Genomic DNA, 144179 nt, shown 5'->3' on the forward strand with positions numbered 1-144179 from the left:
CTTTCCCCCTGCAGGTGGTGACTGAAGACTTGAACCTGGGTCCTTGCACATTGTAATATATTCACTCAACCAGATGCACCACCACCTACCCCCTAAATTTAATTTTCTATTATTCAGTGTTAAAAGATCTTTTGTACTTTAGGATTTGGGCACTATAAACATTGATAGTTTTTTTTTAATATTTATTTATTTCCTTTTTGTTCCCCTGTTGTTTTTATTGTTGTTGTTGATGTCCTCATTGCTGGATAGGACAGAGAGAAATGGAGAGAGGAGGGGAAGACAGAGAGGGGGAGAGACAGATAGATACCTGCAGACCTGCTTCACCACCTATGAAGTGACTCCCCTGCAGGTGGGGAGCTGAGGGCTCAAACCGGCTCACGCAGTTCCCGGCGCTTTGCGCCACTTGCACTTAACCGCTGTGCTACCACCAGACTCCCCGACAATGATAGTTTTTTAAATGTTACTAACTTGCTCTTTCAGTATTTGTGTTTTATACATTCTCTAGAGATTTTTCATATATCTATTCCCCTCAAAAATTACTGCTCTTAGCTAGTAGGATATTTATTTTGCACATCATCTTCCCATTTTCAGAGCTTTTTTCTTTAAATTCTGTTTATGGATTTCTTACAAATTTATTATTTTTCCCCGACACTGTATCCTCCTTCTAACTTCAATATTTCTGATTACCAATAATGGAAGGCAGACTTAGTCAGCAACAAAGCACTAACCATTTTCAAAAGTAAAAGCAATGTTTCAAAAGCCAAATATTAGCTTGAAAAGTTAAAACTTGGCAGGAGTGCTTTATAAGTTCTGATATTCTATCAAATTTTAATAGTTTTAATTGCCTAATTATCTACTCCAATGTAATAATAAAGCCTTTTAATATTTCATTTCAACTACAGGAAAAGGTATTCCAGTCTGTGTGATAGAACCTTCTAACCTTTTGTTGAATGTTAAGTTGAAATACTTTAGTGTGAGCCTGCACTTTTAAAAGCCAGCTCCATCTGTCTTCTCACTTTTCCTCCCTTTCGCCTCTCTCCCTACCCAAATGTTACTTGTTTATTCAAGGAACACCCTGTTTTCTTTTCTTTATCTTCTTGTCATTGACAGCTTTGCCTTTTATCTCCATTTTTATACTCCTCAATAAATTTCTACATCTATGTAGGTGATCTTTAATGTAGGCAATAACTCGGTTTCTGAAATTATATGCCCTCCCCATGACTCTGAAAATTTTGTTCTCTACTCTAGATCTTGCCATTAGCACCTCTTTGACTCAGCTGGTCTGCTAGGTACTGAATAGCTTGGAGACAATCAATGCTTCTTTTCAGGCACAAACAGGAAGAACTGCCTTGGGCACATTCAGCAGAACAAGAGACTAGGGAGGTCAACAACAATAGGAGGATTTAAAGACAACTTCTGGGCACTGAATTTCTACTTAGGGTATACTGTGATGCATTTCTGTATTTATTTTTTTTTTAACAAATCAAGAAGAAATAGAAGTTAAATACGGAAAACAATAGTTTACTTATTTACAGGTTTACAAACTAGTCCCCACACCATGTGTACACAAGAAGTTCCAGGACTTCACACATAGAAATACTTAAAACTCTCAGTAATTTTGCATCCACAAATAAAACTTAGTTTCTATTTCCCACACTAGATTCAGCCCGTCACATTATTCAGATTGGTTCTTTAAAAATAATTATTATCTTAATTTTATTTATTGAATAGAGACAGAAATCAAGAGGTAAGGGGAGATAGAGAGGGAGAGAGACAGAGAGACACCTGCAGACCTGCTTCACCACTAGTAAAGCTTTCCTCCTGCAGGTGGGGACCAGGAGTGTGAACCTAGGTGCTTGTGCATTGTAACATGTGCTCAACCAAGTGCTCCACCGCCTGCCCCTCAGATTGGCTCTTTACTTAAGTACTATATGCTAACTTTAAATTTTTTGACACTTCACAAATAAAAAGGGCACTGACTAGCAAAATAACTAGTCTATAGTTACTGATGCTGTAACTACTTGGCCTAGATGATGCTCTGATTATAGTCAGTTTGAAAATTTAAGGGGAACTGGTCAGTGGTGCACCAAGGTAAGCACACGTAGTACAAAACTTAAGGACCTGCACAAGGATCGTGATTCCAGTCCTGATGGCCCTCCACGACAGTCACCAATTTTGATATATGGGAAAACAGAAAGAGAGAGAGAGAGAGGATTGAAGTTTCACAGGGAAAGTTTATTAGAAACAGAGTAGCACTCCAGGAAGGAAAGGGACACGATAAATGGTAAAGAGGTACTCCAGCCAAGAAATGGGAGGGGTATCCTCTGGGGGTATGACCATACTGGGGAAAAACTGGGATCTTTATAGTGTTCTGTCTTCCTTTCTGTCCAAGTAGAGGTACACAGGCTAAGCACATACTCATTTAGTCAGCTCTTGATATGGTTGATCTGAGAAATATGTGGGAATCAAGCAATTCAGCATATGGCACCTTCTGCAGCTTCATAACCTTCATATGACCTGTTTGACTCATTGGAATATCTTGAACATGATGCCTTTTTTTAAAATAATATTTTCATATTTATTTATTCCCTTTTGTTGCCCTTGTTGTTTTATTGTTGTAGTTATTTTATTGCTCTTGTTACTGATGTTGTCATTGTTGGATAGGACAGAGAGAAATGGAGAGAAGAGGGAAAGACAGAGAAGGGGAGAGAAAGATAGACACCTGCAGAGCTGTTTCACCGCTTATGAAGCGACTCCCCTGCAGGTGGGGAGCGGGGGGGGGGGAGGGGGCTAGAGCCGAGATCCTCACGCAAGTCCTTGCACTTTGCGCCACCTGTGCTTAACCCGCTGTGCCACGCCATAGCCTGACTCCTAAACATGGTGTCTTTGATGACATGGGAACCAAAGAACTTTTGGTCTTCTCTGTGGGGCACCTCTCCTTTCCTGCAGCCACTGTCCCTTTCTGTTTCAACAGGAAAATATTATTCCTAAGTGAAATATTCTCATAAGTAATAGGACTATTGTTATTAATACATTTCAATTTAAGGCTCAATTATTATTAACTGTTTTATTGTCTCCAATAAATTAAAATACATTTTTGACACAAGGAAAAGACAAAGACAAGCTAAAATATAAGATATAGTTTAAATTCATAGCTTGTTTCTCTTCGGGAGCAAAATCAAACCACCATCCGCTGCGAGGAAGCAAAAGATTTTATTAACGAATTCGAATCTGGGCCGAGTGGCAACTGACAGCAGTCCACCAGCTCGACCCTGAACAAGGCTCAAACCACAAAATTTATAGGAATTCAGACTTCACTCAGGGAGGGGGAACACATCACCTTATCAGCCTATATCCAATAACATGCTATAGAAAACGTAAAATCCAATCATTTCAAACTTAGCAAAATCATGATCCATTCAAAGCAAAGCATGAGCTAATTCTAAACATCACACCATGAACCAGACCAATAGGACCCGGCCACAGTGGGGGTCGCCACATTCTTTTGCTATCTGCTGGAACCACCTGGCCATCTGTTTGCAATTTATCCGGCCATCTGCTGTAACTATTCGGTAACAGCATTCCTCAAACCCTATACAAAGGCCCTGATAAGGCTTGCCCGATGCAGGGTCTTTCAAGCAACTTGCAAAATAACTGATGGCCTTCACTGATTAGGTCCTGTTTGTCAAGGGGAAAAGGGCAAGGAGTTTTCCACCTCACTGGGCAGGAGGGCAAAAAGCAACTATACTTAAAATTGCCTCTAACAGTTTCAAAGTGCGATTTAGGTGCCAAGTGCAAGGACTGGTTTAAGGATCCTGGTTTGAGCCCACAGCTCTCCACCTGCAGGGGAGTCCCTTAACAGGCAGTGAAGCAGGTCTGCAGGTGTCTACCTCTCCTCCTCTCTGCCCTCCTCTCCACTCTCCATTTCTATCTGTCCTATCGAAGGACAACATCTGTAACAACAACAATAATAACTACAACAACAATAAAAAAAAACAGCAAGGGCAACAAAAGGGGAAATAAAAAAAAATTGAAAAAATGAAAATAAACTTTTATATCATCAAATAATAATTTCTAAACCATTATTCTCCAAACAGTCCACACCAAAGTATTTCCATGTTTGTAAATGTGTTTTATAATTGTCTTAAATGTCAGAAAACGGAGTGCAAGTTGCTTTAAATCATTGATGAAAATTTTTTAAAGAAAAATTAAACATGATAAGTTTTTTTATGCACATATAGCTGCACAAGAGATTATATTTGTAATAAAGAAAACAGAAGTGATACTTTAGAGAGCTTTACCTTTACCAAAAATGCAGCAGGTGACTTTCACAGTGATTTTTTGTTGTGTTTGAGTGTCCTCTTAGTTGTAGTCTTGTAGGTGTTGCAATAGTTAATTTCACACCTAACCCACAATGGGAGTTGTAGAGTAGAGTGGTTGCTAAGCAACCTAGCCAGGAGAACATTAAGTACCAGATTTCCCTCATTTAAATCTGTATGAGAGCTTGAGGAGTGAGAGATTTTTTTATGGGCAGAACTTTTCAAGTTGATTTGGCTAAACTAAGCAGTCTTCAATTTGCATGAATGCCTGAAATCCTGTCAACTTGGCAAAGGCCAAAATAACAGAAATTGCTTTAAAAATATTATTACTACACTCAATTTTATTCTTAAATACAAAAAAAAAATGTCTTTCAAATGCTGGAGAAAAGTCATGTTAGATATACTTGTATTGCATGATATTTGACAATAATTATTTAAAACAACTTTTGACACTGTTAAAACTAACACACATCTATACTAGAGAATCTTTACTTTTCCTTGTAGATTTGATCATGGGAAGGGTTTTATTTAATTTAATTTTTAACATTGATTTTTATAATGAAGTTATTTATTGCAGAGATGGGAGAACAGTAATGTCCTGAATTAACTTTGACTGCTATTAAATTCTTCATTGAATATTATTAACTTCCTTCTCTGTGTTCAGCATTATGCAGGCTTCTAAGGATACAGCAGCATAGGAAATTTCTATTCTGAATAGGTTTTTTACATTAATAAATCAATTTATAAGGGTAAAGAATAGATGATAGATTCCCTCATTTGAAAATCTATAATTTTTGTTGCTGTCACTGTGGCTTCACTGCTGTCACTGACTTTTTCAGATGGAAAGTCAGAGACAAAGGGAGAGGGAAAGACACTATAGCACTTCCCCTAGTGTAGTGCAGGCCACTCAAGAAACTTGGGCCCCATGCACAGCAAAGCAGGCACCCTTCCCAGTGAGCTATCTGATGACTCCTTCCAACATCTGTTATGAAAAAGAACTATTTCCTAGATTGCATGATTTCTAATATGCAGTTCTTTTTTGGGACTTTCTATTAATAAAACCATATACTATTCTTTTATGTGAGTTTTCCTTAAATAATCATTTATAAAATATTTTGTTTTCATGTCAGCTGTAGTTTACAGTGTATTTCTTCATAATATAATTATAACCAATCTAATTATGGTTGTGATAACAACTAAAATGGGAGTTTATTTTTCATTTTAACTTAATGCCATGTTAACATTTCAAATGTCAGAGTATTAAAAACAGTTCTGATGTGATTCTTGTATAAGTCTTCTAGGATAGATGAGAAAGTAATCCCAAGTCTGGATTCCAAAGTGAAGAAACTTTAACTTTACTAGGTAATGGAATACTGATTTCCAACTTGGTTCTGCAAATATATATTCTAGCATAAAATGTGAGATGTGAGCTCCCCATTAGTTCTCTACATCTTCACCAAATCCATTAATGTGAATTTTTAAATATTTATTTATTTTCCCTTTTTTTGTTTCCCTTGTTTTTTTATTATTATTGTAGTTATTGTTGTTATTAATGTCTTCCTTGTTACAGGACAGAGAGAAATGGAGAGAGGAGGGGAAGACAGAGAGGGGGAGAGAAAGACACCTGCAGACCTGCTTCACTGCCTGTGAAGCGACTCCCCTGCAGTTGGGGAGCCAGGGGCTCGAACCGGGATCCTTGTGCTGGTCCTTGTGCTTTGTTAACCCACTGCTCTACCGCACGACTCCCTGTGAATTTTTTTTTTTTTAATGCTTGTCAATCTGACAAATCAATGCATCTCAGCCATTATGTTGAGGCATAATATTCCATTAGGGCTGACTCAGAGATACTAGAAAACTAAGTAAGATCATAAAGTAATGTAAGTGTAAAAACCCACTTGTAAAGGACCTGGAGTAGGAGAAATCAGTGAGTGCCATTTTAAACCTCTTAAAATAAGTTTTGTTGCGGGGGGGTGGGGGGGTTAGGTGTTAGTATAACCAGTAGAGTGAGATGTTACATTGCACTTCTTCTTCTAGCGTTTGCCCTTCTTCAGTAGCCAGTCAACAGCGTCAGGTTGAAAGCTGTCAGGAGCTGCTTGTTGCTGGCTTTGAAAGTGACTGGGATCCATGTGGATTCAGTCGGCTAGGAAGGATCGTCAGTTTCCCCAATGAATGGGTACTCACAGGATGCACCAAGATCAGGATACAAGCCCCTGGTCCCTAGCCACAGGGAAACTTCACAAGAGGTGAAGTTGTACTCCTGGTGTCTCTTTCTCTCATTCCTTCTCTTCCCTCACAATTTGTGTTTGTCTTTATTCAAAATAAATAACTAACTAAATAAAAATTTTAAATAAGTGTTTTTCTAAGTTTTATTTATTTATTTAGTTATTTATTTTCCTTTTTGTTGCCCTTGTTGTTTAACATTGTTGTGGTTATTAATGTCATTGCTGTTGGATAGGAGAGAGAGAAATGGAGAGAGGAGGGGAAGACAGAGAGGAGGAGAGAAAGACAGACACCTGCAGACCTGCTTCACCACTTGTGAAGTGACTCCCCTGCAGGTGGGGAGCCGGGGGCTCGAACTGGGATCCTTACCCAGGTCCTGGCGATTTGCGCCACGTGCGTTTAACCCGCTGCGCCACCGCTGGACTCCCTAAATAAGTGTTTTTTTTTATCATTGTATTAGGGAAACAATGATTTGCAAGACAATTGTCATCCTATGAATACAGTTTCTCATTTTCCTATGATGTTCCCTCAAGAGAGCTTTATAAGTGAAACTACTATGATTTTAATTTAGAAACTGAAAGGAGAATAGACATTTAGATTTTTATTACTTACTGAAAAATTAAGTAAGTAATAAAAACGGCAGATATCTAGCTATATATTACAAATTTACAGACTCTAGTGGCCAAAAAGTTAATCAAGTGAGGAAAGCACAAGACATGAATGAGGGTCAGTAAAAAAAAAAAAAAAAAAACACTCAAGGGACCAGGTGGCAGCATACCTGGTTGAGCGCACATGTTACAATGTGCAAGGATCCAGGTTCCAGCCCCCTGACGCCAGCTGCAGGGGGAAAGCTTTGCGAGTGGTAAAGCAGTGCTGCAGATATCTCTCTCCCTCTCTGTAACCCCCTTCCCTATCGACTTATGGTTACCTCCATCCAATAAATAATTTAAAAACCTTAAAAAATAAAAAGTAAAATATCATTCGAGCAATATGCTGCTTTGCCATGTGTGTGACCCTAGTTTCTTTCTCTGGCACCTCAAATGTCAAAATTAAATGTTCAATTCTGGTCTCTCTTTTTTATCTCTCCTCTCTCATTAAAATAAATAAATCATTAAGCTATCTTTAACAAACAGAATTAAGTCACAGTAATTTTTGTTTAAATGTCAACTATTAAACATGTTAATTACCTTTGTATTTCCTAACTCATCCAAGATAGATTAATAACTATTGATGAATGTATTCTGTGAGTAGCTGATGATTCTTTTGTTTGTTTATTTTTAATTTTTTAAATTTAGTTTCCCTTATGTTGCCCTTGTTTTTTATTTTTTATTGTTGTTGCAGTTATTGTTGTTATTGATGTTGTTGTTGTTAGATGGTACAGAGAGAGATGGAGAGAGGAGGAGGAGAGAGAGGAGGAGAGAGAAAGCTAGACACCTGCAGACCTGTTTCACTGCATGTAAAGGGAATCCCCTGCAGGTGGGGAGCCGGGGGCTCGAACCAGGATCATTAAGTAGGTCCTTGCGCTTCGTGCCACATGCGCTTAACCTGCTGTGCTACTGCCCGACTCCCTAGTAGCTAATAATTCTATGTATCTAATGCTAGTTGATTTTTGATACATAAACAAAAAAATACATATTTCATTTTCTCCTCTATATTTCCCAGTACTAGCGTTTGCATGGCGTGACACAAGCTTACAGTGGCTGGTATCTGAGTAGATTAATTCCATATGCCAGCCTGTATTCAAATATCAATTCCAAAGCAATCAATTTTTGTTGTACTTTTTGGTAGTATTAGCCCTGCAGTGTTACCATGTGCATTCTTGACCCAAAAATTTGATGTATGGTCCTTCTAAGATGTCCCTATTTTTAAGTAGTTTCCATAACAGTCTTAATAGCATGCAAAAGACTAGGACAAAGTAATGAGAGTGACAAATAAGGATGACATATCATTTAAACAAAGGATGATTGAAGGCATAAAAATCACAAAAATATAAACAGAAACACGTTGATAAGATTAGTTAAGCACAAAAGTAGATAAGCATTCCAATACAGAATGACCTTGGGAAAAATGCAAAAAAGGTGAAAGAACAACAAATGGAAGTGAAACTAAGCCAGTTCAGACATGTTAAAATTAAAAAAATAAATAAATAAAATCAGGGGTCAGGGTGGTGGTGTACCTGTTGAGTGCACATGCTACAATGCACAAGGATCCAGGTACAAGTCCCCAGGCCCTACCTGCAGGGGGAAAGCTTCACAAGCGGCAAAGCAGCGCTGCAGGCCTCTCTCTCTTTCCCTCGCTATCTGCCCACTCCCTCTCCATTTCTATCTATCTATCTATCTATCTATCTATCTATCTATCTATCTATCATCTATCTACCTATCTATCTATCTATCTATCTATCTATCTGTAAATAAGTAAAATTCTACTTTAATACTTATATCCTATTTCTAATAAAATGGTATAAGAAATTTATATCAAAAAACTTTAGTATATAGACTTTATTCTTAACTTTAGGGAAAAATTTTCACTTGTCCATCCATTTACTTACCCAAAGAAAATAATATTTTCTACACATTTACTAAGTGGTTGACAGTAAGAATAGAAGTTTCTTAACCGTTCACTACCTATTTTATCACTTTAATAATAGAAATATTAATCTAGTTTACTCATTATATTTCATTATATTGCCTTCAGGATTTAAATGGGTCGCTCCATCTCAAAAGCTTAGGGCAGTTCTTGGCATATTCATAGTATGCATTCCAAAAAAGGTTATCTAACACTAGTAAAACATATCTGCCAAATAAAGTTATAAAGAATTTAACTAACTCTGAATAATTACCAGTGTAAATCTTTTACTACCTTTCTCAAAGCCAAATGAAAGGTAACTTTAGAAAACCGTAGGCAAGTACTTAAGAACAAAAGGCTAAAGAAAAGTTTTCATCAATTCAAATGCTGTTTTTATTTTTTTCTTAATTCTTTTAATTTTCATCTTTGGGCAGAGAGAACATTTCTGTATTCTGAAAAGCTGTCTGCTAAGTATCTCTCTAGCTCTATTCAGAATATCCCCATTCTTCAAAAGATCATAAACAAATATCCCATGTCTAATTTAATTGAGCTGTGTAAATAAGAGAAGATACTTTGACAAGACTAGGAATAAATATTCTAAGAAGACAATTAAATGCCCTGCAACTAAATATGGAACCTTGGTCAGCAGGTACATGTATGCCACACATCATCAGCTTCAAAATAAGAATATGAACTTTATGAATCTGCCATCAACTTTGAATGTGTATCTTTAACAGTCCTTTTCAAGAGAAAAAGACATAACCAGAAAGGGAAAGACATTACATTGCAGGAGTTCCTTTTTCTCCACACCCTCTTCAACTCATGTTTCTTATCTTTTTAGTATATAAACCAGTAGTATAAAGTAAATGTCATTGTAGCTGTAAGTTGCTTTTCCCTGACAATTCTAATTTAATGAGTGTACTAGCTTTATGTATATCTTCCTTAGAAAAGCTGCTATTAGATCTTCTGCCCATTATTTGAAAACTAGGTTACTTGTGTTTTTATGTTGAATCAAATGAGTTTATTTATATTTTTCGACATTAATTCCTTATCAGATGTGCGAGTTGTGACTGTCTTCTCCCTGTAAGTAGGCTGCCTTCTGTAGTGCCATTTATTTGGGCTTTCACTTATTTTGACATTAGTACAGAAGCTCCCAAACTAATAGTGTGCAGTCTTTTGATTTTCTATGTGTTTTAAATATTCTCAGGCTTTACAATCAAGTTATTAATCTAGTTTGAATTCATGCTGCAGATAGTATGAGAGTGGGGTAATATTCTTAATTTTCATTTATTTCCAGCACTATTTACATAAGAAACTTCCCTTTTCTATCATATACTTTTGATTCCTTTGTCATAAATTATTGGCTATCCGTATGTGCGTGGCAAAGGATGATTCCTATTATTGGTAAAACTTGTCATATATAAAGGTCATATCTTAAAAGAAATCAGATAGTCTCTGATTGAGCATATGGGAAACAAAGGAACTAGAATGAAAACTCTTTAAGTTATAAAATATCAAGAAATAAATGTGGTCATTTTGTAATATTTAATATTCCATAGTGATGAAATCGCTATTTTCCTCACCAGGATTATGACTGGGGATAAGTATCTGGACTTGTCCACTACTCTAGAGACTTTTGTTTTAATTAAAAAGACAGTGAAGGAGGGAGAGGTAGAGAGAAGAGAGAGACACCACACTACCGCTCCATTACTCACAAAGCTTCCCCCTCTGCCAGCTCCTCAGTGTGGCAGCTCAGGGCTCAAACCCAGGTCCTCATGCTGGGTAATATATGCACCTTACTGGATAACACACCTGTCAGTTGTCTATGTTTCAGAGAAAATTTAAATATTGCAAAAGTTATTAGAATTATTAGAATAACTGGAAATCATTCAGAAATCACTTTGATGAATTCTTTGGATAAGGGGATTGTAGTATATATATTTTGAACAGTAAATTATCTTTCAAGTTTTCAGTTATGTTTATGCATCTGAATAAATTGGGATTTTCCAGAATTATTCTCAAATCTTGAGGCTAAACCTTTTTGTTATGACAAATATTAATACAAACAATAGTCGAGCAATAATGGAGATGATTCACAATAACTAAAAAGATGAGGAAATAAAAAGAAACGTATTTAGTTAAAGATATTCAATATTACAGTTTATCTCTTCAAACACTGCTTTATCAGGTTAGAATTTTCAGTAAGTCTGGCTTTCGAAAACACTTATAAGATACGTGTGAAGAGAGTAATAGTGTTTATATATTTGGAGAGCAAGAAATGTCATATCTAAGGAGAGTTAAAATAAAGAAATGGATGTTAGTGGGTTGCATCATGAGGATTAACCAAATTTGGTAAATAGAAGATAAATCTCTACATTCTCAAATGATATTTATTGTGAGATAGAAACAGAACACAGCATGAGAAGCCCTCCTAGGATGACTGATAAAGTGAAAACATGAAAGTGTACCTTTTTTTTTTTTCAAAAACAATTGCAGTAATTTCATGCTCACAAAGTGGGTGAGGGAAACATATAAAAGCATAAGCTCTGCATGCTCGCTACAAGGTGAACAGTGGGTCATGCTCTCATCCATGGTCACAGGTTTCACTCTTATTATTGCCTGGTATATGTTCAAATATAGAAAAAAGGTATAAAAAATTATGGTAGATGACCTCCTATGGGAGTCTGTGCACAGAAAATGCAGGATGAATTGGCCTGAATTACACTGTTTCTCTCTCCCACAGATAAAGATTGCATACTAAATCAGCTTCAGTGTACTCACATTGCCTTTCGTTTAGTTTAATATATGCAGTGTCAAGTTATTTCTGAGTACAGTTTGATTTTATATACATAATTTGTCTAAGGTAAAAATTGGAAATAGTTAAAAGTAAAGCATAATGGAATTCTTTTCTCACTCCCATAGCATTTCAGGGAACAGTGAGGAAAATCTATGACCTGGATCACTGACTAGGTGATATTTTCTATACTACTTAGTGGCATGAGACACCAATATCCTTCAAATTCTGAGAGAACCGACCAGATTATTTCACTCTGAAACTTCGGCAGGCTAACGCTTTCTTGAGTCACTGTTTTCAGTCAATTGGAATAAATCAAGTTAAGCCACTGTTTTCAATAAGACATTTTCAACAGGTTATTAGATCCTAAAATATGTCTTTACATTTCATATCCAAGACATACATTTTTTGTGTGTAACTGTTTCCTCTAAAGTTTTAAATGAAGAAATTGTGTACATTCATCTATGTATATAACCATATATAAGAAGGTAAGAAATGCTAGATAAGGGGGTTGGGCAGTAGCACAGTGGGTTAAGCCTGCATAGAGTGAAGTGCACGGACCGGGGCTCTGGAATAAGGAGCCTAGTTCAAGCCCCTGGCTCCCCACCTGTGTGTGGGGGGAGGTCACTTCACAAGTGGTGAAGCAGGTCTGCAAGTGTCTATCTTTCTCTCCCCCTCTCTGTCTTACCCTCCTCTCTCCATTTCTGTCTGTCCTGTCCAGCAACAATGACAGCAGTAACAATAATAATAACTATAACAATGATTAAAAATAATAATAATGACAACTAAAAGGGAAAAAAATAGCCTCCAAGAGCAGTGGACTTGTGGTGCAGGCACCGATCCCTGGAGGGAAAAAAAAGAAAGAAAGAAAGAAAGAAAGAAAGAAAGAAAGAAAGAAAGAAAGGGAAGGAAAGGGAGAGAAAGAAAGAAAGGCTAGATAAAAAATATTCTTGAACAGGAGCATAGCACTGTTGCACCTGGCAGAGCACACACATTACTCTGCTGAAGGATTCCCTGTCATGTCCCTGGTCCTCACCTGCAGGCTGAGAGCCCCACAGGCTGTGCAACAGTGCTGTAGGTCTCTCTCTCTCTCTCTCTCTCTCTCTCTGTTTCTCTCTCTGTCTCTCTCTCTTTCTCTCTCTCTCTCCCTCCCTCCACCCCTCCCCCTATCTCTCCCTCCCTCTCTTCCTTCTCCCTCTCCCTCATACTTCCTTCTTCTATAGCTCCCTTTCCCTCTCAATTTCTCCCTATCAATAAAAAGGAGGAGAAAAATGTAGTCAGGAGCAGAGTGGATTTGTGTGCAAGCTCCAAGCCCCAGTGGTAACTGTGGTGGCAATCAACAAAAAGCTATTTACCTCATTGATCTGACCTAACGCCTATATATATTCATATTTAACAACTTAACACAGGAGCCTGTGTAACCTCTGATTCCCTGTCAGTCTGAGCTCTCAGTTCATGGTCACAGTTGAGAACATTCTAGGCTACACTCATTTCAGGACCCGTCTTCCTCCTCGAGTAGGTGGCAGAGTAGACGGACTCAGCCTCCCTTCATAAAGTGGAGCAGTACTTAACATTGCTGTTATACATGAGGGCAAAGTCCTGGAGAAGACCACAAGAGCACTTATGCTGACATTCCTAATGGAAGTGACCAGTGATAATGGGGAGAAGGATCTATTAGAGGTCTAGACTTACCATATCTATGTAGGAATCCAAGGAATCCTTAACTAGGGCCCCAGATGATGGAGTGGCTTGATATTGACCAAGAGGGCTATCTTTAAATGAGCCAGTCTCTTGCCTTTATCCAGCTGTTGTAGTCCTTTCTTTATCTGACTGGCTTTATCTAGAAGTTGTTGAAGTGTTGAGTGTCACTTGTATCCAAATCAGTACTAGGTTTGTGGTTCTGGCCTCAATTTAGGGAGGAAATACACCTAGCATTTTAGTAGAGTCTAAGTGTCTAAGTGATCCTTAAGTATTGCTGTGTTTATCTGTTTGATGATTCTGATAAAAGTTATCTTAGGGAAAGTAATTGTCCTTTAGTTGATATATCTTTTTTTTTTTTTTGCCAGTAGATCTCTTAGCAATTGTACACAGTGCTTCTTTTAAAGATTATCAAAGGGTGAGAATAATGCTGGTACACTCAGAAGAGATTAGGAGATGCATTTTAATTACTTTCTCTCATGTTGTTATTTAAGTAGATGGAGTGGTTGAGGAAAGTGAAGTAGGGAGTATGAAAGGAGGGTGTCTAGGTCCAAGTAGTAAATATTGGATTAGATTATGTTGCCCTCTGTATGCCTTTCTACCTGCTTTCCAAGATTAGTAGGTCTAAGTACAATCACAGCAGACTAATGAAGCATTTTTACTTTGAGGTATACAGTTGCCCCTAACTTACGGATATGCATATACATATACCCAGACTCCTAGGCCCTACCCTGCCGGCCTGGTTTCGCAGGTGGGAGAGAGAGACAACCAGGGACTCATGGCTGAGCTGGGAAGCAGTATCTCGTTATTGACTAGTGGGGATACGGTAAAACAATCTAATCTCTAATCACCATTCTGTCCTGCATCCCTCCTGAGAAGGAAGTTTCAGCAACAAGGAAGTAAAGAAAGTACTAAGGATAGCGGGCGGGGTGGGGCGGGGAGAAGGGAAAAGCTCATGAACCAGTGAGGATTAAACCAATGTACTAGAGGCAGGGGGAGTGCTTAGTTAACAGTGGTTATGTAAATAGAATACATCCTAAGTAATACAAGCAAACCTAATGTGATGATCAAAACAGAAGGTCTTATAAGCAGGATTTAGAAGCATACAAACACTACCCTGTAACTTTTCTTTAGCGAGTGCGCCATTTGAAATGGAAGTAGGTACTCCCATGTATTAGGAAAGGTCTCACCAGATTATTGGATTTGAGAGGTTGACATCTCAGGCTTGGCATTTCTGGATACAATCAGAAGTGAAAAGGCAGTGGCAGCATAACGTGACATGGTGCCACTGGTTGCACTGATTTAGTTGAGGTCAGCAGAGGCAGTATAACAGGGTAGAGGATCAAGAGGAGAGGCATCAGGAAATACAAGCAAAGTCCCAGAGGTTCCAGGACTAGGAGAAATAAGGATTTTAAGGAGAAGGTGGCAGGTTCCTTGCAGTCTTAGAATTTAAGAAGTCAGTAGATAATTATCATTATAACTAAGTTACTTGGGCACTTGATTTACATTGAAAATCCCATGGTTAGGATTTTCTATACTATGATTGACCTCACTATGATTCCAGACATTTAGTGTTATCTATGAATAACTAACTATATTTTAGATAATGGCAGGACCAGATAGTTCTGATGTATCCGGCTCTAAGGTTTCAGGTAATTCAGTATTTAGGGGGAAAAAAAAGGAACTTTAGAAATGTTTTTAATGCTTTAACAGGGAGGGTCAGTCGGTAACGCAGCAGGTTAAGAGCAGGTGGTGCGAAGCACAATTATCAGCACAAGGATCCTGGTTCAAGCCCTCGGCTCCAACCTGCAGGGGAGTCACTTCACAGGCGGTGAAGCAGGTCTGCAGGTGTCTATCTTTCTCTCCCCCTTAGTGTCTTCCCCTCCTCTGTCTATTTCTCTCTGTACTATTCAACAACGACAATATCAATAACAACAACAATACTAATTACAACAACAATAAAAAATAACAAGGGAGAAAAATAAAAATAAATAAAGAAAATATTAAAAAAACGAAATGCTTTAACAGTTTAAGCCCAGTGTTAGAGTTCAGTCAGTTTTAAAATCTGAAACATTAAGTGCTTAGACTAAAGAAATATATATTCAGTACTGAAATCTAGGAAGTTAATAAACTTGAGACATATCCAATCTATTTTTCCCTTGACATAATGATATATAAAATTATAAGTTAATAGAAGTTTAGTTTAGTTTAGTCTGATGGCATTCCCACCACCAAAGGTCTGTGACCCCACCCACAGGAAGAAAGGCAATACCCATAGAAAAAAAAAGGCCAAATATGGAGGAATATAGATAGTTCTAGAAATAGTAGTCAGTCTATATCTGTGACCTTGGGAGAACTGCCGCAGTTTCCAATGGAGGGAATGGGGACATAGAACTCTGGTGGTGGGAATAGTGTGAAATTATAACCCTGTTATCTAATTTTTTTTTTGTAAATCAATATTGTCACTAATAAAAAGAAAAATATTAATAAAGTCACAGGAAAATATCTAACTTCTCTATAACCCTATCTAGAATATATTTTAGTCAACAGTTTTAAGAAAAGGCAAAGGACAGGTCGAAAGAAAATACTGACAACAATTTACTTATGGAGAACTACATAAGCAAATTTAATTCATTTACATTGGGTAAGACCTGGGTTGCACTATTTTATTTAGTGAATTTTACGTGATTTTACTTTTATATATTTTCACTGCCAGGGTTATCACTGGGGCTCTGTGCCAGCACTATGAATCCTCCAATGCTGGTAGCCATCTTGTTTCTTTTTGCTAGAGACAGAGAAAATTGAGGAAAGAGGAAGATATGGAGTGAGAAGAAAGATACCTACACCACACTTTCACTGTGAAGCTTCCTTTTTGCTGGTAAGGAATATGGGCTTGAACCCAGTTCCTTGTGCACTGTAATGTATGCATTCTTCTGGATTATGCCACCATCTAGCCCTGGTTAAACTTTTTTTTAAACAAAGATAAACAATGACATGTTTTTAAAAGTCAATATATATATATATATATATATATAAATATATATATACTTATTTATTCTCTTGTTTCCCTTGTTTTATTGTTGTAGTTATTGACGTCGTCATTGTAAGATAGGACAAAGAGAAATGGAGAGAAGAGGGGAAGATAGAGAGGAGAGAAAGACAGACATCTGCAGAACTGCTTTACCGCCTGTGAAGCGACTCCCCTGCAGGTGGGGAGTCAGGGCTCCAAGGAGATGCCTTACCGCAGGTCCTTGTGCTTTGCGTGCCACGTGTGCTTAACCACTGCGCTACCGCCCAACTCCCTGAAAAGTCAAAGTATATTTTTAAAGTGGAGATTTAGGTTGTTATGAAAACTTTGACATAGAGTTTTATAACTACATGTTGGGAGAGGGAAAGAAGAAAACTTTTTTTTTCTCTCTTTTACCTCCTCTCTCATTTCCTTTCTATCAATAAAAACGAGGGGGGAGAGGATAGTCAGAAGCAGGGAGTTTTGTGCAAACTCCAAGCCCCATTGGTAATCGTGGTGGCAAAAGAATTAAAAAGTTTTTAATAAAATCATAGAAAAAATCTCCCTTCCCTATTATTTTATATTCAAGGAGGAATTAATGATTTATAGTATATACAGGTATTGATACACATATAAAAATTTTCAGTCTCTGCAAAACACTCTCACCCCAAGCCCAGTTCCTCCTCCACCACCATGCACCAGAACCTGAATGCTAGTTTCCAGCCCACCTACTCCCTGCCCCTCAGAGTCCTGTACTTTGATGCAGTACACCAAATCCAGTCCAAGTTCTTTTTTTCCCCTTTCTGTTCTCATTTATTCCATATTCATCCTTCTTCTGAGTTATCTCATTTAATGTTATTCATTCAGGCTCTATCTAACATGAGGTGAACTCATTATTTTTAATAACTGAATAGTGTTTCATATATATATACCACAATCTTCTCAGCCTTTGTTGGATGCATAATTTGCTTCCAAGTTTTGGCCTTACAAATCGTGCTGCATGAACATAGGTATACACTGATCTTTTTGGATGGGTGTGTTGGGTTCCTTAGGATATATACCCAGGAAAGGAATTGCTAAGTTATACGGTAGGTCCCTATTGAGCTTCATGAGAATTCTCTAGACTGCTGTCCATGGGGGTTGGACCACCTTACATTCCCATGAGCAGTATAGGAGTGTTCTTTTACCCCTGCAATCTCTCTAGCATTTGTTGTTACTATCCTTGCTGATCTTTGATATTCTTAACAGAGGTGAAGTAGGATCTCATTCTTGTCTTTATTTGAATTTCTCTGACAATCAGTGACTTGGAGCAATATATATATCTGTTGGCCTTTTGGATCTCCTGTTTGGTGAATACTCTGAACATATCCTCTCCCTAGTTATGGACTTATGGATGGGGTCATTTGTTGCTGAATTTGGTGAGGTCTTTATATAGTTTACTTTGTCTGGTATATGGCATGTAAAGATATTCCCATTCTGTACAGAGTCTCATGTTTTGTACGACTAAGGAAAGCTTTCTTTAAAGACTTTACCCCAATGATTAAAAAAAAAAAAAACTTGGAGAAGAGAGATAACTTACTGGGTAGGAAGTGTCTGGCCATTTTCAGAGGGCCTCACATGAGAGATTCTATGGTACTGAAGAAAATTTTGGTGCTATACTATTTTTTCTCTATGCATAAAAAAAAACATGATTCAGAGCTGTGAAATCATACAATCATGCATGTAAGACTGTTGCAGTTATGCGAAACACGCAGGCACACAAGAAACAAACAAAACAAAACAAAACCCTTCATTCTATTTTCTATTAAACTAGCCAGAAATTAAGGAGATGCCACTTCTAGGTATGAGGATGCTGAGAATCACCCTCTTCATTCCAGGTGCTTTTGTGACTGTTGATAAGCTGGCCACTAAGACTTAGTAATGTCTTAATGTGCTAATGAATTAAATCTCCCAGTCATAGTTCCCTATTGCCCTCAGCCTACTAAAAGAGATACTTTATGAGCTATGACAAAATGTAATTATTTAGAAAATCACCTCTGAACAAATGCATATTTAATAAAAAATGGTTCTAAGCCTTGGTTTTCTCATCTGGGAAAAATAAATGGGAAGAAATGTTCTTACATTAAAATAAGTATTAATTTTTGATGCATAAAACCATGTGTCTACTTTGCTCTAAAATAAAGCTTTCTGAAAATAAAATAGTTTAAAATCTTTCATCTTATTCTTTTAATCCATATTTACAGGTTTCTTTTTTTAAAAAAATATTTATTTATCCCCTTTTGCTGCCCAGTTTTATTGTTGTAGTTATTGTTGCTGTTATTGATGTCATCGTTGTGGGATAGGACAGAGAGAAATAGAAAGAAGGAGGGGAAGACAGAGAGAAATAGAGATACCTGCAGACCTGCTTCACCACCTGTGAAGCAACTCCCCTGCAGGTGGGGAGATGAGGGGTAGAACCAGGATCCTTAAGCTGGTCCTTGTGCTTTGTGCCATGTGCGCTTATCCAGCTGCCCTACTGCCCAACTCCCACGGGTTTCTTTCTTAAAGTTCATATTCTTTAATACTGTCAACATTAAAATCAGACCTTAGAATTGACATATTTTTTCTTAATTAGTCTTTATTAATATTTTCTTAATTTTTTTCTTTTTAAAATAAATCTATATCTACCTAAAATAAAATCTGGATCAAATGATAAATAAGTTTATCAATTATCTTCTTTCTAAATGCTAAAAATAATGTTTATGTTGTGAAATTCTTTATGTATATGTTAAAAAAATTCACTGTTTTAGAAAACCAAAAACTGATAGCTCTGTGATGTTTTATTCCAAGCAAACAGCAATAATAAAGCACAGGCTGACATAAAACACAGGGTTACCACAAAGACCCTAGTTCTAACTCTGAAATTATATATACCAGAGCTCTGACTTCTCTTAAACTCTCTCTCTCATTAAAGAGATAGTTATTTATTTTATTTTTTATGAGACAAACATAGAAAAATAGAGAAATAGCTAGCACAATAGTTGTGTAAAAAGACTCTCATGTCTGAGGCTGAGATTCCAGGTTCAATACTGGAAACACTATAAATCAAAGCTAAGCAATGCTGTGGTTTAAAAAAAAATCCCACTCTTTAAATTCAGATCTGGAGGGCTGGGCAGTGGTAAATGTAATTGGATATATACATTATCATGTGCAAAGACCAGGGTTCAAGCCCTGGTCGCTGATAGAGACTTTCTAAAATTTTGGCCTCAGAATATGTCTCAATATAGAACAGAATAACAGAATAAAAGGATTACAAATGTGTAGAAAGACTGAGTATGTGCAGAAACATTGAGACCCAGCAAGGCTTGCTTGTGTAAAAGTAGAAGGTCGAAGTAAGTTAAAACAAAATAATTGAGACAGAGAAGGTCAGGCTGAACTTTATAAGCTGAGGGCCAAGAAAGATATTTGATATAGAAAAAGCAAATGTGCCAACTTGTATCTATAGTAACCAAGGTTACTGCCATATTTTATCTTTAATTGCTTGTCGTGTCAGCTCTGTAACCCTGACTAGTTTCCACCCTCCTAAAAGGCACCCCTCCCCTCCACCCCCAATGGTGTATTTATGCTGAGGCTAAACTTTCCCAGACACAGCTATGCAGGAAAGATAATAAGTAACCATAACAGTAACTAAGGCAACCAGACCCTAAGCAATGGGTACAAGTCCCACTCCTTAACCTCACAGCCTCTGCTTCTGTAATGATGCTTTCTGCTCTCACGCCCACACCCCACTATATAAGCTTGTACCATCCCTTTGTTGGAGGCCAGAGTTCTCAGAGCAATCCAAACTTTTGCCCCTACGCTTAATAAAAAGTTCCTTTCACCCTTCACCTACCTCAGCACCGGTCTTTGTGATTTACAGCAGAGTTCCTTAACATCCCCACCTGCCCTGAGGAAGTTTCAAAATTGATGAAGCAGTGCTTCAGATACTCTCTCTTTTTCTCTTTCTCTCTCCCTCTCAGCCTCCTTCCATTTTCTCTCTGTCTCTATCAAATAAAAGGAACAAAGACATTTTAAAGGGACAAAAATGGATGCTGAGAGTGGTTGATTCATCATGCAGGAATTGAGTCCTGTTGATAGCCCAGGTAGTGAAAGGAAGAAAGAGAGAGAGAGAGAGAGAGAGAGAGAATGGAAGAGAAGAAGGTAAATTGAAAAGGAAAGGAGAGTAAAAAAAAAAAAAGGAAAGAGAGAGAGGTATTCAGACCTGGAAGCAGCATGAACTGCAAGGGGAATCCCACATCATACAAATGACTTGATATCTCTGGCTCTTTTTTTTTTTTTTTTTTTTTTTGCCTCAAAGGTTATTGCTGGGGCTTAGTGTGTGCACCATGAGTCCAATGCTCCTGGAGGCCATTTTCCCCCTTTTGTTGCCCTTGTTGTTGTAGCCTTGCTGTGGTTATTATTGTTGTTGTTGATGTCGTTCACTGTTGGATAGGACAGAGAGAAATGGAGAGAGGAGGGGAAGACAGAGAGGGGGGAAAGATAGACACCTGTAGACCTGCTTCACCTCCCATGAAGTGACTCCCCTGCAGGTAGGGAGGGGGGCTCAAACCCGGATCCTTCCACGGGTCCTTGCGCTTTGTGCCATGTGAGCTTAACCCGCTGCGCTACGCCCCGAACCCCCTCTGGCTCATTCTAATAGCTGGTGTTTTGTCGTCCGAATAAATAGAAGTACTTGAAGTTCTGTCTCTCACAAGATGAGACCTGTGTTACTCCTGAGTCTTGACATCTTGGTTCACTCTTCAGTACACTTCCAGGACTTGGGTGACTACAGCTGTGTAAGAAGTTGGTTAATCTCAGATAGTAAAACCATAGGCATTTGTTTGTCCATTGACAGAAAGATCTATAGTGAAGCTAGGAGTAGAGATGCTTAGAAAACATTTGCATCTGTAGTCTAGAATTACATATGGATTTTAAGAAAAAAATACTATTGATTTTAATAATGTTTTACAAGATTATAAGGTTACAGTGGTATAGTCTCATATCTGCCATCAAAGTTCTTACACAAGCACTTATAGTCAAGGCTGTGCTACCTAGCATGTTAGCCTCCAGCCATATTAGGCTATGGGCCAGTACAACCAATAAGCACTAGTAAGATGTGCTATTTAAGTACAAAGCCACCCTTGTGTTTTAAAGACTTAACACATAAATGTGCAAACTATTCCATTAATAGTTATATTGGTGACATTTTAAAATTATATATGTATGTATATATGTATATGATGGTGTAAGTAACAATCTATTGGGGGTGATATTAGTACTATTATTTTAAGATAAACACACAGTCTTTTTACTACTAAACAGATTTGCAGATTATATCTACCACATATTTGCCAATGAAACAAAATAAAGGAAAATGTATTTCTTTTTTTGGTTTTTGTTTTTATTTTATTTTATTTATTTTTTTTGCCTACAGGGTTATTGCTGGGGTTCACTGCATGCACTATGAAACCACTGCTCCTGGAAGCCATTTCCCTATTTTGTTGCCATTGTTGTTGTTCATATTATTATTGTCATTGCTATTATTGTTGTTGGATAGGACAGAGAGAAATCAAGAGAGGAGGGAAAGACAGAGGGAAAGAGAAAGACACCTGCAGACCTGCTTCACAGCCCTTGAAGTGGCACCCCTGCAGGTGGGGAGCTGGGGACTTGAATCCGGATGCTTAAGCCGATCCTTGCACTTTGCTCCACATGCGTGTAACCTGTACGCTACTGCCCGAACCCCTGGAATTTAAGTAACTTCTCCCTGGAATTTATTTTTTTAAATCCAGAACCACTCATTTTCAATAGCTATTTATTTGAAAATAAGGTTAAAATAATCCTTTTTAATTTTTGTGCATTTTTTAAGATTAAAATAATTCTAATGTATTTAGCGTAAGCCCTCTATTCTTATATTTGTTCCCCCCCCCCCCCCCGGGCAGGTTATAAGAGTTAATGTGGAGAAAGCATATGAGAAAGAATCAAAAAATTCTAATATTTCAAAATTATGCAATAATCAACCTTCATTTAATTTCTTTATTAAGGGATTAATGGTTTACAGTTGACAGTAAAATAAATATACATACATAACATTTCCCAGTTTTCTACATAACAGTTCAACTCCCACTAGGTCCTGCTCTACCAGGACCTGAACCTTCCCCTACACCCCAGAGTCTTTTACTTTGGGGAAAATATTATTCAAATTATGCTTAATACTAATACAGGTACTTCATTTTAAGATATTAATTAAATAGATTAGCAAACTTCTTTCACTTTCCCACTAACTTTTTTAGCAAAGGTGATGTGATAAAAATATTTTAGATTGACCGATTTTTTTAATTATAAAATCTTAGATTATATAATGAATTTAGTTATAGCATAATTTGCAACATTTAAAAAATAAAAACAATATATTTATTGTTCCTGTCATAAATATAACAAAGAAGAGTCCATACATTGAAAATCTGAATACATTGACTGTAATATTGAGTATCTAGAATCCTTATTTGACATGTTAAATTTTATGGGAGGGTTCCCGGAAGATGGCGGACTGAGAAGCTGCTAGTGGCTTGAGCTCTGATCACATCTTCTGGAAACGGTAGGATTTTCTGCCTTTAGTAGGCCAGTCAATAAGGGGTCCTAGCGGTGACACCAAGGAGGTGACTATAACTTAATTTGGGTTAAGAATTAGAGTAGAGGTGGAGCAGACTAGCAGGCGGGCTGCTCCAGACTTCCCAGGCGGCGGGCAAGGCGGGTGCGCCGGGCACTGTCCTCAGCCCGGGAAGGCGGCTCCTCCGCCGATTGCAGAGGGCTGCTGAGCAGCCGGCAGAGGACCAGGAGGGAGCACTGTAGCATGGGGGCTTTCTCTCGGGAGTCTCCGGGGACCAACGTGACCCTGAGGGCAGATCCGAGGACATTCTTGAGTACAGCTCTCATTGGATCAAAAGGACTTGGAGCTAGTTTTCATCTTTGAGAAATCCTTTAAAAAATTTTCAGGGGGGGGGGGGGTTCCCGGAAGATGGCGGACTGAGAAGCTGCTAGTGGCTGAGCTCTAACCACATCTCCTGGAAACGGTAGGATTTTCTGTCTTTAGCAGGCCAGCCAATAAGAGGTCCTAGCGGTGACACCAAGAAGGTGACTATAACTTAATTTGGGTTAAGAATTAGAGTAGGGAAAAAAGGGGGAAAAATATTTTTCTTCCCTTTAATTTTTTAGCATACCTCCTTCCCGCCCTCCCCCCACGCCCATAACGAGTCCCTGGGGACCAGCTCCTAGCAGGATCCACAGCTATGAGCTCCATTTCTTTACCAAATTCCTGTCCCACCAGGGAGTATCATTAATTCTAAGTCTATACCCTTCTGAAAACTCAGGCCTTTTTTCTTTCTAAGTAGCCAACACCCTCCCCACATCACCCCGCATAGATGACTAAATAATTAAAAATAAATACATTTTAAAAAAAGCTTTCCTTTCACTACCCTTTTATGACTGTTTTTTTTCTTATCTTTTTCTTTTCTCTCTCTCTCTCTCTCTCTCTTTCATTTTCTCATTTTTGTCATCCCTTCTTCCTTAATCCTACAGCTTCCAAAGTCACAGCCCCCAGGCCCCACACCAACAAACAGTGTGCTTTTTTGAATTCACTGATAAACATTTGGGAATTTCTTTTCACTGATCTTTAATTACAGCTCTTTTTCTTATCTTTTCCCTTTTTTCTCTCTCTTGTCTCTCTCTCTCTCTCTTTTAATCTTGTCATACACTTCTTCCTTATTCTTTGCCTTTCTTAATTTGTGAATTACTTTGGGGAAGAAATCTGACTCAGAGTGGACTCTCTATGTATCTCTGCTCTAGTTCTCTTTCCCCTCCTGTTACCCCTAGGATATACAGTGGATAGTAGATTTGCATAAATGTCTATTCTTGCTGTCCTCTCTTTCTTTTTTCTTTCTTCACTGGGATTTGGTTACTATTTTTTCACGGACAGGAGAAATTGTTTGGCTAACTGTTAACGATTAAACTACTTCAATACTTGCTTCACTTGCTACTGTAATTCCTAAGGTTGGTGAGTGCAATTGTCATAAAGGTATTTAGTACAGTGTTACTTGTATTCAAGACACAACAACTGAGGAACAACAGAGCATAAAAAAAAGAAACACAGACCTGAATAACAGAAAGGACATCAAGATTCAAGAGGCCCAGAGAGAACCAAACAGAATCAATCCAGACCTGAAGACACCAAGACACATCATAGTCACAATGAGAAGAAGTAAGGATAAAGAAAGGATCCTAAAGGCTGCACGAGAGAAACAAAAAGTCACATAAAAGGGAAAACCCATAAGATTATCTGCAGACTTCTCCACTCAAACTCTAAAAGCCAGAAGGGAATGGCAAGATATCTATGGAACCCTGAATGAAAAAGGGTTTCAACCAAAGATAATATATCCTGCTAGACTTTCATTCAAACTAGATGGAGGGATCAAAATCTTCTTAGATAAACAATAGTTAAAGGAGGCAACCGTCACCAAGCTGGCCCTGAAAGAGGTTCTAAAAGACCTCTTATAAACAAGAACATCACTATAATACTGGCAATATGTCAGAGCAAACAAAATTTCTTTTTTGAAAAATGGCACTACAATACATTAAATCCATAATATCAATAAACATCAATGGCTTAAACTCACCCATCAAAAGGCACATGGTGGGAGGATGGATCAGAAAACATAACCCAACCATATGCTGCTTGCAAGAATCCCATCTGTCACAACAAGATGAACACAGACTTAAAGTGAAAGGATGGAAAACTATCATAAAGGCTAATGGACCACAAAAAAGGGCAGGAACAGCCATTCTCATCTCAGACAAAATAGATTTTAAATTAAATAAAGTACTAAAAGATAGGCAAGGACATTACATAATGATTAGAGGATCAATCAGCCTAGAAGACTTAACAATTATTAACATCTATACACCCAGTGAGGGACCATCTAAATACATTAAGCACCTACTGAAAGAATTTCAAAAATACATCAATAGTAATACAATAATAGTGGGAGACTTCAATACCCCACTCTCACACTTAAACAGATCAACAAAGCAAAGAACCAATAAAGATACAAGAGAATTGAATGTAGAGATTGACAGAATAGACCTCTTGGACATTTTCAGACTCCTCCACCCCAAAAAACTGGAATACACCTTCTTTTCAAATCCACATAACACATACTCAAGGATAGACCACATGTTAGGCTACAAAGACAGCATCAATAAATTCAAGAGCATTGAAATCGTCCCACGTATCTTCTCAGACCACAGTGGAGAAAAACTAACATTTAACAACAAACAGAAAATTATTAAAAGTCACAGAATTTGGAAGCTAAACAACATACTCCTTAAGAACCACTGGATCAGAGACTCACTCAAGCAGGAAATTCAAATGTTCCTGGAAACTAATGAAAATGAAGACACAACCTATCAAAATATTTGGGACACCGCTAAAGCAGTACTGAGAGGGAAACTTATAGCCATACAATCACATATTGAACACCAAGAAGAAGCTCAAATGAACGACCTTACTACACACCTCAAGGACTTAGAGGAAGAGGAACAAAGGAACCCTAAAGCAACCAGAAGGACATAAATCACTAAAGTTAGAGCAGAAATAAACAACATCAAAAATAAAAGAACCACACAAAGATCAATGAAGCCAAATGTTGGTTCTTTGAAAGATTAAACAAAATTGACAAACCCCTAGCCAGACTCACCAAACAAAAGAGAGAGAAGACTCAAACTAATAGAATAGTAAACGATGGAGGAGCTATCACAACTGACACCACAGAAATCTAGAGAATCCAGCGAAACATCTATAAACAACTATATGCCACAAGCTAGAGAATCTGGAAGAAATGGAACAATTCCTAGAAACATATGCCCTTCGAAAACTGAACCAAGAAGAACTACAAAATCTAAATGCACCAATCACAGACAAAGAAATTAAAACCGTTATTAAGAATCTCCCCAACAACAAAAGTCCTGGACCAGATGGCTTCACAAATGAATTCTACAAAACTTTCAGGAAACAATTAATACCCATACTTCTTAAGCTATTCCATAAGATTGAAGAAACAGGAATACTCCCTTCCACCTTCTATGAAGCCAACATCACCCTGATACCAAAACCTGATAGGGACAGAACAAAAAAGGAAAGCTATAGACCAATATCTCTGATGAACATAGATGCCAAAATATCAAACAAGATCTTGGCCAACCAGATATAGCAACATATCAAAAAGTTTGTTCATCACGACCAAGTGGAATTCATCCCAGGAATGCAAGGCTGGTTCAACATTCGTAAGTCAATGTCATTCACCACATCAATAAAAGCAAAGCCAAAAACCACATGATTATCTCAACAGATGCAGAGAAAGCCTTTGACAAGATCCAACACCCATTCATGCTCAAAACTCAACAAAAAATGGGAATAGATGGGAAATTCCTCAAGAGAGTGGGGTCTATATATAGCAGACCTACAACCAACAACATACTCAATGGACAGAAGCTGAAAGCATTCCCCCCTCAGATCGGGGACTAGACAGGGCTGTCCACTGTCACCGTTACTCTTCAACATAGTATTGGAAGTTCTTGCCATAGCAATCAGGCAAGAGAAAGAAATCAAAGGAATACAGATTGGAAGTGAAGAAGTCAAGCTCTCACTATTTGCAGATGATAGGATAGTATACATAGAGAGACCTAAAGAATCCAGCAGAAAATTACTGGAAGTTATTAGGCAATATAGCAAGGTATCAGGCTACAAAATCAATGTACAAAAATCAGTGGCATTTCTTTATGCAAACACTAAATCTGAAGAAGAAGACATCCAGAAATCACTCCCATTTACTGTCTCAGCAAAATCAATCAAATACCTAGGAATAAAGTTGACCAAAGAAGTGAAAGACTTGTATGCTGAGAACTATGAGTTGCTACTCAGGGAAATAGAAACTGATACCAAGAAATGGACAGATATCCCATGCTCATGGATTGGAAGAATCAATATCATCAAAATGAATATTCTCCCCAGAGCCATATACAAATTTAATGCAATACCCATCAAAGTTCCACCAAGCTTCTTTAAGAGAATAGAACAAACACTACAATCATTTATCTGGAACACGAAAACACCTAGAATTGCCAAAACCATCTTGAGGAAAAGAAACAGAAATGGAGGCATCACACTCCCAGACCTTAAACTATATTATAAAGCCATCACCATCAAAACAGCATGGTACTGAACAAAAATAGGCACACAGACCAGTGGAACAGAATTGAAAGCCCAGAAATAAACCCCCACACCTATTGACATCTAATCTTTGATAAGGGGGCCCAAAGCATTAAATGGAAGAAGGAGGCTCTCTTCAATACATGGTACTGGGAAAACTGGGTTGTAACATGCAGAAGAATGAAATTGAACCACTTTATCTCACCAGAAACAACAATCAACTCCAAATGGATCAAAGACCTAGATGTCAGACCAGAAACAATCAAATACTTAGAGGAAAACATTGGTAACACACTTTCCCATCTACACCTCAAGGACTACTTTGATGAATCAAACCCCATGGCAATGAAGACTAAAGCAGAAACAAACCAATGGGACTACATCAAATTGAAAAGCTTCTGCACATCCAAAGAAACTATTAAACAAACAGAGAGACCCCTCAGAGAATGCGAGAAGATCTTCACATGCCATACATCAGACACGAAACTAATCACCAAAATATATTAAGAGCTCAGCAAACTTAGCACCAAAAAAGCAAATGACCCCATCCAAAAATGGGCAGAGGATATGAATAGAACATATCCTATGAATAGAATATTCGGGTGAGACCTTTCCTTTTATAGTACACTCTAATTTCATCTCAGGTCATTCACTTTCTAACAAAGTCCCATAACCTAGATATACACCAGTTTCTGTGAGAGAGAGCTTATGTTCACACGTATCCATAACTACTGCAAAATATATACCTGAAAGCAGAAGTACACTAGAGTTTTCAGTGAGTATCCCCCTAACACTTCCTCTCCACTATTCCAAGCTTTCGGTCCATGATTGCTCAACAATTTGTTTGGCTTCGTATGTTAACTCTCTTTTCAGTCACCAGGTTCCAGATGCCACCAGGATGCTAGCCAGGCTTCCCTGGATTGAAGACCCCACCAATGTGTCCTGGAGCTCCGCTTCCCCAGACACACACCCTACTAGGGAAAGAGAGAGGCAGACTGGGAGTATGGACCGACCAGTCAATGCCCATATTCAGCGGGGAAGCAATTACAGAAGCCAGACCTTCTACCTTCTGTAACCCTCAATTACCCTGGGTCCATGCTCCCAGAGAGATAGAGAACGGGAAAGCTATCAGGGGAGGGGGTGGGTTATGGAGATTGGGTGGTGGGAATTGTGTGGAGTTGTACCCCTCCTACCCTATGGTTTTGTTAATTAATCCTTTCTTAAATAAAAAAAAATTAAAAAATATTTTATTACAAAAACAATTAAGAATGCATTTCTTTAGTAGAACAACTTATAGTCAAACACAAAACTATATTAGTGGGAACAGTGTGGAATCATACCCTTGTTATCTCATAATTTTGTAAATCAATATTAATTAATAAAATTTTGAAAGGATTCAAACACTAACATTAGAATCTTTTTATTTACCAGATTTTATATTTATATTTTAAGTAATTTTATAATATAAAAAATATCAATATGGCATCTTTCCACTTCAACTTGACATTTGATTGTAGTTTTACAGCATCGACTATATTTATTTATTTATTTATTCCTCCAGGGTTATTGCTGTGTCTCTGTGCCTGCACTAGGAATCCACTGCTCCTGGAGGCCATTTTTTTCCTTTAATTGAGTAGGACAGAGAGAAACTGAGAAAGGAGAGGAAGATAGAGAGGGTGAAGAAAAGATAGACACCTGCAGACCTGCTTCACAGCTTGTGAAGTGATTCCCCCCCTCCCCCACTTACAGGTGGGGAACTGTGGACTGGAGCTAAGATTCTTGGGCAGGTCCTTGTGCTTTGTACTATGCGTACTTAACCCACTGCTACCCCCTAAACCCCCTTACTCTGGATTTTATTATTAATTTTCTATTAACCTTCTAATTTTTGTTAGTTTTCAAGTTTCAGTCTTACACTTGGCTATATAATATATGGCAATTAATTACTCAACTATTAATTATAGATAGTATTTATTGAAACTATACTTATTATCCCTCTTTTATCCTATCTCCCCCAAACCTCTACTACTGCACTCTTCTTTTGGATTTTTCCAATTTGATAATATTTACATCCTGAAACTCTAATTCATTCCACTGTTCTTTTTAAATAGTTGATTGGATATACTAAAAAGTAATATAGAAGATCATAATAACATGCTTATGTAATTTCTTGCTTAAAAACCATACTGAATTTTTGCTATTTTTAGATAAATTTTCATCTGCTTTGTAGAAAAAAATCATGATTTTTAAAAAAAATTTCTTTGGTTTGCAATGCAATGTGCTTTTGGAGAGAGGTTTTATTGATTCCTTTTTATTTTAGGTTATCCCTTTAAAATTTAGCATTTGAGTATATATACCACAGCTTTCTCAGCCACTCATCTGTTGTTGGGCATCTGGGTTGCTTCCAGGTTTTAGCTATTATGAATTGTGCTGCTATGAACATAGGAGTACACACATCTTTTTGGTTGGGTGTTATGGAGTTCTTGGGGTATATCCATAGGAGAGGAATTACTGGGTCATATGGAAGCTCCATGTCTAGCTTTGTGAGAGTTCTCCAGACTGCTCTCCACAGAGGCTGTACCAATTTGCATTCCCACCAGCAGTGCAGAAGGGTTCTTCTGTCTCCACAGCCTCTCCAACATTTGTTGTTGCTGTCCTTTTTGATGTATGCCATTCTCACAGGAGTGAGGTGGTATCTCAATGTTGTCTTTATTTGCATTTCTCTGACAATCAGTGACCTGGAGCAGTTTTTCCTGTGTTTATTAGCCTTTTGGATCTCCCCTCAAGTGAATGTTTTGTTCATATCCTCTGCCCATTTTTGGATGGAGTCATTTGCATTTGAAAAATCTACTGTTGGATGTAGTTCACTTTCTTTAATTTCATGATTTTCTACTTTAAAAATGTGTGTAGGTATTATAAGTTTTTTCTTTAATATGAAGACATAAATGTGGAGTTGTTTATGCCTAAAATTATCTATTGTCCCACTTATACTTGATTTGACTAGTGTTAGAGAAAGTGCGTTTGGCTTGGTGAACAACTTTTCCCAGTTCCAGGTTCTTTTTCTGTCTATTAATACAAGGTCTAAGAGAATGAAATTCCATACTTGGTGTCAACAAGAAACATACATACATCTGGTGAATATAAGAGACAACCTGATTGCAGAGTGACATCCAAGAGAAAAGAAAAGCTGTGTACCCTGAAGAAATACAAACAGAAAGAAATAGCAGATTTGTCCTTTCTCCTTCCACCCCATTCTCTTGCTCGTAATTGTAATGATTGGCTAAGAAGTGTGCCAAATAGCTAGAGAGTTATCCTGAAGAAATCAAAATTGTACTAGATATTTGACAGTTTGTTTCATAAATCTGGATTCAGAATGGGGGGGGGGAAAGTAACAAAGTCTTCACAATACTAATTGGCATCAAGGACATCAGATTTTAAGTAACATAAAACTGGATGGAATAGAGTTCCTTTGTGAATGTTTACTTATGCAGTGGGTCAGCCACTGAAATAAATTGAGTTTTGGGAGAAACTGAAGAAAGTGGTGTGAGTAAATATTAGTAGAGGGAATTAGAGTACCTTTTGTACTCTAGAGTAACATTTGGCTACCCCAAATTATTTTTAAATTTTTTTTTGAGAGAGGCATAACTGCTGTACTGTTTATAATGTTTCATATTTACACTTTTTGTTAATGTCTTCATGAGTGCCATGACTGAACTCAAGAACTCAATCATGCAAGATTATTAAGCAACCTCCTTGGTCTGTGCCCTAAATTTAGTGTAACTGCAAGAAGTGAAAGTTCTGGAGAGAAATCAGTGTTTTTGTTTGTTTGTTTGGTTGTTTTTTTTTTCCAAGTAGAAGATTTCTGGATTACAAATATATGTAAGAGAAAATACTTTTTTTTGTTTCCTAAATATTCTTTTCACGGATCTCAAAATAAAGAAAGATTTTAAAATATATTTTCAATACAGACTTGGTTCAAAAAGGGAAGTGTGAAATAGCAGGTCACTGATACCTGACACAAAGAATTAAGAAAACATTGGTTTCCTAGAGAAATGAAAGCAAGAATATTAAACTATGAGACATTTCTTGGACATGGAGAAAGGGCTAAAGTACCTTACTATTATTATTTTCTGTTTCATAAGTACTTATTTAATTTGTACAGTGACTATAGGATTCATTCCCAGAAACTTAAACATCTTAAAATAGTCTTTTGTTGTAACCACATTTAGGTTTGTCTGTTTATTCATGTGCAATTGTGCATTTATATACAAGCATTGCATGTTTCAGGTAGGGAGAACATTACTTACTTGTAAAAACTACACACACACACACACACACACACTATATCTATCTATCTATATCTATCTATATGTATATATATATAGTATATGTTTAAACTGCTTATAGATTGTGTTGGAGTTTTCACAGAGAAAAAAATGGTAGTAAGTATCTTATCATACAGAATTCTTTTCTTTTATAAACAGCATTTAGAAAACTAGGGTATTGAAATATTTTCAGAGGAATGACCCTTTGTTTTGTAGTGAAAGAAAATCTTCTGGGTTACCACCCTTGCTGCAAAATATCACAGACTCTGCAAAATAAGAAAGTCAATATGTATTAGACAAAGAGAAGAAACGAGTGTATAGAGAGTGAACAGGAAACCAACGATGAGGAAAACAGCAGGGGTTTGCTTGTTGAGCCCAATGACCTTTTTTTTCTATTCTTAATACACTGAAGATTGTGTAGATCACAAAAAAATTCTTTAATTCTTTATTTTTCTGTATACAGATAAGGATTTTTCTCTTTTTATCTTTTCTATTTAACTTTAGTCATTTTCTCCATTGATGTTATTATGCTTGTAAATTCAATTCAATGCAAACTAAATAGGAGAAAATAATAAGTATCATGAAGTTTTTCCATTACTATTTATAAAACTCTCCAAGAAATGCAAGTATTCTTCTCCTAACAAGTAATACTATATTCACCAAGGGAAATGAAACAGAATTTAGAGTGAGTCTGGCAGCCTATTAAACATTTAATAAGTAATAAGTATCCATCAAAGTGTGATTTTTTTTCACATATTATGACTTCAGACAGTCACTTCCCAATTTGAGGCATAGAAACAAAAAAGGAAGTCATTGTGATGGAAGAATCAAATATAAAGTGGCTAAGAATAGCTTTATTATAGTTGACATTTGTTAATAGGAACTTTCAAGGACTGGGTCATGAATGCAGGCAGTTAGTTGTAGCACTGACCATGTGCAGTGTCTTTAGTTCAGTATTTCAAAATATTGAGTTCCTATTTCATTTCCAATACCTTAATAACCACTGATGCATTCATTAATTAGATATCTGTCTTGACTTGTGATATCATAAAGTTGGACCAACATGGGAGACATTAACCATAATTTGATAATTCAGAATGGCTCTCATAGTCTGATTGTCAAGACTACCTAATATTACAAAGTACATTGCAGTGATAGCAGATTTAGAGCCCAGATGCATATCATGTACTTCCTCCTCATTCGACCTCGTGAATAGAAACTGCCTCATACCTCTTACGTTTATTACCACTCTCTATTGGTTTAATCAAATTATGTGCTGCTTTAAGCAGGCATTATTATCTGAATATGATCTTAAAATCCCTGTCTCTAGGTATTCATGCCCTATATAATTCCCTCTGCTTGAGTGTGCTGGACATGTGAATAGGATAAGATACCCTGATCATGATTATATGACTAGACATGGCAAAAACAAATGGATTTTTGCCTTAGTAAACCTATGCTAATGAGAAAACCCTTGAAAGGTGGGATTAGATTTTCTGATTACTTGGAAAATGTAAGCTATCTTGTTGTAAGAGGGTAACATGTTTAGGTAATAATAGTGATGTCTACTTGTTGAGAGTCACTCTTAACTAGAAATTAGCAATAAAACAAGAAATTTTGGAACACACACACACATACACACACACACACACATACACACACACACACACACACACACACACACACACACACACACACACACACACACACACCTGAAGCCTGAATAAACTAGACCTTGCATTACTTCCCATTAAATCTTTCAATGAGAACACAATTTGCCTGGCATCTTAATTTCAAGCTTGGTAAACTCTGAGGAGGACCCATATGGACCATTCCTAAACTTCTTACCTAGAAAAGTTATGAATTAATAAGCAGATGTTGCTTTAGACTGCTAATTTGATGATAATTTGCTAGAAAGCGTAACTGGTATATATAGCTTCTAGACAGGGAAATCATAATATGAATAAAAATTGATTAAAATTGTCAACCCACAATGACCCTTGATCCATATTCCCAGAGAGATAGAGAATGGGAAAGCTATCAGGGGACGGCATGGGATATGGAGATCGGGTGGTGGAAATTGTGTGGAACTGTACCCCTCTTGTCTTATGGTTTTGTTAATGTCTCCTTTCTTAAATAAATAAAAAAAAAATGTCCTAAAGATTCTGAATCCCTTTAAAAGCAGGAATAGGAATAAGGTCCACATCTAGTATTAGCACACAGTACATGATGAATAAAAATTGTGTATGTGACTAAATTAATAGTTAACTTATACTATGTGCTATAGATTACAAAGTACTTTGAAATACATTGATTTCTTTCAAATAATGAAATATTGAGCATTTAATAAAATATGTATTTTAGAAGTGGGAAAATTAATTCGAGAATTGACTAAAGTCACAGTATAGGTGTGTGACAAACTCTTTCAGCATAATCATTTTAATCCCATTAAACAGAGATATTGAAAAAATAATTGCATGGAAATGAGTTTGAAAATAAATAGAACTCTGATCAATTCATGAAAATAGATACAAATGGACAACAAGAACATCACTTTTCGGGCATGTTATCTAATATCTTTGAGTCTCAATTCATTCAGCTGTAAAATGGAATTAAAATGGGACCAAATACATAAAGGACAGAACATTAACATAATAATTTCTCTTGAAAATTTATAGGAAAAATGTACAGTTATTAAATTTCACAGATATAACTTCATTACATGCTGTCTACTTAGAGTTGTCTTACACACAAAATCATAAAAATTGAATTTCTTGTAAATGCAGTTTTATACAGTTTACACATATACCATTAGTAGCTATATGTTACTATTTTTTCTTTTTAATATTGTATTCAAATTCTTCATATGGTTTAGATTTGTTTTAAAGCAATGTTTATCATGTTCCGTTATTTGTTTATGCCACAGAAAGTAGAAAATGAGATTCATTTGAAATGACAAAAAGAGCACAGCACAGAACTAGTTTAGCTATAATCTTCAGAATTTTAAAAGCGATAAAAATCATTGTGAAATATTTAGCAAAGGACTGAACGATTTCTCAAATATCTTTAATTTTCTGAAAGAAGGTTCAGGATGTATCTTTTCATTAAATATTGAGAAAAGAGACTATTTATCAAATAGATTTTTCAGACATTCTAATTGAAAGGAGATAAAAGAGAAAGTATCATCATATTTGCACAATTTAAAAAATGTTAAAATGACTTCAAAAAATAAGTTCTCTCCTTTTAGTCTGTGACTTAGCATATATTTCCAAAGTCTACTGTATTACAAAGTACTTGTCCATTTTCAATCCTAGACATTACTTTGATATTTCCAAAATAATTAACCTTAGACAGTTGCACAGAATAACTCCAGTGGCTCTAGAATGGGACTTTCTGATAGAAACACTTGGATGTAAAACATCTTGCAACATGATTGACAGATTTTCACATATACAACTATAAGAAGTAGATGTCATTTTCTTGGCCTGCAAAAAATGATTTTTGGGATCTAGTATTAAATTTAGCTAGTTATGTTCTGTATACACACACACAAAACTATAGACTGAATTAAAATTTTACATTAGTGATTTAATATTGCTTTACACTATTATAAGATAATAGAGATATAATTCTAAACCTTTCCCACCACCAGAGTTCTGTGCTGTGTCCCCTCTCCCTCCAATGGAAACTGTATTAGTTCTCTGAAGGTCACAGATATGGCTGACCACCGTTTCTATTTCTATAGCTCTATATCTATATCTATCTATCTATCAATAGATAGATAGATATAGATATAGAGATAGATATATAGATATAGATATAGATATACATATAGATATACATATAGATATAGATATAGATATAGATATAGATATAGATATAGATATAGATATAGATATAGATATAGATATAGATATAGATATAGATATAGATATAGATATAGATATATAAATATTTTTCCATTTTCCTGCACTCTCTTCCCTTCCAAGTCACCACACCTAGTCTTTCAAAGTCTGTTCTTTTTTTTTTTTCCCTCTCTCTTCTTTATGGGTCTTGGTGGAATTGGATTTCAGAGTCCTCTCCTCATCCTTCATCCTTCCATAACATTTACCCTTGTGGAGTATGAACCAACATTTTTATGGGGTGCAGAAAGTGGGAGATCTGGCTTCTGTAATTGCTTCTGTGCTGAGCATGGACATTGGCAGGTCAGTCCATACTCCTAGCCTGTTTCTATCTTTCCCTGGTGGAGTAATGCTCTGGAGAGGAGGTTCTGGGATACATTTGGGAGGTCATCTGCCCAGTCAGGATGAAATCATAACTTGACAAAATTTCATCCTGTTATAATGAAGTCATAACAGGATGAAATCTGTAACTTGGTGGCTGTGGCTTAGTAAGTTTCTGGAAAGATTCTGGTTATATTTTGTTGAGTTTTCAGGTAATATTTCATTTTTCCCCCTAGTTTATCAGGAGCATGATCTAAAAGGGCTCCTACTCCATAGCCACACCTCTGAAGTCATCTACACTGAAATTTTGTTTGAAATCACTAGAATTGCGGTGTATTCAGAGGTTAACTAGTTAAAATTATAATTGTGCTAGTTTGCTTTTTTGGTCACCCTAGATTGGTACAATCTGGAAAGTTCTCACACATCCAAAAGTTTTTTTCTTGCTTCTTTTTAGAAACTTACTTCAGAATATAAGATATTTGAAATGAATTTTAAAAAAATACCTCCTTGCTCACTTGCTGTAATTTTGTGATTTGAACCTCATTAAAGTTTATTAATGCTTATCTCATACTCAAATGTAGCAAAATGTGACATCCACTATCACAGTTATTAAATGTGCACAGATGCCTTTACATAAATTTTCGCACACGTTGAGAGTTGTTCTGGCTGTGATGAATGCATGTTCAAACACTAGGAAGAAACACCTTCATCCATTTGTCTTTACCAAATAACAAATTATTACTTCTCTCTGCATATCCATATCTTTTGTAATACAAATCTAAAAAGTAAGCATATCAATGAACGGAGAGTGGGGGAATAAAGCTATATAAGCAAAGTAAGTAATTTTAGTTTTCAGAAAAGGTTTTCAGGTAAACAGGTGATGATGAAGAAGAAGCTATGCGGTTTCTGTGCCTCCAGGGAAAAGGAAAGCTCACTGTATTCAGCACACCTGGAGAGCTTGTTTGGAGGTTCTGGCAGGGGAGTGCAGCTACTCATATACCCTGACCTGAAGCCTAGTGGGTCTCTATTCAGGGAAGGCTTTCCTCTTTGAGTGCGCAGCTTCTGGAGGGACACACATGAAGGTGTGAGGGAGGAGGGGGACACCTGCCTAGCAAGCCAGATCAGCTGAATCAACTCTGGCGATCAAGGGGGTGACAGATGTCACAGCCAGATCACCCTCACATCCTCAGCGTACCTTGAAAACTGCATCTTGACTATACGTCTCAACTGACAGTATAACATTTCAATACTATTATAAATTATATTCACAAGTATTAAGTAGATGTGATAATGCATACCTACACATATCTCAGTAAGTAAGTATACAACAAGAAAACATTTTAATGTTGTATGGAGTGTTACAATAAGTAGAACATGTGGAGATTTCCCATGAATTAAGTTCTAGAAGTACAAACTGAATGTATTTTTACTTTGACACACTTGTGCGTGTTCTAAAGAAGTTGTCTGCAGATAGATAGCTATTTTTTATAAGTCTGAGCAACAAGCAAAAATAAGAGACATATGTAAATGTAACATCCATCATATGCCACACACACGCACACACACACTTTTCCACAACAATTAGCAGATGGTTTATGCTTTACAAATTGTGACTTAAAAAATCTTTTTATCTTCAAGAGAAATTTGGTTAGGTATTTGATAATCCCCATTGCCTTAGAGCAAACATACACACCTTGTCCCCGTCACATTATCTGGAGCTGAGTGACAGAAAAGTCCAGGACTAACAAAAGCTCACTCTGTTCCTGTCAGCATCTTAGCCGATCTTTCTTATTAGAAGTGACCAGGAGTTTTCTCTGCACAAGTTGAGTCATGGAGTAGGTAGTAGCTTTCTCTAGTGTTTTTTTTTTTTTTTTTCCCCACCATTTATATATAGTCTTGAATTGAAGCAGACCTTTACGTGGAAATGTCTGCCCTCTTTTGGCCAAAAACCCCCGTGCAATCAAATTTTCCTTGAGAAAACACAAACCATAACATCTCTTTTTTCCTCCTACCCACTTCTGTCTTAAGTAATGGATTTTCAAAGTAAAGGAAAAAAAAAATCATGATGCTGAATTTGAGTGCCAGAAAACTGCTGTTTTTTTTTTTTAAGAAAGGATTAATTAACAAAACCATAGGGTAGGAGGGGTACAACTCCACACAATTCCCACCACCCAATCTCCATAACCCACCCCCTCCCCTGATAGCTTTCCCATTCTCTATCTCTCTGGAAGCATGGACCCAGGGTCATTGAGGGTTGCAGAAGGTAGAAGGTCTGGCTTCTGTAATTGCTTCCCCGCTGAACATGGGCGTTGACTGGTCGGTCCATACTCCCAGTCTGCCTCTCTCTTTCCCTAGTAGGGTAGGTCTCTGGGGAAGCCGAGCTCCAGGGCACATTGGTGGGGTCTTCAGTCCAGGGAAGCCTGGCCGGCATCCTGATGGCATCTGGAACCTGGTGACTGAAAAGAGAGTTAATATACAAAGCCAAACAAATTGTTGAGCAACCATGGACCCAAAGCTTGGAATAGTGGAGAGGAAGTGTTAGGAGGGTACTCGCTACAAACTCTAGTGTACTTCTGCTTTCAGGTATATATTTTGCAGTAGTTTACGGATACGTGTGAACAGAAACTCTCTCTCACAGAAACTGGTGTATATCTAGGTTATGGAACTTTGTTAGAAAGTGAACTACCTAAGATGAAATTAGAGTGTACTATAAAAGGAAAGGTCTCACCCGAGTAATGAAGCTGAAGGGTTGTCATTTCACACGTGAAGTCGGTGGACACAGCCTGAGGTGAAGCATGTAGAGGTGGCAATCATTGCGTTGGTTAGGTTGTGATCGGCGGATGCAATATTATTTTATATGGATTGGGAGAGGCATAAAGGAAAGTGGGCCATATCCAAGGGTTCCAGGACTGGGGGAAGTAGGGGCTCTATAGTGGAGATGTGAGGTTCCTGCTGTCTTAGGGTTCAAAAAGACAATTGATAGTTAATGTTATAATCACATTATTTGGTAATTGGGTTAACTTTGAAAAGTCCTTTTGTTATGGTTTGCTGTACAGTATCCAGTATCTTGTATATAGCTGTGCTATTGAATGCTTCTGATCTACTTGGTCTAGGCTTTTGAGAGAGTCCGCATATCAAATACACAACCTATATATTAAAAAGATTCAGTTTGTGTTTTGAGAAACTTTGAGACATACAATTGATTTTCCCCCTCTTATATTAATTAACTACTGATTTATATGTCTACATTTTGCTAGGAGTGTACATAAACACCATTCCCACCACCAAAGGACTGTGACCCATCCCTCCCGCCCACTCCCACCCCCCACTGGCCCTGGAAGCTGCATGTATACCTCTCACCACTGGGTTTTTACTTTGGTGCCCTACTTACAATTTGATCAGGTCCTGCTTTTAGTTTCCCTTTCAGATCTTCTTAATCAACTTCTGTTGATGAGTGGGATCATCCCATACTCATCTTTATCTTTCTGACTTAGCTCACTTAACATAATTCCTTCTAGCTCTGTCCAAGATGGGTCAGAGAAGGTGGGTTCATTGTTTTTTTGATAGCTGCATAGTATTCCATTGTGTATATATACCACAGCTTTCTCAGCCACTCATCTGTTGTTGGGCACCTGGGTTGCTTCCAGGTTTTAGCTATTATGAATTGTGCTGCTATGAACATAGGAGTACACACCTCTTTTTGGTTGGTTGTTATGGAGTCCTTGGGGTATAACCCCAGGAGTGGAATTACTGGATCATATGGAAGGTCCATGTCTAGCCTTCTGAGAGTTTTCCAGACTGCTCTCCACAGAGGCTGAACCAATTTACATCCCCACCAGCAATATAAAAAGGTTCCTCTGTCCCCACATCGTCTCCAGCATTTGTTGCTGCTGTCCTTTTTGATGTATGCCATTCTTACAGGAGTGAGGTAGTATCTTAGTGTTGTCTTAATTTGCATTTCTCTGACAATCAGTGACCTAGAGCAGTTTTTCATATGTTTGTTAGCCTTTTGGATCTCCTCTGTAGTGAATGTTTTGTTCTTATCCTCTGCCCATCTTTGGATGGGGTCATTGGCTTTTTAGGTGCTATTTTGCTGAGCTCTTAATATATTTTGGTGATTAGTTTCTTGTCTGATGTATGGCATGTGAAGATCTTCTCCCATTCTGTGAGGGGTCTCTCTGTTTGTTTAATAGTTTCTTTGGATGTGCAGAAGCTTTTCAATTAGATGTAGTCCCATTGGTTTGTTTCTGCTTTAGTCTTCTTTGCAATGGGTTTGATTCATCAAAGATGTCCTTGAGGTGTAGGTGGGAAACTCTTTTACCAATGTTTTCCTCTAAGTATTTGATTGTTTGTGGTCTGACATCTAGGTCTTTGCTCCATTTGGAGTTGATTTTTGTTTCTGGTGAGATAAAGTGGTTCAATTTCATTCTTCTCCATGTTACAACCCAGTTTTCCCAGTACCATTTATTGAAGAGAGCCTCCTTTTTCCATTTAATGCTTTGGGCCCCCTTATCAAAGATTAGATGTCCATGGGTGTGGGCTTTCAGTTCTGTTCCACTGGTCTGTGTGCCTATTTTTGTTCCAGTACCATGCTGTTTTGATGATGATGCCTTTATAATATAGTTTAAGGTCTGGGAGTGTGATGCCTCCATTTCTGTTTCTTTTCCTCAAGATGGTTTTGGCAATTCTAGGTGTTTTCGTGTTCCAGATAAATGATTGTAGTGCTTGCTCTATTCTCTTAAAGAAGCTTGGTGTGACTTTGATGGGTATTGCATTAAATTTGTATATGGCTCTGGGGAGAATATTCATTTTGATGATATTTATTCTTCCAATCAATGAGCATGGGATATCTGTCCATTTCTTGGTATCAGTTTCTATTTCCTTGAGTAGCGACTCATAGTTCTCAGCATACAAGTCTTTCACTTCTTTGGTCAACTTTATTCCTCGGTATTTGATTGATTTTACTAAGACAGTAAATGGGAGTGATTTCTGGATGTCTTCTTCTTCAGATTTAGTGTTTGCATAAAGAAATGCCACTGATTTTTGTACATTGATTTTGTAGCCTGATACCTTGCTATATTGCCTAATAACTTCCAGTCGTTTTCTGCTGGATTCTTTAGGTCTCTCTATGTATACTATCCTATCATCTGCAAATAGTGAGAGCTTGACTTCTTCACTTCCAATCTGTATTCCTTTGATTTCTTTCTCTTGCCTGATTGCTATGGCAAGAACTTCCAATACTATGTTGAAGAGTAACGGTGACAGTGGACAGCCCTGTCTAGTCCCCGATCTGAGGGGGAATGCTTTCAGCTTCTGTCCATTGAGTATGATGTTGGCTGTAGTTTTTCTATATATAGACTCCACTCTCTTGAGGAATTTCCCATCTATTCCCTTTTTTTGTAGAGTTTTGAGCATGAATGGGTGTTGGATCTTGTCAAAGGCTTTCTCTGCATCTGTTGAGATAATCATGTGGTTTTTGGCTTTGCTTTTATTGATGTGGTGAATGACATTGATTGACTTACAGATGTTGAACCAGCCTTGTATTCCTGGGATGAATTCCACTTGGTCATGATGAACAATCTTTTTTATATGTTGCTGTATCCGGTTGGCCAAGATCTTGTTTAATATTTTGGCATCTATGTTCATCAGAGATATTGGTCTGTAGTTTTCCTTTTTGTTCTGTCCCTATCAGCTTTTGGTATCAGGGTGATGTTGGTTTCATAGAAGGTGGAAGGGAGTATTCCTGTTTCTTCAATCTTATGGAATAGCTTAAGAAGTATGGGTATTAATTGTTTCCTGAACGTTTTTTAGAATTTGTTTGTGAAACCATCTGGTCCAGGACTTTTGTTGTTGGGGAGATTCTTAATAACGGTTTCAATTTCTCTGTCTGTGATTGGTGCATTTAGATTTTGTAGTTCTTCTTGGTTCAGTATTCGAAGGGCATATGTTTCTAGGAATTGTTCCATTTCTTCCAGATTCTCTAGCTTGGTGGCATATAGTTCTTTATAGAAGTTTCGCTGGATTCTCTGGATTTCTGTGGTGTCAGTTGTGATAGCTCCTCCATCGTTTACAATTCTATTAGTTTGAGTCTTCTCTCTTTTTGTTTGGTGAGTCTGGTTAGGGGTTTGTCAATTTTTTTTAATCTTTCAAAGAACCAACATTTGGCTTCATTGATCTTTGTGTGGTTCTTTTATTTTTGATGTTGTTTATTTCTGCTCTAAGTTTAGTGATTTCTGTCCTTCTGGTTGCTTTAGGGTTCCTTTGTTCCTCTTCCTCTAGGTCCTTGAGGTGTGTAGTAAGGTCATTCATTTGAGCTTCTTCTTGGTGTTCAATATGTGATTGTATGGCTATAAGTTTCCCTCTCAGTACTGCTTTAGCTGTGTCACAAATATTTTGATAGGTTTTGTGTTCATTTTCATTTGTTTCCAGGAACATTTGAATTTCCTGCTTGAGTGAGTCTCTGATTCAGTGGTTCTTAAGGAGTATGTTGTTTAGTTTCCAAATTCTGTGACTTTTAATAATTTTCTGTTTGTTTTTAAATGTTAGTTTTACTCCACTGTGATCTGAGAAGATACTTGGGATGATTTCAATGCACTTGAATTTATTGATGCTGTCTTTGTGGCCTAACATGTGGTCTATCCATGAGTATGTGTTATGTGGATTTGAAAAGAAGGTGTATTCCAGTTTTTTGGGGTGGAGGAGTCTGAAAATGTCCAAGAGGTCTAGTCTATCAATGTCTTCATTCAATTCTCTTGTATCTTTATTGGTTCTCTGCTTTGTTGATCTGTCTAAGTGTGAGAGTGGGGTATTGAAGTCTCCCACTATTATTGTATTACTATTGATGTATTTTTGAAATTCTTTCAGTAGGTGCTTAATGTATTTAGATGGTCCCTCATTGGGTGCATAGATGTTAATAATTGTTAAGTCTTCTTGGCTGATTGATCCTCTAATCATTATGTAATGTACTTGCCTATCTTTTAGTACTTTATTTAATTTAAAATCTATTTTGTCTGAGATGAGAATGGCTGTTCCTCCCCTTTTTTGTGGTCCGTTAGCCTATTTGATAGTTTTCCATCCTTTCACTTTAAGTCTGTGTTCATCTTGTTATGACAGATGGGATTCTTGCAAGCAGCATATGGTTGGGTTATGTTTTCTCATCCATCCCCCCACCATGTGCCTTTTGATGGGTGAGTTTAAGCCATTGATGTTCATTGATATTATGGATTTAATGTATTGTAGTGCCATTGTTCAAAAAAAATTTTGTTTGCTCTGATATATTGCCAGTTATAGTGATGTTCTTGTTTATAAGAGGTCTTTTAGAACCTCTTTCAGGGCCAGCTTGGTGATGCTTGCCTCCTTTAACTATTGTTTATCTAAGAAGGTTTTGATCCCTCCATCTAGTTTGAATGAAAGTCTAGCAGGATATATTATCTTTGGTTGAAACCCTTTTTCATTCAGGGTTCCATAGATATCTTGCCATTCCCTTCTGGCTTTTAGAGTTTGAGTGGAGAAGTCTGCAGATAATCTTATGGGTTTTCACTTGTATGCGCCTTTTTGTTTCTCCTGCAGCCTTTAGGATCCTTTCTTTATTGTTATTTCTTCTCACTGTGACTATGATGTGTCTTGTTGTCTTCAGGTCTGGGTTGATTCTGTTTGGTACTCTCTGGGCCTCTTGAATCTTGATGTCCTTTCTGTTATTCAGGTCTGTGAAGTTTTCTTCTATTATTTACTCTAGAATGTTTCCTTCCCCTTCTTCTCTTTCTTCCCCTGGCAGGCCAATTATACGAATGTTACTTCTTTTGAGATCATCCCATATGTCTCTGTTGTTGTATTCAGTGTCTCTCAATCTCTTTTTATGCTCTTTCACCTCTTTCTTTGTTTTCTCTAGCTCATCCTTTGTCTGACTAATTCTGTTTTCTGCTTGTGTTAGTCTGCTTTCTCTTGCCTCAGCTTCTTTCTTCATTACAGCTATTTTAGCTTTCAGTTCTCTAATTGCCTCAAGATAATCAGTATTTTCCTTGGGGGTCTCAACTGTTGTTTCCCTAATACTGCCATTCCTTTCCTCCAATGGTGTTTTCATTTCTAGGATTAATAAGTTTATTATTTCTTGCATACTTTTCTTATCTATGGTTACTTCTGGCTGATTTTTAGTTTCTTCTGGGCTCTTGTCTTCATTCATTGGAGTAGCAGTTTTATTTGGTTTTGATCTACCCATTTTTTTGATTTATGTGTTTCTTTTTTTATGCTCTGTTGTTCCTCAGTTGTTGTGTCATGAGTACAAGTAACACTGTACTAAATACCTTTATGACAATTGCTCTCACCAACCTCAGGAATTACAGTAGCAACTGAAGCACGTATTGAAGTAGTTTAATCATTACCAGTTAGCCAAACAATTTCTCCAGTCTGTGAAAAAATAGTAACCAAATCCCAGTGAAGAAAGAGAAAATAAATAAAGGATAGCAAGAATAGACAGTTATGCAAATCTACTATCCACTGTATATTCTAGGGGTAACAAGAGGGGAAAGGGAAGTAGAGCAGAGATACTCACATACAGAGTCCACTCTGAGTCAGATTTTTTCCCCCAAATCATTCACAAATTCAGAAAGGCAAAGAAGAAGGAAGAAGTGTATGACAAGATTAAAAAGAAAAAAAAATAAGAGAGAGAGAGAGAGAGAGACAAGAGAGAGAAAATGGATAAGATAAGAAAAAGAGCTGTAATTAAAGAGCAGTGAAAGGAAATTCCCAAATGTGTATCAGTGAATTCAAAAAAGCACAATGTTTGTTGGTGTGGGGGCTGGGGGCTTTGACTTTGGAAACTGTAGGATTAAGGAAGAAGGGATGACAAGAATGAGAAAAAGAAAAAAAAAGAGAGAGAGAAAAAAAGAAAAAGATAAGAAAAAGAACAGTCATAAAAGAGCAGTGAAAGAAAAGGGTTTTTTTATTTTAATGTATTTATTTTTAATTATTTAATTAGCTATGCAGGGTGATGTGGGGGGGTTGGCTACTTAGAAAGAAAAAAGGCCAGAGGTTTCTGAAGGGTATAGACTTAGAATTAATGATACTCCCTGGTGGGACAGGAATTTGGTAAAGAAAAGGACTGGTTATGGGGGGGTGGGAAGGAGGTATGCTTGAAAATCAAAAGGAAGAAAAAAAAATTCCCCCCCCTTTTTTTCCCCCCTTTTATTCCTACTCTAATTCTTAACCCAAATTTAGTTATAGTCACCTCCTTGGTGTCACTGCTAGGAACCCTTATTGGCTGACCAACTATTATTATATTTATTATAATCATATCCTGGAGATGTGGTCAGAGCTCAGCCACTAGCAGCTTCTCAGTCCACCATCTCCTGGGAACCCCCCCCCCCCCCGAAGCTTTTTTAAAGGATTTCTCAAAGATGAAAACTAGCTCCAAGTCCTTTTGATCCAATGAGAGCTGTACTCAAGGATGTCCTCGGATCCGCCTTCAGGGTCGCGGTGGTCCCCGGAGACTCCTGAGAGAAAGCCCCCGTGCTACAGTGCTCCCTCCTGGTCCTCTGCCGGCCGCCCAGCAGCACTCTGTAACAGGCAGAGGAGCTGCCTTCCCGGGCAGAGGACAGTGCCCGGCGCACCTAACTTGCCTGCCGCAGCCTGGGAAGTCTGGAGCAGCCCGTCCACTAGTCCGTGCCACCTCTACTCTAATTCTTGACCCAAATTAAGTTATAGTCACCTCCTTGGTGTTACCGCTAGGACTCCTTATTGACTGGCCTACTAAAGGCAGAAAATCCTACTGTTTCCAGAAGATGTGATCAGAGCTCAAGCCACTAGCAGCTTCTCAGTCCGCCATCTTCCGGGAACCCCCCAAAACTGCTGTTTTGTGGTGAAGTCAAGTAGGACTTTGTAAGAAACACAGGGTTTAGTTTTAGTTTCCTGAATAAAAAAAAATATGCTCAAGTAACTTCAAGATTAAATTTTCTTGATGTCAGGCATCAAGGTTTATTACTTTTTCCTTCATTCAGATGATTATAATAAATATAATAATAGTTGGTCATAAGGTTAGATAAGATCTGTGGGATGGTAATATATGTAGTTCACCTGGTAAGATGTCTGTGCCATGCCCTTGGCAATATAAAGTTCCAGCCTGACACCCACCATACTGTGGTGTCAGTCTGCTGAAGGGAAACACTGGTGAAAATAGAACTGTGAGGAAAACTTCAAAGTTAGACTTTTATTTAAAAATGTATTCTGTGTAAACAAGATCGGAAAACAACCTGAACAGGAATTGGCGTATTACAACAAAGTAAAAGACTCTGGGGTGGGTGGGTAGGTGGGTAGGGGGTTGAATACAGGTCCAAGAAGGATGAGAGAGGACCTAGTGGGGGTTGTATTGTTCTATGGAAAAATGGGAAATGTTATGCATGTACAAACGATTGTATTTACTGTCAAATGTAAAGCATTAAGTCCCCAATAAAGAAATAAAAAAAACATATTCTATGAACCCATATCTTTTTTTGTCTGTGTGTGAGCAGCATTTATTTATTATTTATATTTATTTATTTTTAAAAAGAGACATTAACAAAACCTTAGGCTAGGAGGGGTACAACTCCACACTATTCCCATCACCAGATTTCTATATCCCATCCCCTCCCCTGATAGCTTTCCCATTCTATACTTTCTGGGAGTATAGGCCCAAGGTCATTGAACCTGTATCTTAAAGTAATCATACCTTAACAGTTCTTGAAAGAAAAAAAAAAAAGTAAGTTAATGTTTATTGTTAATTCATTACTTTGTTCTGATACTGTGACCAAGAAATAATGTTTTAAGGAAAGTATAGCAGAGAATGTGAAGAATAATAAATACCCAGTCCAAAAATAGCCAATTTAATCATGGATGTGAGTAATCAAAGAATTTTTAAGAAGCTAAAGCTTAGGCAGACAAAGAGTGATTTAAAGTGAGTGACAGACTGGTCAAATGCTGACCTTTGATTCTCTGATTAGAAATGAGAATTAGTCTATGGTTGCAGGTGGAGAAAAAAAAAAAACATTTCTTAGCCTTGCACTGAAAAGGTGATTATTTAATCAAAAATGACATTGTGTGTGCTTGCTTCTTTGTGGTACCATCAGTGCTGACACAGAGATAGGAAAGCATAACATTTCTTTTGGAGATAGACTGAAAAAGACATGGTAGGGTTTTTTTTTTTTTAAGATTTTTTGAAATACCTATACCTATTGAGGAGATATAATTTCATTTAGCAATTCATTGAATTAGATGTAACCATAAAGCAACATTTCCTCAAGTCTTTCTGGATCTTAAGACTGTTACACATCTCAGTGATCCCTTGTATTGGTTTGCTGGTGTTTATTAAAATTCGTATTTATTTTGGGGAGTAGTGTCCATTATCTCAAACTATCATATGCTTTCTGTCTGTCTGTATGCCTTTTTTTCTCTCTCTCTCTTATGTTCTCAGTCTTTCTCTTATTTCTCTCTCTCTCTCTCCTACACACACACACACACACACACACACACACACACACACACACACACACGACCTTGTAGGAATATAAACCTGGGCAATCTCCTCCATTCTGCCTTAAAGGAGCAATGAAATTACAAGCTGATAAAAAAAAAATGGTCTGAATATTTCCCTCAGCTTGACTAAATTTTACACAGATTTCTTCCTAATTCTATGCTCTGGTTTTCATTTTCCTTAGAAAATTGAAAAAAATAACATTCTTTATACTTATTTTTGAGATGTAAAAGTTTTTAAGAGTTCCTACAAATTAAACATAGCAGGAATAGTTCTCCCATATACCCGGGATTACTATCTTTGAAATAAATTCAACAGGGAAGATGACACCCTTATTTTTCAATTTCTGTGGGGGGGATAAGTGCCCTTACTATACTTTTCTGAACACTTAAGTCCCCCTTGCCTGTTTAATGATCAGTTCAATGTTTCCTAGACAGAGTAAAATTCATTATAATGAAATCTAATAGTCTCTAATGGGAAATGATATTGCAATTCTTAGTTCAAATTCTTAGTATACAGTCATTCTGAAATGATACTCTCCTTTAATGTATATCTAGACTTTTTCTTTTAACTCTCTCCCTGTTGTTTAGGTCTGTTGTCTCATGTGAAACACGTGCAAATTTCCCAGGATTCTTAGGGTTGAGTTTCTAAAACAAGTGTATGAAATCCGAAGATAAGCAGTTTACTTCACTTTCTAACCTTTCTTCGATGTATTTTTCCTTGCCATTGATTCCTTTTTTTAATCCATTTTTTTATTGAGGGGGTTAATGCATTACAGTGGATTCACTGACATATGCATACAATTCAGTTACATACAGAGCCCCCAAAGTTTTCTCCCTCTCCTCACTCCTCCTTTCTCCCCAAAGTCCCTTGCTTTGGTGCAATATACCATATCCAGTTCATTTTTCATTCTGTGTTCACCATTCCTACTTTATGTAGTCCTGCTAGTAAGTGAGATCATATGGTATCTCTTCTCTTTTGACTTATCTCACTCAATATCATGTTTTCTTTTTTTTTTTTTTAAGATTTTTTATTTATGAGAAAGATAGGAGGAGAGAGAAAGAACCAGACATCACTCTGCCACATGTGCTGCCAGGGATCAAACTCCGGACTTCATGCTTGAGAGTCCAAGGCCCTGTCACTGTGCCACCTCCCGGACCACAGTATGATGTTTTCAAGTTTCCTCTGAGAGGTTGCAAAGGAGACAACTTCCTCATTTTTATTTTTTTTGGATGTAGCCATCTTTCTTATTTTTTAAAAATATTTTCCTTTATTGGAAGATTAATGTTTTACATTTGACAGTAAATACAATAGTTTGTACAGGAATAGCATTTCCCAGTTTTCCACATAACAGTGAAACTCCCACTAGGTCCTCTGTCATCCTGTTCCAGGACCTGTACTCGCCCCCACCCACCCCAGCGTCTTTTACTTTGGTGCAATACATCAACTCCTACCCAGGTTCTGTTTGTGTTTTCTGTTTTGATATTGTTTTTCAACTTCTGCCTGTGATTGGAAGCATCCCATAGTCATCCTTCTGTTTCTGACTTCTTTCACTTAACTTGATTTCTTCAAGCTCCAACCAAGATGGGCTGAAAATGGTGAAATCACCATTTGTAATAGCTAGGCAGTATTTCATTGTGTATATATACCACAACTTGCTCAGCCAAACTTCATTTAAAAAAGCTGAGTAGTATCCCATCATGTATATACACCACCATGTTTTTAGCCACTCATCTGATGTTGGACAACACGACTACTTTACAGGTTCTGGCAATTACAATTTGTGCTGCTATGAACATTGGGTATACATATATCTCTTCTGATAGGTGTTCTGCTTCCTTTGGGTAAATTCCCAGGAGAGGAAGTTCTGGGTGATAGAATGGGTCCATTTCTAGTGTTTCCTTTTTTATGCACTCATATTTGCTCTATTTTTTCTTTTTTAAAAAATTATTTATAAAAAGGAAACTGACATTTATAAAAAGAAAACATGTATCCTCTCATTTCTAGTGTTCTAATAAATCTCCAGATTGCTTTCCAAAATGGTTGGACAAAATTTCCACTCCTACCAGCAGTGAAGAAGCATCCCTTTTTCTCCACAGCCTCTCCGACATTTATCATTTCTGTCCCTTCTGTTAAGTGACATTCTCAAATTTGTAAAGCGGTATCATTGTTGTCTTTATTTATGTTTCTCTGATGATCAGTGACTTTGATCACCTTCGTAGTATCTGTTGGCCCTCTGGGTCTCTTCCAGTGAAATTTCTGTCCATATCCTGGCCCCATTTTCAATGGAGTTGCTTGTTTTTAATTTGCTTAGTTTACTGAAGTCTTTATGTATTTTGGTTACTAGTACTTTGCCTGATATGTGTTATATAAAGATCTTCTCCCATGCCATAGGGTGTCTTTCTGTTTGGGTGGTAGTACATTTGAATTCTTGAAGGAAAAAAAAAGGAAAGATTTTCCATGCTTATAGATAGTTTGGAAGGATTAACATCATTAAAAATGACCATCCTGCCGAGAACCATATAGAGATTTAATTCTATCTTCATCAATGTACAAATGAGCTTCTTTAAAGTGGTAAAATAAAAGTTATAAAAGTTTATCTAGAATTAAAAAATCCCTAGAATTGCCAAAGAAATCTTAAGAGAAAATCAAATAAGATAGAAGACATTACTACCTGACCTCAAGCTATACTACAGAGCTACTATAATCAAAACTGCCTGTTACTGGAGCCAAAATAGGTACACAGACTAGTGTCATTGATTCTTAGTACTAAGACCATTGAGGATAAAGATTAGGACATAGATCAAGAGTTGTGTCACTCTTTGGCAGTTTGGTAAAATCTATGAACTTCTTACAATATCTCATTTAAATATTAAGATAGTTGCCTGGGAAAATACTCAGCTGGTAACACACAAGACTTGCACCCTGAATGTGCCAGTTCCATTCCCCATGCTTCACATTCTGGAGTGGTGCTCTGGTTTCCCTCTCTTTTACTATTTCATATAAAACACTGATATAATTTAAATAATAAAATAAATAGTTTTAAAGCCCATAAAGCAAAATATCTAGGATTGAAAAGACTACTATTAAAGTGCAGTTATCTAAATGCTTTAACATTGTGATGTAATAATAACATATTTGCATTTTAAAACAGCAAATAATAAGATATTGTGCCTGATCTAGTATCAACTGTAACCACACAGTGGCCTTTTTTCCAGCCATGACATCTTCTCTCCACACAATAACTTAGATCCATCTGCATATCAGATGTCAGGTTAAGGAAAAAAAAATAGTATAGTCATGGACTCTTTGTAATAGAACTAAAATAGGACTACTAACTATCTATAAAACAGAGACACCCCCCCAAACCCTTAATATGACCTTTTTCAGCCTTTATGTTCATGATTAGTCAACAATTTGTTTGGCTTTATATGTTAACTCTTTTTTCAGCCACCAGGTTCCAGATGTTAACATGATGCCAACCAGACTTCTCTTGGCAGACGACCCCACCAATGTGTCCTGGAGCCCTGCTTCCCCAGAACCTCATTAACCAGTCAATACCCATGTTGAGCAGGGAAGCAATTACAGAAGCCAGACCTTCCACCTTCTGCACCCCATAATGACCCTTGGTCCATACTCCCAGAGGGATAAATAATAAGAAAGCAATCAGGGGAGGAGATGGGATATGGAGTTCTGGTGGTGGGAACTGTGTGCAGTTGTACCCCTCCTATTCCTACAGTTTTTCTCAGTGTTTCCTTTTTATAAATAAAAAATTTTTAAAAGCTCATAAAGCAAAATACATAGGCTTGAAAGGACTAATTTTAAAATAGTTATCAAAATGCTTTAAAATCATAATGTAATAATAACATATTTGCATTTTAACAAGTAAATAGTAAGATAAAGTGCCTAATCTAGTATCAATTGTAACCACATAATGGTGTTAATTTACATTTCAAGGTACTAAAACAATTAAGTAAGTAATATATATGCATTTATATAAGTTCTGTTGGTATATATCAATGGATTAGTTCATACTACTATGGGTTTTTATTTTGTTTTCCCTAAAGTCATAATAGTCAAAATTAAAGTTAATGCCAAATTCTAGTTGATGGATAATGAAAAAAAAAATTATTGTGGTTCCCATTCCAGAATATGAAGAGCCTATCCTAGAGTACAAAGACTAGAATATTGTATTCATTCTATGTCAAGGCTGCAAAAGAGAGAAAGAGAGAGAGAGACAGAGGGAGAGAGAGTGAGAGAGAGAAAGAGAGAGAGAGAGAGTGAGAGAAAAAGAGAGGAAGGGAGGGAGAGAGAGGAAGAGAGAGAGAGTAGAAGGGGGAGAGAGAGAGAAAAAAAGAGAGAGAGAAAGAGAGAGAGAGAGAAAAAGAGAGAGAGAGAAAAAAAACTTATAGCTGTGCAGCTCATGAAATATTGCATCCAGGAGTCAGGCAGTGGCACAGCGGGTTAAGTGCACCTGGTGCAAAGCCCAAGTACAGACATAAGGATCCCAGTTTGAGCCCTTGGCTCCCCACCTGCAGGGGAGTCGTTTCACAAGCAGTGAAGCAGGTCTGCAGGTGTCTCTCTTTCTCTCCCCTTCTCTGTCTTCCCCTCCTCTCTCCTTTTCTCTCTGTCCTATCCAACAACAACAACATCAATAACCACAACAAGGGCAACAAAATGGAAAATAAATAAATTTGAAAAAAGAAACATTGCATCCTTAATAGCTGTGTATAGGAGATTCTGACTCAGCTTTTACAGGAATAAACCACAAATCCTTCTCAAATAGTTTTTTTTTTTTTTCTAAATAAAACTGAAGCAGTGTGAGGACAAAAATTTAAAAGGCTGAACTTCCAGCACAATTTCATCACATCTGTACTTTTGCTGTACTCTAACTGCCTGCACATAAAATGTACTTAGACAGCTGACTATATTAAGTTCAAATGCCTTAGAGACAAACTGTTCTCTTTCAGTGGGTACTTGTATAGTGTTGACGCAGAAAAGAGCCTAGGGGAAAGGAATTTTTGAATATTAGCAAAGACACTACAGTGATCATTTACTTACAAAGGGTTGTTTAGTCTCTGAATGCATAGAGTTTAATATTTGTTTAAGTTCCTCTATTATAGTTATATACATCTGAATTTATAGATTATATTGTTGCAATTTTTAGTTTTATTTTTAATTTTATAATTGTTGTTTTGTTGTTTGTACCACTGCTCAGTTATAGTTTCTGGTTTATGGTGGGGGATTGAACCCAAGACCTTAGAACCTCAGCCAAGAGAATCTCTTTTCATAACCATTATGTTATCTCTCCCACCCTAGATTATATTATTATTGATTATTTTCCTCCAAGTGCAATTGCTCAGTAGTGCCCCAGGTGAATATAATATTTCAGTCATATCTCTGAATTGATATTGAAATGGAAAAGATTAATGGAAACGCAACTAATAAACTTTCTGTTAAGAAAGAGGTAGGACTGAGATAGCATAATAATTATGCAAACAGGTTGATAGTTGTGGTTCTAAGATCCTGAGTTCAGTCATTGGTACCACCATAAATGAGAGCTAAGCAGTGTTCTGGTTTAATAAATAAATAAGTAAGCTATTACCTTTTCTGACCATTGCTGATTGATCATAATATTAAACTGCACCCTTAGGAAAGCCAATAGATTCAAATCTTTAAGAAAATAGATTCTTGAGTTTTTAAATAAGTAAGATTTAATGCAGTCGACATATAATTAATACAGAAGTTAGGTAGAACATGACAGTTAACATTAAACCTAATACACGTATGCCTATTGAGTAATAAATGGGATCATATGTGTGAAGTCTTGGGGTTTCACTATTAATGCTAAATATAATGAAGCAATTCTCAGATCTGTTTCTCATAATATAGACAAGTAATAAAGTCCTAGCTCAGAAAATAGCTCCATGGTAGAGCACAGGTCTTGCAGGCATAAAAAGTTAAATCCCAGCACTGCATATATGACTGATGAGCTGGTTCTTGTTCATTCCATAGTAAATAAATCTATAAAAAATAAAGTCTCATCTAAATTTACATTTTTTTACCTTTGAAAATTGCTATGGTGCAAAGAAAATTAAACCTTTTAGAGCATCACTGTGCATGGCTGAGGCTTCAAAGCCTACAGGTTCAATAGCTGAGAAAGCCAGAATAAAGCAGTGTTCTTGTCTTTGCTTCCTCTCTCATTCTCTGTCTTATGATAAGTTAATTAATTAATTAATTAATGCACAAACAATAAATGTTTAACATAAAGAGAAACTTACTAGAAAGAAATTCAGTCTGCACTGTATTTTTTCAATAAATCACATAAGCCCACGCTACTGATTCCCATCAGATTATCTCCTGACCTAACTCCAGTTAGTCAAATGCCAGATTCTGAACAAAAGGGAGGTTGTTACATAAAGAACAAAGCAAGTCAAAGCTGATCACTGTGCTTTTTCTAGGAAAAAGGCAAAAACCTCATGATACTTCAGTACAGCTATATACAAGATACTGGGTACTGTACAGCAGACCCTAACAAAAGGACTTTTCAAAGCTAACCCAATTACCAAATAATGTGGTGATAACATTAACTATCGATTCTCTTTTTGAACCCTAAGACAACAGGAACCTCACATCTCCACTATAGAGCTTCTACTTCCCCCAGTCCTGGAACGCTTGGATAGGGCCCACTTTCCCGTATGCCTCTCCCAATCCATATCAAATAATATTGCATCTGCCATCACAACATAACCAACACAACGATTGCCACCTCAACATGCTTCACTTCAGACTGTGTCCAGAGACTTCACCTGTAGAATGACAACCCTTCAGCTTCATTTCTCGGGTGAGACCTTTCCTTTCATAGTATACTCTAATTTCATCTCAGGTCGTTCACTTTCTAACAAAGTCCCAAAACCTAGATATACACCCGTTTCTGTGAGAGAGAGCATATGTTCACACGTATCCGTAAACTACTGCAAAATATATACCTGAAAGCAGAAGTACACTAGAGTTTGCAGTGAGTACGCCCCTAACAATTCCTCTCCACTATTCCGAGCTTTGAGTCCATGATTGCTCAACAATTTGTTTGGCTTCATATGTTAACTGTCTTTTCAGTCACCAGGTTCCAGATGTCATCAGGATGCCGGCCAGGCTTCCCTAGACTGAAGACCCCACCAATGTGTCCTGGAGCTTCACTTCCCCAGAAACCCACCCTACTAGGGAAAGAGAGAGGCAGACTGCGAGTATGGACGGACCAGTCAACGCCCATGTTCAGCGGGGAAGCAATTACAGAAGCCAGACCTTCTACCTTCTGCAACCCACAATGATCCTGGGTCCATGCTCCCAGAGGGATAGAGAATGGGAAAGCTATCAGGGTAGGGGGTGGGAAATGGAGATTGGGTGGTGGGAATTGTGTGGAATTGTACCCCTCCTACCCTATGGTTTTGTTAATTAATCCTTTCTTAAATAAAAAATAAAAAAGACACCATTTTTGTTTTGTTTTTTGCCTCCAGGGTTATTGGTGGGACTCAGTGCTGGCACTGGAATCCACTGCTCCTGGAGGCTATTTTCCCTCCATTTATGTTGCCCTTGTTGCTCTTGTTGTTGTTATTATTGCTATTGTTGTCATTGATGCCATTGTTATTGGATAGGACAGAGAGAAATGGAGAGAGGAAGGGAAGACAGAGAGGTGGAGAGAAAGATAGACACCTGCAGACCTGCTTCACCACCTGTGAAATGACCCCCCTGCAGGTGAGAAGCCTGGGGCTTGAATCAGGATCCTTATGCCAGTCCTTGAGCTTTGCGCCACCTGCGTTTAACCCACTGCACTACCACCTGACCCCCAAGATACCATATTTTAAATCCATTTTTATTTTTGATTCATAGTGAGTTACAAGTTTGTAAGATTAAAGGGTATATAGTTCCATACCATGCCCACCACCAAAGTTCGGTGAAGACACCAAAGTCCTATTTTAACTTCATAATGTGCAGTTTTGATTTGTGTTCTGTAACTTCTTACTTCATACAAGCTCACAGCTGCTCTTTGGGTTCCATTTGTCATCAGTCTGCTTTCAGTTTTGTTAAGGTGTCCTACTTTTTCCCAGTCACTGCAAGATTTGGCAATCACTATCCTTCTAGACATGTTTTTTCCTCCCTTTTGACCTACTTAACTTTTATTTCTCATTCAATTTTTAGTGTACTCATCACTTTTTTCAAGTGTCTCACCCAGACTTTTCACCAAGTCAGAATGCTTTACCATGCATTATTTAGCACCATTCCTTTACTGCAATATTGTCAATTACAATTGTAGTTTAAGTTTCCATAATCAATTATGTATTTATTTCTTAAGTCATAAATTGAACATCTAATGAACTGTTTGTATCTTTTGTCCCCTTAGTTTTCCTCAAATCATTTCAATTCTTTCCATACCTGCCAAAATATTTAACCTAAATTGCCTCTATAGATTAGCAAAAGTTTACCCTGTCTTCAGTTATGGATGATTTAACCTAATTTTTACTCCTTAACTCAAGGTAATGTTTCTGAAATATAACTCTAATACTGCTTCTCTTTTTTAAATCAGTTCAATAGACCTCTGGCCTTCAGAATAAAGTTCAAATTGTTTAATTTGCTTTGTAAAATGGTAGGATATTTACCAGTATTTGTTCCCTACCCGCAAGTTAATGTCAAATGGCTTAAGGCATACCCTGTTCTCTTCATGTTATCTTGTGCTCCAGTTCTCCAATTCCTTTCATGTTATTTCCTTTTCTATGTCTTTGGACAACTATCAAGGATTATTGAGCACATTTAACTGGTTTAGTTGATATCAGCTTTCTTTTCCACTTGATCTCCATCTTTTATAGAAGCTTTCTTGTGGTCTATAAGTCAAATTTCAATACCTGCCATAAAAATTTGGGGTCTTCATTATGGAAGAAGCTAGTAAATCTATGATATATTCCAAGGGGGCCATAACTTTAATTTTTGCCTGAGTTTGACAGATAACATGAAGGTGGCCTAAGAGTATTGTTTGGGAAGATGTTGTCATAGTTGAGAATAGGACTAGAAAACTGGATTAGGACAGAAAGGAGTTCTCAAATATGAGAGAAGCATATAATACCGTTAAGTATAAACACCATTGATCTGACCTAGGGAGCATATCTATTCATATTTAGCACAGGAGCCTGTATAACCTCTGCATCCCTGCCAGTCTAAGCTCACATTCCACAGTCACAGCTAGGAACATTCAAGGCTGCACTTACTACAGGACTAGTCTTCCTCAGTTGGCAGAGTATGTTGGCCTATCCTCCCTTTGGAGAGTGGAGCACTCCCTGTCATTGTTCTACATTGAGGGCAAGGTCCTAGGGTGCCCCACAAGAGGGTTTGTGCTGTTGTTCTTGATGTAATTTACCAGTGATTGTGGAAATAAGAATCTATTAAAGGTTTAGTGCCATCATATCTATGTGGGAATCCCAGGGTTCCTGACTATGGCCCCAGATGATGGGGTGGCCTCGTAGTGATCTAAATAAAGGGCCATCATTAAAGCATGCCAATCTCTTGCCATTATCCGTCTTTTATAGTCCTTTCTTTTCTGACAACGTTAGCCTTAGTGTTATTGATGGAAATGAAATAGAAAGTAGGTGAGGAGGGTATCTAGGCCTAAATAGAAACTATTTTATTGAGTACTTTATGGTGTGTCTTTTCTTTTTTTAAGGTCTTTCTACCTGCTGTTGCACCTAATGAGTCACTGTAAACTATTGCACTCTTTTATTTTTAAGGCATATGTTTTACCCCGGCTTATGGATATGTATGGGATGCATTGGATCGACCTTCTCGTGGTGCATCCTGTGAGTACCCATTCATTGGGGAAACTGACGAGATCCTTCCTAGCCGACTAAATCCACATGGATCCCAGTCACTTTCAAAGCCAGCAACAAGCAGCTCCTGACAGCTTTCAACCTGACCTGTTAACTGGCTACGGAAGAAGGGCAAACACTAGAAGAAGAAGAAGATGGATATGTGTGCACATTTGCCTTATCTAATAGGCCATGATCTATATCTAGGTTCTGTAACTTTGTTAGGAAGTACACCATTAAAATACATTATTATATGAACATTACCATGTCATTAAAATACTAGAGAAACAGACATACTATATTGTCGTTTATTCCCCTAAGAGATAGTTTCAATACAGAATATGCATATCTTATATATTGGTTAACCTAATAAATCAATGACTTATAAGTAACTGTCATTGTGAAAATGTAGATACTTGTCTAATCTCCCCTAATGAATTATTAGTATATTAAAATTTAAAATAGTAATACTTGTAAAGCTTTATCAAGTGCAAGTTTTTTCCCTGTAACTTTTTAATATATTTTTAAAATATATGAGATTGGTTAAAAATGTATCATTTTCATCCCCATTAGTAGGAGTGAAAAAATGAGGTTGGTTCCAAAGAATGAACAAAATGACTGATTCAAGTTTACTTATTATTAAACTTTATTTACTCAAATCCATTCTGTAATTTCAAGTCATATGCTCATTGCTCTAGTTTCTCCACTTGTTCTATTTTTTTCCAATCTAAAATATATGGCTGGGTAGATTTCATAAAAATTTTCAATGGATGGATGGAGACATTAGTAATATAAATGAAAAATTCACATTTTTTAGAGTTACACTTACTGGAAAAAAATTAAGCAAATCATAGCCAACTTAAAATTATTTGGGATCTTGTTCTGTGCCATAGAAAGGTTAATGAATTATATGTTAAAGTCTACATAATGATATTTAATTGAAATTTTTAACAATATATCAGAAGTATGAAGAAAATAACAACAGGGCACCTGGTGGTAGCACACCTGCTCAGGTAAGTTTAAGTGTAAATTATGAGAATGAGAAAATTATAAGCAATTTACATTTGGTGTAGCATGTTTCTATGGTAGTGTGAGGATGTCCATAATCTTATTGTCCTTGTAACCAGAAATACATAGGACAGCATAATAGATTATTCTAACAAATGTTTCTGTTTAAACATAATGAGAGAATAAGGACAATACAAAAAATTGACTTTATACTATCTTCAGTTAACTTTCAAGAGGAAATCATCATCATTAACACTGATAAGTATCTGTGTGGATTTTACTATTGTTAACATAAAAAAGACAAATAAAAGAGAAAAATTGAAGGTTTGTTTGACCTTAAATTATGCCCAGAGATAAACTGAGTTCAGTCACATTTAAAAGAAAATAAACGTCCTTGATTGAAAAAGAAGGGGAGAACAAAATATTTTGCATGATTGGTTCTCAAAAGTATCTTTGTCTATTATGTTAAACTGTTCTGTTTGAATGAAATGTGGAAATGCTATTTCAAATGTTTTCCCCAAGTTGTATGTCTTGGGGAATGAGGGACCTCTGATTATCAGGCAGACTTTTAGTGTCTACCTACTCTATTATACAAATGTCTTACAAGATTTATAATAATTATTTAGTACGTTTTAGTCTACTTCCTAAGACATAAGTATCATTTTATTAAGTGGACAACTCTATCACATCAGCAGCATGAGAAAAAATATTTAAGATTAAAAAGTTATATATGCATAAGTCCTTCTGAAGATATTCTAAAATGTAGTTAATAATAGTTCTTTCTTAATATTTATTTATTTATTCCCTTTTGTTGCCTTTGTTTTTCTTGTTGTAGTTATTGTTCTTGTTATTGATGTCGTCGTTGTTGGATAGGACATAGAGAAATGGAGAGAGGAGGGGAAGACAGAGAGGGAGAGAGAAAGACAGACACCTGCAGACCTACTTCACCTTGTGAAGTGACTCCCCTGCAGGTGGGGAATCTGGGGCTCCAACCTGGATCCTTATGCTGGTCCTACCGCTTTGTGTCACTTGCATTTAACTGGCTGTGCTACTGCCCAACTCCAAATAGTTCTTTTAAATATACTCTTGAGGCATTCATTCCTATTTCACAGACTGCACAATTTTCATTATTAAAAAAAAGTTAAAAAAATCATTTTGTTCTAAGACTCAAAGCTCATATTATGAGAAAAAGATTTCAAATTAGATACACAGTTAAAAAGTAACCAAATATATTGAGTTACTGTGTTTATGAATAGTCAGGTGACCTTCAAATATGCATATATTCTGCTGCAGGCAGTGTAAGCTCTGTCTTGTTTAGTTCCAGAAGAAATCACCGAATAGAAATCTCCTTTGTTGTCTATTTTCTGTCACATATATGTCAGAATGTATTATTATTATTATTTGCCACCAGGTTTACCGCTGGGGCTCAGTGCCAGCACTGCTCATCCATTGCTACTGGCAGCCAGATTTTTTTTCCTTTTTTTTTTTTCTCTCTTTTTTATTTGATAAGACAGAGAGAAATTGAGAAGAGTGACAAAGGTAAAGAAGGAGAGAGAAAGATAAATGTGTGCAGAACGGCTTCAGCACCAGTGAAGCTAACCTTTTACTTACAGGTAGGGAGAAGGACCTTGAATCCCTGTTCTTGCATATGGCAGTATGTACACTCAACCAGGTGCAACTGCTCAGCCTATTCCCTCATATTCTGCTTTATTTTTTAAAATTTATTTAAGAAAGGATAAATTACCAAAACCATAGGGTAGGAGGGGTACAACTCCACACAATTCCCACCACCCAATCTCCGTATATCCCACCCCCTCCCCTAATAGCTTTCCCATTCTCTATCCCTCTGGGAGCATGGACCCAGGGTCATTGTGGGTTGCAGAAGGTAGAAGGTCTGGCTTCTGTAATTGCTTTCCTGCTGAACATGGGCGTTGACTGGTCAGTCCATACTCCCCGTCTGCCTCTCTCTTTCCCTATTAGGGTGGGTCTCTGGGGAAGCAGAGCTCCAGGACATATTGGTGGGGTCTTCAGTCCAGGGGAAGCCTGGCCGGCATCATGATGGTATCTGGAACCTGGTGACTGAATAGAGAGTTAATGTACAAAGACAAACAAATTGTTGAGCAATCATGGGCCCAAAGCTTGGAATAATGGAGAGGAAGTGTTAGGGGCGTACTCACTGCAAACTCTAGTGTACTTCTGCTTTCAGGTATATATTTCGTAGTAGTTTATGGATACGTGTGTACATATGCTCTTTCACACCGAAACTAGTGTACACCTAGGTTTTGGGACTTTGTTAGAAAGTGAACCACCTGGTATGGAATTAGAGAATACTATGAAAGTAAAGGTCTCACATGAGTAATGAAGCTGAAGAGTAGTCATTACACACGTGAAGTCTCTGGACACAGTCTGAGGTGAAGCATGTTGAGGTGGCAATAGTTGTGTTGGTTAGGTTGCGATCGGCAGATGCAATATTTGATATGGATTGGGAGAGGCATACGGGAAAGTGGGCCCTATCCAAAGGTTCCAGGACTGGGGGAAGTAGAGGCTCTATAGTGGAGATGGGAGGTTCCTGCTGTCTTAGGGTTCAAAAAGACAATGGATAGTTAATGTCATCATTATTTGGTAATTGGGTTAACTTTGAAAAGTCATTTTGTTAGGGTTTGCTGTACAGTACCCAGTATCTTGTATATAGCTGTGCTATTGGATGCTTCTGATCTACTTGGCCTATTCTTTTGAGAGAGTCGCCTATCAAATACACAGCCTATATATTAAAAAGACTCAGTCTGTGTTTTAAAAACGTCGAGACATACAATTAATTTTCCCCGTCTAATATTAATTAACTAGTGATTTATTTATATGACTACACTTTACTAGGAGTGTACATAAACACCATTCCCACCGCCAAAAGACTGTGACCCATCCCTCCCACACACTTCCACCCCCTATTGGCCCAGGAAGCTGCATGTCTACCCACAACCACAGGGTTTTTACTTTGGTGCCCTACTTACAATTTGTTCAGGTCCTGCTTTTAGTTTCCCTTTCAGATCTTCTTAGTCAACTTCTGTTGATGAGTGGGATCATCCCATACTCATCTTTATCTTTCTGACATAGCTCACTTAACATAATTCCTTCTAGCTCTGTCCAAGATGGGTCAGAGAAGGTGGGTTCATTGTTCTTGATAGCTGTATAGTATTCCATTATGTGTATATACCACAGCTTTCTCAGCCACTCATCTGTTGTTGGGCACCTGGGTTGCTTCCAGGTTTTAGCTATTATGAATTGTGCTGCTATGAACATAGGAGTACACACTTCTTTTTGGTTGGGTGTTATGGAGTCCTCGGTGTATAAACCCAGGAGAAGAATTACTGAATCATATGGAAGGTCCATGTCAAGCCTTCTGAGAGTTTTCCAGAATGCTCTCTGCAGAGGCTGGACCAATTTACATTCCCACCAGCAATGCAAAAGCTTTCCTCTGTCCCCCCAGCCTCTGCAGCATTTGTTGCTGCTGTTTTTTTGATGTATGCCATTCTTACAGGAGTGAGGTGGTATCTTAGTCTTGTCTTAATTTGCATTTCTCTGACAATCAGTGACCTAGAGCAGATTTTCATGTTTGTTAGCCTTTTGTATCTCCTCTGAGGTGAATGTTTTGTTCATATCCTCTGCCCATTTTTGGAAGGGGTCATTTGCTTTTTTGGTGCTGTTTGCTGAGCTCTTTGTATGTTTTGGTGATTAGGTTCTTGATGTATGGCATCTTATGTATGGTTTCTTAGTTTCTGATGTATTGCATGTGAAGATATCCCATTCTGTGAGGGGTCTCTTTGTTTGTTTAATAGTTTCTTTGGATGTGCAGAAGCTTTTCAATTTGATGTAGTCCCACTAATTTGTTTCTGCTTTAGTCTTCCTTGCAGTTGGGTTTGATTCATCAAAGATATCCTTGAGGTGTAGGTGGGAAAGTGTTTCATCAATGTCTTCCTCTAAGTATTTGATTGTTTCTGGTCTTCATATCCAGGTCTTTGATCCATTTGGAGTTGATTTTTGTTTCTGGTGAGATAAAGTGGTTCAATTTCATTCTTCTGCGTGTTAAAACCCAATTTCCCCAGCACCATTTATTGAAGAGAGACTCCTTCTTCCATTTAATCCTTTGGGCCCCCTTATCAAAGATTAGATGTCTATAGGTGGGGGGATTTATTTCTGGGCTTTCAATTCTGTTCCACTGGTCTGTGTGCCTATTTTTGTTCCAGTACCATGCTATTTTGATGATGATGGTTTTATAATATAGTTTAAGGTCTGGGAGTGTGATACCTCCATTTCTGTTTCTTTTCCTCAAGATGGTTTTGGCAATTCTAGGTGTTTTCAGGTTCCAGATAAATGATTGTAGTGTTTGCTATATTCTCTTAAAGAAGCTTGGTGGAACTTTGATGGGTATTGCATTAAATTTGTATATGGCTCTGGGGAGAATATTCATTTTGATGATATTTATTCTTCCAATCCATGAGCATAGGATATCTGTCCATTTCTTGGTGTCAGTTTCTATTTCCTTGAGTAGCAACTCATAGTTCTCAGCATACAAGTCTTTCACTTCTTTGGTCAACTTTATTCCTAGGTATTTGATTGATTTTGCTGAGACAGTAAATGGGAGTGATTTCTGGATGTCTTCTTCTTCAGATTTAGTGTTTGCATAAAGAAATGCCACTGATTTTTGTACATTGATTTTGTAGCCTGATACCTTGCTATATTGCCTAATAACTTCCAGTAGTTTTCTGCTGGATTCTTTAGGTTTTTCTTTTTTTTTTTTTTTAATTTTTTATTTAAGAAAGGATTAGTGAACAAAGGCATAAGGTAGGAGGGGTACAACTCCACACAATTCCCACCACCCAATCCCCATAACCCACCCTCTCCCATGATAGCCTTCCCATTCTCTAGCCCTCTGGGAGCATGGACCCAGGGTCGTTGAGGGTTGCAGAAGGTAGAGGGTCTGGCTTCTGTAATTGCTTCCCCGCTGAACATGGGCGTTGAATGGTCGGTCCATACTCCCAGTCTGCCTCTCTCTTTCCCTAGTAAGGTGTGTCTCTGGGGAATCTGAGCTCCAGGACACATTGGTGGGTTCTTCAATCCAGGGAAGCCTAGTCAGCATCCTGGTGGCATCTGGAACCTGGTGATTGAAAAGAGAGTTAACATACAAAGCCAAACAATTTGTTGAGCAATCATGGATCCCAAGTTTGGAATAGTGGAGAGGAAGTGTTAGGGAGGTACTCACTGCAAACTCCAGTGTAATCCTGCTTTCAGGTATACATTCTGCAGTAGTCTATGGATACGTGTGAACATAAGCTCTCTCCCACAGAAACTGTTGTATGTCTAGGCTATGGGACTCTGTCAGAAAGTGAACCACCTGAGATGAAATTAGAGTGTACTATTAAAGGAAAGGTCTCACCCGAGTAATGAAGCTGAAGGGCTGTCATTCCACACGTGAAGTCTCTGGACACAGTCTGAGGTGAAGCATGTTGAGATGGCAATCGTTGCTTTGGTTAGGTTGTGATCGGCAGATGCAATGTTATTTGGTTTGGATTGGGAGATGCATACGGGAAAGTGGGCCCCATCCAAGGGTGCCAGGACTGAGGGAAGTAGGGGCTCTATAGTGAAGATGTGAGGTTCCTGCTGTCTTAGGGTTCAAAAAGACAATCAATAGTTAATATTATCATCACATTATTTGTTAATAGGGTTAACTTTGAAAAGTCCCTTTGTTATGGTTTGCTGGACAGTACCCAGTATCTTGTATATAGCTGTGCTATTGGAAGCTTCTAATCTACTTGGTCTAGGCTTTTGAGAGAGTCCGCATATCAAATATGTAGCCTATCTATTTAAAAGATTCAAGTTTGTCTTTTGAGAAACTTTGAGACATACAATTGATTTCCCCCTCTCATATTAATTATCTACTGATTTATATGTCTACATTTTGCTAGGAGTGTACATAAACACCATTCCCATCACCAAAGGACCATGACCCATCCCTCCCGCCCACTCCCACCCCCCACTGGCCCAGGAAGCTACATGTCTACCCCTCACCACTGGGTTTTTACTTTGGTGCCCTACTTACAATTTGATCAGGTCCTGCTTTTAGTTTCCCTTTCAGATCTTCTAAGTCAGCTTCTGTTGATGAGTGGGATCATCCCATACTCATCTTTAACTTTCTGACTTAGTTCACTTAACATAATTCCTTCTAGCTCTGTCCAAGATGGGTCAGAGAAGGTGGGTTCATTGTTCTTGATAGCTGCATAGTATTCCATTGTGTATATATACCACAGCTTTCTCAGCCACTCATCTGTTGTTGGGCACCTGGGTTGCTTCCAGGTTTTAGCTATTATGAATTGTGCTGCTATGAACATAGGAGTACACACCTCTTTTTGGTTGGGTGTTATGGAGTCCTTGGGGTATAACCCCAGGAGAGGAATTATTGGGTCATATGGAAGGTCCATGTCTAGCCTTCTGAGAGTTTTCCAGACTGCTCTCCACAGAGGCTGTACCAATTTACATTCCCACCAGCAATGTCAAAGGGTTCCTCTGTCCCCACATCCTCTCCAGCATTTGTTGCTGCTGTCCTTTTTGATGTATGCCATTCTTGCAGGAGTGAGGTGGTATCTTAGTGTTGTCTTAATTTGCATTTCTCTGACAATCAGTGACCTAGAGCAGTTTTTCATATGTTTGTTAGCCTTTTGGATCTCCTCTGTGGTGAATGTTTTGTTCATATCCTCTGCCCATTTTTGGATGGGGTCATTTGCTTTTTTGCGGCTAAGTTTGCTGAGCTCTTTATATATTTTGGTGATTAGTTTCTTGTCTGATGTCTGGCATGTGAAGATCTTCTCCCATTCTGTGAGGGGTCTCTCTGTTTGTTTAATAGTTTCTTTGGATGTGCAGAAGCTTTTCAATTTGATGTAGTCCCATTGGTTTGTTTCTGCTTTGGTCTTCCTTGCAATTGGGTTTGATTCATCAAAGATGTCCTTGAGGTGTAGATGGGAAAGTGTTTTACCAATGTTTTCCTCTAAGTATTTGATTGTTTCTGGTCTGACATCTAGGTCTTTGATCCATTTGGAGTTGATTTTTGTTTCTGGTGAGATAAAGTGGTTCAATTTCATTCTTCTGCATGTTTCAACCCAGTTTTCCCAGCACCATTTATTGAAGAGAGCCTCCTTTTTCCATTTAATCCTTTGGGCCCCCTTATCAAAGATTAGATGTCCATAGGTGTTGGGATTTACTTCTGGGCTTTCAATTCTGTTCCACTGGTCTGTGTGCCTATTTTTGTTCCAGTACCATGCTGTTTTGATGATGATGGCTTTATAATATAGTTTAAGGTCTGGGAGTGTGATGCCTCCATTTCTGTTTCTTTTCCTTAGGATGTTTTTGGCAATTCTAGGTGTTTTCAGGTTCCAGATAAATGATTGTAGTGTTTGTTCTATTCTCTTAAAGAAGCTTGGTGGAACTTTGATGGGTATTGCATTAAATTTGTATATGGCTCTGGGGAGAAAGTTCATTTTGATGATATTTATTCTTCCAATCCATGAGCATGGGATATCTTTCCATTTCTTGGTATCTGTTTCTATCTCCTTGAGTAGCGACTCATAGTTTTCAGCATACAAGTCTTTCACTTCTTTGGTCAACTTTATTCCTAGGTATTTGATTGATTTTGCTGAAACAGTAAATGGGAGTGATTTCTGGATGTCTTCTTCTTCAGATTTAGTGTTTGCATAAAGAAATGCCACTGATTTTTGTACATTGATTTTGTAGCCTGATACCTTGCTATATTGCCTAACAACTTCCAGTAATTTTCTACTGGATTCTTTAGGTCTTTCTATGTATACTATCATATCATCTGCAAATAGTGAGAGCTTGACTTCTTCCCTTCCAATCTGTATTCCTTTGATTTCTTTCTCTTGCCTGATTGCTATGGCAAGAACTTCCAATACTATGTTGAAGAGTAACGGTGACAGTGGGCAGCCCTGTCTAGTCCCTGATCTGAGGGGGAATGATTTCAGCTTCTCTCCATTGAGTATGATGTTGGCTGTAGGTTTGCTATATATAGACTCCACTATCTTGAGGAATTTCCCATCTATTCCCATTTTTTGTAGAGTTTTGAGCATGAATGGGTGTTGGATTTTGTCAAAGGCTTTCTCTGCATCTATTGAGATAATCATGTGGTTTTTGGCTTTGCTTTTATTGATGTGATGAATGACATTGATTGATTTACGGATGTTGAACCAGCCTTGCATTCCTGGGATGAATCCCACTTGGTCATGATGAACAATCTTTTTGATGTGTTGCTGTATCCGGTTGGCCAAGATCTTGTTTAATATTTTGGCATCTATGTTCATCAGAGATATTGGTCTGTAGTTTTCCTTTTTTGTTCTGTCCCTATCAGCTTTTGGTATCAGGGTGATGTTGGCTTCATAAAAGGTGGAAGGGAGTATTCCTGTTTCTTCAATCTTATGGAATAGCTTAAGAAGTATGGGTATTAACTGTTTCCTGAAAGTTTTGTAGAATTCGTTTGTGAAGCCATCTGGTCCAGGACTTTTGTTGTTGGGGAGATTCTTAATAACGGTTTCAATTTCTTTGTCTGTGATTGGTGCATTTAGATTTTGTAGTTCTTCTTGGTTCAGTTTTGGAAGTGCATAGGTTTCTAGGAATTGTTCCATTTCTTCCAGATTCTCTAGCTTGGTGGCATATAGTTCTTTATAGAAGTTTCGCAGAATTCTCTGGATTTCTGTGGTGTCAGTTGTGATATCTCCTGTATCGTTTACAATTCTATTAATTTGAGTCTTCTCTCTTTTTTGTTTGGTGAGTCTGGCTAGGGGTTTGTCAATTTTGTTTAATCTTTCAAAAAACCAACATTTGGCTTCATTGATCTTTTGTATGGTTCTTTTATTTTCGATGTTGTTTATTTCTGCTCTAACTTTAGTGATTTCTGTCCTTCTGGTTGCTTTAGGGTTCCTTTGTTCCTCTTCCTCTAAGTCCTTGAGGTGTGTAGTAAGTTCGTTCATTTGGGCTTCTTCTTGGTGTTTAATATGTGATTGTATAGCTATAAGTTTCCCTCTCAGTACTGCTTTAGCTGTGTCCCAAATATTTTGATATCTTGTGTCTTCATTTTCATTAGTTTCCAGGAACATTTGAATTTCCTGTTTAAGTGAGTGTCTGACCCAGTGGTTCTTAAGGAGCATGTTGTTTAGTTTCCAGATTCTATGTCTTTTAATAATTTTCCGTTTGTTGTTAAAAGTTAGTTTTACTCCACTGTGGTCTGAGAAGATACTTGGGATGATTTCAATGCTCTTGAATTTATTGATGCTGTCTTTGTGGCCTAACATGTGGTCTATCCTTGAGTATGTGTTGTGTGGATTTGAAAAGAAGGTGTATTCCAGTTTTTTGGGGTGGAGGAGTCTGAAAATGTCCAAGAGGTCTAGTCTGTCAATCTCTTCATTCAATTCTCTTGTATCTTTATTGGTTCTCTGCTTTGTTGATCTGTCTAAGTGTGAGAGTGGGGTATTGAAGTCTCCCACTATTATTGTATTACTATTGATGTATTTTTGAAATTCTTTCAATAGGTGTTTAATGTATTTAGATGGTCCCTCGTTGGGTGCATAGATGTTAATAATTGTTAAGTCTTCTTGGCTGATTGATCCTCTAATCATTATGTAATGTCCTTGCCTATCTTTTATTACTTTATTTAATTTAAAATCTATCGTGTCTGAGATGAGAATGGCTGTTCCTGCCCTTTTTTGTGGACCATTAGCCTGTATGATAGTTTTCCATCCTTTCACTTTAAGTCTGTGTTTATCTTGTTGTGACAGATGGGATTCTTGCAAGCAGCATATGGTTGGGTTATGTTTTCTGATCCATCCCCCCACCCTGTGCCTTTTGATGGGTGAGTTTAAGCCATTGACATTTATTGATATTATGGATTTAATGTATTGTAGTGCCATTGTTCTAAAAAACAATTTGTTTACTCTGATATATTACAAGTATTATAGTGATGTTCTTGTTTATAAGAGGTCTTTTAGTACCTCTTTCAGGGCTGGCTTGGTGATAGTTGCCTCCTTTAACTGTTGTTTGTCTAAGAACGTTTTGATCCCTCCATCTAGCTTGAATGAAAGTCTAGCAGGATATATAATCCTTGGTTGAAACCCTTTTTCATTTAGGGCTCGATAGATATCTTGCCACTCCCTTCTGACTTTTAGAGTTTGAGTTGAGAAATCTGCAGAAAGTCTTATGGGTTTTCCCCTGTATGTGACTTTTTGTTTCTCTCTTGCAGCCTTTAGGATCCTTTCTTTATCCTTACTTCTTCTCATTGTGACTATGATGTGTCTTGGTGTTTTCAGGTCTGGGTTGATTCTGTTTGGTACTCTCTGGGCCTCTTGCACCTTGATATCCTTTCTGTTATTCAGGTCTGGGAAATTTTCTTGTATTATTTCCTCTAGAATGTTTGCTTCCCCTTCCTCTCTTTCTTCCTCTGGCAGGCCAATTATACGAATGTTACTTCTTTTGAGATCATCCCATATGTCTCTGTTGTTGTTTTCAGTGTCTCTCAATCTCTTTTTAAGCTCTTTCACCTCTTTCTTAGTTTTCTCTAACTCATCCTCTGTCTGACTAATTCTGTTTTCTGCTTCTGTTAGTCTGCTTTCCCTTGCCTCAGCTTCTTTCTTCATTACAGCTATTTCAGCTTTCAGTTCTCTAATTGTCTCAAGATAATCAGTATTTTCCTTGGGGGTCTCAACTGTTGTTTCCCTAATACTGCCATTTCTTTCCTCCAATGTTGTTTTCATTTCTGTGATTAATAAGTTTATTATTGCTTGCATACTTTTCTTATCTATGGTTACTTCTGACTGATTTGTGGTTTCTTCTGGGCTCTTGTCTTCATTCATTGGGGTAGCAGTTTTATTTGTTTTTAATCTACCCATTTTTTTTTAATTTATGTGTTTCTCTCTCTCTCTTTTTTTTTTTTAATGCTCTGTTGTTCCTCAGTTGTTGTGTTTTGAGCACAAGTAACACTGTACTAAATACCTTTATGACAATTGCACTCACCAACCTCCAGAATAACAGTAGCAACTGAAGTAAGTATTGAAGGAGTTTAATCGTTACCAGTTAGCCAAACAATTTCTCCAGTCCGTGAAAAAATAGTAACCAAATCCCAGTGAAGAAAGAGAAAAGGAAGAGAGGATAGCAAGAATAGACAGTTATGCAAATCTACTATCCAGTGTATATTCTAGGGGTAACAAGAGTGTAAAGGGAACTAGAGCAGAGATAGACACATAGAGAGTCCACTCTGGGTCAGATTTCTTCCCCAAAGTAATTCACAAATTCAGAAAGGCAAAGAAGAAAGAAGTGTATGACAAGATTAAAAAAAAAAAAAAAGAGAGAGAGATAGAGAGAGATAAGAGAGAGAAAAGGGAGAAGATAAGAAGAAGAGTTGTAATTAAAGAGCAGTGCTAGGAACTTCCCAAATGTGTATCAGTGAATAAAAAAAAAAAAAAAAACCCTGTTTGTTGGTATGGGGTATCCTGCTAGTAGCTGGTCCCGGGCACTGCTTACGGGGGGGGGGGGGGGGGGGGCGGCGGGAAGGATGTATGCTTGAAAATTAAAAGGAAGAAAAAAGAATTTTTTCCCCTACTCTAATTCTTAACCCAAATTAAGTTATAGACACATCCTTGGTATGACCGTTATGGCCCCTTATTGGCTGGCCTGCTAAAGGCAGAAAATCCTATTGTTTACAAGAGATGTGTCCGGAGCTCAAAGGCTAGCTGCTTCTCAATCGCCATCTTCCGGGAAACCCCGCCCTCCAGACTTTTTTAAAGGATTTCTCAAAAATGAAAACTAGCTCCAAGTCCTTTGATCCATTGAGAGCTATACTCAAGAAGTCTTTGGATCCACCCTCAGGGTCGCGGTGGACCCTGGCAACTCCCAAGAGAAAGCCCCCGAGCTAAAGTGCTCTCTCCGGGTCCTCTGCCCGCCACGCTCCTTGCCTGGCGCCGCCTGGGAATTCTGGCGCCCCGCGAGTCCGTGTCACCTTTGTTCTAATTGTTAACCCAAATTAAACTGTAATCACTTCTTTGGTGCCCCCCCGCTTATTGACTGGCCTGCTAAAGGCAGAAAATCCTACCGTTGCCGACGATGCTATCAGAGCACTCGCTGTTAGCGATTTCTCAGGGCGCCATCTTCCCCCGGACCCTCTTTAGGTTTTTCTATGTATACTATCATCTCATCTGCAAATAGTGAGAGCTTGACTTCTTCCCCTCCAATCTGTATTCCTTTGATTTCTTTCTCTTGCCTGATTGTTATGGCAAGAACTTCCAATACTGTGTTGAAGAGGAATGGTGACAGTGGACAGCCCTGTCTAGTCCTTGATCTGAGGGGGAATGCTTTCAGTTTCTGTCCATTGAGTATGATATTGGCTGTAGGTTTGCTATATATAGACTCCACTATCTTCAGGAATTTCCCATCTATTCCCAATTTTTGTAGAGTTTTGAGTATGAATGGGTGTTGCATTTTTTTCAAAGGCTTTCTCTACATCTATTGAGTTAATCTTGTGGTTTTTGACTTTGCATTTATTGATGTAGTGAATGACATTGATTGATTTACGGATGTTGAACCAGCCTTGCATTCCTGGGATGAATCCCACTTGGTCGTGATGAACAATCTTTTTGCTATGCTGTTGTATCCAGTATGCCAAGATCTTGTTTAATATTTTGGCATCTATGTTCATCAGAGATATTGGTCTGTAGTTTTCCTTTTTTGTTCTGTCCCTATCAGCTTTTGGTATCAGTTGGCTTCATAGAAGGTGGAAGGAAGTATTCCTGTTTCTTCAATCTTATGGAAAAGCTTAAGAAGTATGGGTACTAACTATTGCCTGTAAGTTTTGTAGAATTCATTTGTGAAGCCATCTGGTCCAGGACCTTTGTTGTTGGGGACATATTCTGATTTAAATAGAATTCATTGAGGAAGAACATAGCCATTTCCAAATCTATTACCAGTTACTACTTATGACAAATTATTCCATGATACTGGGTAACTTAACTTTATATCTGCAACAGACGTGTCTTAAAGTGATCCGTGCATCCCTCATATTTGACTGGGTCAATTTTATGAACTACTAGCTTCTCTATGCTTACAACCATCACATTGTGTATATATCCTGTGCATTTGTGATTTTTTTTGTTTTTGTTTTTCTTTGCCTCCTGGGGCACAGTGCCTGCACCATGAATCTACAGCTCCTGGGGGCCATTTTTCCCCTTTTATTGCCCTTGTTTTTGTAGCCTTATTGTGGTTATTATTGTTGTTGATGATGTCATTAGTTGTGGATAGGACAGAGAGAAATGGAGAGAGGAGGGGAAGACATAGAGGGGGAGAGAAAGATAGGTACCTGCAGATCTGCTTCAATGCCTTGAAGTGACTCCCCTACAGGTGGGAAGCTGGGGGCTGGAACCAGGATCCTAGCCAGGTCCTTGCGTATTGCGCCACGTGCTCTTAACCCGCTGAGCTATTGCCCAACTCCCCAGTGTTTGTGATTTTTAAGCACCAAACAAAATTGAACAAAAATTATTTTGCTAATCTATAAATTCTAGCGCTAAATTTTCTCTGTACTATTCTAGATCTCTGTAAATGTTCTCGTCAGCCTCTTTGCATTAATTTATCTCAATTTGCATCATTTCCTTTTATTTATTTATTTATTTATTTAAGAAAGGAGACATTAACAAAACCATAGGATAGGAGGGGTACAGCTCCATACAATTCCCACCACCCAATCTCCATATCCCATCCCCTCCCCTGATAGCTTTCCCATTTTCCATCTCTCTGGGAGCATGGACCCAGGGTAATTGTAGGTTACAGAAGGTGCAAGGTCTGGCTTCTGTAATTGCTTCCCTGCTGAACATGGACGTTGACTGGTCGGTCCATACTCCCAGTCTGCCTCTCTCTTTCCCTAGTAGTGTGGGTCTCTGGGGAAGCTGAGTTCCAGGACACACTGGTGGGGTCTTCAGTCCAGGGAAGCCTGGCTTGCATCATGATGGCATCTGGAACCTGGTGGCTGAAAACAGAATTAACATACGAAGCCAAACAAACTGTTGAGCAATCATGGATCCAAAGGTTGGAATAGTGGAGAGGAAGTGTTAGGGGGGTACTCACTGCAAACTCTAGTGTACTTCTGCTTTCAGGTATATATTTTGGGGTTTCCCGGAAGATGGCAGACTGAGAAGCTGCTAGTGGCTTGAGCTCTGACCACATCGTCTGGATATTTTAGGATTTTCTGCCTTCAGTAGGCCAGTCAATAAGGGGTCCTAGTGGTGACACCAAGGAGGTGACTATAACTTAAATTGGGTTAAAAAATAGAGTAAAAAGAAAGGGAAAAAATTTCTTTTAAATTATTATTCCCAAAGTGCACCTCCTCCCTCTTCCCCTCCCCCCATAACCAATCCCTGGGTACCAGAGATCTGCTCAGAGCAGGCTCCCCTGCTGAGCTTCTTCTTTACCAAGATTCCTGTCCCACCGGGGGATGTCATTCATTCTAAGTCTATTCCCTTCTTAAACCTTTGGCCTTTTTTCTTCCTAAGTAGCCAACCAGCTGCCTCTACTCAGAGGGCCTGAGACAATTGAAGCCATCCAAGCTTCAGGACAGGTGTTTCACTCTGTTCTATTTTATTATCAATATAAGATAAACATGTACACCTTTCCTCCTCTGCTTTGGGTTGACCAGAATTAACTCTTAGTGTATTTTCCATTGCTAGGGGACTGGGTGTCTTATTCACTGCTAAAATAATTTGTCTCACTTTTGCTACTGCCCCTACCCATTCTCACCCTCCCCCCCCATATAGCTAATTAAATAATAAAAAATAAATAAATAAAAAACTGTTTCCTTTCACTGTTCTTTTATTACTGTTCTTTTTCTTACCTTTTTCTTTTTTTTTGTCTCTTTTTTCTTCTTTTTTTCATTCTTTTCATCCTTTCTTCCTTCTTCCTTCAGCTTTCTGAATTCACTGATACACGTTTGGGAATTATTTTGGGGAAGAAATCTGACTCAGAGTGGACTCTCTCTGCATGTATCTCTGCTCAACTTCCCTTTGTCCTTTAGCTACCCCTATAATATACAGTGGCTAGTAGATTTGCATAACTGTCTATTCCTGCTATTCTGGTCTAGTCCTGAGGTTTTTTTTTTTTTTTTCTTTCTTAACAATCAGCTGCCTATGCTCAGGAGGCTTGAGGCAATCTGGGACAGGGTTTTTTTCCCTGCTCTATCTTATTATTAATATTATATAAAGGGATATCTCTTCCCCCCACCATCCTTTAGGTTGCACCTTATCTATTGTGAGAGGAACTTGTCTCATTACTCCTACCTCCTCTACAGACTCTCCCTTTCTTCCTCCTCCTACCTTATTAAAATAAATAAATAAATAAAATAAAGTAATTAATTTTTAAAAGTTCCTTTAATTGCTCTTTAATTACAGCTCTTTTTCTTATCTTTTTCCTTTTCTCTCTCTTGTTTCTCTCTTTTATTTTTATCTTGTCATACATTTCTTCCTTCCTTCTTCTTTGTCTGTCTGAATTTGTGAATTATTTTGAGGAAGAAATCTGACTCAGAGTGGACTCTCTATGTGTGTATCTCTGCTATACTTACCTTCCCCCTCTTGCTACCCCAAGAATATACAGTGGATAGTAGATTTGCATAATTGTCTATTCTTGCTATCCCTTCTTTCCTTTCTCTTTCTTCTTCACTTGGACTTGGATGCTATTTTTTCATGGACTGGAGACATTGTTTGGCTAACTGGTAGTGATTAAACTTCTTCAATACTTGCTTCAGTTCCTATTGTAATTACTGAGGTTGGAGATTGCATTTGTCATAAAGTTGTTTAGTACTGTGTTGCCTGTACTCAAGACACAACTGAGGAACAACAGAAAATAAAAATAAGAAACACATAAATCAAAAAAATGGGTAGATCAAAAACAAATAAAACTGCTACTCCAATGAATGAAGACAAGAGCTCAGAAGAAACTACAAATCAGCCAGAAGTAACCATAGATAAGAAAAGTATGCAAGCAATAATAAACTTATTAATCACAGAAATGAAAACAACATTGGAGGAAAGGAATGGCAGTATTAGGGAAACAACAGTTGAGACCCCCAAGGAAAATACTGATTATCTTGAGGCAATTAGAGAACTGAAAGCTGAAATAGCTGTAATGAAGAAAGAAGCTGAGACAAGGGAAAGCAGACTAACAGAAGCAGAAAACCGAATTAATCAGACAGAGGATGAGTTAGAGAAAACTAAGAAAGAGGTGAAAGAGCTCAGGTATATATTTTGCCCTAGTTTATGGATACGTGTGAACATATGCTCTATCTCCTGGAACCTGGTCTATATCTAGGTTTTGGGACTTTGTTAGGAAGTGAACTACCTGGGATGGAATTAGAGAATACTGTGAAAGGAAAGGTCTCACCTGAGTAATGAATCTGAAGGGTTGTCATTAGACACCTGAAGTCTCTGGACACAGTCTGAGCTGAAGCATGTTGATGTGGCACTTATTGTGTTGATTAGGTTACAATTGGCAGATGCAATATTTGATATGAATTGGGAGAATCATGCATGAAAGTGGGCCCTACCCTAAGGTTCCAGTACTGGGGGAAATATAGGCTCTCTAGTGGACATGTGAGGTTCCTGCTGTCTTAGGGTTCAAGAAGACAATGGATAGTTATTGTTATCATCACATTATTTGGTAATTGGGTTATTTCCTTAATAGGATCCAAGTTTTTTTTACCCACACTTGAATCCAACTCATAAAATTTACCCCCCAAGTTTTTCTTTTTGGGACCTTGTAATGCTTAAATTGTTTGGGTAACAACACAGTTAAGAATTAAAACTCACTAGGTGCAGCTTACAATGTGCCTATCTATGACCATGGAAAGTGACATCATACCAACAGGAGTGCAGAGGTTGCACAGACTCCTTTGCTCTGTATTAATAGACATGGGCCCTAGGTCAGATCAATGGGGTTTACAGTTAGCGGTATTTATATACTTTTCCCATTTTAGGGAGCCACTCTCTTCCCTGATCCAGCTATCTATACCTATTCCCAACTCTAACACTCTTCCCAGATAATATGTTTAGCCCACTTGCATGTTTTCTGTAGAGCTCAGGCAAAAATTAGTAGTCTTAGGCCCCTTAGAGTATACCTAAAATAGACTCCCTAACTTTTTCCCACCCAAGACCCCTAATTTTATCTACTCTGTTCTTACCTTTGGGATCCAGTTTATTAAACAATTTGTCCTGCTTTATATCTTACTGTCTTTTAACCACAAAGTTGAAAATGCTATTATGATTCCATCCTGAATTCCCTGGGCAGATGTCCTCACCAATGTGTCCTAGAAGCCCTCCTCAACAAATCCCTACCCAATTATGGAAAGATAGAAACATGTTAGTGGTATAGATCAACCTGCCAATGCCCATTTCCAGTGGAAAAGCAATTATAGAAGCCAGACCTCCCACCTGCTGCATCCCATAAAGTATTTTGGTCCATACTCCCAGAGGGATAAAGTCTAGGGACCCTTCCAGTAGAGGGGAGGGCATATGGAATTCTGGCAGTAGGAATTATATGGGATTATACCCTTCTTATCCTACAATCTTGTCAATCATTATTAAGTCACTAAAATTTTAAAAGATAAAAAAGATTTCAATACGGCACTTAAATTAAGGGATCATTAGAAATAAAACTCAGCAAAGGAAAAAAACTCATTAGGTATAGTTGGCTATCTAATAAAACTAGAGGACATAACATATTCTACTTCACGTAACTTTCTACTACATCAAAATGCAATGGAACTAAAATAACTATACAAGTAAGATAGTTATTTCAGCATACAGTATAACCATATTGCACCTAAGGTAGCTATACCTATTTTTTTTTCTGTTATCCATTTCACCCTGATATGATCTTTCTCTCTCAACTCTCTTCACTATTTAGCTGGGTATTTGCAGCATTTGTTCAGCGTTTTACCCTCATCTTTGCCCCTTTCATTCCATTGCTTCTGTATTTGAAACCACTACTAGACTAAAGCATATGACAATATAGAATGAGTCACTGTATTTTCCTCAACAATTGTTTTCTTTTAGAGTTTCCTGTAGCAGTTCACTTCATGTTTCCAGAATCCCTCTGGTTTTCAGTACTAGGCTAGCTTTTCTCACTCAGCAGGTGTCTTTGTTTTTCATTCTGTGGTAAGGCTAAAATCATTGCACATGATTTTCACAACACCCTTTCTCTTGATCAGTTCAACACCTGTCTGCACACTTTTCAATTCAAGACCATACCTATGTCTTCGTGTATCACTCTTCATAAGGCAAAGGCAGCCATTTTGGAGGAGGGCCTCAGAGCTTCTTCCATTCTGCTCTATTATTATCTCTCTCTGTTTTCTCTAATAACAAGTAAATGCACTCTGTGATCCCACATAGGACTTAAAAGGCTGTATCAAATGGTGGGATATAAGTAAATTATGAAGAGAGTTATCACAAATTCCTTTCCTTCCTTTTGATAATATAATTATATGAATGATTTAATAGTGACTCGGAAAGTTATAAAATTATGAGTAAAGTTTCACACTGCATCTACCACCAAACTTCTGTGTTTCCCCCCACCTCCTTATCATCTAGTCTAATTTTTTTCTGATATTTATCAATTAGCATGTAGAAATATAGAAAATCTATTCTTGCATTTTCAAGGAGCTGACAAACAAGAATCCTAGGAAAATTTGTTGCTTGGACTATAGAGACTTAGAAAAATACTTTCCACAGTTTAATTTTGTTAGTATAGATAATATGTTTGAAATTCAATGTTATTAGATAAATAATTGTAATGTTTTCTAAAAAAGGTATTAGATAAACATTTATTATGAATGTTTAATTTTGATACTGCTTTTTTTCTACCCATTCTGATTAGTTCTATCTCACTCTGTAATCATTGTCATAAGTTTCCAACATAATTCTAAAGTAGTTTTTAAATCTCATACCACCCAAATCTATTGTGAACTCAAGCTGACAGCTCTCACCCTTTGAATGTCTCTTATACACACTTGCAAGTAGCCAGGCCTGAATAAATCCATTATCTCGTTTATTTAATTCTGTCACAAGATTTGTAGTCTTACTGGAGGAAGCGTGGTGATTGTATTAATAGGCTTCTGTATATTCTCAATTCTATTTAATTTAACAAATAGTTATTCATTGTTTGTTTCACTCAGTGTCTATCACGTGGTTGGGTCCTTGGAAATAAAGGATAAAAGATTATTAACTCATTGCTCCTTCTGAGAAATGTTCCCTGGGCTAGGTGTTAAAGACAGGGACTGAATGTAAGTGAATAGATGACAAATATGTGACAAAAGTTATAAAATATGTGGCAAAACAAAGGTTATAAAAATGGTTATAAAATGTGTGACAAAGGTTTTTAAGAAAAGAAAGAACAAAACATGTCTGTGATTTGATATGTATATAGATGAGGGCATCTTAGTCTAGAATGGACCCGGGCAGTGTAATGAAACTACAATGATTCCAGATAGAAAAAAAAGCAGTGCAAACTGGGGAAATGAAACATGCAATTGTTTTGTAAATGTAAAATTTAGAAATGCCATCACATAGTAAAAGATTTGAGGCTGAAAAGATAGTACAGACTAAAATTAGCTATAAAGAGGTTTGTACATCCCAATTTAATAAAAAAGAATAAAGGAATGTACGCAGCTTAATCTAATAAAAGAATCAGACTGAGACACTGGACATTGCATGCTTGATTAGGCAATCCAAAGTAGATGCATGCCAAATAGTAAGATACACAAGCTTGAACTTCCATAACTATCCTGGGAAGAAAATATATAGAGAGAAAATCTTTTGTACTTATTGAATGCATAGTGGTAGATTAAATTGTCATCTGGTATTGGTCAAATAGGAATGAACGTTTGTAGAATGGACCCCAAGTATTCACAGCAGAAAATCTAGGAGCAGAAAGTAGAGAACTCTTAATGCATCTTTGGAAAGGCTTAAGGACTTGATTCAAATAAAAGCAAAAGCCATTTATTGTCACCGAGAGTTTGGTTTTTCTTTTCCAATTCCTAATGTCTAGCATTTTAAAAATCATTATCCCCTTCCATCATAAAGTTTGTCTAATCTTTCTCATTGCACCATCTGTTTTAGAATTCTGCTTCTTCCCATTTTCCCATTTGAAGACTTTTCAGACTCAATTGGGAACTCTCTAAGACATTCAGATTTACCTCAACTGTCTAGCAACCATCTAGCTGCTTAATTTCATCTGAAGACTTAATTCTCTTTGGTTGTATGACGTAACAGATAGGTTCTTGGAATGAGTGTTTTCATATCAGTGATGGAGTAAATTTGTATCTACCAGATAAATGCTACCTATCATTTGATGAAAACCCTGTGTAATGCATATATGATAAAATTCTTTAGGGTTATTCTGAAGAAGGGATTGTCAATTCCAAACTCTAATTTTAGGATTAGATCTTAGATTTAATCTTAGATTAGTGCTTCCAATGATGCAGTTTATGAACAGCATCACCTTCTTTGTTTCTAATTACTTTATGTACAACCCAGCTTGCACAGGAAACCCTTATTATTTCTCAGTGTTAACCTCACTGGTAATCATACAAAACTTTTATATAATTTGGTATTCTCTGTTATTCCTTATATATTCACTAATTTTCTTTTTCATTATTTATTTATTTACTTATTTAAGAAAGGAGACATTAACAAAACCATAGAATAAGAGGGGTACAGCTCCACACAATTACCACCAGATCTCCATATCCCATCCCCTTCTCTGATAATTTTCCCATTCTCTATCCCTCTGAGAGTATGGACCCAGGGTTGTTGTGGGTTGCTGAAGGTGGAAGGTCTGGCTTCTGTAATTGCTTCCCCGCTGAACATGGGCATTGATTGGTCGATCCATACTCCCAGTCTGCCTCTCTCTTTCCGTAGTAGGATTCACTACTAGTTTTCTATGGTTTGTGCTGCCTTTCCATAATATCACATTGGGGCCAGGTGGTGGCACACCTGGTTGAGTGCACATATTACAACGTGCAAGGAGCAGTGTTCAAGCCCCTGGTCCCCACCTGCAGGGGGTAAGGCATGCCTACAGGTGTCTCTCTGTCTCTGTCCCTCTCTATCTCCCCCTATATTCTCAATTTCTGGCTACCTCTATCTAAGAAATAAAGAGAATTTTTAAAACATTAAAAATATATCACACTAAGAACTGTAACATTTTTATATTTTAGAAGTATCATTTTACCAGTTTTTTTTTTTTAATGATAGGATAAGAAACCAAGAGAGGAGAAAGAGGTAGAGGGATACAGACAGAAAGACACCTATAACACTGCTCTCCATCTTGGAAGCTTCCCCACCGCTGGTGGGGGCAATATTAATTTTGATATCTCTCAGGCAATATTAAAATCTGTTCTTGGTAAACCTCCACTAAATATTAGACTTAAGATTTTGGTTCCTGACCTAGCTACAGAATAGTGTGAGCTAATCCTTTCACAGTGCACCTATTTCTATCAAGGTATGCTGCATATCTAAGTAATGTAAGTGTATCTCTTTGTTTAGTGAGGCTTCTGAGATGTGACATTACTAACAGTTAAACTACAATCTTATTGTGATTAAAACACTATGTAAAAATGTTTCCTAGATTATTATTTCTTTCCATATATATTGTAACCATATTGTAAAATGCTTCACTGACAAAATACATATTCATTCTTGATTTCAAAATGATCTGAATACGGAAGCTCAATAAACTGTGAGCCCTCTTATTTGCAATATTTTGTAAGTAGCTGAAGTGATATATTTTAATATTTTTATCTGAATCTTAATAAATTTGTAAATATTTTAAACTTCTATGTACAGTCAGAAAAGAGAAACTTTGTCAAAACACTAAAATATAAAGTATATAATACAAAATATAATTACTTAACAATCTCTTCACATATGTCAGGTACATATGCCTTTTGTGCGCTTATCCACCAGAGAAGTTGAACCTGGATTTTCATAGAATTGTTTGATGGATTAATAGATGTTGCTTTGGTATAAAAAATGTGCCATGTTTTTGGAAGAAGAAAAGGTTCACAACTGAAAGGGAAATAGATTTACATATTTAATTATGAATATTGCTATTAAGCCTATAGAATTATAAAATATAAGATCCACTTAACTGACTTCACCTCTAAAAAAAATGTTAAACTATGTTATAGTGCCTTGTATCGAAGAGTTAAGGGGGCTAAGCAGCGGCATATCTGAGTAAGCTCACACATCACAGTGCCTAAGTTGACCAGTCAACGCCCATGTTCAGCGAGGAAGCAATTACAGAAGCCAGACCTTCTACCTTCTGCAACCCTCAATGACCCTGGGTCCATGCTCCCAGAGGGATAGAGAATGGGAAAGCTATTGGGGGAGGGGGTGGGATATGGAGATTGGGCGGTGGGAATTGTGTGGAGTTGTACCCCTCCTACCCTATGGTTTTGTTAATTAATCCTTTCTTTAATAAAAAAAATAAAAAATTAAAAATAAATAAATAAATAAATAAAAAGACATATATTATAAGTAAATAATAAACATATATGTAAATGTGTAATTATAAATAAAAAATAAAGTCACTTTTCTGCCAGAAAAGCATTGTAATTTATCTAACATGATGAAAAACTAACACTTGCAGAAGCAGCAGGAGTTGCACTAGAATGATTATACTATATGCCTCATGTACTAGGGCATTTTGAATGATATTTAATTGTTAAAAAAAAAAAGTCAGTTTAATTCCATTCGTTACAGATTGATGGATAAGATCATAAAGAATTATTTAATAGTAGTGTTCTTAAAATACCCATTTTTAGCACTTGCTACGGTATATTCACATAGCAACTACTCAAAATAAATCAAAAGATGGATGAAAGCATTGAATCATTGCAATTCTTATAAAATTCTCATTGCTAAGTTTCTATTTCTTTCAGTGATACTGTTTATTCATTTCTAACATTAACACATGCAGTACAACTCTGCCAAAATTAACTCTAATTTTTCATATCTTTTCTTTGTTAGGATAAAAAAATTATCTTTACACAATTAGGGTTATTAGAAGTTTGTAGCTACAGTTATTAAAAATACAGTGCACGGGAGTCGGGCGGTGGCGCAGCGGGCTAAGCACACGTGGCGCAAAGCACAAGGACCAGCTTAAGGATCCTGGTTCCATCCCTTGCTCCCCACCTGCAGGGGAGTCACTTCACAGGGGTGAAGCAGGTCTGCAGGTGTCTGTCTTTCTCTCTCCCTCTCTGTCTTCCCCTCCTCTCTCCATTTCCCTCTGCCCTATCCAACACTGAACGACATCAACAATGACAATACTAACTACAACAAGGCTACAACAAGGGTAACAAAAAGGGGGGGGGGATGGCCTCTAGGAGCAGTGGGTTCATGGTGCAGGTACTCAGCCCCAGCAATAACCCTGGAGGGAACAACAAATACAGTGCACATTACTCATGGTATCAGCATGCTTATTAACAGAAAATCCCTTTCTTTCACTTTCCCAAACATTTATTGATATTTGATTGATAGTGATATTTGATACACTCATTGATATTAGAAGAGGATTCATAGCTATTCAGATTAAAGCAATCCAAAATTAATAGAAAACATTTCAGTAATGTGATACTTAAACTTCTTTAATGGTCAATGTGTCTACATAAATCCCCTTACCTTGTATATAAAACATGGGCTTTCTACAATACTTGTACACATCCTCTGTAATTAGGTACTGAAAAGAAGTAGCTCATATAAATACTGAACAGTACCACTGTCAAAACTTAACTCTTGTACATTACCATTTGTGTTATGTCATCCTAGTTGGATAATAAAGCCAGAGGATATTTCAGTGATTTTCATTTGAAAATAATTAATAGATTTTGAGAGTCAAGTGATAGAAATAAGAATAAATTCTTATAAGCCAATCAGAACAGAAAATTATAAAATATGTTCAAATTTTTACTACATGCCTGAAAAGTCGGACTGCCACTTAACATAAAAGTGTCATTCGTTATCTGTTTTCCACTGAAATCTGCAGTTGCAAAATTGTTAAAAGATTCACACAGTGGTCTACTATGGGGTGCTAGGCATGCACCCCATGGGTGTTCAATAGCACTAATTATTGCTACTGTTTCACTACCTGAAGGTGGCCTTGGAACATTGTATGATCAATATAAAAGAGTACAAATTACATTAGTGTTTTTTTTATTATTTCCGGGAAAGAATACCAAAGGGTAAATAGAGCAGAAACCTACCAACAGAGCACTATTAGAGTTATACTGTCAGGAGAGTGTAAACCAAATGCTTCTGTTTGCTCTAGATACTGAAATCCTTCTCTTTCCAGTTTATCTAAAATAATATTAATCTAACTCTAGGGGATGGAGTCAAATTCAGGATTGTATCCTATATTCTTTAATAAAATAAAAAATAAAAGCTAGAGTAAAGAGTATTAACTTAAAAGAAAGTTAGTAAAAGATGAAGACATGAAAAATGAAAGGAGAGAAAAAAGGAAGGAAACACAAATAGAAAGGTGATAGAAACATTTCTTCAGCTTTGGGGACACTACTGACAATCAATTCTTGGAATGATGAGTCCTTGCTTTAGAAACATTGTTTACTGTTCTGGTTCTCTAAATAAAAGCTAGGGATATGACCAGTTACTGAGAAAATAAAGACTACCTGTAAACATTTCCAAAAATAAACAAGTAGATAATTCCTCCTGGCTGGAAATTTATTGCAGGGTTTTGTGTCTTATGGAGTTCTTGGTAAATTAAAAGTACACTGGAGACACATGATATAATACATTAGTAATCTTCAACTTTCTTGGATATTAAAATTATTCATTTTGGGGGAAGGCATAATGGTTCTGCAAAGAGACTCTCATGCTTGAGGCACCAAAGTCCCAGGTACAATTCCCACACCATCATAAATCAGAACTGAGCAGTGTCCTGGCAAAAAAAAAAAAAAGTCATTCATTTTTTTAAAAGGAAGCTTTAAAAATCCCCAATATCAAGTCCATGGCCCTGCTCAGACATGAGTCTATGGGGGAAGAACCAACATACTTATTGATGGTTTTTTTTTTTTTTTTTTAACTTTCAGTTCTCCAGGCCAATGATTTAATAATTATTTACAAGATTGTAAGATAATAGTGGTATAATTCCGTATGGTTCCCAGCACTAGAATTATGTGTCCCATTCCCTGCATTGGAAAGCTCCCTATTCTTTATCCCTCTGGGAATATGGATCAAAATCCTTTATGAGGTGCAGAAAGTAGGTCTGGCTTCTGTAATTGCTTCTCCACTGGATATGGACATTGGCAGGTAGATTCATACCCCCAGCCTGTTTCTATCTTTCCATAGTGGCATAGGGCTCTGGAGAGGTGAGGTTCCAGGACACATTGGTGAGGTCGTCTACCCAGGGAAGTCAGAATGGAATCAGGATAGCATCTACTACTTCATGGCTAAAAGGCAGTAAGATATAAAGCAGGACAATTTGTTTAATAAGCTAGAATCCAAAGGTAAGCATGGAGTACATAAAATTAGGGGTCTTTGGGTGGGAAGAAGCTAGGGAATTTATTTGAGGTATGTTTCAAGGGGCCTAAGACTTTACTAATTTTTGACTGAGCTTGATAGCTAACTTACAAATTAACTAAAAATATTGTCTGGGAAGATTATGTCAGAGTTGAAATTAGGGCTAAAAATCTCAATTAGGAAAGTGAGTATCTCCCAAGCATGAGAAAGGTATATAAATACCATTAACTGTTTACCTCATTGATCTGACCTAGGGCCCATATAGATTCATTTTTAGCACAGGACCCTGTATAATCTCTGAGTCACTGTCAGTTTGAGTTCACGGTTCAGGGTCACAGCTGGGAACAGTCTAGGCTACACTTATTTCAGAGCCAGTCTTCCTCTAGTGGCAGGCTATGTTGACCCAGCCTCCCTTCAAAGAGTAGGACACTCCCTGTCATTGTTGTTCTACATTGAGGGCAAGATTATTTTATTTTACTTTACTTTACTTTATTTTATTTATAAAAAGGAAACATTGACAAAACCACAGGATAAGAGGGGTACAACTCCACACAATTCCCACCACCAGAATTCCGTAATCCATCCCTTCCCTTGATAGCTTTCTTATTGTTTAATTCTCTGGGAGTATAGACCCAAGGGCAAGATTTTGTAGAGGCCCCTAAGAGGGTTTCTGATGTCGTCCCTGATGGAAATGACCAGTGATGGTAGATCTAAGGATTCTCTGACTAGAGTCCCAAATGATGGGTTAGAAGCCAAAGATTTTTTAATGGCTTAAACTGTTCCATTGAGCAAATATCCTCCTGTCTAAATCGTGAAAACTTAGGAGTTAACCACATTAAAAGGGTGCCATCCATTTATTCAAGGGTCTGGTACTGTCTGTAACAAAAGATGTTATATGGTAAAAGATGTAACTAAGCATTTGTTGATAGCCTATAACATATCAGAATCCACTTATAATCTCACTCCACAGTGTCCTTCTTCCAGAGGCAATTTATCACTCTCTTGCCCCACCCCTTTTTAAGGAAGCTGAGATAGTAATTCTTGAGTTTTTGAATGTTATATGAGTTCACAGTATCAGTTACAAAGCTTAGACTATGTATGCCATTCTTTTTTATTGATTGATTGATTTAATAAAGATTGACAAGACAATAGGATAAGAGGATTAGAATTCCACACAATTTCCATCACCAGAGTTCCACATCCCATCCCCTCCATTGAATGCATTTCTGTTCTTTGTCCCTCTGAGACCATGCACCCAGGATCATTATGTGGTGCAGAAGATAGCACATCTGGCTTCTGTAAATGCTTCTCTGCTGGACATGGGCATTAACAGGTTGATCCATATTCCTAGCCTTTTTCTTTCTTTCCCTAGGGGGGCCAGGGGTCTGGAGAGGTGGGGTTCCAGGGTACATTGAAGAGGTTATCTGTCCATTGAAGTCAGGTAGGATCGTGGTAGCATCTGCAATTTAGTGACTGAAAAAAAAAAAAAGTTAAGATATAAAGGAGAACAAATTGTTAAATAATCAGGAATCTAAAGGTAAGACTAAAGAAGATGAGATTTGGGGTCTCCATTTTGGAAAAGGATAGTAGGTATAGTTTAGATGTAGTCCAAGGGGCCCATGACTTTACTAATTTTTGCCCGAGTCTGACAGCTAACATACAGGTGGGGTAAAGGTATTGTCTGGGGAGATGGTGTCAAAGTTGAAAATAAAACTAGAAAGCTGGATCAAGGAAGAGAGTAGCTCCCAGATATGGGAAAATATATAAATATTATTAACTGTAAACCCCATAGATTTGATCTGGGGCCCATATTCAGCACAGGAGCCTATGTAACCTCTGTATCCCTGTAGGGCTGAGCTCACATTCTGTAGTCATAGCTAGGAACATTTCAGGCTGCATTCATTGCAGGACCTGTCTTCCTTGAGTGGCAGATTATGTTGACCCAATGTCCCTTCGGAGAATGTGGCATTCCCTACCATTGTTGACCCACATTGAAAGTAAGGTCCTATAGAGGCCCACAAGCGGGTCCACTATGTTGTGTCTAGTGGAGATGACCAGTGACAGTGAGGAGGGGGATTTATTAGAGGTCTAGGTCCATCATGTCTTTGTGGAAATTCCAGGATTCCCTAACTAGGGCCCTGGATGATGAAGTGGCCTTGGTAGTAAGCAAAAGAGCTATCATTAAAGAATGCTGGTCTCTTGCCCTTATCCAACTTTTGTAGTCCTTACTTTTTTGACAAGGTTAACCTTGAAGATTGAGGGAAGTCAACTAGGACGTAGGTGAGAAGAGTATCTAGGTCCAAGTAGAAACTATTTGGCTAAGTACTTTATGGTACCTAATAATACAAGTGTTTTTTTTATTATTATTATTCTTTTACTGTCTTTATTTATTGGATAGAGACAGCCAGAGATCTAGAGGGAAGGGGGTAATAGAGAGGGAGAGAGACAGAGAGACACCTACAGCATTGCCTCACCAAAGCTTTCCCCTTGAAGGTCCCCACCTATAATAATACAAGTGCTTTTTTTGTTTGTTTGTTTGTTTTTAGGGTCTTTCTACTTGCTTGCTGCACCCATTGAGTCACTGCAAATTATTGTGCACTTTTACATTAAGATATATATTTTCCTGGGAGTTGGGCAATAGCGCAGGGGGTTAAGCGCAGGTGGCGCAACAGACCAGCATAAGGATCCCAGTTCGAGTCCCCGGCTCCTCACCTGCCGGGGGGTCACTTCACAAGAGGTGAAGCAGGTCTGCAGGTGTCTATCTTTCTCTCCCCCTCTCTTTCTTCCCCTCCTCTCTCGATTTCTCTCTGTCCTATACAACAACAATAACAGTAAAACAACAAGGGCAACAAAAGGTACTAAATAATTAAATAAAAAGATGTATATTTTCCCTTAACTTATGGCTGCATGTGCACATGTGTTCTGTCTCATGGGCCCTACCTAGTCTATATCTTTGATAACATGATGCAAAATTAAATATTTCCATGGGATAGACTCCCATGACTAGTGTCAGCTTGTGGTGGCTATTGCCCAACAGAGAGAGAGCAGGAAAGGAGGTGGCCCCCTAAGACAAATACTGTCTCTTAAAATTAAGCCTGATTTTCACAATCAAGACTTAGCAGAGAGAAAGGAGGCATAGAAACAATATAACATGCCCTTCACAGGCAGTGAAGCAGGTCTGCAGGTGTCTGTCTTTCTCTCCCCCTCTCTGTCTTCCCCTCCTATCTCCATTTCTCTCTGTCCTATCTAACAATGACAACATCAATAACAATAATAAATACAACAACAATGAAAAACCACAAGGACAACAAATGAGAAAATAAATAAAATTTTAAAAAAGAAACAATATAACACAAACACAAACTCTGAAGTTTAGGATAGGTAAAAGTTGGGGCTGGAGTAGGAAAAGTTGTATGATCAAAACAGAACTTTTTTTTTTTTTCGCCTTCAAGGTTATGGCTATGACTTGGTGCCTGCAGCGCTATGAATCCAGGGCTCTTGGTGGCCACTTTTTTTTTTTCTTCATTTTATTGTCTAAGAGAAATTAGGGGAATATAGAGAGGGAAAGAGAAAGACACCTGCAGACCTGCTTCACTGTTTGTAAAGCAAGCCCTTGCAGCTGGGGATCTGGGGGCTTGAATTGGGATCTTTGCTCAGGTCCTTGTGCTTTGTACTATGTGTGCCACCGCCTGATAGGAGGAGAGAGAGAAAGAGCTAGACATCACTCTGGTACCGGGTATTGAACTCAGGACCTCATGCTGGAGAGTATAGTTCCTTAACCACTGTGCCACCTCCCGGGCCACTAAACTATTCTTTAAATGTGTGAGAATACCCAAATAAATTAAGATTATGATTTTTAAGCATTTTATTTATTTGATAACAGAAAAAGAAATAGGGAGAAGGATATCGATCACAATAGAGATGAAGAGATGCTGGCAACACTGCTCCACCACTTGTGAAGTTTTTCCTTCTACATGGGGACCAGAAGCTTGAACCCAGGTCCTTGTGCTTTGCAACATGTGTTCTCAACTGACATGTCACCACTAAGGTCCCTAAATCAAGAATCTTGAGTTTTTTTTAATTGTCTATCCTAAAATGAAAAGCTCACATTACACAGTATAAATGTAATGATTACAAGAAGGGGCATGATAGAGGGGTACATTACCATGAAAACAATACCCCTGAGAGTAGTAGTTATAAATATTATAAACCCATGTTTTACATGTATCCATTTTTATAGAATCAAAAAGAGGAAATGATACACAGAAAGGAAAAATACAGAATTGTAGCAATCACCCATGTGAAAGAAAGTTAAAATGTTCCATTATGTTCAAATGGAATGTCATCTTACAATACACAATATGTTTTGCTTCTTTTTTAATTATAATAGAAAACTAATGACATATTTTGTTTTTGAATTATATGTGTTCTGGATTTAAAGGATGTTTTATTTTTTCCAAATGATATATAAAGTTATACCCCAAAAGTATCACATATTCATACCAATCTGTTTTGAATTCATGCATTTTAAGAAGAATGAGATTAAAAATAAAGTTATTCATACTTTTCACAGCATATATCAGGAAATATATAGTTCACTATTGAGCTCTTTTTCTCTTTTATTTTTTCCAATTCTAAAAATTATTTGAGAATATTATAAAGTATAGAGAGTCATTTGGGTTTTAAATTTGTTATTGTAATTATTGATTTTTATTTTCTTTTTGTCACAGTATAGAAGAGTTTGAGAGACTAAGTTTCTAGACATAAACATATTTAAAGTAAAAATATTTTTAAATATTTAAAGCAATATATTCTAACCACCTACAGAAATGTAGTTGGGAAAATAAATGACCTACAAAAACCAGCTAAGATTAGTAATCAAATCTGTAATATCATGTCTTGAAAAGAAATCATGGGACCGCATACTAAATACCTAACATTATCTTTCCTACTCCCAAAGAGAATATGATTTTCCCCTGCAAAACATTCAAATTATAGTTTGTATCTAATGCTCTCAGACTCTCAAATTGTTTAAGACTTTAAAATTTAATCAAGGGATTTCTTAATGGAAGCTAGGAAGAGCAACATCAGAAATACATTTGACAAAAGGGTAACAAATTTCTACTTAATTATTTACAATGGCCATCTACAGCTACAGAGAGACAGAAAAGTAGTCAGACTCTTGTGAAATCAAACTCAGCTGTCTGAAAGAACAAGGGCATCAATTCGTCCTCACACCATGCAAACAGTTTTCAAGATTGCATCTTGTTGATCTTGATGAAATTACAAGACTAGGATCTGAAGCTTCATGCTGGTAATTTATGGCCACAGGTCACTCTGAATTGAATACTCTCAGGGTAGAGAAAGCCTTCTTGTGATTTGCATGCATCTCATTTAATAACCTTAAAACATGTTTTTCATCTTTGCTAAAAGCCACTATACTATTTCATTGTTGTCCTCAAGTATCTTGTTTTCTTTTTTGTCTCCTTCTCTGCTTCTGTCTGTGTCTTTCTCTGTGTATTTATCTAGCAGATGTATGTTCCATTGAGAGTAATATTATAACAGTTGCAAGAAAGAAATGATAAAATATTTTTAATTACAAAGATTACAAGAATGATTTTTGTCACAAAGTTGAAATTATGTTATGAACCAATTATATGGAATTTTCAGTAGGAAAACCCCTTCTCTTTCACACTTTAAACTATGCATTTATTAACTTTCCTCACAAAAAAATATGCAAACTTTCTATTGCTAAGCTAAACAGATAAATTTCCAGACTGATATTTGTTGCCATTGAAATTTAGACTATAATACTACCATTAGTACCATTATTATTATTACTATTTTTGCCTCTAGGGGTATTGCCTGCAGCTCAATGCCTGCACCATGAATCCACTGCTCCTGGAGGCTATTATGTTTTCCCTTTTGTTGCCCTTGTTCCTTAAATTTGTGGTTATTATTATTGTTGTTATTGATGTCCTTTTGGATAGGACAGAGAGACATGGAGAGGAAAGGGGAAGACAGAGAGGGAGAGAGAAAGATAGTCACCTACAGACCTGCTTTACCACCTGTGAAGCTATCCTCCTTCAGGTGGGGAGCTAGGGTCTCGAACCAGGATCCTTACGCTGGTCCTTGTGCTTTGCGCCATGTGTGCTTAACCTTTGCACTAATGCCCGACCCGCTAGCATTAATATTTTAAATTTCAATTTATAATATTCACTATATTTCATTTTAAATGATGTTGAATATTTCTACAAGTACTGTCGTTTGATATAAAATAAATTAATAAGGTGCTGAAAATCTGTTTTTTAAAGCACTGGTAGCTAATTTTTATACAGTTAAAATACATACACAAAAGAAATTACTATTTGTTTTAAAACTGCAGTTATCATTGGAGTAATACACTGATACACACACACACACACACAGGCTTTCTTTACCCTGAAAGCATGATATGATTATATAATTCTTTTTGAATTTATTTATTGAGGGGTTAATGGTTTACAGTTGACAACAAAACACAGTAGTTTGTACATGCATAACATTTTGCAGTTTTCCACATAACAATTCAACCCCCACTAGGTCCTCTAGGACCTGAACCCTCCCCCCACCCATGTCTTTTACTTTGGTGCAATACACCAATATATATAATTCTTTGAATGTAGTTAATTTTTCAGCATATGTGAAGGATGAAGCTAGAAAAATCTCATTTCACATTAAGTAGTAGGATTTCATTTTGTTGTGCAAAACAGAAACTTACAAAATATAGCAATGCAGTACAATTATAATATCAGATTCTTTTGTTGAGTATGATTGTAAGATTTTTAATTTGTGATATCTTGACTAAATAGATAATGCAACTGAACTATATGGTGTTAGAACTATAAAGAAAAAAGATAGTAATTTATATGCATAAATAAAAATATCTTTGTAATTTCTTAGTTTTGAAAACTATAAAATCTTGGTCTGATGGTTGGAATCTTATGAATTATTAAGAACCACAAGTATGCTAGCATTACATTTCCTTACTAAAATATATGTTTACTGAATACTATCTCATTAAAGACTTAATTTAAAACAGTTTGCTATGTAAATGTGATTTTCTTCTGTATATTTGGGGCTCGAATGCCAGACTTACAAACATTAGCTCAGAGATCAGTCATTGGTCTTTCATGTGCCACAGTGATGCTCTGTTATCTTTTTTCTTGTGTCATAAATAAATAAGTAAACCTTTAAAAACAAAAAAGAAAAGAATGTGGTAACATCTTGTATACAAGTAAACTGGTGTACATTTGTAACCGGAACATGAAAAAAGAACATTATAAAAACTTTATTTTTGTGGGGGTGTGGGGGAGGGGACGACAGGGGACTTATCATAGTGGGTTAAGCACACATGGCATGAAATGCAAGGACCAGTTAAAGGATTCCAGTTCTAGCCCCTGGCTCCCCACCTGCAGGAGGGTCACCTCAAAAGCGGTGAAGAAGGTCTGCAGGTGTCTATCTTTCTCTCCCCCTTCTATCTACCCCTCCCCTCTCAATTTCTCTCTATCCTACCTAACATCCTAAAAACAACAATAACAACAACAAGGACAGCAAAAATGGAAAAAATGGCCTCTAGGAGCAGCGAATTCATAGTACAGGCACCAAGCCCCAATGATAACTATGGAGGAAAAAAAAAAGAAAACTTTATTTTTGAATTGATACTACAAAAAAAATATTCTGATGTCTGTTGAAAAACTGATGAAGTAAATTTTCCTGGAATAAATAATGTAACATGACTGAATAACTTAATATAATTATCTCATATCATTGGGCATCAAAATTGCACATATAGAAAATTTAAATATTATGAAGGCATTTTTATAAAGTGAAGAAAAAGTACGAACTAAAATATTGTGGTAAATATGTAAATGGCAGCAGAAAAACTAAAAGAATGATAAAACATGTCAACTAATTTTGAAGTGTATCTATAATAATAATCATATGTTCATGCACATGAATGTGGGCTTATGTAGAAATATGTCCTCATCCTCTGAAATATGGAATGATAAATTTATTTAACAAAAGTTACAAAAGAATTGGTAATAATTTCCTTCTTTAAATGAAGAGTTAATAGATCTTTAATTATTTACTATTATGCTTCAAAGTTTACACAGTTTACCTAACACTTTTTTATACTATTTCAGAATAAAAAATGTTGATAAAAGTTAGAATATAACCTTGATGAAAACAGACCTTTTATTAAAGAACAATGCACAAAATGCAGGGAGAAAGAATTTCATTTGGCTTTTCTTTGTCTGAGTTACAAGTATGATACATTCCCATTACTGACATTACACAAAGTTTAGACAGATCTTTCAAATTTTAATTAATCTTCACTACAAAAGCTTATGGGGTTCTTAGATAATTATTCTTAATTTTTGAGTCTTTTAACTTTATATTCATTCTCTGTCCATTATTATTAAATTAAGATTTGGAGTATTAATTCCTTTCAGTCTTTTCTGGATTCTAGGGGAGTGAAATGTGAAATTAGGATTAGATGGATAGCTTCTAATAATATTTTCAAGATGTTAACTTTTGTTAGTATCTGATCACCTCAGAAGAAGCAATGGACAGGATTACCTTGTCCTGCATAGTTGCATTCTTTTTTGTTATTTTGTTTTTTCTTCAATTCTATTTTTTAAAATTTACTAGTGATTTAATATAGATATACAATATTGTAAGATAATAAGCATATAATTAATACAGTTCCCACTGCCAGAATTCTGTTTTCCACCCTCTTCCCCCCAGTGGAAACTTTCCTAATGTTTTCCCCTTTGGGAGTATGGGCCAAAATTCTTTTTGGGGTGCAGAATGTGGGAATTCTGACTTCTGTAACTGATTTTACTGCTGGACAGAAGTGTCCGACATAGGTCAACCCATACCCTCATCCTGTTTCTGTCTTTCCCTATTGGGGTAGGGCTCTGAAAAGGTGAGCTTTCAGGAAGCATTAAATGAGGTTACCTGCCCAGAGACGTCAGGATGAAATAAGAGTAGCATCTGGAACTTGGTGGCTGAAAGGAAATAAGATAGAAAGCAGAACAAAATGTTTAATAAACAGGAACCAAAAAGGAGGAATAGAGCAGATGAAAGTAGAGACCTTACAGTGGAATGGAGCTGGGAAGTCTATTTTAGTTATGTCACTAGCCTATGTTTTAGTAATCTTTGCTTGAGCTAGATAGCTAACATGGGGATGGACTCAAAATATTGTCTGGAAGATGATGACAGAATTACTCTTACATTTAGGCTCCTTATTATTAAATAATCTGTTCTACTTTATAACTTTATGCTTTTCAGCCACCAAATTGCAGATGCTACCATGATGCCAACCTGACTTCCTTGGGCAGATTACCTCACCAATGCACCTGGAACCCCACCTCCTCTGAGCCTTACCCCACTAGGGAAAGATAGAAACAAGCTCCCAGAGGGATAAAGAATAGGAAAGCTATCATGGGAGGGGATGGGATAAGGAGATCTGGTGGTGGGAATTGTGTGGAGTTGTACCCCTCTTATCCTATACTTTTGTTAATGTCTCCTTTTTTAAATAAATTAAAAAATAAACAAGCTGGGAAGTATGGATTGATATGTCAACACCCATGTCCAGTGAAAAAGCCAGACCTCCCACCTTCTGCATCTCATAAAGATTTTTATTCCATATTCCCAGAGGGATAAAGAATATGGTTGCTTCCAGTGGAGGGGATGGGATACAGGACTCTGGTGGTGGGGATTGTATGCAATTATACCCCTCTTATCCCACAGTCTTGTTTATCATTGTTAAATCACTAATAAAACAAATTAAAGACAATCGATAGTTAATGTTATCATCACATTATTTGGTAATTGGGTTAACATTGAAAAGTCCTTTTGTTATGGTTTGCTGTACAGTACCCAGTATCTTGTATATAGCTGTGCTATTGGATGCTTCTGATCTACTTGGTCTAGGCTTTTGAGAGAGTCCGCCTATCAAATACACAGCCTATATATTAAAAAGATTCAGTTTGTGTTTTGAAAAACTTTGAGACATACAATTGATTTTCCCCCTCTAATATTAATTAACTACTGAAATCAGTAGTTAATTTTGTCTACATTTTGCTAGGAGTGTACATAAACACCATTCCCACCACCAAAAGACTGTGACCCATCCCTCCCACCCAGTCCCACCCCCCACTGGCCCAGGAAGCTGCATGTCTACCCCTCACCACAGGGCTTTTACTTTGGTGCCCTACTTACAATTTGTTCAGGTCCTGCTTTTAGTTTCCCTTTCAGGTCTTCTTAGTCAACTTCTGTTGATGAGTGGGATCATCCCATACTCATCTTTATCTTTCTGACTTAGCTCACTTAACATAATTCCATCTAGCTCTGTCCAAGATGGGTCAGAGAAGGTGGGTTCATTGTTCTTGATAGCTGCATAGTATTCCATTGTGTATATATACCACAGCTTTCTCAGCCACTCATCTGTTGTTGTGCACCTTGGTTGCGTCCAGGTTTTAGCTATTATGAATTGTGCATGTTACAACCCAGTTTTCCCAGAACCTCACATCTCCACTATAGAGCCTCTACTTCCCCCAGTCCTGGAACCCTTGGATAGGGCCCACTTTCCCGTATGCCTCTCCCAATCCATATCAAATAATATTGCATCCGCCGATCACAACCTAACCAACGCAACGATTGCCACCTCAACATGCTTCACTTCAGACTGTGTCCAGAGACTTCACATGTGGAATGAGAAGCCTTCAGCTTCATTACTCGGGTGAGACCTTTCCTTTCATAGTATACTCTAATTTCATCTCAGGTGGTTCACTTTCTAACAAAGTCCCAAAACCTAGATATACACCAGTTTCTGTGAGAGAGAGCATGTCTTCACACGTATCTATAAACTACTGCAAAATATATACATGAAAGCAGAAGTACACTAGAGTTTGCAGTGAGTACCTCCCTAACACTTCCTCTCCACTATTCCAAGCTTTGGGTCCATGATTGCTCAACAATTTGTTTGGCTTCATATGTAACTCTCTTTTCAGTCACCAGGTTCCAGATGCCATCAGGATGCCGGTCAGGCTTCCCTGGATTGAAGACCCCACCAATGTGTCCTGGAACTCAGCTTCCCCAGAGACCCACCCTACTAGGGAAAGAGAGAGGCAGACTGGGAGTATGGACTGACCAGTCAACGCCCATGTTCAGCGGTGAAGCAATTACAGAAGCCAGACTTTCTACCTTCTGCAACCCACAATGACCCTGGGTCCATGCTCCCAGAGGGATGTAGAATGGGAAAGCTATCAGGGGAGGGGGTGGGATATGGAGATTGGGTGGTGGGAATTGTGTGGAGTTGTACCCCTCCTACCCTATGGTTTTGTTAATTTATCCTTTCTTAAATAAAAATAAAATAATAAATAAATTAAAAGGAGAAAACATTGATTTTAACAAAAGTGTAGAACAAGGAAACCGAATTAGGTCAGAGAATTGCTCACAAATGTAAAAATATATAAAAACAATTATCTGTTTACCACTATGATCTAACCCAGGGCCCATATCTATTCATATTTATCACTGGAGCCTGTACAATCTCTGAGTTCCTGTCAGACAGCTCACTGTCCATAGTTATAGCTGTGAACATTCTAGGCTGCACTCACTTCTAAACTAGTCTTCCTCAGGTGACTCAATAGGTTGGCCAAGTTTCACTTCAGAGAATGGAGCAATCCCTTGTTATGGTGAGAGTATGATCTTTTAGAAGTCTACAAAAGGGTTTATGATGATAATCCAAGTGGGTATGACCAGTGATGATGGAGAGAGGGATCTATTAGAGGCCTTGCCCATATTACCTATGGGGTATACAAGGATTCCTTGTCTAGGATGATGGGTAATGAGAGGCCTGATAGTGGCTAAAAAGGCCATCATTACGTGAAACAGTCTCTTGCCCTTATCCAGTTTTAGTAGTCAATTCTTTATCTCAGAAGCTTAGACTTTCTCCCAGTTGTTAATATTTTCAGTGTCATTTGTTGTATCAAAACCATATTAGGTTTATGGGATCTGTCCTTAAGTTAGGGAAGAAATAGACCTAGGATTATAGTGAGGTCTTAGCTTCAAGTTTTTCTGCATTTACATGTTTTCATTCTAATAAAAATTGTCATAGGGACAGTAATTGTCCCTGATATGTAGTTTTTGCCAGTATAACACTTGGCCAATTGTATAGTGTGGTTTTTTTTAAGCTTATCAATGGAGTAACAACAATACTGGTGCTCTGTCAGGAGAGATTTAAAAATGGAAGAATATATCTTACTTACTTTTTAAAATAATTAATTGAGTTGCTAGATTGAGGGAAGTATGTTTACTTGCTAAAAATAACATTGTGTTTTGTGTGCACTGCATTTTTTCCTTTTAAAATTGGACTTTTATCCTGTAATATTTTTATCTCCCCATTAATATGTGCCCATGCTACATAGTTTATAATGAGTAGCTAAACAATGGAGATTTAGGTTTCAGAGTGCCACTAGTGTAAAGTGTAGTACTTAAACTGGTTTCCCTTAACTGAAAAAAAATGCTTATATCAAATTTAATTTTTCAAGTAAATTAAATATTGTATTGTGCAATACATATATTTTATAGACTCATCAGTTATTAATAACTGAATTTTAAAATGTGACTCTTGCAGAACTAAATTAATATTTCATGAAACACTGAATGGCATCTAAATACAAGTGTAAAAGTGTCCGTGTGTTCCATTCATGACTGTTAAAGAAGCAACTTCATATGCTTGTATAACACTAATAGTCGATATCATTAGAATATAGAATTTGGAACTCAACCCTCATGCTACTGAGACTTTATGAAGTATGAAAGTTAACACTCCAACATTACAAACTATGTTAAAGCCACAGAGAATAAATCCTAGTGTCTGAAAAGATGACACTTTCAACATCATCATAAATTATACAGAAGATATATAATTTCTTATTCTGATTTTCTTTTTTATCTCCAGATCTTAAAATAGAGTAAAAAATCCAGGTTAGTTCTGATGAAAATATATTTGATACTTGAAACTATTTTACACCAGCATTTTTTGTCTACCCCTAGATTTAAATCAAAACCATGCTATCAATACCATTGTATGGACTATATATGCATACATACATATATACATATATGTATTATTCATGAGAGAGATACAGGTATATCATGTATAAAATGAGTAGTATATTCTTTGTATCACTTTTATTTCATATTTATACCTGACTCATGAATATTCCTAAGTATATTATATATTATAGTTAATGGGGTAGGATAATATAAGCTGGTATTATTTTTCTTCACTTATTTCACATTCTCTTTTCAGAGGCATCTATAACTTGCAAAGTAGCTTATATTCTTGCATAAATACACACACACACACACACACACACACACACACACGCCCTTGTCTTAAATACCATATGGTTTCTTTTGAAATCTTTTATCTTCCAGATTGTATAGACTTTTACTATTGACTTGGCATCTAACTCATTTTCAGAAATGAAGTGAGTTTTCTGATTAACTTATTCTTAAATGTATAGATTAAATGCCCTTTAATGTTTCTGTTCACATCTGGTGTTCCAGATGTTTGCTAAAATATTCATTTAAAAATCAACAGAGTATTTTCAGGAATATGAAAAGCACTTTAGAATCAATAAGCCAGAATTTTATCCCTTTCTGTATATAATTCCTTATAAACTGGGTAATCTGTTTGCAACACCCAAATCATTAAAACCCCAAAATCTACAGTTCTAATGCAACCTGAATAACTAGTCTTAAACAGAAAAAAAACAAAAACTGAATTATCAACTCAAGATTATCCTGACTGAAAACTTCCCACAAGAATCCCCTAAAATGAAGCATCTTGAAGCATCTTCTTTTTTCTTTTTTTCAATATTTATTTATTGCCTTTTGTTGCCCTTGTTTTATTGTTGTAGTTATTGATGTCATCATTGTTGGATAGGACAGAAAGGAATGGAGAGAGAAGGGGAAGACAGAGAAGGGGAGGGAAAGACAAGACACCCGCGGACCTGCTTCACCATTTGTGAAATGACTCCTCTGCAGCTGGGAGCTGGAGGCTCAAATCGGGATGCTTTCAAGGGTCCTTGCACTTGGTACTATGTGCGCTTAACCCAGTGTACCAATGCCCAATCACCAGTTTAATTTGTTCTTTCTTAAGTGCTCTCTGACATACTGAAATGATAGATAAAAATGAAGTATCAAGTGGTATTATGCTTATATTTAGACGGAATTGTTTTCACAGATATTTTCATTACGTTGTATCATTCCAATTGCATATTTTTCTATATTCTTCAGTTTGTTTTAATTCTAAATGGCATTCTTAGTATTTATTATTTGTATGATCTAAATTACTTTTGTCTATCTATTACTTTTAAAGATCATGGGCAACTTGGAGTGGGAAGAGTTAAAAGTTGAAGCTTAATGAAAAGAAACACCATTTCAATTATTATTTCAAATCGTAGATATATTAATTCATATCTCTTTAGATGTAATAATGACAATATATTTATATCTTCTGTACAATTGACATTATGTTACCAGCATTTATATTTATACCCATTATGATTAGAGGTCAATTTGGGTTGAGATTTTAATATAATACCCCTATTGTCTCTTAACTGTATATAAAACATTTGTTTTAGGACACATGCAGAAATATATATGCATCTACACACATGATTGCATGCACTTGTTTATATGAACACATGTGTGTATATGTTAGGTCAACTAGTGGTCTATTTGACTCTTTTTTAAAATATGAGTTATAATATATGCTAGAAAATATTAATAGTATAACACAGTTTTCTCATTTAAGTGTACCAATCTGTGGGGTACATAGTGTAATGGTTATGCAGAGAGATTCTCATGCCTGAAGATCCAAAGTCCCAGGTTTAAACCCCTGTACCACTTTAAGTCAGAGCTGATCAGTGCTCTGGTAATAATAATAATACTTATAATAATAACAACAACAATAATCATAATATTCTTTCCTTTAATATATCATATTTGTCATTTAATTTGATGTCCAAATTAGAGCAGCACTTTGCTCAACAGTGCAAACAAATTTTATTTGCATTGGTTTCAAGAAATATAGACACCCCTAGGTTCATTGCAGCTCTATCACAATAATCAAGATATAAAAAACAACTCTATGGCCCAGCATTAGTGAGCAAAGAAGATATGGTATACACATTTAGCTCTCTGTTATATAAATACTTATTATTTTTTTATTTACAATAAAAGGAATAGAACTGGAAATGATTTTCATTAGTGAAGTAACTTGGAAAAAAACCAAATAATTTTACTCTTATATTTATTAAAAACAACTTATTTGTGAACAGATAAAAACAAACCCTTAGAGTCTGATAGTTTAACTGCAGTTATCAGAGGGCTGAACTTGCAGATGGGCAAAAGGGTAGGGGCCCTAATGGACTGTCATGGAGGAATAATGGTACTCTGGTATTGGATATGGTGTTGTTACATACATTTGAAGAGGGGTGCTACAGTAATCCTAAAGCATGTATTCTGGGGCAAGGCAGGGCAGTAGCACAGTGGGCTAAGTGCACTTGGCGCAAAGTGCAAGGACCAGCAGAAGGATCCCGGTTTGAGCACCTGGTTTGAGCCCCTGGCTCCCCACCTGCAGGGGAGTTGCTTCACAAGAGGCGAAGCAAGTGTGCAGGTGTCTCTCTCTCTCTCTCTCTCTCTCTCTCTCTCTCTCCCCCTCTCTGTCTTCCCCTCCTCTTTCCACTTCTCTCTGTCCTATCCAACAATGACATCAATAATAACTACAACAATAAAACAACAAGGGCCACAAAAGGAAATAAATAAATATTTTTTAAAAGTCTGTTCCTTGCTATGTGGGAGACTCTGGATTCAGTTTTAGCACCAGATGGGAGCACCAAGGACATTACCAAGGAATATTCCATGAATTGTGACGTGATACTTTGGTATCTTTCTTTTTCTGTGTCAATTCTCTCTCTCTCTCTTTCTCAAATAAATACAGACAGACAGACTTCAGCTGGAGAAGTTTCTCTGGACTCATTCATAATGTCACATTAACACACACACACACACACACACACACACACACACACACACACACACACACACAGTCTTTTAAACCAATGTTACCTCAATATGAAAATTAATAAAGGACTGGACACAGCTATAGTGTACAGGGATTTGGGTTCAAGCCCTTACTCCCCACCTGCAGGTGGGTAATCTTTATAGGTGGTAAATCAGTGAAACAAAATGAACAACTAGGATACTGAGTGGTGGTAAAGCCAATAGAGCTCACATAGTACCCTTATGTGAAGGACCTGGATTCAAGCTCCAGGCCCCTGTCTAGGCGAGAAGCTTCATGAGCAGTGAAGCAGGGCCGCACATAGCTTGCCTTTGTCTCCCTCAATTTCTCTATCTCTCACTCTATGTCACCCTTTAGAAAAATAAAAAAAAAAAGGGCCACCAGGAAATTGTGGATCCTTACAGGCACTGTGTCTTGGTAATAACCCTGCTGACAATAAACAAATAAGAATTAGCACATAAAATCAAAATTCACAGATTAATTCATTAAGGAAACTAATATTTTGCCCAACATTATTGCCCAAGTGAAGAAAAAAAACAAATAAAAAGAAAAATTCCCATGATTTATAAGTAGTACAAAGAGCACTTGACCTCAAAGATCTCAGTTTAGATCTCATAAGTAAGTTAAACTTAATACATGTTATTAGTTTTATCTGTAGTGTGTGTAGGATATAATATCTTCCCTATAAACTTATAGTGATAAAACGTGATTAAAAATGAAATTATTAGAAACTGCTGGAAATCATAAAAACAAGTGAGTAATAAAGGGATGGAGAAAGATTGAAAGGTCAGTTTGCTTGGAGCCTGTAAATTTACAAATGTTTTAATTCTAATTGAAGGGTAGGAACTTCTTAAAGGAGATAGGATCCAAAGAAGTAATTTGCCATACTCTGTTGCGTCTAATAACTATTAGGTTAGGTATGAGCAAATAATGTAGGTTTAGATGCTCAGTTGCTTGCCTTCAACTTTTAATGTAGAAGAAGTGTCTCCTAAAGACAGAGATTGCAATTAATATTCCCACTTCTGGCAATGAGCGGTAGGGATTGGGGGGTGGACAGGAACACTGACTAGGATGTGGTAGAGACAGGGATAGTAGATGCCTTAGAGATGACAACTCACTGTTTCATTGATGAGGTGTAGTCTTGGTTCTTGTCCCTTTAGTTCAGTGTTCCTGATTTCTGTCCAACTTGCAGATCAGATTCCCCCATATCTCTGTAGTTTCCAAGACCTAAAATTCTTCCCAAATATTTTATTTTGTGTCTTAGAGAGCCATGCTTGGTTCTAGCTACTAGCAATTAAGAAATAGATGACGTGTTATAATTAATTCACTAGGAATTTATTTTTACACATAGTCTGGCTAAATTAAATAATTGCTACTCATATACGGGTTGAAAAATATGGGTGCTGCAGGGTAGGAGGAGATAATTTAGTGATAGGCTGCTAGAGTACAGGACTTGCACATCCAGTATCTCAGGCTCTATCTCTGGCATTGCATATGCTAGAGTGATTTTCTGGTGCTCTCTCATGGTGTCTCTCAAATAAATAAATAATTGCAATGTTGGTATTGATATCTTGAGTTTCTTATTCTTTTGTCATCATATCTTTTGGTAATCCGAGGCCTCTTCTATGATGCATTACCTAAATCATCTACGTTCAGAGACACTCCATAGTACTTTTCATAGTCCAGTTTGCCATAAGAACTTAAAATAGACTATCCTACTTGCAGTCATAAAAAGAGTCAGTTAAAAGTGTCATGCTCCAAAATTAGCATGTTGATATACTAGGAATGCGTATTTTAGTGTCCATGGTTGCTATATATGGTTATGGTTATGCAGTGCTTCTTATCCTTCACTTGTATAATGGCATTGATGACATGTAACTTAGGCCTGATTGACTTGACCCAGTTTCTGTGAACTGATTCATTTTGGAACAGTTGACAGAAGATGTTATCAAAATAATGTTGTATACTGAACACACAAACACATTATTGAATGAAGAATGAACTGAAAGATCATGTGTTCCCAAAGATGATGATCACAGCAAGAGAACTGAATTGCACAAAAATCAAGTTGCTACTCTGAAATCCACGGTGAAATAAAAGCTTGAAAGAAAAATGTAAGATGAACTCAAATTTCTCAGCCATTGCCATGAGTCTGGATATGCATCCTGCTGTTATATGAACAATTACCATGCCTGGAGGGAACTGAATGAATGCTGGCACCTATTGGTAGGAATAAAATCCTAAGCTTACTCTCCTATCACGAGGCTCACATGCCATATGCTACAAACTAATGCATTAAGTTAGCATAATGAAGAAGAAAACCCATTTTCCCACTGCTTCCTTACTTTGTAAAAACTCAGCGTTAAAATAAATTGCCCATAATTTTTGAATCTTTTTTATTGAAATTTCTAGAGATTTAGAGAAGTCATGTAGAAAATAGACCCAGTTAATCTGTAGTGCTAAGAGTGTAAGGCACATTGAACTATAGATAATAATAGCGTCTCCATTTTCTCTTGACCATCCATATTGCCCATTTGCCATTGTGCTATTTTCTTTGTGTATCTCTTTTATAAAATGGAAAGGTGTATAGAAAATATAAAGAAATGATACTGAAAATATTATTTTATAAGGTGAATCATTCTTCCTACCATATCTTAACTCTAAATTTTAACTTTCATATTCATCACATTACTGTATACTCTGTATTGTAGATGTGAAAGAGCCTAATATAGTTTAGGATTTGAAGCATCGGTTAAGTGAATGTTTGAGTATTGATTGACAATTTGTATATGCAATGAAAGGAAACCTAAAAGTCTTTGATAAAGTCAAATATCTTATTTCTGACAAATAACAGTGCAGCTGTTTAGAGGGATATATGAACAATTTCTTCAAATAAAAAAGAAGCAGAGTTAGTCCTGCTTTCAAAATATACCTCATGGAAAGCCCATGGAAATCCCTGAACAGAAAAGTAGACAGGGTAAGGTGGGAGTGCTAGGAATGATAGAGTGTTGTGCATGTGGTTAATTATTTCCCTGTATTTCTCATACAGTCAACATCTCTACATTTGGCCATGAACTGTGTAATATAGCCAACCAATTGTAGAATATAGTCTTTTCCAATTAAGAAGTTTAAAATTCAAGTAGACAATGCAATGTAGCTGTAAAATATGGAAAATAAAAGCAGAGAAATGTGTTATATAATGTAAATAGAATGGATTGAACTGTGACTCTCCTAAAAATTAGGAAGATTGGAGTTGATCCAGTTCACTAAGGATGTGCATAGTTGAGGAAAAGGTATTAGAGAGCTCCATGAAAAGCCAACAGAGAAGCAATTACAGAAGCCAGACTTCCCACCTTCTGCAACCTTTAGAGATCTTTGGTACATACTCCCAGAGAGATAAAGAATAGAGAACCTCCCAATGGAGGGGATGATGGGATATGGCAGGCTGGTGGTGGTAATTGTATGAATTATGCCCTTCGTACCCCACAATCTTGTTGATCATTATTAAATCAATAATACTAATAATAATGAAATTGAAAAATAAGAAAACACAAAGCAGAACGTGGACTGGGTTTGATGTAAAGGACTCTGGGGTGTATATGGGGGGGGAGGGGAAGGTCCTGGAATGTGATATCAGAGGACTTAGAAGGAAGGGTATGAATTGTTACGTGGAAAACTGAGATATGTTACACATGTACAAACTACTGTTTTTTTATTTTTTTGGTCACTGTATTTTATTGTTGACTGTAAACCATTAATCTCCCCAATGAAAAATACTTTAAAAAGTAAAAGACAGAACAAAATAAACTAAGACATTATACTAGCAATCAATATTTTGTTTTTGAGAGAAAGAAATAGTATTGTCTGGGAAAATGACACTGAATAATTTAGTATATGATAGGGTAGGAAGGAGGCGATAGCTCATGGGCAATATTAAAAAGGAGCAGTTACTTTGACTCTATCTCCTAGGTAATAAGGAATACTGAAGAAAACACAATTTCATTCAAAGCTAATACATATTAATGCAATTCACAGCCACTGCTTGGTCATAGTACAGGATTTTATCTAGCTAAAATAATTTTCCCCACTTTATAATTTCAAAGAAAGTAGAACACTTCAGTAGTCGTATCATCGAAGATTGCCTAGTTATCAATGTTATATTACTCTCGTATTTTTCCTCCTGAAAATGTTTTTTGCCTTGATTATAGGTATTTTTTAGAATACAAGAGTAAAATATAAACATTTAAATAATATACCTGTATTTTGATACATCATCCTCAGAGCTTTATTTTTCATGTTCTCTACCTCCTTGATCTTGTTTATGTCTGAAATAGAAATTAAAAGCAGAAATTTTGTAAACAATTTGGCAATATATAGAAAGGTGAAAAAAAAAGGCACAGTATCAGATCAGGAAATAGCTCAATTGAATATTGCCTTGTTTTGCCATGTCTGGAGCTCAAACTTTACTATACTGGAGGAAGCTTCAGAGCTGTGGTCTCTTTCTCTCCTCTCTCTCTCTAAAAAAGAAAACAAAAAAGCTACATTATCAAATATAATGATATTCAACCATAACTAAATTTATGCCAGATTACATTGGCTTAATCAAGTAAGAGGTTTGTATCAAACATTAAAATGAAAATTATCTGGACAGCCATCCCAGAGCTGAAGCAGTGGTTTAAAATGCCCTTAGGGAGCCAGACTTGTTTTGTCACTCTGCCTTCCTTAATGTGTGACTGCTTCACCTCCAGCATCACATTTCCAGACAAGAGAAAAGCTAAAGGATAACTGAGTCAGGACTGACAGCTTATTATTATATTGATTTAGCCAGAACTAGCTCATAATTTAGCCACCTGCAGATGTAAAAGAGACTAGGATTGGGGAGGGGATATAGCACTAAACTTTATGAAAAGAGAAGACATCAAGACATCGAGGCTTCAAAGCCTCAGGTTCAAACCCCGCCGAACACACACACACACACACACACACACACACACACACACACACACACACACCACCACCACCACCACCACCACCACCACCACCACCACCACCACCACCACCACCACCACCACCACCACCACCACCACCATCAACCAGGGCTGAGCAGTGCTCTGATAAATACAAATAAATAAATGTAAAAAATTAGGATTTATAGACAGTTTTTTCCTAAATAAACTCTAAAGTGTAAGTAGATATGTTAAGTATTTTATAGTTATTAATGGTTCAACTTTTATTTCATAGGCATACTTAACTCTCATGGATACTCATTAAAATACGTTCAATTCGTTGATAAAGAATGCTCATCAAATTCACAATACTGGTTAAATTAGCATAAGGACAGAAATAAATGAGACTGAAAGAGTACACGGTGGTTTTAAACATATTTATATTTTCTTTCTTAAACAAAAACTGAAGTAGAAGTGTCAGAATATTGAGATTGGTGTAAGTATATGATGCACTGGTGTCTGCAAAATTATTCTCTCAAATTTTAAAGTATATTTTAAATTCTTCAGAAAATAATTTTGAAGAATTATTTTTAAAATGTTTATTGATTTGTTGGATAAAGACAGAGAGAAATTGAGAGGAAAGGGGGAGAGATAGAGAGAGAAAGTGAGACATCTGCAGCACTGCTCTAACTCTCATGAATCATTTCCCCCTTGCAGGTGGGATAGGGGCTTAAATTAAACTCTGGTCTTTATGCATATCATAAAATATTTTGAAGAGAAAATGATAGCAGATATATATTTTTTGAAAAGATAATGATGGTGTGTCTCTTTTCATACTGACTTGTTCTTAAATGATTTATCAGTAGCTGAGTAAAATTGACCCATTATTTACAAGGATTAAGCAAGCCAGCATTAAAACAATATTTAAAACTTGTTTTTATGATAGTGAGTCTTGAGTAGGTCAATAGATTCACAACTATTTGCCTGTATTGATATATTTGGGAGAATCAAGAATGCATCTAAATATAAGAACACTTATTTATAGCACATTTATTTCAGAACTACTAACTATGAATGGACAATGGAAGGAAACTGAATATTATTCCTGATGTTGAAAGGAATCTGAATACTACTTTAATTATACTGAACTCTCCCAGACATTGCTGTATGTCTTTCCCTGACCAGCAATAACCAACAATGTGATTGAACCAGTCTTTGTATTTATTATAAAATGAAAAGGCATATTTCAGCAGTGATTATTTGGGAGAAAGGTAGCTTATTATTCACAGGAACTGAAATTAATGTGGTACATTTCAGACCATACAGTGAGGTTGCATGCTGAACTAAGACCTGGGGTTCTGTTTTTATTGAGGTCCAGGTTAGGAACATAAGACTTCTCAGTATCACTCTGTAGAATGAGAAGAGAAAAAACAAGTGACCCAAATGATATGTTGTGGAAATGAATCAAGATGTCTAAAACAAGAGAAAATAGGGTAAGGTAATAATTGCTTATTTATTCAACAGTCAAGTGGTTGGCACTGTATTCCTTTGTTTGTTTCAGATAGCCTTTTTGAAGAAAATGTCTCAGTAATCAAAGCTTAATTCAGATACTTGCACTACAAAAGAGGAAAACAAACTGTCATATTTTTATTTATTTTTTAAATATTTATTTATTTTCCATTTTTGTTGCCCTTGTTTTATTGTTGTAGTTATTATTGTTGTTATTTATTTCATTGTTTTTGGATAGGACAGAGAGAAATGGAGAGAGGAGAGGAAGACAGAGAGGGGGAGAGAAAGATAGATACCCCGCAGACCTGCTTCACTGCTTGTGAAGCAACTCCCCTGCAGGTGGGGAGCCGGGGGCTCAAACCAGGATCCTTATGCCAGTATTTGTGCTTTGTGCCACGTGTGCTTAACCCGCTGCACTACTGCCTGACTCCCCAAACTGTCAGATTTTATACTACTTTCTAGTGAATTTTTCACCAGTTACTTCCACTGTGACATTGACGGTTATTACATGTTTGGTACTATTCAAAACATTAATTCTGCTTGAAAAAATTGCATCCCAGTTCATGCTATTTGTTTCATTTTCAACACAAACTTTTCTCTGCATTTTTAGTGCTTAATGTTTCCACTAGAAGTAATATATTGTTTGACACTGCAGAAAATATTTTTTAGTAAATATTCTTAGACAGAAAAATAAGCTTGTTGTTAAAAGAAGTATTTGTTCAGTCTCTCTGCTATGCACCTGACTTTCACACTTAATAACCATAGGATAAGAAAGCTAACAGAAATAAAATTTAAGTGACTAACCATGAGAAACAACAGAGAATTGTAAGAATTAGAGTTTAAAACAGTTCTGTACTATTTCCATTATATTTTCTTTGACACTTTCACTTTCTTTCTTATCAATATCCTGAAAATTGAAATTATTTCAAGAGACAAGTATGTTCCAACTAAAGTATCACTGTTTTATTTTATTGTGATATCAACCTAGACCATTATTTCTTATCTTCCCAAACTAGATGTCAAGATTACTGATTATTAGAAACTTATCTGTGGCTATTTGGCCAATGTTACCTGCATATACAAATGCCAAGAACTGCAGCATTTGGAGGGTAATTATACAGAGAGAGCTGGCAAGTTTTTAAATTGGCAAACCAAGAAGGAAAAAGTAAATTGTCCTTAGTTGCACATAATATATTTCTATTCCTAGTAAATGCAAAAGACCACTTAAAATCCAATAAAACTAATGAGTATTCAGTGAAATAGCCAGATACACGGAACCATACCAAAATGATAGCTTTTACAGAAATAGCAACAATCGGAACTAACTCTCTGCCTCTCTCTCTCTCTCAAACACACATAGAAGTAAACATACTATGAATCAGGAAAATAAAATCATTAAATATTTAGTAAGGAAGTTCAAAAGTTAAGGACATAACAGAAACAAAACAAAACAAAAAATATCAATAAAAAAATCTAATCAGTGATAGTATATTTTTGTAAAAGAAGAATCAATGATATAGGCATTATCCTAGAATAAACATGTAATTTTAATGAAATCTTTGAAACTTTAAGATGTAAACATACCTGTGATGAAATGCAAACATAATCCCAACTTTAGTTGAAAAAATACTTTATCAGTCATCTATAACTATATGAACAGGATACATAGAGCCTACATTAATTTTAATTTCTCACCTTTTCAGCCTTTGTACATATGATGGTATGAAACAAACTCTAAATATAGGTTACTAGACCAATGTTAGGAAACAGAAGATAAACACTTTTTCTTTTATGTATCTCTGTTTTAATAGGCAATTAAATAATTACCATATTATGTGTTTAAAAAGAATCAGAAATAAATAGAAGGGATGGAAGAATGTTCACCTGGTAGAGCACACCTTACCTTGTTCCCTGTCCTTGGTTTGAACCTCACTGGACGTGAGAACACCATACACAGCCATGGGGAGCTCCAGGAATGGTAGAATGATGCTATAATTTTTCTCTTCAAGTCTGAGAAGCCATATGGTTAAAGATCAAAGTTAATATTTCTGCCAGTCATATCTCCTCTGGAGCCTAGGGAATTTTCAAAGGATTATCTTGGCCTTCCTCTTGAGGAAGAAAGTCTAAAGCTATAAGGGTCCTCAAATGAAAATATTGATTTTGCTATAAAGAATATCACTCTGTATGGATAATGGAAGTATATTGAACAAATTAATGTCAAACTATAATTTTTAGCTAAACTAATGACAGTTTGCTTCAAATAAACCTTATAATATTGTCACTGATCTACTTCTAAATTTCAGAATGAAAAAAAGAAGAAATGTGTATATATATGTGTGTATGTGTGTGTGTGTGTGTGTGTGTGTGTATGGTACAATATTGTACTTCTGTTAATATTTTTGGAAAGATGATCTTCTTACTCAATGTCCACATTTTTTTTCTGCAGTATTGGTTTTAAAATATAAACTTAAGAGATGAAGGTGGTGTGGTCTTGCTAATCTGCTCCAAAACCATTTCAGTGTCAGGCACACATTATACACTAATTGGATTCCTGATGCATCTTTAAAAACTAATTTCAAAACACTAAGTAATCAGAGGCTTTGTCTCCAGTACAAGACACTGCATCAGCAAAAAGTGTTTATTACTCAGCCACCTGTGTTCTGCACAAAGCAATTTAAGCAGAACAGTCCCTGCCCTGAGGAACTGTCTAAAGCCAATGCCATTGTAACATTCAAAGATAGTCAGACAACTATACTAATGGTAAACACAAGCTATTGACATTATACAAAAAAAAAAAGAAGAAGAACTCAGTTCATAATGCAATTTGAACCAAAAGATAAGCAAGTACTTTATTAATGGGGGGAAATGACATGGGAACTCGATTAAATAATGCATGCATAATCCTAGTCAGATTTCAGAGACTAAACTTTAAATAAGAATGTAGTTTCTTGATTAGAGTACTCAAACCTTACAGAAATGCTGAGGTTAACTAACAGTAATCAGCATAAAATAATAGAAGAGGTAGTTACCAACCAGAAGAAAAGTTCTTGGTTTTGTCTTCTTACTAGTCCTATATTTAATCTGCATAGAGCTTTATGAATATACTAATGTCTTGTAATATGAAGCATATGCTAGATCAGCAGGGTTTTTTTCTTATATTATTTTTTTATTATAAAAGTTATCCCTATTTGGGAGTCGGGCAATAGCGCAGTGGTTCAAGCGGGTGGCGCAAAGCACAAGGACCAATGTAAGGAACCCTGTTCGAGCCCCTGGCTCCCACCTGCAGGAGAATCGCCTCACAGGCGGTGAAGCAGACCTACAGGTGTCTGTCTTTCCCCCTCTCTGTCTTCCTCTTCTCTCTCCATTTCTCTCTGTCCTATCCAACAACGACAACAACAACAATTATAACTACAACAATAAAACAACAAGGACAAAAAAGGGAATAAAAATAAATTAATTAATTAAATAAAATAAGATTTCTCTGTTTATGTAAATCTCCATTAAATAAACTTCTTTTCAGTCATAATTAAAAGACTATAGCATAAAATAGTACAAAAAGAGATACACTAAGATCAACCAAAGGAAATGAAGAGCCCAGAAATGAACTTTTGCAGATATGATCAATAAATTTTTGTCAAGGGAATTAAAAATACTCAGTGGAAAAGGTTAATCTCTTCAATAAATAGTGTTCCAAAGAAAACTAGTTAATTATGTGTAGGAGAATGCATTTGAATTGCTATCATACACCACTCATAGTGAACAGCTAATGTAGATTAACAACTTAAACGTAAAATGAAGAACTATAGTTCTAGACGAAAACATTCATTCATTTTGAACATGACAATGATTTTTTTTATATGACAGCAAATGCACAAACAACAAGGGCAAAAAGTTAATATGTGGGACTAGATCAAACTATTTTTTTTAAAGAGCAAGAGAATTAGTCAATTAAAATTAAAACACTACCCATGGGTTTTTTTAAAAAAAAAAAAAAAGATGGGAAGAGGAACTGCATATACGTTTTTCAAAGTAAGAATATGAAGGCCCAAGAAGGTTATGACAAAGTACTCAACATAATCTAGTCACCAGGGAAATAAAAATCAAAACCTCAAGGAGATATTGCCTCTCACCTGTTGGAATGTTTACCATCAAAAAGATAAGAGATACTAAACACAGACAAGAGATACTAAACATTGACAAGAACGAGGACAGAAGCCCTTCTGAACTCTTGTTAATGTAAATTGGTACAGCCACTATGTAAAATAGTATGGGGATTCCTCAAAGTTAGTAAAAATAGAAACACCATGTGTCCAACAGTCTTATGCTGGTTATATACCCAAAGATAAAGTGATTAGGGTCTTAGATACCTTACTTCCACATATATTGCAGTTTTATTCACAATTACACACTGATAGATATGGAAACAGCCTATTAAGTCTTCAATGGATGGATGAAGAAAAACATAAATATGATTGTTTATGGGGCTGGGTGGTGGCACACATAGTTGAGCGCATGTATTACAGTGCACAAGGACCAGGCTCAAGCCCCGGTCCCCACCTGCAGGAGGAAAGCTTTATGAGTGGTGAAGCAGTGCTGCAGGTGTCTCTCTGTCTCTCTCCCTATCACCCCCCTCTCTCTTGATTTCTGGCTGACTCTATCCAATAAATAAAGATAATAATAAATAAAAAAATTTAAAAAACTGTTTAAAATATGCTTGTTTACAATGAAATATTTTTCAACTGTAAGAAAGAAGGAAATCTTGCTGGATGAACCTTGAGTACATTATGCTAACTGAAATAAACCAGAGAAAAACAAGTCCTGTTATATGCACTGAGAAGCTAAACTTAAAAGAGTAGAATTCATAGAAACAAAAAGTACTGCCAGGGACTGGGATTGGAGAATTAAGGTTAACAGTCAAAAGTTGTACAGATTTCCAGTTTCAAAATAAATGTGTTCTGAGCATGGTAATAAAAGAATTCTGAGTTATAAGGCTGGCAAAATAGATCACGTGGATAGTGAATCTGATTTACCATGAGTGCAACCCAGGTTTGAACCTGCCTCTTGCTGTACTAAAGGAAGTTTCCCTGCTGTGGTGACTTTCCAGTATTTTACCTATCTCTTGAAATTTAAAAATCATTGCCCAATTATCCCTTATAGGTGGAATTTAGGAAACAAGAACAGAAAAGGAAAATGCAAAGTGAAACTTAGACGGAACACCTATTTGGGGCTTCAAGTTTGGTCCATTGCAAATTGTGCTGCTATGCACATAGGCATATACAGATCACTTTGGATGGGTGTGTCTCTTTCCTTAGGATATAATCCCAGGAGAGGAATTGCAGGGTACTAGGGTAGGGCCATCTCTAGCCTTCCAGACTGTTCTTCATAGGGGTTGGACCAATATTCATTCCCACCTGCAGTGTAGGGGGGTTCCTTTACCCCCTCAACTTCTCTAAAATTTGTTGTTACTGTCTTTTCTGATGTATGACATCCTTAGAGGAGTAAAGTAGTGTTTTATTGTTGCCTTTATTTTCATTTCTCTGATAATCAGTGACTTTGAGCATTTTTTCTTTTTTTTAAATTTTCTGTCTTGCCCCTTTTGTTGTCCTTTTTTATTGTTGCTGTAGTTATTATGGTTGTTGTTGTTGATATCCTCATTGTTGGATAGGACAGAGAGACATGGGGAAGACAGAAAGGGAGAGAGAAAGACACCCGCAGACCTGCTTCATCTCCTGTGAAGGGACTCAAGCTCTTATGTCCTTGCTCTTTGCCCCATGTGTGCTTAACCCGCTACACTACCAACTGAACCCCTGAGCATTTTTTCTGTGAGCTCTTTTGATTCTACTCTTTTGTGAATATTCTGTCCATATCCCCTCCCCACTTTTAGATAGGGCCCTTTGTTTTTCGGTGCTGACTTTTGTGAGCTTTTTATGTATTATCATCATTAGCCATTTTTTTTTCCCTCCAGAGTTGTGGCCAGGGCTTGGTGCCTGTACCACGAATCCACTGCTCCTGGAGGTCATTTTTTCTACCCTTTTGTTACCCTGGTTGTTTTTATCGTTGCTGTGGTTATTATTATTGTTGCTATTGATGTCATTGTTTATGGATAAAACAGAGAGAAATGGAGACAGGAGGGGAAGACAGAGAGGAGGAGAGAAAGATGCCCACAGACCCGCTTCACCACCTGTGAAGCAACTCCCCTGCAGGTGGGGAGCCAGGGGCTCCCATGGGGATCCTTACGTCTTCGCACTTTGCGCCACTTGCCCTTAACCACTGCAATACTGCCTGACCCCATCATGAGCCTCTTGTCTGATGTGTGGCATGAAAAGATCCTCTTCCATTCTGTAAGAAGTTTCTCTGTTTAGGTGGTAGAACCTGTAAACCATTAAACCTCCATTTAAAAAAAAAAAGTTGGCCAAGGTTTAATGATTTACAGTAAAATTATTGACATATGGGTAAAATTTCTAAAGTCACCAAGATGAGTTGAAAAGCTTCTGCATGCTATCAAGAAAAAAAACCCACATTCTCAGACCCATCTTGGACAGACTAGAAGGAATTATGTTAAGTGAGCTAAGTCAGAAAGATAAAGATGAGTATGGGATGACCCCACTCATCAACAGAAGTTGAGTAAGAAGATATGAAAGGGAAACTAAAAGCAGGACTTGACCAAATTGTAAGTAGGGCACCAAAGTAAAAACCCTGTGGTGAGGGGTAGACATGCAGCTTCCTGGGCCAGTGGGGGGTGGGAGTTGGTGGGAGGGATGGGTCAAGTCTTTTGGTGGTAGGAATGGTGTTTATGTACACTCCTAGTAAAATGTAGTCATATAAATCACTAGTTAATTAATATGAGAGGGGGAAAATTAATTGTATGTCTCGAAGTTTTTCAAAACACAAACTGAATCTTTTTAATATATAGGCTGTGTAATTGATATGCAGACTCTCTCAAAAGCCTAGACCAAGTAGATCAGAAGCAACCAAGAGAACAGCTATATACAAGATGCTGGGTACCGTACAGCAAACCCTAACAAAAGGACTTTTCAAAGATAACCCAATTACCAAATAATGTGATGATAACATTAACTATCGATTGTCTTTTGGAACCCTAAGACAGCAGGAACCTCACATCTCCACTATAGAGCCTCTACTTCCCCCAGTCCTGGAACCCTTGGATAGGTCCCACTTTCCCGTATGCCTCTCCCAATCCCTATCATATAATATTGCTTCTGCCGATCACAACCTAACCAACACAACGATGGCTACCTCAACATGCTTCACTTCAGACTGTGTCCAGAGACTTCACGTGTGGAATGACAACCCTTCAGCTTCATTACTCGGGTGAGACCTTTCCTTTCTTTTTTTTTTATTTATTTAAGAAAGGATTAATTAACAAAACCATAGGGTAGGAGGGGTACAACTCCACACAATTCCCACCACCCAATCTCCATAACCCACCCCCTCCCCTGATAGTTTTCCCATTCTCTATCTCTCTGGGAGCATGGACCCAGGGTCATTGAGGGTTGCAGAAGGTAGAAGGTCTGGCTTCTGTAATTGCTTCCCCGCTGAACAAAGGCATTGACTGGGCGGTCCATACTCCCAGTCTGCCTCTCTCTTTCCCTAGTAAGGTGTGTCTCTGGGGAAGCTGAGCTCCAGGACACATTGGTGGGGTCTTCAGCCCAGGGGAAGCCTGGCCATCATCCTGGTGGCATCTGGAACCTGGTGATTGAAAAAAGAGTTAACATACGAAGCCAAACAAATTGTTGAGCAATCATGGACCCAAAGCTTGGAATAGTGGAGAGGAAGTGTTAGGGAGGTACTCACTGCAAACTCTAGTGTACTTCTGCTTTCAGGTATATATTTTGCAGTAGTTTATGGATACGTGTGAACATAAGCTCTCTCTCACAGAAACTTGTGTATATCTAGGTTATGGGACTTTGTTAGAAAGTGAACCACCTGAGATGAAATTAGAGTATACTATGAAAGGAAAGGTCTCACCCGAGTAATGAAACTGAAGGGTTGTCATTTCACACGTGAAGTCGGTGGACACAGCCTGAGGTGAAGCATGTTGAGGTGGCAATCGTTGCGTTGGTTAGGTTGTGATCGGCGGATGCAATATTATTTGGTATGGATTGGGAGATGCATACGGGAAAGTGGGCCCTATCCAAGGGTTCCAGGACTGGGGGAAGTAGGCGCTCTATAGTGGAGATGTGAAGTTCCTGCTGTCTCAGGGTTCCAAAAGACAATCGATAGTTAATGTTATCATCACATTATTTGGTAATTGGGTTAACTTTGAAAAGTCCTTTTGTTATGGTTTTGTACAGTATGCAGTATCTTGTATATAGCTGTTCTATTGGATGCTTCTGATCTACTTGGTCTAGGCTTTTGAGAGAGTCCGCATATCAAATACACAGCCTATATATTAAAAAGATTCAGTTTGTGTTTTGAAAAACTTTGAGACATACAATTGATTTTCCCCCTCTCAGATTAATTAACTAGTGATTTATATGTCTACATTTTGCTAGGAGTGTACATAAACACCATTCCCACCACCAAAATACTGTGACCCATCCCTCCCACCAACTCCCACCCCCCACTGGCCCAGGAAGCTGAATGTCTACCCCTCACCACAGGGCTTTTACTTTGGTGCCCTGCTTACAATTTGGTCAGGTCATGCTTTTAGTTTCCCTTTCATATCTTCTTACTCAACTTCTGTTGATGAGTGGGATCATCCCATACTCATCTTTATCTTTCTGACTTAGCTAACTTAACATAATTCCTTCTAGCTCTGTCCAAGATGGGTCAGAGAAGGTGGCTTCATTGTTCTTGATCGATGCATAGTTTTCCATTGTGTATATATACCACAGCTTTCTCAGCCACTCATCTGTTGTTGGGCACCTGGGTTGCTTCCAGGATTTAGCTATTATGAATTGTGCTGCTATGAACATAGGAGTACACACCTCTTTTTGGTTGGGTGTTATGGTATCCTTGGGGTAGATCCCCAGGAGAGGAATTACTGGATCATATGGAAGGTCCATGTCTAGCCTTCTGAGAGTTTTCCAGACTGCTCTCCACAGAGGCTGGACCAATTTACATTCCCACCGGCAATGTAAAAGGGTTCCTCTGTCCCCACATCGTCTCCAGCATTTGTTGCTGCTGTCCTTTTTGATGTATGCCATTCTTACAGGAGTGAGGTGGTATCTTAGTGTTGTCTTAATTTGCATTTCTCTGACAATCAGTGACCTAGAGCAGTTTTTCATATGTTTGTTAGCCTTTTGGATCTCCTCTGAGGTGAATGTTTTGTTCATATCCTCTGCCCATTTTTGGATGGGGTCATTTGCTTTTTTGGTGCTAAGTTTGCTGAGCTCTTTATATATTTTGGTGATTAGTTTCTTGTCTGATGTATGGCATGTGAAGATCTTCTCCCATTCTGTGAGGGGTCTCTCTGTTTGTTTAATAGTTTCTTTGGATGTGCAAAAGCTTTTCAATTTGATGTAGTCCCGTTGGTTTGTTTCTGCTTTAGTCTCCTTGCCATTGGATTTGATTCATCAAAGATGTCCTTGAGGTGTAGGTGGGAAAGTGTTTTACCAATGTTTTCCTCTAAGTATTTGATTGTTTCTGGTCTGACATCTATGTCTTTGATCCATTTGGAGTTGATTTTTGTTTCTGGTGAGATAAAGTGGTTCAATTTCATTCTTCTGCATGTTACAAGCCAGTTTTCCCAGCACCATTTATTGAAGAGAGCCTCCTTTTTCCATTTAATCCTTTGGGCCTCCTTATCAAAGATTAGATGTCCATAGGTGTGGGGATTTATTTCTGGGCTTTCAATTCTGTTCCACTGGTCTGTGTGCCTATTTTTGTTCCAGTACCATACTGTTTTGATGATGATGGCTTTATAATATAGTTTAAGGTCTGGGAGTGTGATGCCTACATTTCTGTTTCTTTTCCTCAAGATGGTTTTGGCAATTCTAGGTGTTTTCGTGTTCCTGATAAATGATTGTAGTGTTTGTTCTATTCTCTTAAATGAGCTTGGTGGAACTTTGATGGGTATTGCATTAAATTTGTATATGGCTCTGGGGAGAATATTCATTTTGATGATATTTATTCTTCCAATCCATGAGCATGGGATATCTTTCCATTTCTTGGTATCAGTTTCTATTTCCTTGAGTAGCGACTCATAGTTTTCAGTATACAATTCTTTCACTTCTTTGGTCAGCTTTATTCCTAGGTATTTGATTGATTTTGCTGAAACAGTAAATGGGAGTGATTTCTGGATGTCTTCTTCTTCAGATTTAGTGTTTGCATAAAGAAATGCCACTGATTTTTGTACATTGATTTTGTAGTGTGATACCTTGCTATATTGCCTAATAACTTCCAGTAATTTTCTGCTGGATTCTTTAGGTCTTTCTATGTATACTATCATACCATCTGCAAATAGTGAGAGATTGACTTCTTCCCTTCCAATCTGTATTCCTTTTATTTCTTTCTCTTGCCTGATTGCTATGGCAAGAACTTCCAATACTATGTTGGAGAGTAACGGTGACAGTGGACAGCCCTGTGTTGTCCCCGATCTGAGGGGGAATGATTTCAGCTTCTGTCTATTGAGTATGATGTTGGCTGTAGGTTTGCTATATATAGACTCCACTATCTTGAGGAATTTCCCATCTATTCCCATTTTTTGTAGAGTTTTGAGCGTGAATGGGTGTTGGATCTTGTCAAATGCTTTCTCCACATCTATTGAGATAATCATGTGGTTTTTGGCTTTGCTTTTATTGATGTGGTGAATGACATTGATTGACTTATGGATGTTGAACCAGCCTTGCATTCCTGGGATGAATCCCACTTGGTCGTGATGAACAATCTTTTTGATATGTTGTTGTATCCGGTTGGCTAAGATCTTGTTTAATATTTTGGCATCTATGTTCATCAGAGATATTGGTCTGTAGTTTTCCTTTTTTGTTCTGTCCCTTTCAGCTTTTGGTATCAGGGTGATGTTGGCTTCATAGAAGGTGGAAGGGAGTATTCCTGTTTCTTCAATCTTATGGAATAGTATTGAAGTAGTTTAATCGTTACCAGTTAGCCAAACAATTTCTCCAGTCCATGAATAAATAGTAACCAAATCCCAGTGAAGAAAGAGAAAAGAAAGTAAGAATAGCAAGAATAGACAGTTATGCAAATCTACTATCAACTGTATATTCTAGGGGTAACAAGAGGGGAAAGGGAACTAGAGCAGAGATACACACATAGAGAGTCCACTCTGAGTCAGATTTCTTCCCCAAAATAATTCATAAATTCAGAAAGGCAAAGAAGAAGGAAGAAGTGTATGACAAGATTAAAAAAGAGAGAGAGAGAGAGACAAGAGAGAGAAAAGGGAGAAGATAAGAAAAAGAGCTGTAATTAAAGATCAGTGAAAGGAAATTCCCAAATGTGTATCAGTGAATTCAAAAAAGCAACCTTTTTGGTGGTGTGGGGGATCCTGCTAGGAGCTGGTCCCCAGGGACTGCTTATGGGGGGGTGTGGGAAGGAGGTATGCTTGAAAATTAAAAGGAAGAAAAAAAAAATTTCCCCTTTTTTCCGTACTCTAATTCTTAACCCAAATTAAGTTATAGTCACCTCCTTGGTGTAACCACTAGGACCCCTTATTGGCTGGCCTGCTAAAGGCAGAAAATCCTACCGTTTCCAGCAGATGTGATCTGAGCTCAGCCACTAGCAGCTTCTCAGTCCGCCATCTTCTGGGAACTTCCAAGACCTTTCCTTTCATAGTATACTCTAATTCCATCTCAGGAGGTTCACTTTCTAACAAAGTCCCAAAACCTAGATATACACCAGTTTCTGTGAGAGAGAGCATATGTTCACACGTATCCGTAAACTACTGCAAAATATATACCTGAAAGCAGAAGTACATTAGAGTTTGCAGTGAGTATCCCCCTAACACTTCCTCTCCACTGTTCCAAGCTTTGGGTCCATGATTGCTCAACAATTTGTTTGGCTTCGTATGTTAACTCTCTTTTCAGTTACCAGGTTCAGATGTCATCAGGATGCTGACCAGGCTTCCCCTGGGCTGAAGACCCCACCAATGTGTCCTGGAGCTCCGCTTCCCCAGAGACCCACCCTACTAGGGAAAGAGAGAGGCAGACTGGGAGTATGGACCGACTAGTCAACACCCATATTCAGCGGGGAAGCAATTACAGAAGCCAGACCTTCTTCCTTCTGCAACCCACAATCACCCTGGGTCCATGCTCCCAGAGGGATAGAGAATGGGAAAGCTATCAGGGGAGGGGGTGGGATATGGAGATTGGGTGGTGGGAATTGTGTGGAGTTGTACCCCTCCTACCCTATGGTTTTGGTAATTTATCCTTTCTTAAATAAATAAAAAAAAAAGCTTCTGCATGGCAAAAGGGACCACAACTTAAACAGAAAAACTCCTTTTTTAAAGTAACTTTCTAATATATAATACACTTTTTAAAATCATCATTTGGGATTCAAGTGTATTATATATTTGAAAGTTGCTTTAAAAAGAGAATTACATGATGGAGATATTAACACTAAGTTGTTAATCTTTATACAGTATAAATGACAGCCCTCTGACCTGTATCCGATTATAACACTGCACATCTTACACTTATGCAGCATTATTATTCAATTATATCTCAATAAAAATCTTATAAAGAATGTAAAATGATTTCAAGTGAGAATTAGAGACATCTCTAATCTTAATAGCTGACAACTCTTATTGGAACAAAGCAGGAGAAGAGAAGTAGCAGAGACAAAGTTTAGTAAACTAAATCTGTGCTAATATACACAACAGAATACTATGCAGATGTTATGAGACTATCTTCTTTACAATATCTTAGTCAGAACTTGAAGATATCTTGATGAATAAGAAAAACCAGGAGAAGGATCAATACCAAATGACCTCACTCATAAGTGGAAATAAGAAAAAAGGTGGCGCCGGGTGGTGGCGCACCTGGCTGAGCACACATGCTACAATGCACAAGCACCCAGGTTCGAGCCCCCGGTCCCCACCTGCAGGGGGAAAGTTTTGCAAGTGGTGAAGCAGGGCTGCTGGTGTCTCTCTGTTTCTCTCCTTCCCTATCTTCCCCTTTCCTCTCGATTTCTGGCTGTCTCTACCCAATAAATAAAGTTTAAAAAAAAAGATACCTGTCAAGTGGAAATAATAGGTTTTGCCTATGTGTCATACAATTAAAAAAAAAGAAGCTTGTTTGACATAATAGTAGTTGAGTTTGATCTTTTAGAATCCCCCCTACTGTTCAAATTGCAATACCACCCCCACCCAAATTAACAGATACAAAGATTTTATTCTTGCCATGCAATTAAATAATGAAAGTAAGCATTTGCTTCAGAGAAATTGGCATCTTAAGCAACTCCTGTATAAAAGTTCATGAGTTGGCAGTGAGATTAAATTACCTAGTGGTATGAGCCTGCCTGCATTCATCTTCTTCCTTTACATTCAAGCTTTGATATTATGTCAATTTTTTTTCACATTTTAAACTATGATTCTGGCATTTCTACCTGTGTTGTGTTGAGAAATGTGACAGATGACAGGTTTGAAGGTTGAGATTTACTAGTAGTTTAACTTTCTGCCCAGGTGCAAAGCTAGCAATAGATTTTATATGTTCATCTTTTTGTCAACTTTAATGCTTGTTTGCCTATGCGACAGAGCAGAGGTTTGGATTTTAACTTAAATTCAGATCCCTAAACAACTCTTAAAATGTCATCAAAATGATAGCACAGCTTTGAAAAAAAAAACTCATACGTAGAAAATTGCCTGTCACACATTAGGCAATGTAATCAAATGTGGTAAAAATTGCCAAATTTTTCAGGATAGGAGAAACAGTTTCAAAATTAGGAGTTCATGGTGAACTGTGATATAGATGCCAACAGCTATCAAAAGAAATGTTTTGGCAGACTTCAGAGAAGACCTATTTAATTTTCAACACTAATTAATCTAATTATGATAAAAAATAAGAATGTAGCCAAATGAAAATGCAAGCAGAAATATTCTATTTAAAAATTTTTGACAATTTATATAATGAAGCTTTGGGAAGCTTATGTAATATGATGAATCTTAAAGATAGTATTATATATTAAGATTGTATCACAATGCTATGATGACTGGCAATTACCTGAGATGACTCACACAAATCTTTGTGATCTAAAGTGGAGCTAGATACAGGCTAAAATTCGAATTACAGCATTTTAAAGGGAGAATAGAAGTTGAATGGATGACATTTCAATTTTTTTTATTAATTAAAAAGTTGGTTTTAGTAGAATTAAGTAGTATCCAAAAGTTGTTTCGTGTTTTACAACTAAAAGATGTGTTCGTTTCAAGAAAAAAAATGTGATAAAAAATATCATGGTGAAATTTTTGAGCTAGTTCTTTTCAGTGCACCAACGAATAAGTAAAGGGTCATACTCACTGGGGTCATCATAGCATTCTATGTGAAATGGATTAAGAACTTATCAAGGAAAATATGGTCTCATGCAAACAAATGAAAGAAAGGTTAAAAAAGAAAACATGAGTGCACGGTCTTTCTGTTTCTCTTTATAGTGGCAATATGTAGGAATTATTATTTAATTTTATTAAATTAATTGAGACATTCTCACTAGTATTTCGATAGTTGTCATATGATTCCAAATCCCACCCTCGCATGTTGTATGTAGAAGATTGAACTAAAAAGTTTAAGATATTATGATGAAACTTTTAGCATAGCCACGAGAGGATGACTAAATCTGATTATTCTCAGCACAGGTAGACTTAAGCAGTCATTCTTTTTTTAGCCATTGGAAATTTTAATATTATCTTTATATTATATTAACTTTATTTATGTATCTGGGAAGGAATAATTTTAAACTTTATGAACACACACACTGAGTGGAAAAAGAAAATTCATATTTTGAAATAAGATCTGCCTAGGCTATTGTAAGACTGCTTTAAGTTCTTTTAAGGGCTGGGAAACAACACATTGGGTACACAAAAGACTTTCATGTTAAAAATCCTGACGTCTCAGGTTCAATCCACAGTACCATAAGCTAGAACTGACCAGTGCTCTGGTAGCTTTTTCTTTCTAAATTTCTCTCATTAAAACAAAATAAAATGCTTTGAAAATACTCTTCAACCTTTGTTTCTATTAATTGCTATTAAATCTTTTCTGAGTGTGGACTCTCAGTCTCATACATGCATGGTTTTACCACTAAGGGCTGATTCTCTATTGACATAGAAAGATACAGAGAGGAACATGTCAAGAAGGAGAGATACCACAGCACTGTTAATTTCCTCCATGGCCATTGCACCTCATCTCGCGTGGTGCTGGGCTCTAACATAGGCCTCCACATGCATGGCAAGGCAGGTACCCTACCTGGTAAATATGAACATTCACTGTATTCTCAATCTGTGAACCTTGGAATACAAGCAAAGTAAAGAACAAGGATAGTCATTTCATCAAGTCTTCTGCTATACAACAAAAAACACTGATTAAATACCTTGAATTATAGTCTAGGTTGATGTTTCTTAAATATGAGAAAATTATCACCCCTCTTGGTTCTTCCTCTCTCAATCTTTTCTATTAAAAAAGGAGGGCAGAGTCTAAGGAAGGAGAGATAGCACAATAATTATGCAAATAACTTTCAGGCCTAGGATCTGAGGTCCAGAGTTTAATCCGTGGCACCACTGCAAACCATACTTGAGTAGTGCTATGGTAACAATTAATTAATGGTAACAATTAATTAATTCTTTAGCAATAAACATACATTTTCAAAATCAGTATATTCCTAGGCAGTTTGAAAATGATGATCTTGGGGCTGGGTCGTGGCACACCTGGCTGAGCGCACATGCTACAGTGCACAAGGACCTGGGTTCAAGCACCCAGTCCCCACCTACTGGGGGAAAGCTTCACGAGTGGTGAAGCAGGGCTGCAAGGATCTTTCTCTCTCCCTTTCTATCTTCCCTCCTCTTCTCAATTTCTGGCTGTCTCTATCCAAGAAATAAATAAAGATAATAAAAAAAAGAAAAAAAAAAGAAAATGATGATCTTGACCAATCTTGCAATCCTGTTTACATACACCCAGAAACAGTGGAAAAGAGCCTGTTATCAAGGATCACTCAAAACCTTCCTCTGCTTCCTTCCTCTTTCTAGGTAAAAATTAACTTCTTTTCATCAAGATAGTAGATATTCATATATTTGATATCAGCAACCTAGGAAACTTGTTTTGAAAAACATTATTTTTACATACCCCTCCTTAGTAGTAGTATTGTTCCTCAAAGGCAGAAAGTTTCCTATCATTCTTTGTTATATAGTTTAGTCCACATTTCTTCAATTTTTATTCTTAGATACTATTTATCACACTTCTGGCTTGAAAAAAAATCACTTAGATGTTATCTGTTAAATTCTATTTATGGCTATTTAGAGTTCAACTTTCCTACACTCAGATTACCCACAGTAGAATAATGTGATAAATCAGCATCATACTTTTTTTTCTTAAATAATTCATTTTGTTTTCCCCACAATTAATAGTAGTTATTTTTAACTGGTGAGACTTTTTGTAGCTCTTAATTCATCTCTAAACTTTTCCCACAGTAATAAGTAGTTTCCTTTAATGCATTCAAACAGTTCAAATATGAAAGAAAAACAAAAAACGTTTGCTTTTCTGCTTTGGGAGTTGGGGATAAAATTATTGCATTTAGCCTCAAGTAAGATGGCAAGAGCTAATGTGGTAGTAATGTGGTATCAAGTCAAGATGGAGGGTATCACATGGCAACAGGGCAAACTGGAAAGTGCTCAGCTGATCTAGAAGTCACCTGAGAGACAATGACCTATCACAAGCAGTTAGGGGATGTCAGCCTAACATCATCTGAGCTGAACATGCAAAATCATAGTAACCCAATTTTTGCATATTTGAAACAATAACTCACAACTAAGAGGAAGGTGAGGTCTTAGGGAGAGGACAATCTGTAAAAACTGAAGTCTCTGGATGCATGCAGCAATACCCCACCACCACCCATTCTTTCTCTCCTGTTCTGTTCTTTCCAGTCCTTTGAGTCCTTTTTCATCTAGTCCTCTAGTCCCTCTTGAATTTATGTAATAAATTAATTTGTGTAATAAATTAATTTCACTGACAGAACTCACATCCTGAAATTCCCTTCTTTTTAAAAAAATATTTATTTTCCCTTTCATTGTCCTTGTTTTTTACTGTTGTTGTAGTTATTATTGTTGTTGTTGATGTCATTGGTAGATAGTACAAAGAGAAATGGAGAGAGGAGGGGAAGCCAGAGATGAGGAGTGAAAGACAGACACCTACAGACCTGCTTCACTGCCTTGTGAAGTGACTCCCCTGCAAGTGGGGAGCCTGGGGCTCGAACTAAGATCCTTATGAGTTTCCTTGCACTTTGTGCCATGTGCGCTTACCCTGCTGCACTACCGCCAGACTCCCCCTGGAATTATATTCTGAGACATGAATCCGAACTGTGGAATCCTGTCTCCTGCTCTTTTAGTGATCAATTTGTCTATAATGTTTCATAACAGCCATTCTTAGGGCTTCATTTACATTGACTTTCATTTCTCAAGTCAACGATTCCATCAAAATATTTGTAACTCATGGCATTCTATGCCCATTTAGGAGCATGATACAAATAACTCTGTCATTTGGGTTGATTTAAAATGAAAATTCTGTTGTGGGTGGGTAGATAGCATAATGGTTATGAAAAAAGACTGTCACGCCTAAGGCTCAAAAGTCCTAGTGTCAGTCTCCCCATACCACCCTAAACCAGAGATTATCCGTGCTTTTGTAAAAAACAAAAGAACAAAAACACCTGTATAAAATGATAGTTGTGTTTTAGGAAAACACATGTACCCCATCAGTTCAGTTGAGATGATTAAATCTTTTTTTCTTAGTTTCTAGATTCCCAGTATTAAAGAGAAATAAAATGTATCCGATCTCAAGTGACTACCCTAAATCCAAGGAAAGGATAATAAACATGTTAGTGTGAATAAGGGATAGTACAGGGGTAGAGCACAGAAAACACATACATAAGGACTTGTATTTGCTTTCTAGCACTGCACATGTCCAAGTTAGATACTCATTTATTTTTTAGAGATGTTTTAAATTATTATTTATAAGATAGAAGAGAAAGAATGAACCAGACATCACTTTGGCACATGTGCTATAGGGGATTGGACTCAGGACCTCATGCTCGAGTGTCTAATGCTTTATCCACTGCACCACAGACCACTGTAATTGTTTCTTTTTTCTCATTAATTAAAAAGATGTATATGCATGTACACACACACAATGGTGAAATAAGAATGTACCAGGTTTGCCTGCCTGATACTCGAGAGGTCACAGTTTCACACCCCATCACCGCCATGATCCACACTTCTCTAACAAATTCTTTAAAATTTTTTTAAATATGTGTTTATTTATTCCCTTTTGTTACCCATGTTGTTTTATTGTTGTAGTTATTGTTGTTAATGATGTCCTTGTTGGATAGGACAGAGAGAAATGGAGAAAGGAGGGGAAGACAGAGCAGGAGAGAGAAAGACACCTGCAGATCTGCTTAACTGCTTATGAAGCAACTCCCCTGCAGATGGGGAGCTGGGGGCTCGAACTGGGATCCTTAACGCCTGTCCTTGCGCTTTGTGCCACATGCACATAACCTGCTGTGCTACCTCCCAACTCCCTAAAAATGATTATTACAGAGGAGTCACTAAGGCTGAGTGGTGGCACACCAGATTAAGCACCCAGGTTCAAGAACCCAGTACCCACCTACAGCAGGGAAGCTTTACAAATAGTGAAAAAGAGCTATAGGCGTTTCTATTTCCCTCGCCCTTTCTCCCTTTCCTTTCTCCTTCAATTTTTCTTTGCTCAAATATAAATAAATAAATAAATAAATAAATAAATAAATAAATAAAAATTAGTCACAAGTTAGGTATGTAGAATTTTATTTTATACTGTAATAACTGTGAAAAATCTTCTAATTCAACATTTTCGGAGAAGAATATAACCAACTGCGCCAGTGTTAACTGACTTTGCAGGACAGAGAAGAGACACTTTGATGATAACTCCTTGAAGACAGTCTTTCAAGCAATTGTCGAGCTTTTAACCACTCTAGTTCCCTTTTGCTATCACCCACACCCACTTCCAGAGCTTTTCCATGATTAAGTTATTTCCTCACTATCTTCCTGAACAGTTTCTTAGATCAACAGAATTTTATCATATTCCAAGTTCAAAATTTTTGTTGACATATATCTTCTCTCCTGTTTCTATGTGTTTTGTTAGTTTTTATTGAAATATATGACTCTTTTTTTTCTTGGTGTTTGTGTTTAAGACTTTTCAAAATTCTTATTATATTGACAGATTTTCAAGAGATATAAAAACAAAAGCATGTGTTCAATGCACCTGTTAAACTGGCTTTCTGCTGCTTTCCCAATCAATTTCTCATTAGTGAAAATTTCACTGTAACTGTTGTCTTTGGTACATTGTAATGGTCTTCATTTCTCTCTCATTATAAAACCACGGAGGTTTCATCTCATAGGAGAAAGCACCTCTAAACAACTTCACCATCTTCAACAAAAATCACAGAGATGAATATAAAGTAACAGAAAATTAACAATACTTCTAGTTGTAATCACCAAAACCCAGGAACTTTATCTTGGTAACACAGGAAATATTTTTTTGCATGTGCGTTAACTAGAAATTATTTAATTTCCCAATCTGTAGTCAAAGCATTTTATATATTTAAAATATCAAGTTTAAATATACAAAATGCTTAGAACTTCTGCTTTTTAAAGTATGCTTTGCTGAGTCTCTGTTGGAAGGATCTTAACCCTAACCCTTAACCTTAACCCTAATCCTAACCCTAACCCTACATACATTTACAACTCTCTTCCTCTCTCTGTAAATGTTAGTTACTCTGCTTCATATGAATAAGAAGATATTTATATAACAAATGACACAAATAACATTTGACTAAAATATAGTATTATAATTCCTTCTCAAATGGTAATGACTACTGTTAAGGAAATTATACTACTGGAACTATATGTAGAAAGTGATAACTTCAAGGGTTGTTCAAAAAAGACAAAATGCATGATTCAAAGAAAGGAATGAACTTGGTATTTGAATTATTAACAATTCTAAAGTTACAGGAAATTGGGACAACTGTGATTATTTTGTATGAATTTGAAAATAATGTGATAAATTATAGCCCTGAATTCTTGGGAATGAGAAAGGCAAATGAAATTATTGAAAAGTGGAATTAGGATTTTTAATGTTACTTTTAGTGTTTTTTCTTGGAAAGAAATCTAAACTACAACAGAATAGTAGATAGATTAAATAGCTAGCAGGCACAGCAGATTTCAAAATATTTCTGTCCTTTTATATATAATTAAAATATTTCATAATTGAAGAAAGACATCAAAAGTGTTGAATTAATGCTTATGAACTGGAAGAATCATATCCATATTGCAAGTTAGAGAACAAGAACCGTGACTGGAACTTTATGAGCATTAATTTTATTGGGATTTTTCCAAATAATGAGAGTTAGTCTAAATCTCATCCAACATCTGGTCAAATTTGACCTTTTTTTCCCCTACGAACTAATAAAGGAAATAAATTTATAAAGAAAAGAAATTAAATGTCAATATATTCAACTAAAAATAAAACAATGCCAATATATTAGCAAATAATATAACTTCCAATATTCTCTCCACTGAACTCTGCTATTCTAAACACCTAGAGTCGAAAACTCTTCTGTAGTTCTACATCCCTGCTTACCCCCTTGTAAATTCCTATTTTCTATGTCTTGCCCTGTTTCCTTATTTTCTTTTCTTTATTTTTCATGTGTTATTTCTTTTCATTAAGAATGTCCAGTTTACATGTTTAATATCATCTCTGATTTGTCTTTGCTCACACACAATTTCCTAAACTTCCTTTGAAGACTAGAAGGAATTTTTAGTTTTGAAATCTGGAATTCTGTCCATTGTCTCTCAGTATGATTACCCCATGCACTAAATGTTGAAAATGATAAATTAGATGATTCCCGGAGGTATGTTCAAGGGCTAATATTAGATGATGCCATCTTCTCCATGAATTATTGCCCCATCCTGTGCTGGTGGTGGATGTTCTGTTGCAGCTTATTAAACAGCAGATGTTTGGGTATCCTACTGTCATCCAGGGAGCAGGTTTATTTTGTAGAAAGTGACACTTCCAGATGGTGGACTGGATGCAGTCTAGCAAGCTGTTGATGAAATGAATCAGGAAGTGGTGTAAGGCATTTGTGGGCAGTCCAAGTCTCATTCAAAAATAGATATTAACACCATGTTTTACACATTCAAATGGTTTGGAGATTAATGTCAGGGCACAGCTTTGTCCGCTAAGCTTAAAAAGGTCATGCTTCATCATTAAACTCTATACATCTCCTCTACTAGAGTTATATTTTTCTATGGTGTTGTTAGTTCTGTTTTACAGGTAAAATTTTTTTCATATCAGTATACTAATAGCTAGATGACCTTCCTTTTTGGCTTATCCAGATACAACATTTATCCATTATGCAAAACAAATTAGATTGTAAATATTTTATATGAACTTTCAAGTAATATAAACTATAATTAATAACTTTGTTCAATTAGATTTCCATCTTAAAATTATGATGGCTTAAGTTCATGTTTGGTTTTGAGTTTATTCTAATGCTTGACCTTAAAATAACTAAGAGACTGAAGCAAAAAATATACCCATATTAAAGAAAATATGCTGACTATACCATACAGTAAAACATATAAACAGCTTAGTTCAACATCTGTGTGACTTACTAAGAAACAAATACTATGAATTTTCACAGTGTTCTACTTTCTACATGCTTGTAATAGACGTCACTTCACTAAGTGACCTATATCAGGTTATGACATTGCTTTCACTAGCTATCTTGTTTTGAGTTTTATTAGTCTGACAGAATTCAGATACAAAAAGATAACTAATTTGTCTTGAGAAATTGTCTTAATCATTTACATTAGCCTGCAAATGAAACAAAAGTGGAAATAAACTGATGGGATTATATCAAACTAAAAAGCTTGTGCACAGCTAAGAAAACTCATCAAAACAAAAAGATATCATACCAAATGGAAGAAAATAGTTACTTAACATGTATCTGATAAAAGGCTAATGTCCAAGACATACAGAAAACTCACTAAATTCAACAATAATAACAAAATGGCCCAATAAAAAAAAATGAGAGAGGGGCTAGACAGGCACTTCATCAAAGAGGGTTCATAGATGATCAGGGGACATATGAAATAAATATCCATCATCACTTCTTACCAGAAAAATGCATATCAAGACAGCCCTACAGTATTTCCTCCAACCCATGAAAATGACTTACATTAAAAAAAGTTAGAAACAACTGCCTGCAAAGAGGTGGAGAAAAAGGAACCCTCGTATACTGTTGAGAGCAATGTAAACTAGCCCAGCACTGATGTGAAACAATATAGATATTTCTAGAAAGAAAGAAAATTGAAAAACAGATCTGCCAGTATATTTAGCAATTCCTTTCATAGGTACATATCTGAAAAATGCAAAATTGCTAAGTTTAGGATGAATACATACCTATGTTATCTGCAGCACTATTTATAATATCTAAGATTTGGAAACAATCTAAGTACCCAATATCAGATTAGTGTATAGATAAATTGGAGTACATATGCATATGTAATACTATTGGGCTGAAGAGATATAGCACAGTAGTTATGTAAAAGACTTTCATGCCTGAGGTCCCAGGTATAATAATAGTAATAATAATAATAAATAATAAATATGGTCCCAGCACCATAAGAAGCCAGAGCTGAGCACTGCTCAGTCTCTTGCTGTCTCTCTCTGCCTCTGTCTCTTTGTCTCTCTCTCTTCTGTCTGAAGTAAATAAATATTTAAGAATAAATGTGGAACCATACTTAGATTTAAGAAAAGGTGAAATCATGGTCCAGGAGGTGGCATAGTGAATCAAATGTTGGACTTTCAAGCATGAGGTACCCAGTTCAATCCCCAACAGCACATGTGCCAGAATGATGTCTGATTCTTTCTCTCTCCTCCTATCGCTCTCATTAGTAACTAAATAAAATATTTAAAAAATAAAAGAAAAGGTGAATATTTTACTACAGAATGGATTGGAACTGGGTGGGGGGGAATCATAACTGAAACATGTCACAAGAAGGAAAACATATTAACAGGTGATGTAACTCATATGAAATTTAAGAAACAAAGCAAGATAGCAACTACAGTGAAACATGTGGAAGTCCTTGGCCTGTTCTCTAGATATGTCTTCCTATGGGATGGAGTGAGGAAGGAGGAGACTCAGTATTCTATACTGCAGGGAAAGGGCACATCTATGGTGGAGGATGCCAGTTAGCTCATATTCGGGGAAGATGTAAAATTGTACCTCGAAGATAGCAACATTCTTATAAAACAAATTTTCTTTTTCTTGTACTTTTTAAATATTTATTTATTCTTCCCTTTTGTTGCACTTGTTATTTTTATTGTTGCTGTAGTTGTTGTTATTGATGTCATCGTTGTTAGATAAGACAGAGAGAAATGGAGAGAGGAGGGGAAGACAGAGAAGGGGAGAGAAAGATAGACACCTGCAGACCTACTTCATCCGGCTGTGAAGCGACTCTCCTGCAGGTGGGGAGCCAGGGCCGCGAACCCGGGTCCTTACTCTGGTCCTTGGTCTTTATGCCATGTGCGCTTAACCAGCTGTGCTACCTCCCGACTCCCATAAAACTAATTTTCTTCAACCTCTTGAGGTTGGTGCCTCTTGACAGGGCTACCTCATTATGTGATTGATAGCTTCTCTAGAGTTAGTGACAAACAGTTAAGTTAATTCGTTAACTAATTTTTTAAAAAGAGAGAGAGAGTATCAAGGAGAAACTTCAGGGTCTTCCTATACCTCAGTCTTGAAAATCACTTCCCATTAATTCTGCTTCATTCTAGTCCTCAAAAGACAGTTTCCAAGTCCTGTTCCCACTTAGAACACTCATAAAAAACGGACTGCACTAAAGTATAAATACCAAATGGCAATGGTCATTGAGAGAACCTTAGAGGATGACTACTATAATGGGTTTTCTATCGTAAATGATTAAAGAAGCATTATTATGTGTGTTTTAAAACATAAAGTCAGTGTAACAAATAGGCATTCAGGTTTTAAGAACATGCAATTGGGTCAGCAAAAATCGCTCACTTGGACAGTGTGCTGCTTTGCTACATGTGAGACCCAGGTTCAAGTGTAACTCCTACCATACTGAAGGAAGGCTCTGAAATGTGATCTTTGTCTGCCTCTCTCTCTCTCTTAAAAAAATAATAATATTAATAAGCAAGGGAATTTTAAAAAGTAAGTCTTAAAGTACTTTTTCATTCCTATCTATGTAGAACTAACTGCAGTGCTACTAAGGAATTGGCTTTAGATTTGAAAGAGCAGATGGTTCCATCTGTGAGGATATTTTCCCAACTCCAATGGGAAACACTTGGATACACGGTCATCATGTGATTGCATATATCTTTATAGTAAGTCATAAAATCACCATTTGATAAAGCACCATTTTAATTATCCACTACTTCAAAGCTCTGAAGCAGCACAAGCAAAACAAAATTAATTATTCCAACTCTGCCAGAGGTTGAAGCTTTTCTGAACAGGTGCTTTATATTTCATTATACAATTTGTTTTCATAGAAGTTGACATATTTCTATCACTATTAATTTATTACAGTTAATGATTTGACTTATGGTAGAATACCGGTGTTCCTTTATACAGGAAACAATGATAAAATCGATTTTACCCTATTTTTTTATGTTTATGATGTCAACAATAAGCTAACAACTGGGAAATACTTTTCTTTCTTCCCTTTGCATCAAATTTCCTCTATTAGATCTAAGGCTTTAACAACAGCCCTTTCTTAGATTTCTTTTTTCTTTTTTTTTTTTTTTTGTCATTCAAAGGGACTAAGGTAATTTATTCTCAGCCAGAACAAACTTCAGGCAATTCTATATTAGTTAAAATGTGTGCTGTGAAGTGATTCTAAAATTTTAAGAAATCTGTAGACCATATCAGTTGCTTTAAATTTCCTTTTCCAAAATCAGCACAGCCTCCACATGATAGACTAACCCCAAGAGAAAAGTAACCTATATCTGATCATTATTTTGTAAGATATAATTTTAAATTAGCTATCCATATTATACACTTTGTGTGCTACACAGACATAGAAATTAACTCTGCTTTTTCTTGTCTATGATTTGCACGTGCATGTGAATCAGATGGCAGTTAAGAATCAAATAGAAGAATAATAAACTTAAGCTAGAGACATTGAGATTGTTTGAAACAACGTATCATTTCAATGATATAAAAACCTGATGGCTAAATCCTTTTCCTTTTGCTTCTTGCATGAGCTGTCTAATGCATTTACTTCCGTCTCCCTTTATTGGAAAATCTGTCCATTAAATTAAACCACGGAAATGCGGGGCAGATGAGTCTTCGTTCAGGGAGCTAATAAGCCCACTAAGTCATGAACAGTACATCAGATGAGCTGTACTTTTTCCACCTTTCTTACACACCTGGGAGGCATTATGCAATTTTTCCTCTGAAGGGGACTTTTTTTCCTTGTCCAGAGGAAATGCTTTTCTTACACAGGCTCTAAATAATGATCCACTTTAATGGAACGCTGTGTAGAGGGATTTGGGTAGTAGAAGTACATCACAGAATATGTGCTGTTAGAAACCCAAGCTTATTACTTTGATGTACCAAATGATGCCACAACTCACAGGCTCCTAAAGTTCTATCTATTTGGCATGCAATGAGGTACGTGACAAAGACATTATAATATAGCCTTGCTGTCTCTATATCAAGGCCTGTAATAAAACAGAAACCTACCGCCAAATGAAAAATTCTTGAGAGAGACTTGCATGAGCATGGGGCCTTGGGGAGACTTTTAAAGTATCCCTTATTGCATGAGAGGTTAGCTTTAAGAGCACATTAATAAGAGTTAATACTGGAGTTATTCTTACAATGGATGAAAAGATCATAGGAGATTGATGAGGAGTAAGATGAGAAGTTAAGAGGACATCACTGAGTTCAATTAAATGCTAATAAAATAGAGAAATGCAAATATGTATGATATGACCTGCATGTCTGCACAATTTAAATGCTAATCTAAGGACCAGCAAACGAGTTCACTTGGGTAGTGTGATTCTTTGCCATGTGCACAACCCAGGTTTGAGTCAGATTCTTACCAAACTGAGGGAAGATTCAGTGCTGGGACTCTTTCCCTCCTCTCTCCCCCTACCTCACTGTTTCTCTCTTTCTATCTGAAAAAGTCAGCTCATAGCAATAAAGCATTGTAAAGATGTAAAAAAAATGTCATTTCTTGACTAATCACACCTCTCTTTGCTAATGATTTCGCTAAAACTTGTAAAAGCAGCCAAACTCATCAGTCTGAATTTGTCTAAGAAGTTCTAGTGACATTCAGACTTGGTAAGCATCTGATCAATCATTACAGTGATCACACTGCAATGTCCAGATGTACAGATGTTTTGCCATCATCATCATCATTCTATCCAGAATATTCATAATATCCATAATTGGCTCCTTATAGAAAATGTTACTGACAGACGACATAGGTTTTGGTTACTAACACTCCACTTACAGGCCTCCTTCTCTCTCTCTCTCTCTCTTTCTCTCTCTCTCTCTTTCTCTTCTCTCTCTCTCTCTCTCTCTCTCTCTTTGTGTGTGTCTTTCTTTTCTTAATATTTATTTATTGGATACAGGCAGCCAAAAATTGAGAGGAAGCAGGAGACAGAGAGGGAAAGAACAGAGAAACACCTGCAGCCCTGCTTCACCACTCACAAAGCTTTCCACTTGCAAGTGGGTACTGGGGTCTCAAACCCAGGCCCTCCAGCATTGTAACATGTGCGCTTAACCAGATGTGCCACCACCTGGTCCCCCCCCCCCCGTTTTTTTTTTTTTTTTACTAGAGCAAAGGTGATGTAGGGGACTGAACCTGGGAGCTTGGAGCCTCAGGCAGGGGAGTCTTATTTGCATAACCTCCGTATCCTTTTCAATATCAATTAAAGACTAAATTTATTACAGATAGAGCACAGAGTATTTTAAGTAGGTGTTATTTCTCTCAATCATGGAGTTTGGGTATATTTCAGATGGACATATGATATATGTCCATCTGAAATATATGAAGCATGTTATCTTCCTTGAACGCTAAACTGTAGAAATACCTGGAGTCTGTTGCATTTATATTACATAAATTCTTTTAAAAAATATTTACTTATTGATTCACTTTTGTTGTCCTTGTTGTTTTATTGTTGTAGCTATTATTGATGTCATTGTTGTTGAATAAGACAGAGAGAAATGGAGAGAGGAGGGGAAGACAGAGAGGGAGAGAGAAAGATAGACACCTGCTGACCTGCTTCTCTGTTTGTGAAGTGACTCCCTTGCAGGTGGGGAGCCAGGGGCTGGAACTGGGATCTTTACACTGGTCCTTACATAAATTCTTTATCAAGGCATCTCCCCTTGGGCATTTAGGTTGCTTCCATTCCTTGAACATTGTGAACAATGCAACTCTGAATGTAGGGGGTGCATAAATCCCTCAAATTACTGTCTTCCTGTCATTTGGATACATATCCAACAGTCATATTGCTCATAAGGTATTTTCTTTTCATTTGTTTAAGGACTCTCTGTATATTGCTTTCCAGTTGGTTGACCTTTCATGCCTTCTCAGTATCAATTTCACCTTCCTATCTTATTTGATTTTATTTTCATCTAAAAGTCACTGCTATTAACTGAGGTTGAGAATTGTGCTCTTTCCATTCATTCATCTTCAAAATCAGGTCAATAAGGTACCAAAGGAGAAGACTCAGGGGTCAGCGGACAGGTTCAGGTCCTAGAACAAGATGGTAGAGGAGGACCTAGTGAGGGCTGTATTGCTATGTGGAAATGTGATACATGTAATAACTGTTGTATTTTACTGTCGACTCTAAACCATTAATCCCCCTGAAAGAAATTTTTTAAAGTAAAAAATTATAATACAATAAAATTGAAAAAAGAAATTACAAAAATAATCAGTTCAAGTTGTCCTCTTTTAAGGCTTTATTTGCATGAAATACATGTAGAATTTTCTTTACTATGAAATAGTTACATGTAATTTACATTTATGCAATTACTAAAAAAAAAATGAGATGAAAAACAAAAAAAAAGCCAGAAGTAAACAAATCATCTCTAGGACTTTTTGAGATTCCCTGGTGGTTATTGTTGGGGTCATTGCGAGTAATTCAGCTATGAATATGAGGGTACATATGTCCCTTTTGGTAATGCTTATATTGCCCTGACACAATGATTTGTTTAAGGATTCTCCATAAGGTCTTCCAAAGGGGCTACACCAGTTTGTATTTCCATCAACAGTGCAGCAGATCCCCTTTTTCCACACAACCTCTCCAACTCCTGACATTGCCTGTTTTAATGATAAGTGATGTGGAACATCTCTTCATATGTCTGTGGGCCCTGTGTGTCTGTTTTTGGGAAACTACCTGTTTGGGTCTTTGGCTCACTTTTTTATTGGGATATATATATATATATATATATATATATATATATATATATATATTTTTTTTTTTTTTCACTTTCCTATCTTAAAGAAGTCATTTCCATTTCATGTTTCAAACTCTGGAAACAGGGGTATCTAGTTGAGGGCAGACACTTTTCTTTTCAGCTAGTCATCCAAAAATTATACAGGGTACTTCAACTATCCGTCTTCCCTTAGAAAGAACTTAGTCACTGAGCCACATTTAGTTGCAAAGAATATCTCAGACAGACTTGACTGTAGTTTGGGAAAATTAAGATGATTTCTTGGGATTTTGTTATCAGACATATTTCACCTGTCAGTCCTTTCATTTTGCACAAGGCCACCACCTCTAGGGACAAGCTCTTATCTATATCAACACATATGTAATAACTAAGCTGTGTGTGGGTACAGAGACCTGACTCTCTCATCACAATCTGGGACACCATGAAATTCTATTCAATTTTCATGTCACCAATGGGCTTAGACAATTCTGGACTGGAGCTTGACTTCTCTCTCTCTCTTTCTGCTCTTATTTCCTCTTTCCGTAGTTATCAACCCCAAAGGCCAATCCCACCTACTAAATTTCACCTGAAAGTCAACATTCCACAGGAACTCAGTAGCCACTTAATGATATTTCATTTAGTTAATACATGTAAAAACTTTTCAGTAATTTAGCCACATCAAGACAAATACAATAGTAAATTTCCCTATAATTCTCCTTGATTCAAACTTATCATAATATAGATTTCTTTTAATGGGGCCAGGTGGTGAGGTACCTGATAAAGTGCACATCACCATGTACAAGGACTCAGGTTCCAGTTTCTCGGTGTTCCTCTTTTTAATTTTTTTAATATTTATTTATTCCCTTTTGTTGTCCTTGTTTTATTGTTGCAGTTATTATTGTTATTGATATCATTGTTGTTGGATAGGACAGAGAAATGGAGAGAGGAGGGCAAGACAGAGAGGAGGAGAGAAAGATAGACACCTGCAGACCTGCTTCACCACAGGTGGGGAGCCAGGGGCTGGAACTAGGATCCTTCCGCAGAACCTTGTGCTTCGCACCTTATGCGCTTAAGCTGTTGCACTACTCCCTCCCCGTGTTCCTCTTTTACCCTGCCACTCAACCACCCTTCCCTTCTTAGTTTCTCTCTATCCTATTAAATAAAACAATTTTAAAAAAATAGGAAAACATGAATTCTAGGAGTGGTGGATTCATTTTGCAGGCACAAACCTCCAGCAACAGGCTTGGTGGCAAATCCTAAAAATTTTCCCAAATAAGGAAAATGTGACTTGAGTCTCAGATATACAAAAAGGAATGAGATAAATATATGCCAACAAACATTATAGTGCATAGTCCCATGTTTATTAACATTATACTTATTACATCTGTATCCAGAAACTACTAATAGTAGCAATAGCTCCACGTCCTCTCATCAGTTCATTACAAGATCACCACCAATTTTGTAAACAGTGGTACTACTCCAAAGGCCCTGCTTCTCTTTATACGTACTAGATTTTGTTTAAATAGCTCCAGGCAAAGCCGATGTATCATTTACTTCTAGAAACTTAATAAGGAACCTTCAGTCAATCTAATAAACAATGCTTGTAAAAGAAAGAATGTTCACACAGGAACAACATGGGTTTTCACAAGACCAAGAGTCATTAGCAAGCCCCCCCCCACCCCTAACACAAACACTCCTGCCTGGCCACTTAAGAGCAAATGAGGAGGCAACTACAGGGAGGTTGCCATTGGGCACAAATATGATACCCCTCTGAACTAGAGAGATGTTTGGAATCATAACAAAAGTAATCAATTTCTGCTAGGCAGAAGATAAGGCTTTGCTGATTTGCCAATGGCAGTCCTATCCTGATATTATAATTGTTTTTCTTTTCACAAAGAAAAGTTCAAATTTTAATGCTTTCTACATTACATAAATTATCATGGTGCATTGTGCTGTTCTGACCTTTTCAGTATTCCTTCTATAATTTGATTGGGCAGATACTATACTTGTTTTCTGTTTACAACATTTAACCTGAAAGGGAGCGAGATATTGAGCCAAACAAGCAAAATGCTAAAATAACACTGAGACTTAATTAGAGGTATAATGCACTGCAAGTCAGAGGACCAAAATGCCAATAAGTCTGGAACTGCCATGCAAATTTCTTGATTGACAGAGGCAGCAAGAGAAGTGAAAGTGAAAAGTAAAATGAGGATATTTACTGGTATCATTTAAAGGTCATGTACATTACAGGTTTTCTCTAGTATACTAGATGCAATATTAAACTGTTTTAAATAGGTTCACAATTGAGAAATGTGGGATGCATGAAACTTAACAACAGAATAGCCTGGGATAAGTTAGATTTGGCTGAACAAGCCCAATCTATCAACTGGCATTCCTTGAGTGCCTATAATGTATAACACATTGGCTTAGTAACTGTGTACACATAAATAAAATACATATTTCAAAGAGCTTACAATCCCCAGGTGAGGTTGCAGACAGTGAATGTGTACTGACACAAATCCATACAGCTGAATGATCTTTCCCCAAAGCATTCAGCAACCTGAATGAAAAAGTAGAGGTGATGGACAGTCCAATTGATTGAGAGGTGACCTTTGTCAGCCTATACAGCAGAAAGATTAAGGAACAAAGAAGTTGGGCTTATTTGTAAGATGGTGGTTTAGTAAGTTAGAGAAGTATGCTCAGTGGAATAAAGTATGTAAAGTATGTCATTTATGTATAACTAGCTCCTACATTCCTGAGACTGAACAAGAGAAACACAGATGTGAAGTCTGAGAAAGAGATCCATGAGTAAATTCACCAAAGTAAATGACTCATTATTTTTCTAAAACTATTTAAGCCATAAATTAATAAAAAGACACACAAATGCTTAATCAAATTCTTTATTTTAACTAGTTGGATAATTTTTTATTATCTTAAAATTTCTAGTATAAATGCATGCCCTGTCATTGCTAAAATAATGAATGAAAAAGTATATATATTCAAGTGAGTGCTACTTTTTAAATATTTTCATTTGTGATTAATAATAGGTTATAAGATTGTAAGATTAAAGCGTATAGTTCCATACCACACCACCACCTAGGTTCAGTGTCTCCACCCTCCCTCCTACCAAAGATAACCACCACACTTCTCACAAGTCTTACAGTCAAACCATCCAGGAGTTGTACTTCATTTTTTTTTCTTATTTTGCTAAGTATAATTACCTCCAGTTGCATCTATTTTGTCCCAAAAAACACAATCTTGTGATTTTGATTATAGAGTAGTATTCCATGGAATTTATGTCCCATAACTTCTTTTTATTAATTTTTTAAATTATCTTTATTTATTTGATAGAGACAGCCAGAAATCGAGAAGGAAGGGAGGGGTGATAGAAAAGGAAAGAGAGACACCTGCAGCCCTACTTCACTGCTTTGTGAAGCTTTCCCCCTGCAGGTGGGGAGTTTTAGAGAAAAAGTTTGAGAGAGAGAGGGCTCAGAGCACTGCTCAGCTCTGCCTTTGGATGGGTCTGGAGATTGCCCCTAGGACCTCAAAGCCTCAGGCTGAAAGAATTTTGTGTAACTATGATGCTATCTCCCTAGCCTTAGATACATATTTTTAAAGTCCTAGCAAAACTCTGCTCGTTCATTGCCAAAATAAAATTTCAAAATTGTAAAACTGAACACTTTTAGACATTAACTGTTCAACTGCAATCAAATAGCATATGAAAACATAGATGAGGACACAATCTTAAAAGCAAAATTTTTGGATCCTTTTGTAGTTCATAAGTGTGATGATTGGGTTATCATGCAACTGTGTGAGGTGTGCCACCCATAAACCTTGTTATGACATAGACACATTACCCGTCTGACATGAAAAAAAGAAAAAGCAAAATTTTAAAAGTCAATACTTTCACTCTGCTGGGGATTAACAAACTAGCTTAACATCCCACCCCAGGGTGTTGTCAGAAAATGCTAAATGAAGACCTAGAATCTTTATCATATCCAGTTAGTTCTTTACTCTCATATACCTTCACCCACTTGACAATATCCAGCTCTCACACCTCATCTCTTCAGGGAAGAATCAAATGAGAATTGGAAAATTGAAAACCACAATATGCAAGAGGAAAAAAAATCTCACCTGACCAGTTCAATAGTGTAGAGAGAAAAATTAGTGAATTTGAAAAAGCAAGGCAAAAATTACCAAATCTGAAAAACACAAAAAAAAAATACTGGAATCTCAGAGAGCTTAGAGACTATGAAAAAAATTTAAATGTTAATTTCATCATAATTCTAGAAGGCAAGATGGAAGAAGACATGCCTAAAAGTGAGTTTGAAATAATGACTGAAAACTAATACAAATAGACCATATGCCTACACCTCTAGAGTCAAACAAGTAATTGTGTGATACACACACACACACACACACACACACACACACACACACACATATTATGAACAAATTCTGTAACCTGAGAATCAAAAAATATATATATATAAATAAATATATATATATATATATATAACAACAAGAATAAAATAACACCTTATCTTTGTAGGGAAGACAATTAGAATGACAACAGAAATTTGTTTGACAGGAGAAAGTAGATTACATTTTTCATGTACTCATAGAAAGTAATGTTCAGCTTGGAATTTTACATCCAGAGAAATTATCCTTCAAGAATAAATAAAATGTCAAGGTATTTTCAGGTGAAAGAAATGAAGTGAATTTGTCACTCAATTTGCCCTAACCTACCTAAAAGGTTGACTCAAGGAAGTTCTCTCAATGAAAAATAAATGATGAAAGAAGACATGTTTAAACATTGGAAATAAATAAAGAGTAAAATAGTACCAGTGCATTTTATCTTCTCCTCTTGAATTTTAAAGCAAAAATCTAACATCTGTTGTGATTTTAAATGTATGTGGATAAGAAATTTAGTACAGTAATATTATAAAAAACTGAAGTACTAATGACTAATACTTTTAATTTTGTTCTATTATTCTTGAATGTATTAAAATTTCTAAAACATAAAAAATTAACTGAAGCAAAAGAGCTGAATTATTATTAGGTTTCTGTATTTTCAACTGGTAGACTATCAACCTCAATGTTCTATGACAACTTGTATGCACATTTTGTAATCAAAGGAAATAAACTCAAAACAATCCTGTCAACAACATATAAGAATTTAAATTGTGCCACATTTCTTTCTTTTATTCTACTAACATGTGTCAGTCTCATTAATTTTACATATCTTGTATAGCATTATTTTCATTCTAACTTTAATTTATATTTACCTAGTAAGGAGTAGGGTTGAGTTATAACTTTATGCTATATTTTATGCCTTAATAAACAGTGATATTTAATTTTAGGTTAAGTCAATGTTAGCTCTTTACTCTTTATGCTATAGATCCTTGTAATAATTCACTGTTTAATTTAATCTGAGATCACAAAGATACTCCCCCCATCTCTTCCCCTTGTAAATACTGTAGTTTTAGCTATAAGTGTTTATAATCAGATTTACCTTAAGTTTGGTATGACATGGAGATCAAGATTAATTTTTAATACATTTATCAAATACTTTCAGCAGCAATTATTAAAAAGTCTTTAATGTTTCCCATTGAATTTCTTTGGTTCCTTTACTCAACACTAATTGAATATATTGATCAACTTTCTCTTCTGTTCTGTTTATCTATTTTTCTTTCCTGTGACAATATCAAATTGTTTTCAGCACTGAACATTGATAGCAAACATTTAAATAGGAAGCACAAATCTTTCAGTTTTGTGTTAAAGTCAAGATGATTTTCATTACTAAGCCCTTTGTATTTTCATATAGATTTTTAAAATATTTTATTTATTTATTTTCTCTTTTGTTGTCCTTGTTGTTTTTCATTGTTGTTGTAGCTATTATTGTTATTGATGTTGTCATTGTTAGATAGGAAATAGAGAAATGGAGAGGGGAGGGGAAGACAGAGACGGGGAGAGAAAGATAGACACCTGCAGACCTGCTTCAGCCCCTGTGAAGCAACTCCCCTGCAAGTGGGGAGCCAGGGGCTCGAACCAGGACCCTTGCAGGTCCTTGCACTTTGCACCACGTGTGCTTAATTCACTGTGCTACCATCTGACTCTCTTTCATATTGATTTTAAAAACATGTAGATTTCTCCAAACAGCAGATTTGGTTACATTCAACTTTGATTGAAATTGTAAGGATTCTTTAAGTATAATTTGGGGGCTTGAAAGATAGCCCTATCTTTACTTTCATGACTCAGACACCAAAGATTCCAGGTTCAAGCCCAGACACCACGATAAATCAAAACTGAGCAGTGACATAGTTTAAAATTGTCATTTTATTTGAAAAATAATAACCTACAAGACAGCTTGCTGCTACATGACTACAATTTCTTTCATTTTATTTTTATTGCCATTTGGTTATCACTGGGGCTTGGTGCCTGAAAAAGTAATCTATTTCTTGGGGGCCGGACGGTAGTGTAGCGGGTTAAGCGCACGGGGCGTGAAGTGCAAGGACCGGCTTAAGGATGGAGCCCAGGCTCCCCACCAGCAGGGGAGTCGCTTCACAAGTGGTGAAGCAGGTTTGCAGGTGTCTATATTTCTCTCCCCTCTCTGCCTCCCCTCCTCTCTCCATTTCACGTTATCCTATCCAACAAGGACGACAGCAATGACAACAATAATAATAATACAACAAGGGCAACCAAAGGGAAAAAATAGCCTCCAGGAGCAGTGGATTCGCGTAGAGCAGGCACTGAGCCCCAGCAATAACCCTGGAGGCAAAAAAAAAAAAATCTACTTCTATAGGGGGATATATTTTTATTCCTTTCGTTTTTTTTAATTGTGAGACAGAAAACAATTGACAAGAAATGGGTAAGAGAGGGATAGAGAAAAAAAGATACTTGCAGCACTGTTTCACTGTACCTGAGACTTCCCCCTACAGGTTAGACCAGGGTTTCACCTCAGCTCCTCAAGCGTGGTAGTGTGTACACTCTATCAGGTGGGCCACCACCTAGTCCCATGAGTACAATATCTAGTAAAGTGACTTGGAAAAGAAAAAGCAGTTCAGAATAAAAATTTCTTAAATACACAGAAAGAAATATTTATTTGAGATTGAATTTGCAATTTAGTAATATTAAACACCACTAATATTAATTATTTAGTAATCAATTATTAATTATTTAGTAATATTAAATACCACAAATGAGTATATGCAGAAAATCTAAACTGTTTCCCAAGAAGGGGTACATTTCTTTAAATGTTTTGTGAAGAGAAAAGAGAATGAGAAGGTAAGGAGTTAAAGGAAATAATTAATTAGTATTAACAAGCTTAAACTATTCTTGGCTATACATAATTGGTTGCTGATTCTATCCTCTGGCAAGCTTCCATAATCATCTGTCTTTTTGATCAGGTTGTCAGTTCTCCTGCTGATTTCTTAAAGAGAGGCTGGAGAGACAATTGCTGTTTGGCTCCACCCAAGGCTCTTCTGGCCCAGTACAAACAGATGATGAAGAGTTTCCCCCGCCACGACCATTCTTCTACTTACCGTTTTTCACACCTAAGAAGAGGAGTTCTCTGAAGAAAAAAAAAAATGCAGTGACTACTGAATTTGTTTTCACCTTTTGCATTAGTAGACTCTTCTAGTTATATATGTATGGTCTATGGTAACAACATAGGTGGGTTTAGAGGGGGAATTGTAAACAGATGTTGCAGTGTGAGTATGGGATTCAGAGGCAGATAGAATCAGGATCTTAACTGTGTGCAACAATTTATAAACTAGAATGCATAGAAAATGTTAGTGGATTTTTCTGATCGATTTCCTAACTTGCGGAGTGGACTTAGCTAACTTGTATACAAACTGGAAATAGTCAGCCTGTGTCAATGAGAGGTAATATCTAATTAAACTTCTCGATACCAGGGAGTTCTGGAATTGAATTTTAGGACTTCTAAATGTCCATGGTATTGCTCCATATTTTTAAAAGGCAGGATGTTCACTCATTTTCTTAGTATTTCTAGCTATTCCCACAAAAAGGGAAACTAATAAAGTTTATTTCTTGTTGCTTACTAATCAATCTGAAAATGGTTAATATTCAAGTGAATTTAATCCTTTTCATGTTTACCCACTAAAAATGTAGAGCTGTTTAATATTGTAAAAATAAATGTACTGATGTTTAAAATATTAGCTTGGGGCGGGGACCTGGACAGTGGCACACCCAGTTCAGCACAAGGACCCGCATAGCATAAGAATCCAGGTTTGAGCTCCTGACTCTCCATGTGCATAGGGGAAGCTTCACAAGTGGTGAAGCAGGTCTGCAGGTGTTTATCTTTCTTTCTTCCTCTATATCTCCCCTCTCCTCTCAATTTATCTCTGTCCTATTCAATAAAATGGAACAATTTATCACCAGGAACAGTGGATTCTTAGTGCTGACACTGAGCACCAGTGATAACCCTGTAGGCAGAAAAATAAATAGCTTTTGTCCCTCTGGGTTTTCCTGAAGCTGAACAAACAACAAGATCAAATAGCTTGCTAAAGAAAACTAAGATGTTTTCTTTAAACTTTAAAAATA

The 144179-nt window shown here is 36.9% G+C and overlaps 1 non-coding gene across 1 annotated transcript; it reads left to right on the top strand.

Annotated features, from left to right (window-relative positions):
• Positions 1 to 139377: 139377 nt before the first annotated feature.
• On the top strand, positions 139378 to 139481 carry LOC132538886 (small nucleolar RNA U13). The gene has a single exon (XR_009550191.1). It is a non-coding gene; the product is annotated as a small nucleolar RNA U13 (small nucleolar RNA).
• The last annotated feature ends 4698 nt before the right edge of the window (positions 139482 to 144179 follow it).

The sequence above is a fragment of the Erinaceus europaeus genome, chromosome 5 (assembly GCF_950295315.1).
Source record: "Erinaceus europaeus chromosome 5, mEriEur2.1, whole genome shotgun sequence".
NCBI lineage: Eukaryota > Metazoa > Chordata > Mammalia > Eulipotyphla > Erinaceidae > Erinaceus > Erinaceus europaeus.